The following is a 143529-nucleotide window of genomic DNA, read 5'->3' as shown; positions in this document are numbered from 1 at the left end:
TGATGGGTGTACTTAAAATCTTTTTAATTTTTAAATTAAAAAAAAAATTTAATGCTTATTTATTTTTAGAGAGAGAGACAGACAGACAGAGAGACAGAGAGACAGAGCACAAGCAGGGGAGGGGCAGAGAGAGGGAGACACAAAACCCGAAGCAGGCTCCAGACTCAGCTGTCAGCACAGAGCCCGAGGCGGGGCTCGAACCCACGAACCGTGAGATCATGACCTGAGCTGAAGTTGGATGGTTAATAAACTGAGCCACCCAGGTGCCCCAAAATAAATTTTTTTAAAAAGTGAAGATAAAGACATTTTGGATAAAAGAACTCTAAGATAGCTGGTTGTTAGTAGACCTGCATTTTAGGAAATAAGAGGTTCTTTAGACAGACGGGAGATAAGATCAGAAATTTAGGAAAGAATGAAGAACATAAACAATAACACCCAAATACAAGCTCAGTGATCAGAAAAGTGTTTATTTGGTCAAATGTCTAGATACAAAACCCTGAAAGGGGCTTAAGGGCTTATAAAAGATATCAAAAGAATTTACAGGAATTTACAGAAAAGACAGGACTCCCACAATATCAGTAAAGCCACAACCAATTTCCTACTATTAAAGATATGGTTAGTCTCCCTCTTCTTCACTGGAAGTATGTGGAAGCTTTAACCCGTGTGGCTGCAGGAGGTGTGTCAGAGCTGGTCCAAAATGGATCATGTCATGTATGTCTCAAGGAGGTCTTTGCTTCATGATGACTGGTCTGTACTGGGATGTGACTTCTTGCTTCAGGGCTATTTTTTAACTAAATATTTTCCTTTTCTACTTGTCCGCAGCGGATACACATGCACTGCTGGGTGCCTGTAAACCTCCGGATATATTTACAAGTGTGATTTACATATAGAGCTCCAATTAAGCATGTTTGTTAAATTTTATTGACTTCAAAATAAAAATTATCATGAAATAGTATTTGAAAACAATTATAAAAATAGTTTTCTTTTTTTAATGTTTTTGAGAGACAGAGCAGGGGACGGGCGGGGGGGTGGGGGGGAGACGGAGATTCCTAAGCAGGCTCTGCCCTGTTAGTGCAGACCCCAACACGGGGCTCGAACTCATGAACCATGAGATCATGACCTGAGCTGAAATCAAGGGTCCGACGCGTAACCAACTGAGCACCTCTTGAACGAAAATTTCAAAGGTTCTCTGGGAATCTTTCTCCTTCTCACTTCACAAAGGGATGGGCCAGGCAACCCAGCATGACACTCCCTTTAAAATACCTACCCCAAAGGGTGGCTGACTTGCCTCCTTCGCTAGGATTATTGATAGTCTGGAGTCTTCAGTTTTGGGGTTTTGTTTTGTTTTCTACCTGGAGCTAGGAAGTGGCCGTGCCGGCAGAACCCCTCGGATTTCCATGGGGCAACACTAGTTTCGTGGGTGGATTGGTGGCCCCACAAAAATGTATGCCCATGTCCCAACCTCCAGAAACTGTGATTATGACCTGATTGGGGGAAAAGGGTCTTTGCAGATGTAATTAAGCTAAGAATCTTGAAATGAGATCATCCTAGATTTAGGAAGGGCCCTAAATCCAGTAACAGGTGGCCTTACAAGGGAAAGGCAGAGGAAGACTTAGGACAGGACACATAAGAAGAAAGCCGTGTGAAGATAGACTCAGAGACTGGAGTACTGCAGTCCCAAGATGAGGAATCCCGAAAGCCGCCAGGAGCTGGAAGTGGCAAGGAAGATACGATGATTAATTGTACGTGTCGACTTGGCTGGACCACAGGATACCCAGATATTTGGCCAAACGTTATTCTTCTGGGTGTTTCTGTGAGGGTGTTTTAGATGACATTAACATTAAATCAGAGGGCTTTGGGTAAAGCAGATTGGCCTCCATAATGTAGGCAGGCTTCATCCCACGAGTTGAAAGCCAGAACAGAGCAAAAAAGATGACCCCACCCCCGCCCCCAGCAAAAGAGAAGTCTTCGGCAGATTGACTTCCAACTTGATCTGAGACGTTGGCTCTTCCTGGTCCTATAGCAGCCTGCTTTCAGCCTCAAACTGGAACGTTGGTTCTCCTGGGCCTCCAGCCTGCCAGTCCACCCTGCAGATTTCAGACTTGCCAGCCTTCATGTTCCTTATGATCAATCTGTCTCTGTCTCTGTCTCTCTCTTCTATTGGTTCTGTTTCTCTGGAGAAGCCTGACTAACACCCAAGGGTACTCCAGTCACCATGGCCTCTGACTTTTCCAGGATCTGGGCCAGGTGGCCTTTGGAACATTTTCAGAAACACGGACTTCCATGGGTATTTCGAAGCCCGATATAGGAGTCAGGGACATGTGCAGGATTAAGAAGTCGCAAGGTCATGGAAACACCCACACGCCCCTGGATTCAAATTCCGATTTAGCACTTACCACCTCGGGGGTACTTAAGAGCCTCACTTAACCTCTGTGAAGCTATTTCCTCATCTAAGCAATGAGGGGTCCTATGAGGAACAGAGAGAATGTAGGTAACACGCCTCTTCTCCTCCCTAACCCCCTCCTTCTCTCATATGCGAGCTCCCTAGGCAACGTTTCTTCCCACCCCATCTGGCCTGACAGCCCTTGACTCCAGTCAGGATGCCGTAATCCATTTCTCCCAGCCTGTGTAGTCGGCACCCTGTTCCTGCCTTGGGGCTTTGCACCCCTTTACCCTGCCTACCCAAAATCCTAGACCTCCTGAGAGGCACAGCTCACGGTCCCCCCGTCCCAGGAGGTCTTGCAGTGGCCAGGCCAGGACCTCCCTCCCACCTCTGCACTCCTGCAACACATGGTCTAAACAGTTCCTCTGGCTCTTAGCGAATACTACCTCACTTCTCTTCTCCTCCTGTCTGTGCAGCCAGTTCCCAGCATGCAATCAGGCGGTTTGGGAACTGGAAACCATTTCCCATAGAAACAATGTTATGGATGACTGTCAGACTAGCAAAAAGAGTACTCAATATTCTATTGGGCTTTGAGCTTCTGGAAAGCAGGCCTCACGTACATTCCAAGTATTATAATTATGATCTATTATGCATAAGGAGAAGCAGTATAGACGGTGTCCCTCTGTTCTGGCTGCATCATCTTGTGTAGCTGCCTCCTGGGCTAATAGCCATCCAGCCTCGGCTTCCCATTTGGTCCCAGCAAGGCGGCCTGCCTGTGGCCCTGGGCCACGGGGCCTCTGGCAGTCTGACTCACTGTGCTAGCAGGGGCTTCAGAGAGTCACCGGGGCCAGTCCCCCGCCGTCAGGCAGGTCCGGGACCAGACCACCCGGACAGGTGGCTGAAGATGTCCAGAGAAAGGCCGCCAGCCCAGCTGGGCACAGAGCTAAGCCCGCCTGGCAGGCAGGAAGTGCTTCCCCAGGTCTGAGGGGAGGAGTGGGCCTCCTTGCCCTGGTTGGTGGCCCGGCGGTGGCGGCAGCAGGCTGTGGAGGGACCGGAGAGAGCAGGCCCGGCCCACGCGAAGGCCAACGCGAGCCCGGGCATCTTTCCTGGCCCAGGGCCGCCTTGTCAGCCCCAGCTTGAAGCTGGACAGCCACTTGCCCTTTTACTGGGAAGGGGCTCGGACAAGGGAAATCGTCCCTCTGCAGTCCGGGGCCCGGGGAGATAAAGACCAGCTCAGCACTCTGCCTGGAGCTCACAGATGGCATTGAGGTCTGGGTCTGGGGTAGTTCATTTAACTCCTTAGTGTCTGGTACCCAACCCTCCACTAGCGTATCAGCATCACCCGGGAGTTTATTAGAAATGCAGACTCCCAGGGGCACCTGACTGGTTCAGTTGGTAGAGCAAGTGACTCTTGATCGCGGGGTCTAGACTTCAAGCCCCAAATTGGGCATAGAGCTTACTTTTAAAGATAAATAAGTTAAAACGAAAATGAAAAAGTCTTGCTAAAAAGAAATACAAAATCCCAGTCCCCGCTCCCACCCCCACACCTACTCTTCCAGAATCTGCATTTTAATAAGATCCCCAGGTGACCGGTATGTGCATTAAAGCTGGAGAGGCCCCGCCTTAATTGTTAAAGGCAGGCCAGAATAAAACCTAGATTTGCAATCTGATGACCTGGGACAGCAATGGCGGTTCCTGCCAGGGTCAAAACAAAAACCCGTCCGAGGCAAGGCTGGGGTGAATAGAAGGCAAGATCATCGCCGCCCAGCCCAGTCCAGCCTCCCGAAAACACTCAAGAGTGTCCCTAACCAGGGGACTGCTAGTATTGGTATTTGTATTTATCTTCTCAACTAGACTGTGAGGTTTGAAAGGCCAGGGATCATATTGCATGAGTGTATATTATGGGAGAAAAATAGTCTATAATTAACGAGCACAAGCTTTGGAATAGGTGGACCTGCCTTCCAGGCCTGGAATTTCCACCAGCTTCCTGCATGGCCTTAGCCATTGGCACACGGTATTCGGTAGCCTCGGAATCCTCATCTGTATCACTAATAGTTGCGAAAATCTGCCTCCCAGGATGGGGGGGAAGATGAAATGAGTAAATATCAGAAATGTACCTAGTAGGGGTACCTGGCTGGCTCAGTCACACGGCTCAGTAGAGCATGTGACTTGTTATCGGGTCGTAAATTCGAGCAGAGATTGCTTTAAAAATATACCTGGTGAATAACAGGTACTCAGTGAAGCAGTTCTCCCTTCCCCTATGATTCTCCCTGTCTCCAGTGTCTAGCTCCAGGCCGGCACGTTTTAAATGCTAAATAAAAATCCGCTAGGTGATGGATCCCTTAGATGGTCCTTAATAAACTACATTTTTCAAACGTGCTGAAAATCAGAAGAAACACAACTTGCTGCTTTCTTAACTGTCTTTCCAAATATCAAAGCAAAATCATCCTTGTTACGGGAATGTTTGGAGAACACAGTACTGCACGATAAAAATCTAGCCGCAGCTCGGAGGCAGGGGTGCATCCAAGATTCAGCCCCACCGCTTTGCCTTGGCGGAGGAAGGTGTCGCTGCTGGAGGTGTACTGGACAGTAATACTGCTTTACAAGAGGCGCTGAAGACCGCCCTCACCCACCGTGGCCAAGCACCGGGAACCGGGGAAGCCGCCAGAGCCTTCGACAATCGCCAACCCACCTTTGTATGCTTGTGTCCAACTGTGACGAGCCTGTGCATGTCAAGTTGGTGGAGGCCCTTTGTGCCCAACACCAAATCCACCTAATCGAGCTTGACGACAAGAAACTAGGGTAGGGAGGAGGTAGACGGACACAGAAGGAGAACCCCGCAAAGCGGTTGGCTGCGGCTGCCTAGTAGTTAAGGACTGTGGCAGAGTCTCAGACCAAGGATGTCATCGAGGAGTGCTGCAAATGCAAGAAAAAACAAATTAAAGAGTTGGCTCTTGTTCCTCAAAAAAAAAAAAAAATCTAAAATTTGCTATAAGACCACCATCTGGCAACATACTATGTTGATGCGAATGTTTTGGAATATTTCCTTCCATTGCTTCTCTCTCTTTCTCTCTCTCTCTCTCTCTCTATGTTATATAAACTCTCTCTCCATATACATTTATTTATATTATATAAATCTAAGAGAAGGAGAGAGATGGGGCGCCCGGCTGGCTTGGTCAGTGGAGCAGGCGACTCTCGATCTCAGGGTTGTGGGTTTGTGCCTCAGGTTGGGTAGAGAAGCCTTAAAAAAATAAAATCTCCGGGGCGCCTGGGTGGCTCAGTCGGTTAAGCCTCCAACTTCAACTCAGGTCATGATCTCAGGATTCACAGGGCTCGGATTCACAGGTTCAAGCCCCGTGTCGGGCTCTGTGCTGACAGCTCGGATGGAGCCTGGAGTCTGATTGGGATTCTGTCTCTCTCTCCAGACGATATGCGCTACCTAACCACATTTTCGAAGACTGTGCCGAATAGAAAAGTGGTGGAATAACAACACATCGGTATTGGTGACCAAACATAATCCATGTTCCAAACCAGCGACGTTTTTTAGTGAAATAACGAGGAGTTGAAATAAGGGACTAGGAGACAAATGCCTTTGAAAATTTAACTCAGGGGGCACCTGCCTGGCCCAGCCAATAGAGCGTGTGACTCTTGATCTCAGGATCGTGAGTTCAAGCCCCACGATGGGTGTAGAGCCTACTCAGAAGAAGAAGAAGAAGAAGAAGAAGAAGAAGAAGAAGAAGAAGAAGAAGAAGAAGAAGAAAATACAATTTCTAAAAAGAAAAAAAAAGAAAACTTAACTCTGGCTTTGTATACCACAAACCCGCTAAGCCCACATAGTTTCTACTTTCATCGGCAGAGAAAGAGGAGGTACTTGAAACTGAGCAGGAGGCTCTGGGACACTGGGTCTTCAGATAGCTGAGCAGTTAGGAGTCAGAATCCTTGCCAGGTCTTACCCAGCAGCCTTCAGGGACAACCTATTCCGATTCAGGCTGGGATTCTGGCAGCCCTCAGCCCCCACTCCTAAAACAATTTGGGGATGCGGGCCATTGTTCTCTCACCATTGGTCTTTCTCCACCCAGGCCTGACCTCAGCTTTCACCATCCGGATAAATGCTGTTTCTCTTCGGTTTGTTGTCCAAACCTCGGAACATCACGACCGGGACAACTTCCCAGGTTCTACTCACTAAGCCATCTTTCTTCATTCAAATCCCACTCGCTTCAAAAGGTTTGCTTTAAAAACAAGTAATCAAACTCAAGGGAGATAAAGGTGCGCCTCTCACGGTAAATCACAGCACAGTTGCCCTGGGAGAAACAAACAAACAAACAAACAAACAACCACCATTTTACAGAGGTGAGGGTGTATGTTGGTTCAACCGCTTGGAACAGCATCTGGGCAAGACTGACGGAACCATGAACGTGTTCATACTCATTAACCTTATATTTTCATTTCTAGGAGATGACTTGAAGGAAATGGTAAGACATTTGGGCGACAAGGCATTATGCTAATATATAGTCCAGGCAGTGTTAGTTACAACACAAGAGCATTGGATCCACCCAAAGGGCCAACAACAAGAAAGTTGTAAAATACATTCGTGGAGGCTGCAGCTACTAAAATAATGACTATGAAGGATCTACCTAGAAAAGTTCGCAGCGCGAAAAGCGAGGTACGAAAAGTGTGTGTGTGTGTGTGTGTGTGTGTGTGTGTGTAAATAAATATAGAACTAACTAAATGAAAGCTTTGGGAAAGGACTCAAAGAACATGACTAAACTAACGCACAGCAAAATATCTGCGTTTGGGAGTTGTAATTATAAAGGGGGAGGGGCTTTTCTTTTGCTCTGCTTTTCAAAGGTTCTCTAATGTGGTTGTATTACTGTTATAAATATATGTAAATTATATATGTTACTTTTATAAATATGTATCTGAAGCCTCGCTGGAATTAAGGAATTCCGAACAAGGAGTTCCCTTCCCAAAGAAGGACCACCACGCAGCAGCCCTCTACCCAGGCCACGTCAGTCAAACCACCAACAGACCAACCCCCCAAGGGACCCTATTTTGGGATCTGCGAATCCCAAGGCCAGCGGCCCGGAAGATGGGCCGGGTCGGGGCCCTTCCTTCGTGGGAAACACTTGCTGAATCTTGGGCCTGCAACGAAACACCTGGAGGGGCGGAAATGGGTGGCCGAGCTCTGTCCCCGGGCTGTCCCAGTCGCCCTCAGCTGCGCTCCGCCACCGCCTGGGGGAAGAGAAGTTGAAGCCGAGTCGAGGAAGCAGAAAGTGTGGCTAAGCGCTTTAAGAGATGCTGAAACGGGGCAAATACTTCGCGAGAAGCAAGTTTCAGTGGCAATTCGGAAAACTGAAAGAAGCAATTCAGGTGTGCGTGCCCCCGTAGCGACTGGGAACGGGGGCTCTTGGTAAACCGTGGACTGGATTTTGGAGACAAAGGAACCGGATCGGGGCCAGAGTGTTTTAGCGCTGAGAGGGCCTTCCAGAGGAAGCCGGGAGGGAACTCGAGTTTCCAGAGCGCTGCCTACTATGTGCCGGATACTTCAAACACCCTATCCCTTTAATTCCCAGCGTAGCTCAGTCAGGGAAGTACTATGGTCCTTGATTTTACAGGGGAGGGAACTGAGGCTCGGAGACAGACCAACCGTCCAGGGCTCCACACAGGCCAGTGGTAGAGCCAGGGGGCAGGCCTCCAGCTGTCGGGCTCCAGAGCCCTTTCCTCCAGGTCCAGGCCAACCCCTTTCTTTTGAAGATGAGAAAACTGAAGGCCTTGGAGGGTAAGTGATTATACCTTGTTGCAGAGCTAGCTCCTCAGGAAGAGGCCGGGACTTGAAGTCTGGTCCCTTCCCGTGATCCCTGGCCCAGCTCTCTTTCCACTACCCCCAGGGCCATCCGTCCGCCTTTGCGGGGAGGCCTCTGCCCCACCTGCTTCTCTCAGGCTCCCTTTTCCGGGGCGATTCATGGTTGACTGGGAAGCCCGGTTTGATCTCTCTCTGGGTTCTTTGCAATTTGGGATTCCTCGTTATTAACATCACTATTATTATTATTTCATTGGATTGTTCACTTCTGTATTTCCTCCCAGGCTGGGAGTCTTTGTGGAAAAACATTATCTGTAAAGTAAAGAACATGTAACTGAATACATAAAAGCTGTTTGCCCTGGGGCTTTATGTTTGAAACTGAAGTCGGCGCGACCATTGAGTGTATTATCTGGATGCTATCTAATACCACCACTTTAGAGTGTGAGAATGAACTCTTTTCTTAAAAGAAAAAAAATCAGAAAAGAATATTGACCTTCCTAATGTTTCCCAGCACAAAGAAATCCATCTACTGTAGATTCCAAGACAGACCAGACCAATATGTTGACATGCGGGGCTCAGATTTCATTCCTGAAAATCTGGAACCTTATGCTGTATAAATAACATGATCTTTTCGTTCGTTCGCATCGAGAGAGAAAACAATTGCTGGCAAATCTCAGAGTTTGCCCTCCCCCTAACTGTCCCACACGTCCTAACTTGCTACCCACAAGTCATGACTCGCATATTTTCATTTGAGGAGTTTTGAAATGTTATGGAAATCATAGGGGGAGAGAGAACCAAATCCTCCTGAGAAATAGAGTAAGGCGGATTTTTTTTTTTTTTTTTAAGAAAAAAGGAGCCTATGGGGCGCCTGGGTGGCTCAGTTGGTTGAGCCTCCGACTTGGGCTCAGGTATTGATCTCACAGCTCATGGGTGTGAGCCCCGCATCGGGCTCTGTGCTGATGGCTCAGAGCCCGGAGCCTGCTTCGGATTCTGTGTCTGCCTCTCTTTCTGCCCCTAACCCACTTGCATTCTGTCTCTGTCTCTCTCGAAAATAAATAAACATTAAAAAAATTAAAAAAAAAAAGGAGCGTAAATGGGAAATGTTCTACATATATGAGTGTATAGGAAAATAGTTAATGGGACTTGACAGTAAACTTTCTAGCATAGCCTTGCCAGATAGAGAAGTGCTGTTAGATCCGTCCTCAATTTCAGAAGAACAAGCTCATGTGCAGAGATGAGATGTGCCCAAGGCCATAGAAGGGACTGGCTAACTTGGATTTCTGGTCATGTGCTCACTTCTCTGGGCCAGTCAGAAGATCTAAATACCACAGTTTAGTCCCAGTGGAACAAATTTCTACCTAAACTCATATCATTTCCTGCTAAAGGTGTTTGTATTACCAAAGCTATTATTAGAAGTCGTTATATTGGGGCGCCTGGGTGGCGCAGTCGGTTAAGCGTCCGACTTCAGCCAGGTCACGATCTCGCGGTCCGGGAGTTCGAGCCCCGCGTCAGGCTCTGGGCTGATGGCTGATCAGCTGATGGCTGATTCTGTGTCTCCCTCTCTCTCTGCCCCTCCCCCGTTCATGCTCTGTCTCTCTCTGTCCCCAAAATAAATAAACGTTGAAAAAAAATTTAAAAAAAAAAAAAAGCAAAAAAAAGATAGAAGTCGTTATAATTCTAAACATGTTTGGATGTCTTAGAGTACTGTTACATTCACTGCTGTTTAAATTACAGTCAACCCCTCTGATACATATCTAGGTTATTTAAAAAGCAGGGGAGTTGAGGGCAGTGGCCATACCTTATTCTTCTTTATATTTCTGTGCCTTGCACCGTGTGTCATTTTGTATAAACCAGTTAAATCAATGGAAATTAGTCTGCTGGCTAATTCCTAGGCTGTTACCTGTGGTATGTCCTCAGAGACAATGGAATGTAGTGTAGAGACAGATAGAACTGAGTTGGAAGCTGAGTGACCTTGAGTGAATGATTCCAGTGTCTTGGGAGTAGAAGCAGGGCTTGACACACTCCACTGACTTTTTCTGTCCAGACTTAATCCCCTCTAGTCCATTCTTGCCAATATGCCTTCTAGGACTTTCCCATTGTCATCAAGGTCAAGTCCAGACTCCACATAGGGTCCTCCGTGGCCTGCCATGCCAACCCCATCGCCCAGGCATCCCCCTGCTCCTACCCACCTTCTCCCTGTGCCGGAGCCTTAGGCTTTTCAGTCTTTGCTCCCCGCCTCCCAAGGCCAGATGTTCCATGGCTCCATGCTTTCGCCTTGAAAACCCACCTCTCATCCCTTCTGGCCTAGAGAATTTATACTCATCCTTGTCTTGTGTCTGCACGCAGAGTGCAACATCCCCTTTCCTCTGCTCCCACAGCACCCTGTACGTGTCTGTAGGTAGCACCTAGCACCCTGGGTTGAGATACACTGCTTAGATGTCTGTGTCCCCTGCTCAAGCGTGATCTCCATGAGGTCAAGGACTGGGTTTTGCTCATTTCTGAGTCCCTGGTGCCCGGCACAGCACTTCGCCAGAATAGCCTTGCCCAGGTAATGATAGTTAAGCTACCACGAGGGGTTTTTATGGGTGAGACCACAGCAGGAGCCCATCCAGTAAGGGTGTTTTTTCTTAGTTGGGGGAGGAGTCAGAGGGAAAGACTAGGATATGGGGGGGCTCCTGAACTCTGTAGGAGGATTTTTTTCATTTTCTAGAAACATTAGGATAATAGTTAAAGGCCACTGTTACCTGGGCTTCTCCCCACATCCCACCCCTCCACTCTACCTCCCCTCTGCCCCCCACTCCCACACCCATGATAAGGCCTAGTTTTCTGTGAGTAAGATATGGGGGCAACAATTAGCTTTGGAATCCTATCAGGCATTACAAGATCTCTCAGGAGATCTCACCCATCCCACAAAATAGCAGCCTCTCAAATGGACTGATTGTCTTCTAGAAGGAGGACCAAAGCTGGGATCCAGAAGGAGGATGAGAGCTGGGATCCAGAAGGATGTGCCAAGGGCAGCTACTACCTTAAAAGCAGTAAGAGCATGCTTTCAGGAATTATAGTTCTATTACTTTTAATCGTGCAATAACAGTAGCAACTAACAAAGTATTGCCCAAAGAGGTTGAGTTCACCTCTTTGAATAAATACAAGAAAATAAAGTGGAACAATCCATTACCATAAGCAAAGGGTTCCAAGTAGGTGCTTTATTTTTTTTAAGATTTTATTTTTAAGTAATCTCTATACCCAACGTGGGGCTCAGACTCACAATGCTGAGATCAAGTCGCATACTCCACCAACTGAGCCAGCCAGGCGCCCCTTAAGTAGATGCTTTAAAGATGTTTGGTCTCAGGGCACCTCGGTGGCTCAGTCGGTTGAGCGTCCGACTTCGGCTCAGGTCATGATCTCATGGTCTGTGAGTTCGAGCCCCGCATCGGGCTCTGTGCTGACAGCTCAGAGCCTGGGGCCTGCTTCGGATTCTCTCTCTCTCTCTCTCTCTCTCTCTCTCTCTCTCTGCTTTTTCCCCACTCACACTCTGTCAGTCTCTTAAAAATAAATTTTTTTTTAATGTTTGGTCTCTATAGTAAGGCCAGTGCGTCATTAGCAGACATTTGATATTACCTTGACTTTCAAACCCATTTCCATGGATGTTCCAAAACAGCACTATGCAGAACTTTCTGAGATGCTGGAAATATTCTATATTTGTGCTGTCCAATATGGTAGCCAGTAACACATATGGCTGCTAAGCACTTGAAATGTGGCTAGTGCAATGAAGGAGCTGAATTTTAAATTGCTCTTAATTTAAATTAATTGACATTTAAATAGCTGAATGTGGCTAGTGGTCAGCCTATTGGACAGTACAATTCCAAAGTAAATGGTCAGCCCAGTCAAGGCTCCAATCACCTTGCCGCGTAGATCATGGCCTCTGACAAGCTTTCTTTTAGCAAAGCAAGTTTTAGAAAAATTAATACAGCTGCCTTCCTGAAAAGTTGGAAAATAAGGAAAAGGGGAGAGCTTCATTATCCCCAATCTCAAGATTGTCACAACCACTGATGCATTTTGGTGCATTTTTCCCCACTCTGCCCACCTTGCTCGTTAGGATCTGCCCCTGCCCCCATCTTTTTAGTAATCTCTACACTCAACGTGGGGCTTGAACCCACTACCCCAGGCTCAAACCCATGACCTCAAGATCAAGAGTCCAACGCTCTACCCACTGAGCCAGCCAGGTGCCCTGGGCCCTTTTGCTAGTCAGAAGGTACTCACCACAGGCTCGTGTTCTTCAGTGGGCCCAGGGGCCGGTTATCTGCGACCTAACATGAGTGCTTCGGTGGGGGTGGGGCTGCTCACCTTGGTGGCTGCAACCACCATGGCATCCCAGGTTTGCCTTACTTGGGGGAAGAGTCCTCTGTGGGTTCTAGTTTCATGTCCTGTCCTGTTTTTTTAACTTCTAAAAACTCTCCTCGGGAGGTAAATTCTGGAATACTGGAGCTGCAGAGTTCCCTAGTAGAGGGCCAGGGAATGAAGGAGATGGGATCCCTGCCTCTTGACTCCCAGTCCAGTGCTCCTTCCCCTCAATCACTGGTTCTTTCGGCAGCTTTCTAGGTCCAGTGACCAGGGCTGCCTCCTCCTCCTCCGGTCCCCACTGCCAGAGGACAGCAGCTGAGGAGAAGCAGGAGTGGGGCAGAATGCCATACACTTTTCCTCTCCTGAAGACTCTCCTCTGTTTCATCTGTTCGGCAAAGTAGGAGCAAGGGCCCGTAACTATGCCTGCTCTGAAGCCCCAGCCAGATAGTGAGGGAGGTCGCCATTGCCTCTCCTCAGTGCCCGCCATCACTAGGAAAGGCCTGGTTGCCTGTTCCCACCATTCCCTTCTTTCTAGGCCTTCTCAGAATGGTCTGGTTGAAACATGAGCCCAGTTCTTTCCCACACAGGAAAGAAAGGTTCCCACAACGGAGGCAACCTTTTTAAAGGCTCCCATGTCACACCAGAGGGAGGACCACATTCCTCCAGGAGGCCAGGCCAGTCCCGGTCCCAGCTAGCGGGTAGGGTAATTTGCCCACACCCTCCTGCCCCTTAAGGGGATCTTTCTGGCTAGGCCACAGATGCACTATACTCTTCTGTGTCTTCTTAGTTTCCCTAAGAGCCTTGGCCATCTCGCGGCCTCCAGTAACTTAGCGGTCGGGACCCTACTGCCACCTTCCAAACCCCCTAGCCCTATTGGCTCCTGGTAAATTTAAACAACTGCATGAGTGGGTCTAAACTCCGCTTTGTGCTATAATTAGGCTGGAACAAGCCTCGCCCCGGGACAGAAATACTGTATGGGGCGGGTTATAGACTGCTGCTGGTCCCCACAGTAGGGAAGTAGCGACCTTTTGAATAGGAGGATTAACACATTAGCACATAGATTCCTGCTTCCGGGGAGGGTTGAATTCTAGGATAAGAACTCCAGCTTGTCCGAGGTGGGGGAGGGGAGGGGGAGCCATGCCCACTGCAGACCGTGTGCTCCTGGGGTACCTGGGGGGGCGTCAACACAGGAAGAGGCCGACAGGCACCAGAGGAGCAGAGCAGCTCCAGACCCTCCCTGGCCCAGTGTTGTGTTTGGAAACTGCAGAAACTCAGCGGGGAGAAGCATCTCCTGTCATCTGCCTCCTCCTTCCTCCCTGTCAGGTAGTGTTGGGGCAGCTGGCTGCTGCAGCCAAGCCCAGAGAACACGAGCACTCGAGTTAGATGCACTCAAGTTAGATGCACGGGAGTATCCGGAAACCTGCCGTGTGACCTTGGGCAGATGCCTGCACCTCTCAGGCCTGGCCTGTTTCGTCCTTGTCCCATATAATAGGGGAGAGTAACATCAATCTCAGGGAGTTGTTGGGTCGATTAAAGATAACAGAAGAAAGCACCTAGAAACAAGTAACACCTAACAGGCCCTCCACAAATGGGAGTGCCTCACGCTCAAACACCCTGTCTGCCACCCACGTTGGCAAGAATTTCCTCATTAGATTCTTCCCAGATTCTCATCTTTGACTCTGTCTCCAGGTATGCTCTGAGACGCTTGTCCCACTTCTTTTTTAAGTTAAATTTTAGTTAGTTAACATCCAGCGCCATATTGGTTTCGGGGGCAGAATTCAGTGATTCATCACTTACATCCAACACGCGGGCCTCATCCCAACAAATGCCCTTGAATATCCGGGGCAGAGTAGGGGCGGTTGCGGACCCTCCCAGCTCTCTGGCAAAGGGCTCCGTTGCCTTTGGCCCAGGTTGGCCAGCTTCACCCCACTACTCTCAGACGATCTCATGGAGAGGAAGCTCTTGGTGACCTCAAGGGCCAAAGGGGAGGTTGGTGGTGGCTGGGAGGGGACCCACAGGGTCTTTGTACCCATTCATGGGAGTGCTGGTCCCGAGCCAGCAAGAGAGGATGTAAATAATCAAGGGGCCTTGGTGAGTTTTCGGTTGAGATCTTCACATTCATGGGGCACATATGTTTCAGTGGTGTGCTGGGCCTTTGCTCCTTTAATCTGGTAAGTCCAGGTTCTTGAAAATTCTCTGTAAATTGCAGATGGATACCCACCCCCCTCCCAAGAGTGAAGTATTATTACTGAAAGTACCACTCAAAAGTCTCTAATGCTCTCTTTAAAATGAGTATTCATTTAAGGGCTAAATACACTTAAAACTGAGACGTGACTCAGGACGTAGCCCTAAATCTGCCTCACAAAACACACGTCTCCAGGTTGAGTCTATCTGGCCCGAGTGACCGAATTCTGCTGTGTGAATAGCCACCCTTTCAGGGAATGATGATTTGTGTAGGGTCAAAGGTCAAGAATGCTAATTTCATGTCCTTTTCTCTCAGAGTACCTTTAGGGGACTGGCAAGCTAGTGAAAAATGGTTTGGAGTTTGTAAATGTCTTGTATTTACTTGCCAAGCTTGCTTGGTGGCAGCTCTTCCTGGGGACAGAAGAATGGACTTGCCTCCGAGAGGGGCCAAACAGGTGGGATGCTAGGGCTGTGCCTGGCCCAGCTGGCCCAGCCCCGGAGGGCCTGCCTGGTACCCGGAAAGTCCAACAGCGGAAGGAAGGCCCAACACCTGGAGTGCCCAACTCCCCCAGGGTCAAAGCAGGAACATCCTAACTCACCCCAGGAAGTGCTGGGGCTGAGCCACGCCTCCTCCCAGAGAGAGACCCAACTTCAATTTCCAGGGGAAGGAATCCCCATCTCATCGGCCAGGGCTGTTGGCAGTGGACCCAACAGCCACTGAGGTTAGGATGCCAGGGTCTCATATTTAGTCACTTTGAATCATGGGTGGTTAGGGCTTCGGTTTTGCAAATTTGAGCAAAGAAGCAGGATATGTGGTCAGGAAGACGAAATCAGAAACTTCAACACTCACCCACATGAAGAACTCATTACCTTCGCAGGCAACCCATTTAGATTTTAACAGTTCTAGCGGGTTAGAAAGCTCTTCCTTATATAGAGTGGAAATCTGCTTCCTTGTAACATCTACCCTTGGTTCCTGTCCCTCCTTCAGGAACCACAGGGATTAAATCTGTTGTCTTCCTCCGACAGGCCTCCAGAACATTGTCCTCCGGCTCCGAAGAGAAGACAGGACAGTCCCTAAGTCACTAAGTGATAGCTCAGTGCTTCCACTAGGAATCCTTCCTGACTCCTGGTGGGCTTTCCTGTACCCCAAGACAAAAAAAGGCTGCCCTGAATTTCCATTATCAACCAGAATGTTGCGCTTTGGCTAATATGGTCAATGAAGCAAATGTCACACAAAGCCCCGTAGAGCCAGTGCCTTTGCTGTGGTGGTGATAGTGGCACTCCAAAGACCTCAGATGTTTACAGTATTAAACATATCTCAAAAGGTCAGGCTTTTAAAGTATCCACACACATATCCCGCCCTCTCCTGCTTCCTGCTCCCTGTGGCTTCTGAGACTTTCAACAGGCAGTCTGCTGTCAAAGACTCAATTCCACAGAAGGTGATCTGGGCACACGTTGTAGAGGTAATTATATCCAATCTACTGCGGGAGATGACGGAGCCACCCCCTTTGCCACCTCCCCCACCCCCATCTGCTCACAGCCTGGCTTTCTCGACCGAACTGCCCTTGGCATGTTTGCACTTTGTGGTGCATTTTCCTCCGTCTGAGCCAGCCAGCCAACCAGCCAGCCAGTCACAGTCACCGGTGAATGCCACTTGACACAACTTAAGCTGAGGCTTCTAACTGGCCTGTTGACCAAGTCCCCAAGGTCAGACAGTCAGCAACTTCTATTGAGGCTATGCCCCGTGTGGAGTACCGTTCTAGTCTCTGTGAGAGGGACAGGAAACAAAAGAAATAAAAGCCAGGGGCCCTTGTCCCCAATGGGTTTACAGGCCTAATTAGTGATCTCCCAGTGACTCTCTTGAGAAAAGATTTAAGGACACTTACAAAACAACATACAAGTGGGTATAATAGGGAGAGAAGTGAGCCAAGGGGAGAGTCTAAGCTCCTTGAAGGGAGGGCCCTGCCTTTGTGTCCCTCCAGGAAGGGCCTCTCCACTTCCTTATTAACCTTTTGTTTGGAGCATTTAAAAAGAACTTTAGGCTGGCCAGCCTCTTCTTTCTCTCTGGTCTCAGGCTCAAGGATCAAGTTGACAACTATGGGGACTTCATTGACTTACGATGGGGGTATTTCAATATCTTGCTGAGATGGCTGAATGGGCCTTTGATGTAATGTATATCCATTGGGAACTCAGCATTCCGGGCCAGGATAGGAATGATAAAGCTTTCCTCTTGAGTGTCTTCCCCTGTCACTTCCTGCTTTATAATAATAATAGTAATAAGTAATAATAATAATAGCAGCTGCTAATTACTGAATACCTAGTCTATGCTGGACACTTTACATAGGTTATTTCATTTAATACAATGGAAAGGATTATTTAGAAATTTTTTTTTAATGTTTATTTTTGAGAGAGAAAGAGACAGTGTGAGCCAGGGAGGGTCACAGAGAGAGGGAGACCAGAATCTGAAGTAGGCTCCAGGCTCTGAGCTGTCAGCACAGAGCCCAATGCAGGACTCAAACCACAAACTGGGAGATCATGACCTGAGCTGAAGTCAGCCGCCCAACCGACTGAGCCACCCAGGCTACCCTGGAAAGGATTATTATTAAGTTAAATGAAGACAGTACTATCGGTCTTTTATTTGTTCAGAAACCTCAATCTGCAAAAACAAGAAGGCATTCTTCCACTCCACTTGGCAGTGATGAAAATGTACCCAGAGGCCTGGATCCAGCTTGGAGTTCTGCAGGAATAGTGAAAAACACATCTGAAGAAAACAAAAAACAAAAAAAAAAAAAACCAAAAAAACCCAAAAACACCATAGGAACAAGAAGTTCTGAATATACAGATGAGACCCTAATATAAATCATGGCTTCACAGGCACATTTCCCTATAGCAAAATACTGGCTAAAATTCTAGGCAGTGGTACATTTATTGAAAGCAGTATTTAGATCAACAGAAATTGAGATCAATCCTTCATATTTTTTGAAATGCATTTTTTCAAGTCAGTATAGCACATCAAGGTAAAGAAGGAAGGGAGCTGGGGGCACCTGGCTGTCTCAGTCGGTAGAATATGCGACTCTTGATCACCCTGGGGTTGTGAGTTCGAGCTCCACATTGAGGGTAGAGTTGACTTTAAAAAAGTAAATAAATCCCCCCCAAAATTGAAGGGAGCTAATATCTGTCATCTGTATTTTGTGTTCCAGATACTTTGAATCTGCAAAACCACCCCTTGAGGAAGACGCTATTTTTATTCCCATTTTCCGGATGAGGAAACTGAAGATCACATAGGAGCCAAGGGGCAGAGAAAAGATTCAAACACAAGTTTACCCAATTCCAAAATCTAGGATTCTTGCCGCTTCATCGTATTGCCCTCTAGCAATGAATGAGTTAAGCCACACCTTGGGCCAATAGAAGACAAAGGCCGGTTGTGTCCGTCTAACTTTGGGCAGAGTGCTGAGCTGGTCTTTATCTCCCCGGGGGCCAGAGGAAGAGCCTCCCCGGGCCCCGGACTGCAGAGGGACGATTTCCCTTGTCCGAGCCCCTTCCCAGTAAAAGGGCAAGTGGCTGTCCAGCTTCAAGCTGGGGCTGACAAGGCGGCCCTGGGCCAGGAAAGATGCCCGGGCTCGCGTTGGCCTTCGCGTGGGCCGGGCCTGCTCTCTCCGGTCCCTCCACAGCCTGCTGCCGCCACCGCCGGGCCACCAACCAGGGCAAGGAGGCCCACTCCTCCCCGTCAGACCTGGGGAAGCACTTCCTGCCTGCCAGGCGGGCTTAGCTCTGTGCCCAGCTGGGCTGGCGGCCTTTCTCTTGACATCTTCAGCCACCTGTCTGGGTGGTCTGGTCCCGGACCTGCCTGACGGCGGGGGACTGGCCCCGGTGACTCTCTGAAGCCCCTGCTAGCACAGTGAGTCAGACTGCCAGAGGCCCCGTGGCCCAGGGCCACAGGCAGGCCACCTTGCTGGGACCAAATGGGAAGCCGAGGCTGGATGGCTATTAGCCCAGGAGGCAGCTACACAAGATGATGCAGCCAGAACAGAGGGACACCGTCTATACTGCTTCTCCTTATGCATAATAGATCATAATTATAATACTTGGAATGTACGTGAGGCCTGCTTTCCAGAAGCTCAAAGCCCAATAAGAGTACTTTAGCTTCTCAGTCAGTCTCTCACACACAGAGGCACGCACACACACTTTAAAGAGCAGGCCAAAAAGTGTTATAAATAAAATTCTAGAACATGAGTGGGAGGAATAAACAGGAAAATTTCACTGTAAAAGATGAAAATGCACTAACTTCTTGCAGGATGGCTTCACTCAGACAACCCACAATTGTGCTATTAGGCAGAACCCAGGCCAGATATATTGTTGCTTTGCTCAGGCTTTCTCCATTCCCTGTCAATACATGACCCGCCCCCTAGGCTTGGCTCACTTGCCCTTCCCCCCTCTGCTTCCACTCTTCCCCAAGCTGACTGTCCCCCACTGTCCTCCCTCTGCCCATCTCCAAATGCTCCTCATCCCCTTGACCTCTGTTCAAGGCATCCTGTTTATCTCACATGCCCTCGTAGCCCTTGGAGGTCTTTATGTGGATATCTCCCCTTGCCTGGACCCAACCCCAGAAGGCCCAGGGACCTCACCCCTCCTCTGATGGTGAGGACCGCTGGCTATCTGCCGCTAACACGCGCTGCCTGCCTTGTGAGTTAATGTCCGTCTCGGTGCCTGCTGACTGTGGATGCTTCTGCATTACAGGAGCAGGTCTGTGGCTCGTCCCCTGGTGTGCTTGACGCGTGACCTCTTCCAAAACTTTACAAGCCGGGGCGCCCGGGTGGCTCTGTCGGTTGAGCGTCCGACTCTTGATTTCGGCTGGAGTCACGATCTCATGGTTCATGAGTTCGAGCCATGCTTCGAGGTCTGTGCTGACAGTGTGGAGCCTGCTTGAGATTCTCCGTCTCTGTCTCTCTCTCTCTCTCTCTCTCTCAAAAATAAATAAATAAACCTTAAAAAACCGAATCGATTCCTTTTTTGAAAAAAGAAATGCACAGACAGAGGTTGCTAGGAAGTAGACTTTTCTTTTGGCCTCCACAAATTAGAAATAAAAGAGCCCATGGGAAAAGATTGGTTCTGGAAAGCTCAGAAGAACTCTTAGAGAATCTGCTAAATAATATTTTTGTCTGCTGTTTGTAAATGTGACTCGCTTTGAAACCATCTGTCATGCAGTCCTTTGGAGAGAGCTGAGAAGTATTTAAATCTGTGAAAATGAGTATATTTTTGTATATACCAAAGCAGTATTTTAATGGGTCCCTGCTGCATGCTGTCCAGTGCATTCTTTGAAACATGATTTTGTCCAATTGTCAAGTCACATTTAAAATGGAATTCAACAAAGCGATGTGGCCATGAATGGAGAGGCCGTGGGGCTCTTTGTAGCTGTGTTTCTTCCCAGAAGGCGTGGCGGGGGCTTCAATGCAGGTGGGAGAGCTGGGGTCCTTCCCGGATCCGGGGTGGGTTGGAGTTCTGGCCGCTTTTTCTTCCGCTTAGGGAAGCAGCCCCTCCCCGGGTTGGGGGGCCCGCGGCCAGCTGCTCCTCATTTCCTAGTGAAGGACTAGCTCTGTGCAGCGAGAATCGGGCACTGCTGACTGTTCAGCGCTTCCACCTTTATAATATCGCTGTTTTCACTGCCACCCTCGGTCCCTATGGCTAGTAGCCCAGCCTCGCAGAACCCAAGACTTAGAAATTACTGGCGGCGGCAGCAGCTGTTGCAGCAAGAAATTGGAACGTTGTCGTTGAAAAGGCTTCCTCGTGTTGAACAGAGAAAATAGACTCAAAGAAATACTTTCTCCAAACACCTGTGAGACTAATTATTGGTATTTCACACCTGCCGTTGTGGGTCATCGGTTGTCTCTTGGGGGACATGTCTCGTCTGCCCACCAAAATTGTAAGTTTCAGGGCACCTGGGTGGCTCAGGCAGTAGAGCATGTGACTCTTGATCTCGGGGTCGTGAGTTCAAACCCCGCATTGGCAGGTAGAGTTTACTTAATAAAAAAAAAATTTTTTTTTTAAATGGTAAGTTTCCTGAGGACCAGGATCTTGTCTAGGGCAGAGATGAGAAAATTGGAGTCGAGAATAGTGGCAAAGTTAGGACTCAGTTGGAGGCCTCTGATTCACAACCCAATGACTTCTCACCATGCCATTCTCCCAGCTCTGCCAAAGACCGACTACTCAACCACTGCCCCATGGAGGGCAACAGGAAAGAACCTTCTCTTACAACACCCAGCCACAATCTGTGATGAAAATTAATATGCTGGGGCACCTGGGTGGCTCAGTCTGTTAAGCGTCTGACTTTGGCTCAGGTCATGATCTCACGGTTCGTGAGTTCAAAGCCCCTCATTGGGCTCTCTGCTGTCAGCACAGAGCCAGCTTCGGATCCTCTGTCCCTGCACTGGGCTCTGTGCTGATGGTGTGGTGCAGAGTTTGCTTGGGATCCTCTCTCCCTCTCTCCCTCTCTCTCTCTCAAAAATAAACTTAAAAAAAAAAAATCACATTCAATTATTTAAAATCAGAAAATTGACTTAGGAAAACAAGTTTTTCTTTCTTTCGTTCTTTCTTTCTTTCTTTCTTTCTTTTTTTTACTTTTCTAAAATGTAAGCTCTTCGCCCAAAATGGGGCTTGAACTCAAAACGACCCCAAGATCGAGAGTCTCATGCTCTACCAACTGATCCAGCCAGGCACCCCTACCAGTTTTTCTTGATACATCTTTTTTTGTAGCCACCTCCTTCTCTTGACCCTGAGAAGTCAAGGGAAGAAAGGCAGGGTTCTCTTGGAGGTGGCGGCAAGTGAGAAGGCATAAGCCCCTTCCTGGGTTCTGCCCAATTTTATGCATCCTCTCTCTTCCCCCCAAGCCTCCTGCATGCTGGAATAGGGCACTGGGTACTCTGAGAATGAAGAAAACGTCGGTTAGAATTATCCACAGTCAGTCTGGGTAAGAGAAGCTTGTCTACATGAGCAGGGAGGGACATGGGAAAGGCCATCCCCCTGTGCTGTGTGCACAGCCTGGATTCAGCTAGATGCTCGGAATGTCTGCAGGTTTATAGTTTCCTTGCTCATTTGAATTCGTTGTTGTTACAGCAACAGCTCTGTAGACATCACCCATCAGTGGTTAGAAAATGACAAATGTCAAACGATGTCTGACCCTGACTCTCTTCAACTCTTTTTATCTGTGGTATCTCTTTGGAATAAAAATGCCTACTCCCCGCTGGGTCTTCTTAAAAATGCACATTGTCTCTTCACATAAAGGCAGGGATGATGGTGCTATGGAAAAAGAAGAAGAAAAAGAAGAGAAGAGGAGGAGGAGGAGGGGAAAACAGAAAAGGAATTCAATCTGGCTTTTCAGGTTTAAAGTGCAAGTCTCACCACCTGTAGGGCTAAATTGGCACCGTATGAAGGACTTTCTTTCTTTTTTTAATTTTTTTAACTGTTTGTTTATTTTTTTAGAGAGAGAGAGAGAGTGTGTGAGCGGGGGAGGGGTGCAGAGAGAGGGAGACCCAGAATCCGAAGCAGGCTCCAGGCTCTGAGCTGTCAGCACAGAGCCCGATGCGGGGCTTGAACTCACGAACTATGAGATAGATCATGACCTGAGCCGAAGTCGGACGCTTAACCGACTAAGCCACTGAGGCGCCCCCCCGAAGGACTTTCTTATGTCGTTTAAGACATTATGTGGCTTTCTCACTGGGCCTTGGCTTTGTAGCTCGGTTTCCTGATCCTCACAGTGCCGGGAGTCCAAGGTTTCATGATGTTCAGGGCCGGAGTTGGGGAGGGCTCCCTTCAGATCCTCGGAGCCCTGGGAGAGAGGCGGAGGCTGCCACCAGAGAGCTTATCTATTTTTCCAAACATGTCACTAGGTGTCCTTTGCAATCTTGAGCCACGGTGTGCCTGAAACCCAGGAACCGTTGTTCCCTCTGAAATCCTGAATAGAAGCTGCGAGGTGGGAAAACACCATTACCACTGCCACCGTCCTAGTCAGAACCTATGCGTTGCCTCTGACAGTCTTTCACAGGCTTGAAATTTCAAACGCAAAAGGAAAGGTCAAGTTTGAGGTGGATTGACTAGACAAATGCCAAGGTCCCTTCCAGATCTCACAGTCTAGTAGCCTCCGCTTAGACAATGCTGGGCTGCCTGCCTCCGCCCTGTCTTTTTGCCTGTGCAGCGTTCTCAGAGGCTGGGCGAGTGGTGGAAGAGACGGACAACTTTGGAAAATGATCGTTTCAGAAGTACCTTCGCAATCTAATTGCCAAACACAAAGTATCAGTGTTTTTATTGAATCAAAAGGATATGAAGAGGGGCACCTGGGTGGCTCAGTTGGTTGAGCGTCTGACTTCGGCTCAGGTCACGATCTCCCCATCTGTGGGTTCGAGCCCCTCGTCGGGCCCTGTGCTGACAGCTCAGAGCCTGGAGCCTGCTTCGGATCCTGTGTCTCCCTCTCTCCCGGCCCCTCCCCCACTCTCACTTTGTCTCACCCTGTCTCTCAAAAATAAATGACTATAAACAAAAATTTTAAAAAAAGGATGTGAAGAAATAATTTTCTTTCCATGAATGCGCCATTTCTGTCCGGTGGGCAAATTAGAGAAGGAACTCTCTCCAGATTATCTTGAAATGCGTGTTTTACATTTAAAGCTGTAGGTCAAATCATAGGCCACAAGCTGGGGGAATGAATTTCTAGGGCAACTGTTTTGCCATCACACGAAAATGCATCCACTGAAAAGTGGGTTCTTTTTTTTCCAGTAATTACAAATGCTTGGAAAAAAAAAAAAAAGGAATGCCCTTATTTTATCATACTATAAATGAAAGCGTAGGTATAGAGAAGCCTAACCAGCTTTCCATATAGATATTGGTCTTTGTTCTCTGATGAGCATGAGATGTGGGATACATCTTCATACATCGTGAAGCCTTTGCCCCAGTAGTAAAGTACGAGAAAACACCAAAACCAGTGACGTGTGATTATTACATAAGAATGTCTGTTGTTACTCTTTGAGCCTCAGTTATCTTATTGGGAAAGTGGGCATATGAAACACCTTTCCTATAGTGAGAGAACCATATTGGGTAAAAATAACTCCGATGCCTCTGTGTTCTACAACTTGCATAATTCAGTGCTAATCAGAGACCAATACAGATATAATTCATGTGTTTCAATACAAAATTATTAGACCAGGGGCACCTGAGTGGCTCAGTCGGTTGGGCATTGGACTCTTGGTTTTGGCTCAGGTCATGATCTCCCAGTTCATGGGTTTGAGCCCTGCATCGGGCTCTGTGCTGACAGCATGGAGCCTGCTTGAGATTCTCTCTCTCCCTCTCTTTCTCTCTGCACTGCTCTCCCCAACCCTCTCCTTAAATAAATAAATGAATGAACATAAAAAAAACAAAATTACTAGACCAATATTCTATCATATTAAATAGCATTTCAATGCTGGCAGAGTTTGAGCAAATTATGAAGTACATGGAATGTATAATGACCATAACAAGAGTCTTAGCTAATATTTACTATATCGAGTTCCAACTTTTAGCCCCATGAGAGAAGGGGTATTGTTTTATACAGAACTATGTTCCCAAAGCCTTACAAAGTGTTGAACCCAATAAATGCTTGTTGAATGAAGGAATGAGTGAATGGATAGCAAATGAGTCCTTTGTACGAGGCAGTGTGCTGAGTGCTTTCTGATTACTTCCACGTATATGTATTTTCTACTCTATGACTTGGGCTGAGGGTACAAAAAGGAATTCTATGTGCTCTGGGCCAAGAGGACTGCTTTTCGTAGGTTTTCTCTTGTAAACCTCTAGGGGCAGGTGTGACACCCGAAAAAAACCAAAACCAAAACAAACAAACAAAACAAACAAACAAACAAAAAGAAATGCAGCTCTGGGAGGGTAAGTTACTTATCTAACGACACACAGTTAGTGGGAGAGCCAGGACTCAACTCTCAGTCTGCCTGGCCCCACAGCTTAGCCTTTCCCTTTCTTTTTTAAAATCATTAAAAAAAATGTTCATTTATTTATTTTGAGAGAGAGACAGCGTAAGCGTGTGAGCAGGGGAGGGGCAGAGAGAGAGGGAGAGAGAGATTCCCAAGCAGGTCCGGGTGCTGTCTGCACAGAGCCCAAAGAGGGGCTGGATCATGAGATCATGACCTGAGCCGAAATCCAGAGCCGGACCCTTACCCGACTGAGCCACCCAGGTGTCCCTCCCTTTCTGTCATTTATGTATTTGTTTTCTACTCTTCATACAGAATCCCTGGATGAAGAAATGCTGGGCCCTCACTACTTTGTTGAGGAGATGGCCATGGCCTCACTTGCCTCTTTCAGTCCATCCCAATGCCTCCTGGTCCCTCTCCCCACCAGATCATTCTAAGGCACCACTTGTCTTTTCACTCTCTGCTTGTACGTTGTCCCCATTATCCGGTACCTGATTTCATGACAGTCCCCCAGATGAGCCTGGACTCAGTCAAAATAGTGTCTTCACTGGCCTCCACTGGTCTCACAGCCCCCCAGCCCTCCGTGCCTGGCAATTCCTCCCTGTCCTTCACGGTCCAAAGGAAGTCCTACCTTCTCCAGTCTCTTCCCTATTAGCCTTGCACGGTGTTCGAAGTTTTCCCGGGGATGTTTTGGGCTTGGAGCATAGTGAGAAGTGACTGTAATTGAACTTGGACTCAGAGGGCCTCAATCTAAGACTCTGAACCAGCTTCCTCACCCATAAATTATGGAAAATAATACATACTTCACAGATAGTACATGTGGAAGCAATTCCTAAACTCTGCAGTACTGAACAAATATCAGTTATTATTGTGAGATTGCCTTCCCACGGAAGAATTTTCAAGCAAGGAGCGGGAAGCTTGTAAATGATGCTACCCGAAGACTGACTCCGTGACAGTCCCCGGGTGGCTGGATGGAGAGGAAGAGTTTGGAGGCCGGAAGGCCTGTTAGGAGGCTGGCTCTACGGTTTAGACAAGAGGAAATGGAACGTGGACAAGGAACAGTTGATGGCCACAGTGTCGAAGGCAAGACCCAAACAGTCCAGGTGATTACGGAAGGGAAAGGGGGGCCAGTGGGGCAACATCGGTGTGCAAACAGGAAAGTACGGCGGCCAGGCATCTGCTGCTGGTGGTTAAGGTTGGAAACACAGATGAGCTCGCCGAGGGACAAGGAGAAGTGAAGCGAACTTCAGGCGTTACCGGAAGAGTACTGAAAGGGAGTAGGAAATTGGGAGACAGGAGCAGACTACACATGCCGGCTCCTGCCGGCTGACTGACCCTCCAGTTACTGGCACTTCTGTAAATCTCCAAAGGGACCAAGAGGAGACCGGCGGCCACGAAACAAAGAGCAAATTGGGACGACTGTCCCAGGGGACAGGTGTTGCCTTATGGCATCCTCACCGGTGTCTTTCTCCATGCAGATATGGACCCCACCTCCCCCAAGCAGATCGTCAGCTCTCCAGATGCCTCTGGTCTTCCAAGTTTCTAGAGCCCCCCACAGAGCCAACCGTTGGTCAGAAGATGTTACTTGCTTGGGTGCTTGAACAGGAGAGGCACGGGGTGAGAGAGAACCGTCACTTGGTGAAAATGTCTGCTGAAGGCCGGGCCGAGTTTGGCTGGTAAGCTCTTAGGAGTTCTTAAGTAGTCACAAACGTTTACAAATCAGGAGATTTCAGATATAATTCTAGGTCTTTTGTTCCAGTGGGAAACTGCCCCAGCAGGTGAACCTGTACTCTGGCAGGCAACAGGCATTCAAATAAAAATAAAGCCTGAAAGAGCTCTCGGAGGCTGGGGGTGGAGGACCCCTCAGAGAAAACATGACTAGTGCGTGGTCATGCCAACGCAGGGGCAGGCGGAGTAGTTATTTTGTGCAGACGGTGCTTTGGAGGTCCCAGAGTGGGAGCCGTCAGTTCTGCTTGGGGAAATCCAGAAAGGTTTTCCAGACCAAGTGATATCTCAGCTGAGTCTCAATGGATGAGTGTGAAGGAGTTGTCCAAGGAGTGGAGGGGAATGAAAAGGTATTCCCAGCAGGGGCGGGGGATGGGTGCAAGAAAGTCCACGGCAGGATGGAGAATGAAGACATGCTCTTGTGGGGCCAAGCCCAGGATACAGGGTGGGAAAGGGCCAGTGAAAAAGCTGGTAATATCGACAGTGGCCCGGTAGCAACGATCCAGATCTGCCGTACTACTTGGGAACTGATCTAGAAAGGGATGGAGTCGAGTAGTGGGGAGGAGCAGGGTTAAGCAGGGGAGGGACAGTGTTCGGGTGGTGTTGTCGGAGGCTCACTCTGGTGGCTGTGGGAAGAATGGGCTGGGCAAGGGGAGAGGCTGGAGGGCTGTAGGACAACACCTGCCCCAGGAAGGGAAGTCACATTCTACTCGCCAGCCATCCCCGCCTCTGGCAACCAAGCTAGCTCCCCGGCAGGCCAGGACAAGTGCCCCCCAGGGCTGAGAGAGTGGACGTGACTCAACTAGTTCTTGGCTTGGAGGACAGCAGCAGTGAGCGCATACCTTGTTCTCTCTGCCCACCATCGAAAGCCAGTCCACCGCACATTCAATCTAAGCAAGCCTTTGCATGTGTGTCGTACCCAGCGCATTCAACTCTAAACTCCTTTTGGCTTCTGTCTTCCCTCCCTCTAGGGACGAGCAGCATCTGACGCACAGTAGGTGCTCAGTGAGCATTTAGTGATCTGAATCAGGGATGCTTCTACAGAATCTGGGCAGTGGCACATTCACAGCTGATCCTAAATGGGACCCAGAGTACTGTGTTTCCTTTTTTTTAAAAACATTTTTAAAATGTTTACTCTCTTATATTGAGAGATTGAGAGAGAGAGGGAACGGGGGAGGAGCAGAGAGAGAGGGAGACACAAAATCCGAAGCAGGCTCCAGGCTCTGAGCTGTCAGCACACGGCCCGATGCCATGAACCTCAAGATCATGACCTGAGCCGAAGTCGGATGCTTAACCGACTGAGCCACCCAGGCACCCCAAGTACTGGGTTTTCTAACCAAAAAATCACATGGGATTTGGTCAGAGGCCTTACAATTTTCAGTCTTGGTTCAGCTACTCAGGAGCTCTGTGTCTGGGAACAAGCCACATAACCTCGCTGAGACCCAGTCTGCTCACCTATTTAAAAAAAAAAAAAAACAAAAACACTGAAATTTTCCAGGAGTAGAAGAGCGCACCTGGAAGAAATTTGCAAACTGTAAAGTACTATATGACCCAACGTGGCATTTCCATAAAATGAAATGGTATTCAGCCATATTAAGAAGTCCTAATATGTGCTCCCATATGGATGAATCTTGAAGACCTGATGTGAAAGAGGCCAGACACGGGTCACATGTGGCAGGATTCCCTCCATGCCAAGAGTCCATAATAGGCAAATCTATAGATACATAGAGCAGATTAGTGGTTTCCAGGGGGCTAGGTGGGGAGAAGGGAATAGACTTTGCTTAATGGGTATGGGGTTTCCTTTTGGGATGATGAAAATATTCTGGAACTAGATGTGTGATGGTTGCACACCTTTGTGGATGTACTGAAATGCCACTGGGTCGTATACTTTAACACGGTGAAAACGGTACATTTTATGTTGGTGTATCTTACCACAATAAAAAAAAAAAAAAAAGCTCTCCCCCAAAGCGCTACAGGGTTAATCATCTTGAGAAGCTGTTGATTCTTACGTTCTACATGCAGTACCCAATCCACCTTTTGGCCTTCGGAGAACTTACAGAGTACGTGCATCTCCACTAAGGAGTGTCTTTCTAAGAGAAGAGCGGGAGTGGGGGTAGGGGAGGAAAGGAGGAGCGAAGGGGCATCTGAAAAGGGAAGCTGGATGGTATTTGTTGCGTAGATTGCCAGTTGTTCACCCTGTTTGTATTTAAATGAAAGGAGGCTTTGAAGTGGGAACCGCCTCTGAGCAGGGCTTGGGGTTCCTGCCTTGTGTGGTAAAAGTTCAGACTTGTCCAGATCCGTTTCTAGCCAGAGGTTACTATTTCTGGTGGAAAAGGCTCAAGTTTTGGTTCATAATACATGAAGTGGAAGAGCAGGAGTAAACAGGGGGGCAAGGAATGAGTTCCCCCTGGCTTGTGAAACGAAGCTTTCGGATTTGGGCTCCATGGTTTGGGAGTATCTTCTTTTCACTAACGGTCACTGGATTTTATTTTAGTATTAATATTGGTTGCATCTCACATCCTATTGTCTTTGGTAAAGAACCTTTTTAAGTAAATGCATTGATCAATGAAAGTTACAAGTGCTTGGCTAAGCCCTAGCGATAACTTGAAGACCTGATGGTATCAGTTTGAGAAAAACCTGGACTATTTGACAGGCTGTTGAAAATGGCAGGAAATTCACTTGGAGTAGAGTTTGCGTATTTAGAAAAACTTCTCTGCTAGTTGCAGGGTTAAGTGTTCTGCCAACCCACAGAAATTTTGTTAAGTTCCACCAATACACTGGTCACAATCTGTTTACCTTGATGATCTCCAAGAATAAAATGTCAGCGTCTGCAGTGGGCATTCAAGACAACAGCTAACCTAAGTTTCCACAACTCCACAGAGCCAACATGTCAACGTGGTTTACAAACAGCAGTGGACGGAGTCTCAACAAACCCTATGAGGGTGATAATTGTAATGACGGTTCATATCTTCACCCTATGTAATTTTATGGGAATTGAGAGTCTAGCCAAATAATAAGTTCCAGCCCCTTTTATCTGCCCAGTTCCCAGCACACTCCCGAGGTGTCTGAGGCACTTCTCACCCTAACCTCTTAAAGCAGATTGTAACAATAACAAGGGTAATGACAAGTTCCCAATCTGCACAGTTCCCTTCATTAAAGGAGCCCTGGGAGCTTCAAAAACAATCATTAATGGAATCTGACAAAGCTGGGAAGGTGGGAGACTCACCCATTTCCACTTTTCTGGTGGCTAAGTGGAGACTGGGTCCCAGAGAGGTGTGAGTCTGTCTCAAGAGGCTTGAGGGCAGAGGGGAATTGGGGGTCTCGGGCTACCTTTATTCCACGTGACCTGGGACCGTAGCCCAGGGTTTTGAACTCACAACCTGGCTGCATGCTATTAGCAAGTCGCTTTCCTTCTCTGGGCCTCAGTTTCCCTACTTGCACAAGGAGGGTTTGGGCCGGGTTTCCAAAGTCTCCGAGGTCATCCCTGACTGTCCCATCGTCTCACGCTGGCGGATTGAGGGGGGGTGGTTTCTCCCACTTCAGGGGGTAGCAGAACCAGGCTCATCTGGGGGAAGGCGGGGGAGGAGAATGCCTGCTGGGTTCGGCTCCCGGAGCACCGTTGAATGGGAAGCAGGTCTGAGAGGGCCAGGTGAGGGTCTAGGGCCAGCTCTGAGTCCGAAGTCCCCTGGTGCCTTCAGCGAAACAATTCGAGTGATGCCGGCGCCTTCCCCTCCAGGCCCAGGAGCGGGGCGGTTAGGGGCGTCCTCGGGGCTACGGGGTGGCTGGCGGGGGGCGGGGGCAGGTATCGAGGTGGGAGGGCTCCGCCCGACTTTGGCTCACGGTCAGCGAGTCAGGTGGCCGAGCGCAGAAGGCCTGTGAGTCGGACGGGGGCTTCGTGACGAGTGCCCAGGGGCGCGGTCCCCTAGGACTCGGGTCCTGTACCCCCCAGAAGTTAGCCCTCCCTCTTTGGGTGGGGGGCGGCCGGCATCTCCCCGCCTCCCCGGAGGAGGGGGAGGAGGGCAGGAGGGAGGAGCCCCGCGGGGCGTGTCGCGCGAGGGAGCGCCGCACGCCCGGTGCGGGCCCCTAGGAAGTGGATTTGGCCGCTCCGGATCCTAGCCCGTTTCCAGGTTTTCTCCCGTCCCGGCCCTGCGTGCTCCCGCCCGTCTCCGGCCCCCCCCCCCGCCCCGCCGCCCGCCCCCTCCCCCTGAGTGCCGCCCGCTGGGCCAAGTTTGCCGAGCGTCGCCGCGCACGCCGGCCAGTCAATCAGCGGCGGAGCTGAGGAGGGCACAGCCGCGCGGCCCAGGGCAGAGTGAGCCGAGCCGAGCCGAGCCGGGAGAGCGGACCGGCGCCGGGCAGCCCGAGCAGCGCGCAGCGAGCGCCCGCCGCCGCCCACGCCCTCCGCGGCCCCCGCGGCGCTTGCCACCTTCTCTTCCTTCCCCGCGCCCCTGTCCCGCCGCCGGCCAGCGCAACCCCGTCCGCCGCCCCGCGGAGCCCGGAGCCCACCGGCCCGCGCCTCCTCTCCCAAGCGCCGCGCCTCCTCTCCTCCACGCCCTCCGCCTCCTCCTCCTCCCCCGGCCGGGCGCCTGGCACCGGGGACCGTTGCCTGACGCGCGAGGCCCAGCTCCACTTTTCGCCCCGCGTCTCCTCCTCCCGCCGCTCTCCTCCAACTCCCTCGCCCTCTCGCTCCACTCGCGAGCCCCCGGCCCCGCGCCCGCCACTCTCCCCCGGTCCCAGAGGTGGGAGCGCGTCGGCCCCGGCCCGCGCCATGGCCCGGTTCGGCTTGCCCGCGCTTCTCTGCACCCTGGCCGTGCTCTGCGCCGCGCTGCTGGCTGCCGAGCCCAAGCCGAAAAGTTGCTCGGAAGTGCGACGGCTCTACGTGTCCAAAGGCTTCAACAAGAACGATGCCCCAACGCACGAGATCAACGGTAGGTGGGAGCCCCCGGGAGGCGAGCGCGGCGGCAGGCACCCAGGGGAAGGGGCCGCGGAGTGCCCCCCGCCCCCGCGCGGCCGCAGGTAGCCCGGGGCGAGCAACGGGCAGGCGGGAGAGGGCGTGAGAGCGAGTCGCCGCGCAGCGCGGCCCCCCCGGGACTGCGAGTGGAGGGGCGCCGCGGACCGGCCGGTGCCACCCGGCGTTTCTTCCCGCCCCGCCGCGTCTTCCCGGTCCCAGGGAGCCCCGAGGACTCTGGCCCGCAGAGTGCGTGTCACCGGCTCCCTCGCCTTTTCCGGGTTGAACTCCTTGCTGGGCTCCCCGCTTTGTTGTGTGGGTGACGAGAGGCGGGGCGTGGGGTGAGGGTCGCTAGTGGGGTGCGTGGGGGCAACCTAGAGCTTGTCAGATTCCGGGGGACGCCAAACGTGGAACTTGACTGGAGGTTTCATTGATGTTCTTTAAAAACCCTCTCCCCGCCTCTCTTCCACGGCTGACGCGGATTAGGAGTTTTAGTAGGTCCAGCGGCTTTAGAAGTCGCCTTTAAAAAGCAAACGACTTTCCAACCCACCAAACCCTGACTTTTGGAAACTCTCCTGCTTTCCGGAAGTTATTGGACGGGAAGGGTACTTCCCCCACCCCCTTTCTTTTTTCTCACCTCATTTTCAGGGTTAATTGCACATTCAATTACAAACCTTTGAAAGGACTGACTACGGGAAACCTGAATCTCAGTTTGGAGATGGTTATGCAAATGGAGAAGCCTTAGCCTGTGAAAGAGTTCACCGGATTTCGGCGCTGGGGGGTGCGTGGGGTGTTGGTGGAAGCCCTTCTCGGGGCGCCGGGGAGGCAGCTTTTCGGCGGGTGCCCTTCGCCCCTCCTCGCGAGGCTGGCGGCGGCCGGCCGCTGCCCTCCGGGTCGCAGTCTCATTCGCGGAGGGCAACTGTTGCGCGCAGCCCCGCGGGCCGCGCCGGGGCCAGCCGCGGTGCAGGTAGCCGGTTCGCCCTGAGGCTTCAGAAAGAACCACGAATCTAGCTGGCTGCTGGCCAGCGTCACCTAACGGGGAAGGGAGCGATTCGAGCCCCCCGGGGGCCAAGCCTCCATTCCGAACCTTTCATGGAAGTGAGCGGAGCGCGCCTTTGCCTCGCGGTGCTGGTCACCCGGGTGGGGCGGGCAGGGGGCCGGCAGCCAGCAAAGGAAATACTGTAATTTCAACCAGGCGATTCTAGAGGCTTAGGAAGACGTGGGGGTCATTTTTTGGAAGGGCTATTAATAACCTTGGAGATTAAGTGCAGTCATCAATTACATATAAATTACAAAGGTAATTGAGGGAAGTCGCCGGGCACTTTCCGAGTGTATTCGGCATCTGTCTAGAAATAGAACTCAAGAAATTGTTGGAGCAGCCTAGGAGCTCACTGCACCTTGGCAGTTACCAAATAATTCGCACGCCACTGATTAGAGACTGTTTGCCCTTGAGCTGCCTGTCTTTTTGGGAACTCAAGTATGTCCTCAGAGCGGCACGATTTTATTGGTTGTAGAGCCTTGAAAAGCCCTCTTTCTTTCCCCTCTCCCTCCGCGCCGCCAGAAAAAGTGAAGTGAACCAGCAGCCACTGAAGCTTGGGGGCTCCACAGGTCAGACCTGGGGTCTTTGTGCCCTGATCGGTTTGGGCCTGGGCCCAGCAGAGATGATTGGCGTGAAGGTTACAGTTGTCATTCCCACATTTTGAAGGGATAGATGCGGCGATGCACTTAATGGGAATGTGACAAGTTTTCATCTTCTGCTCCTGCAAACAATATGTGCCTTTGAGACGGACCGGAGGCATTCAGGGAGTGGGTTGTGAAATTGCCCTCCCCACTTTCTCCCACTTGGCTCGGTGTAGGCGCCTAATGGCAGGACATCTTCCCCAGCCAGCATCTCAGGAAGACGGAAGTTTGAAGGGTCCTCAAGGACTGTGCTAGGTGTTCCCTTTGATTGTCCTGGTCCCGGGCAAACACCTGAGCGATATTTTTGCATAAATGTCTATCTGGACACCCCCCCCCCCCCCAAACATAGGAGAGTTATTAGCGACCAGCAGCAGGAAATGGAAGCTAATGTGCTCACACCCAAAACATTTTATTCTTTTTGTCTTGTCCTTCATCTCCCTCCCAGGGCTGCTGCTTTTATTTCCCCTTTTGAATGACCTACTGGACTGCATTCTCCTGAGGAACAAAGGAAGTGCCTTTTTAGCTGGAATCCTTGGAAGACCACCAAGGACTTTAGCTCATGCAGTGCAATTTCGCACCACTTTCAACAATAACAAAAATGCATGACTGAATGGCTCAAAAATGTGGAGTGTTAGAGGCATTCATTTGAGCCTAGGACACTGTCACAACACAGACAGACCCAAGTAAATACCTTTAGACGGCCAGTATAGAAACAGGGGGTAATCTTTACCATCCCCCTGGCCTGTCCAGATGCATACATTAGCCTTGTCTTCCCCTGGGCTACACTCGGATAGTTTTGGGTTTTGGTCATTTTGGGGAGCATAGTCAATATAGTGACTTGTATTCAGATTCAGCCCATGTCTGAATGAATGGCCCGGCACTTTCTCTGGCCAGAGGTGTGTGTGGGGGGGGGGGGAGGGGTAGGGGTGGAGATGATCTATTTTTTTTAGGTGCAAAAAGCCCAGGATTGTTTTCCAGGCAAAGGGTCACAATGTCTGGGTGCCTAGCTCCAGGCTTAGCCCAAGTTTAAGGTTTTATTCCTGATGGCCTTGTACTTGCTTTCTAGAGGTTTGAACAAGCTTTAGAATACTGTGTTCTTAAGGAGTCTCAGTCTTTTTAGATCATAATTAAGATAATTTGATGTGCTCTCAAGGGTATCAGGGAGTACATCATGCTGACAGGGCTTCCTCCTGCATTGTCTATCCTCTTGACCCCCGTTCTTATCAAATAATGGGTAGATCAAAAGGGATCTTTAACAGAAAGGATAGGTTTTTGTTCAGCTTTCAATGGGCATATCTTTTTGGAGCACCCTACTATGTGCGGTATTCTGTGCTCGGTCATCGAGGCAGCGAGAAGGGTCAGAGGGTCCTCTGTCACCAGGACCTTTCCAGGTAGCAGGGAGATAAGCCGCGCACACACGTAATCGGAATGCAGTGTGGTGTGAGAGAAGTGCCATCTCAGTGGTGCAGATGAGCAAGGGGTGCCCCCAGAGTTCCAAGGGAGAAGGGATTTGGGACCAGATTATTAACTAGGTAATGCTAGTTTGCTAGTAAAAAATGATAATAGGAAGTTTAACAATCTGTTTTCATTGTGCCTCCCCTCCAAAAGACAGGGTTACAGAGATGCAACGATCGGCGTTTAATTTTATTTTTTTATTTCTTTAAAGGTTTTATTTTCAGGAATTTCTGCACCTGACATGGGGCTCGAACTCATGACCATGAGATCAAGAGGCACACGTCCACCCACTGAGCCAGCCAGGTGCCTCAACATTTGGCACTTTATTCCCTAATCTAATTTTTGCTGAAATTGCCTTTAAGAGTGAGGCAGTTGGTTAGAGATCTTTATTTTTACTCTTCGTTTATTTTTGAGAGAGAGAGAGCACGAGTGGGGTTGGGGCAGAGAGAGAGGATTGGAAACGGGCTCCACACTGTCAGCACAGAGCCCTATGCAGGGCTCGAACTCACAAGCCATGGTATCACGACCTGAGCTGAAGTCAGATGTTTGACTGAGCCTGAGCCACCCAGGTGCTCCTAGAGATATTCTGAAGCTTGCCATAGGTCTCTTTCATAGGGACATTGAAGGATAAAGAAGTGTGTCATAGTTGTGATTTTGGAGTTTTTGTTTCCAGTTCCCATTTATGTTTATGAGCAATGCACTTGCAGGCACATACACACGCATATGCACATGTATGCCTCAAAGGATTCTGGGAACGACATAAGCTAGGTTAGGATTACGTGGCAAAAGCTGTACGTGTGCATTGGAGAGGTAGGCACACTTTTTAAAAAAATTTTTATTTTAGAGCATGCATGAGTGGGGGAGAGGGACAGAGAGAGAGAGAGAGAGAGAGAGAGAGAGAGAGAATTCCAAGCAGCCTCCATGCTCAGCGCAAGGGCTTGACCTCACGATCCTGGGATCATGACTCGAGTCAGATGCTCAACCAGCTGAGCCACCCAGGCACCCTGGTTGGTAGGCATATTTTCTGATACTGAGGTGATTATCGTATGTAAGACAGCATATGTCCTCAAGATTTACATTTCCTCTTTCCCACTTAAGTAGGTGGGTTGGATTTTGCAGAGAACTTGTGATCTTCTATTCTGTTGGAATCCTCAGTTTGGCTCCCTGCGTTTCCCTTAAGAAAGAGGGTCTAATTGAGCCACAGGGCCTGTCAGTATAGAGATTGTCCCAGGTAGTATAGGAACTATTTCCTGGACGTGCTCAAAAAAACAAAACAATAAAAGTTCTGGCTTATGCAGCTCAATCTCTAGTTAGAACATACAAATATAAGATGTTTGATTCAGTATAATTACTATTTTCCTTTTTGATTGGACTCACTGGGTTCCATGCAATTGCAGGATTAGCTGGAGACTAGACTGAGGAATGAAAAGGAAGTTTCTTGTTGTCTCTACCAGGGAAACAACATCAGTGTTAAATCTGAATCAGTTGGAAGGGAATCTGGCTCCCCAGTAACACTGACTGTTTTAGTACTGGGGTGGTTCCCACATGTGTTCACAAAAAATGCATTTTGGCCTCATGAAAAGAGCTTGAAGCTATTGACTGCTTTCTCTGGACCTGGTCCCCAGCTAAGGGCTTTACATAGTATCTCATTTGAAATCCACAACAACCATATGAAGGCAGAAGTATTATTATCTTCATCATCCTCCCTGTTTTATAAGACAAGAAAACAGATTCAAAGCGGTCTGGAAATAGATCCACAGTCTCACAGCTAGTGAATGGTAGAGGTGGAATCTGAACCCAGGTCTTCCCTGGCCCAAAATAACAGTCTGTGCTGTGTGGGACAGATCGAAAGACAAAGTACCTTTCCGGCTCCCATGGAGGGCTGGTTTCAGAAATGGAACCTATAAGACGACCATCAACTAGCAAAAGACCATCACAGCACTGTTTTGATGCTATAGTAGGTAGAGGATCCAGTCATGTCCCTTGTGGGCCAAGGGTTCATACCCGGACACAGACAACCTAGTGTTAACAGCTGAAGGAATATAAATTGTATTCCTTGGGCCATGGGGAGCTGGTGATGGTTACTGAGTTGGGGAATGTTATTAGTCGACGGTTTTAGGAAGCTAACTAGTGCCCCTGGGAGTTAAGGGTCAGTGAGGCAAGGGAAATAACAGCAGTGAGGGCTGTCAGGAGGCTGTTTTAAGTATGCAGTTCTCTTGAAAAAAATTTTTTTTTATTTTCAGGGCACCTGGGTGGCCCGGTTAAGCATTCAACTTCGGCTCAGGTCATGATCTTGCAGTTCATGAGTTTGAGCCCCGCATCGGGCTCTCCTCTGTCGGCGCATAGCTGCTTGGGATGCTCTTTCCCTCTTGGGAGCACACTTTCAAAAATAAAAACACTAAAAAAAAAAAGACAAAAACAAAAATTCATTCCAGTATAGCTCACGTACGTGAGTGTTAGTACGTAGAGTGTTACATGAGTTTCAGGTGCATGAGACAGTGACTCCACATACATGCAGTTCTTTGAACCAGTCTGCCTTCCTCTTGTCTGTTACCTTCTCATTCCATGCTGAACATCACCAGCTTCGTTTCCTTGCTGCAGTGATTTGAATGGAGTCATTCCTCCACTTTGAGCTTCCGTGGCATCAAGTATCACAAATGATACTTTCATTAAGTCATTTATGAACTCCCCAGGGGTGCATGCCGTCTTCCTCCTAATTCTTTGCTTGAGTCAGATCGATGGTCTTTGCACATAACTGTCTCATGGAGTTTATACTGCTTTGGTGATAGATTGTCATCCCATGGTCTCTTACTCTCCTCGGAATCTTTTGGAGCTAAACATTCTGAAGTAAAATAAATTTAGAGTAACTCTCCATATGTTGGTATAACATATAATAAATGTTTTTATTATTTTTTGGGGGGGGGAGTACCTAACCACTTTATTAATAACTGAGTGGCATAGGATTTTCCAGAAAGATTCAAAATTATTTTTCTTTTCGCTCTGAGATCTTCTTTAAGGGATAATGGAGGCTTTCATGTTAGGCAATTTGGAGTAAATTTAGATGAGTAATTTAGCACATCAGATTCAGTATGTAAAGCTGTTCAGGGCACATTGGTTACCTTTTACAAAGTAAAATCTCAAGTTTATTGTCTTTACCAAGCAGAAGAACACAGGCTTCTTAAAGATATTAGGATATTTATATAAGCAGACCCGCTAAAACACGCACAGGTAAGAATTAGCATTTTCAATTTCACTTGGCCAAGCATCTGTTGCTTACTACAGAGAACATGAAAGTGCAGAAAATTCATGAAGCAATTCCATCCTGGAGGTAATTTGAAATGTTATATTTAAGTTCTGATGCATTTAATTCAGCAATCTGGTGGGAGAGAAAAATCAAAGAGATCCATCAGCCAGGTATTCAACTTTTGAAAAAGAAACTCTAACAAATGTTAGAAATTAGGAAAAAAATTGAATGGAAGAGTTACCCCCCCCCCCCAAAAAAAAGTCAATAACCTCCAGGAAGCCTGGAAACTATGTAAAAACATCTTATTGGAAGCCCAGATAAATGTGTGCCAGACATCAAAAAGACCAGCTGCTTGGGGGAAGAAAAAAAGAACCCGGCATGACTAACTGGCAGAGTAAAAGAGGCTGCTTCAGGGGAAAAGGAATCTTTCACAAAATGGAAAGAGCTTAGGCCAGGAGAAAAGGGAAGGCCGCGAGGTGCGGCAGGGCAGGTACAAACTAGAAAGGGAGTGAGCTCAGAGAATCGGAGGTGCACCTTGCAAAGCATTCCAAACACAAGGCCCGCGTGAGGATAATGGGGAGAAGGCTGGGCCAAGTGAGTCCAGCCTATCAGAGCAAAAGCAGTCTGGCTTCTTTAAGGGGAAACCATGCCTGATTAACCTCCCAGAGTTCATCACAAGTTAAAATGAAGCAAGTGGATGGAGGAAAACAGACGCACATAGTTTGGGTTTTTAAGAATTATGCAATGGGATTCCAAGGCAAAGAATATTCAGAAAATGCATTTGCTGTGGGATAGGTGGGGGGATGTTGGTTTACTGAGGAGGGAAAAGGGGACCGACCCCACTGTCCTAGATGGAGTAGTTTTTCCACGGGGAGGACGTGGTTTCTTGGAAGGAGCAGTTCCAGCTGAGCTCTGACCGATTAGTTGTCTGGTACCTTGGGTCAGCTTCTTTCTCTTTTGTCTGAAAAACGGGAGTGGGGACGTTAGAATGCCGAATGAAATCAGGAATTGTCAAGCCTGGCCACACATTAGAATCACCTGGAGAGCCTTTAAAACCGACTGATGCCTGGGCACCACCTCAGACCAATTAAATCACACTTTCGGGCAGTGGGGCTAGGTCATGATAATTTTTTAAAGGCTCCCCAGTGGTCCCAGTGAGCAGCCATGGTTGACAACCACGGCCCTGGATGATCTCCGAGTCCCTTTCATCTCTGAGACTCCATGATTCTAAGTTTTCTAATGAAATTCCTCATGAGGTATTGTCTCAGAAGAGAGCTTTAATTTCGACTCCGTGCATGCTCATTTTAATTTTGGCTAACTTGGATTTAAGAGGAAGGTGTGCTGAACGCGGAAAAAAAAAAACATTTTTGTTTCATCAAGAGGCAATTGCTGCATCGCCTGTGATGCTTTGCTGAGGGGAGAGAAGTAAGCCTAGGCCATTGAGAGTACTTTGGAGAGAATTAGAAAGGAATCCAGTCTTGTCATTTATTAAGTGTCCGCGTGCTAGGTGATATTTTTTCCCTTTCTCTTTATTGGTAAAATAAAAAAGATCTCTTTATCCCTTACTTTAATGTCCTCTTTGCCATGTGTTTATTCTCTTCAAGTATCTTATCAAGAAATAGAAGTACAGTAAATCCCTAGGCTTCTGGCCGGCACAGCCATCCAGAACACAGCTGGGAATGTGGAAGTAAGCAGAAAAGCTACATGATGGAAACAGCTGTCATAAAGCCCATGCATTCTACTTGGAGACGAGGCCTTCGGAAATTTATCATCAGCCATCACTGATTGAATGGCTCTTCTATCAAGAGCAAAATGCTAGGTGCTGGGGATTCAAAGAGGTTTCAGACAGGAGTTCAAGCTTTTGAGGTGCGGATTCAAATTGGGTAAACAGAAGGCTTGGGTCGTCTGGCTTCCTAGTCCATGGCTGAATAGAAGTCAAGTAGTGCTGGCCGGTGGGGAGTGGAGAGGTCAGAGGAGGGATGGTTTTAGAGGCGGGCAAAACTTGACATCTGGGAGAAGTGCGAGAGAAACAGGGTGGGGAGGCCAGAAGCTAAGCAGCAGATCCAGAACTTGGCTGATCTTGGCAGATCCGTTTAGTTCCTTGAGCCCCTTTATGATGGGCCAGAAGCTCAGAGGTGGCTCCCTAACCCTTGAGGGCGCTACGATGTTTCAGGGCGGTATTGAGTAATGGTGTTTGGTATAATTCAAATATATAGAGAGTATACTTTAGAAAGAATAGGACCTATTTGAAATTCAGAATTGCTCTTGAAAGAAAGGAAAGTTAGTTCATTCACACATTCCCCTCTTTATGGCACCTGGTTTCCCAGTGATGAAACGTTAGACTTCAGCTCAGGTCATGATCTCACGGTTCGTGAGTTCGACTCCCACGTTGGGCTCTGTGCTGACACCTTGGAACCTGGAGCCTGCTTCGGACTCTGGGTCTCCCTCTACTCTCTCTGCCCCTCCCTCACTCATGCGCACATGCTCGCTCGCTTGCTCTCTCAAAAAAAAACAAAAACAAAACTTAAAAAAATGAGTTAAAGGCTGTATATTATTAATTCAGTGGTTTAGTCACTTCAGAGCTTTTGGTTGGTGATTTTGTCCTTCCACACCTTCTCTAAGCCCTCTAGAACATTCAAGTTCATTTAGTTCCTTACTAATGTTACCGCCTACTATGCTCTGCTTGGGAAACTGACATTCTGACCTGAAGTAACAAGAGGCAAGAGTTGGTTTTTAGTTAGAGGGGACAGGTTTAAATATTTGAATATTGATTTCCTTTTTAAACATTTACCAAACTGAGTAAATGTATAATCATAATTAAAGAAGCACTAGAAGTTAAGGATAGGAGTACACACATTTGATGGTCCTTATCTTTGACCATGTGCCTCATTTGAACCTTACAGAAAAGAAAGCCCCTCTTTGCCCAGTCATGTCTGATCTGAGACCATGTATCTCCAGTTTCTGTCACATTGCATGGCACATGGCTGGTGTTTGAGCAATGTTTATGGTTCAAAAATAAGTTCAAGCATGATTTTTGATTTTTGTATTCATTCTAGGAATGGATATTTCTATTTATCCCTTTTAAATGAATTCATATGAAGCTATTTATAAAAATTTTTAACATTTATTAATTTCTGAGGCTCTAAGTTGTCAGCATAGAAGCCCGATGCGGGCTCAAATTCATGGACTGTGGGATCATGACCTGAGCTGAAGTCAGACGCTTAACCGACTGAGCCCCCTAGGAGCCCCTGAAGCTATTTATTTTTTAAAGTTAATTAAAACATTTTTTTCAAATATTTATTTATTTTTGAGAGAGAGAGAGGGAGAGACAGAGTGTGATCAGGGGAGGGGCAGAGATAGAGGGAGACACAGAATCTGAAGCAGGCTCCAGGCTCTGCGCTGTCAGCACAGAGCCTGGTGTGGGATTCGAACTCATGAGCTCTGAGATCATGACCTGAGCTGAAGTCAATGCTTAACCAACTGAGCCACTCAGGAGCCCCTTAAAGTTTATTTGTTTAGAGAGAGGAAGAGAGAGAGAACACACACGAGAGGGCATGTAGCCAAGAGGCAGAGAGAGAATCCCAAGCAGGTTCCACACTGTCAGCGCAGAACCTGATTCAGGGCTGGAACTCATGAACTGTGAGATCATGACCTGAGCCGAAATCAAGAGTCAGATACTTAACTGACTGAGCCACCCAGGCGCCCCCCCCATGTGAAACTATTTATTTTAAATTTCTGCATTCAGCGGCACCTGGGTGGCTTAGTCGGTTAAGCGTCCAACTTCGGCTCAGGGCATGATCTCACAGTTCATGGGTTCGAACCCCACGTTGGGCTCTGTGCTGACAGCTCAGAGCCTGGAGCCTGCTTTAGATTCTTTGTCTCCCTCTCTCTCTGCCCCTTCTCAGCTCACACTCTGTCTTTCTCTCTGTCTGTCTCTCAGAAATAAATAAACATTAAAAAATTAAAAAAAAAAGCTTTAAACATTTCTGCATTCAGTCCTAGATGCCTAAATAAGAAAGGGCAAGAGAAGCCTCTTTTTTTTTTTTTTTTTTAATTTTAGAGCGATCGCGAGTGGGGTGAAGGGGCAGCAGGAGAGGGAAAGAGTCCACCACCCAGGTGCCCCAGAATCCTCTTTTCAAACCTAGATCGTAGTGTTATTTATCAACTTGCTTGGGAGCTGAGTGTTTCACATGGTTTGTTTGAAGCTTGGTGGACAAATGGTTGCTTCTTACGTTGTCCATTCCAGACACAGGAAGTCAGCTGTACCTGCAGAGGTGCTTTTCAAGAGAGAGGCCAGGCCGCCTTTGCCCCTGTTCCTTGCTTCCCCCTTTCTACCAGGTGATCACTTCCCTTTTCTTCCCCAGGAGGCTGGGGGCAGGCCCCAGGCAGGATTGCTGCCTTTGTCTGGTCTACTTCAAGGTCACCTGGTCCTGCTTCATCCCAGCCATTCCTTTCATTCTAGTCCTTTCTTTTCACAGCTACTTTGTCAGTTGGCTTTCACAAGCCTCTTTAAGCCTGGCTCCTCTCCTATAGGCCGGGCTTCTGGTCTACAGGAGCGGACTGGAAAGTGGTTTCTTTTTAAAAAAGAAATTTTTTTTTTTTATGTTTTTATTTGAGAGAGAGCGAGGGGAGGGGAGGGGCAGACAGAAGGGGAGACAGAATCCCAAGCAGGCTCCAGGCTCCAAGCTGTCAGCACAGAGCCTATCGCGGGGCTCGAACTGACAAACCGTGAGTGAGATCATGGCCTGAGCCGAAGTCGGACGCCTAAGCGACTGAGCCACCCAGGCGCCCTGGAAAGTGGTTTCTTTTGGACCGCCAAGCTTTCCTTCGTTCTGCAAAGCCCTGACGTCGGTGTCCCAGCAAGCATTAAGCCACAGAACTTTTTCTTCCCTTCAGTTATTGTTTCTCTTCCTCCAACGGAGTTTGTCTCCATTTGCGTTTTCAGCCTGGTGTTTGGTGAGAGATGAAAACAAAGCACTGTGTCTTTGCAAACAGCATGTGGTTAACAGTTACTACTTGCAATGGTCCGGTCTGAGTGGGAGTATCCTTTTTCTTGGCAGTCACTTCACAGAAAGTCCTGTTTCTTTGGTGCCAGAATAAGCAGTCATTACATTCCTTCCAATTTATAGTCAAATTATTATCTGCTATTGTTAAAATTGCCTTAATTATGGAATATTTCCCCATGCTAAGATTCGAAATTGCAAAACAAGACAACTTTTCACTGGTGTACTTTTAGAGGCAGTCCTTGAACAATCCCTCCCCGACCACGATGTTGGAGGCTCTGCGGAGGAATCGTGTTTTGTGTTCGCGGGGAGAATTTTTTTAAGGGGGGGGGGCGTGCAGTGGGTCCACTTTAGCCTGGATTTGAAGTGAATGCCCCTGGCTGGCTGCTTGGTTAATGTTCTGCCTCGTTTTCCCCCAGTTTGGAACTCACGTGTTCTTTTTCCTGCCCCTTCGGGTCTGACGGGCCTGGACACTCTGGGAAGAAGGCTCTGTTGGCGGGAGGCTGATCGATCTTTAAGCAGTGTGGCAGTCTTACAGGAGGGCCTGGTATCTCGTGAGGGGGAGGGCACATGAGGAAATCACGGCCTTCCAAAATAAGGGACTGTCAGTTTTCTTGTGATCTGAACAAAGATTCCGGACACCGGGTGGCAGGTGGCTTCTGTGGAGATGCTCTTTCGTAAGCTCGGCCTTTGGGCTCTGCTTTCAAGGTGTATCCAGAATCTGTCGACCTCTTCCCACCTGGGCAGCTCCTGTGCTGGTCTCTTCTCCCATCCCCTCTTACTCTGGATTATTGTACTTTCCCCTAACTGGTCGCTTGGCTCTGGCTATCATCCTTCTCACCAGCCCCCGCCGCCCGGGCTGTCTCCGCACATCAGCCAATGCGATCCTTTTCTGTGAACTCTGACTCAGACTATATCATTTCTCTGCTCAGAATGCTCCAGTCCCCCCCCCTTGCCCCCCCCCCCCCCCGCCACTCAGAGTGAAAGCCAAAGCTTATGAGGCCTTATGGGGTCTGCCCATTGCCCTCTCCCATGCCAGCCCACACCTTCTCCTCTGTTATTCCTCTCCTCCCCCCACCTCCAGTCTACCCCACGCTGTCGGTCTCTCTGTTCCTCAGGGCACAGTCAAGGGCGGGCCCCTTTGCCCTTATCCTCAGCACCTAGAACACTGCTAGCTCCCTCAAATGTTTTGAGGCGTCGCTTACCTAGTCCCTTCACGGGAAACCACGCTTTGTCCCTCTCCCTCTCTGCTTTATTCTTCTGCCGCGACAGTTGTGATAACTGTTTCCAAGGAGAAGCCCTTGGTCTTGGGTGAATGATGATCAGGGCGAAGCAGAGTTTTCTTCAGCATGTAGACGTTGCACTTAGGCCCGTGAGGGCTCTTCCCATTCTCCCTGAGGAGTGCTTTTTCACACCATCACGGGGTCCCCCCTAGATACTTGAATGGTCAGGGTCCGTTTCTCTCATTGGGTCCTGAGGTGAATTCTGGAGTACTTGGTGGAACAGCGTGGGCGAGACGGGCTAAGTCAGTGAGGCTTTTACATAGAGTGCCCTTCTCTGGTAATAGACTTTAGCCATCATGTTGGGGATTGGGATCACGTGGGACCCCAGAATGCAGAGTGAACTCTTGTGTCTGCAGAGGAACCACCCCAGTGCTGGGAATACTAAAGCCGTCAGGTTTCTGGGAAAGTTTGGTGTCCACTTTTATTCCCATAGAGACCACAGAAATAACTCGTTGTTTTTGCATGATGAGTGGCTCAAAACAAAACCCTCTGGCCCAGCAGTGATTGTTACAGTAGAACTCGGCTTCCGCAAAAGATGGACCAGATGCACTTGTCACTGGGTAGCAAAATGCCTGTCCTCCCCGAGACTGTATTAATGGTGAACGGAGTATGCGGAGGTACCCCAGGAGAGAGGAAGGGGCTGGCCTGTGGCGCGAGTGTCCCTGGAGATAGGAGGCAAATTTGGGAAGGAGCTTCCCTGCCATGTGCCCCGGCTCTGAGAACAGGGATTGTTTTTCAGATTATTTACTTAAAGTTTGTCATTTAGAGATAGACAGGGGGGGCAGGGAGAGGATCCCAAGCAGGCCCCACACTGTCCGCGGAGCCTGATGTGGGGCTCGAGCTCACAAACCATGAGATGGTGACCTGAGCTGAAAGCAAGAGTCAGATGCTTAACCGACTGAGCCACCCAGGCGTCCCAGATTACTTATTTTTAAAATCGAAATATAATTGATATCTTTGAGAATTCTATATCAAAAAAATTTTTTTTCATGTTTATTTTTGAGACAGAGTGCAAGCGGGGGAGGGGCAGAGAGAGGGAGACCCAGAATCTGAAGTGGGTTCCAGGCTCAGAGCTGTCAGCACAGAGCCCGACAAGGGGCTGGAACCCACGAACCGTGAGATCATGACCTGAGCCGAAGTCGGATGCTTAACCAACCGAGCCACCCAGGTGTCCCGAGAATTGTATTTTTTAAGTCATCTCTGTGCCCAACGTGGGGCTTGAACTCATGAGTCCGAGATGCTCTCCTGAGAGAGTCTCATGCTCTCCTGACTGGCTCTCCTGAGCCAGCCTGGTGCCCCTGAAAGGTTTTACTTTTAAAAGTAATTAATTACTGGAAAGCATACAAGCTGAACAGTGAAGAGAGAAAAGAATTTTTAAAATGAGGATAGGGTTGTGAGTTCGAGCCCCATGTTGGGTGTAGAGTTAAAAAAAAAAAAGTAAAAAAATAAATTAAGTTGCCCTATTTTAAATGTGAATTTAAATATAACAATTATGCAAGTGCCCTAGTTTGAATACTGTGGCTTGCTATTATTATAAGGATAAGTTGCCTGATTAACAATAGAAATAAACAGGGGCGCCTGGGTGATTCAGTCAGTTGAGTGTCCGACTTCGGCTCAGGTCATGATCTCAGGGTTCGTGGGTTCGAGCCTCGTGTCGGGCTCTGTGCTGACAGCTTGGAGCCTGGAGTCTGCTTCCGATTCTGTGTCTGTCTGTCTGTCTGTCTCTCTCTCTGCCCCTCCCCCACTCATTCTCTCTCTCTCTCTCTCTCTCTCTCTGTCAAAAATAAACATTAAAAAAATTTAAAAAAAGAATAGAAATAAGCAGTTCCTTTCTTGTGAAAGTGATCAAATCGTCTATATGCTATGAAGTACCTGGTATGGGCTAAGAGTTTATGAGAGGGCAAACCAATCCTTAGCTGTCTAAACCGTAGCTTTAAGTTTAGGGAGGAGTGATCGTCTCTGCTTTTATTTTGAAAGCAGACACAACATGTACTGTTTTCACCAATAACGTCTTAGCATTTCTCTTGGAGCCCTGAGATTTTCTCGGTTGCTTCTAAGCTCAAGAATGAAGTAAACACACCATGAGGTTCTGGGATTCTTGTTTATCTCAGCTGGGTCTGTAATAAAAGGGTTGGCTAGAAGCAAATGAATGGCCTAAATACAGTATTAGGAGATGTTTAACACCTATAGAGGGGAAGAGCAGGTTTCCAATTGAAACCATTGTGTTATTTATAACTGTCTATTAAAGTAGTCTCTAAGTTGCTTTGGTTGCCTGTACTTCTGGGGAGGGGTCACTTTGTGCTTGAAAGTGACAAGGGTGTATTTCTTTGTAGAGAGATTGTAAAATATGGTATAATTCAGCCCATATTCCCTTTAATTAGTCACATTTATAGAAGGCATTGCTGTAATTGACCATATTAACATGAGAGACTCGTGGCGCCTCCGCTGTTAGGACAGAGTATTTGTTTTCTTTCTCAAAGCTCCAGCAGCTGTTCCATCCCCATATTTTGCAGAAAGGAAAAACAGCCCCCAGAATTGAGAAGTGTTTTTCATGTGAGAGGGATGCAGGCTGGACACCAACAATAAGGGGAAATGATTGCATTTGGCGCAGTTTTAATTTCAGAACTGTCTTTGAATCTGCACTATAAGCTTGAGTGGTATGCCAATGCTTTGTGGCTTCCTGGGGTGACATTTCAGAAATGTAGATTCAGATCCTACATTTTGCCAAAGATAAATTGCCTTGAGTATGAAGTATTTTTCCTAACAAAAATTGGCTGTAAAGGGATTTTTCACCTTTTGCAACAGTTACTTGATGTGTGATCAGAGAGTTGTGTCAGACCTTAAATTTGTATAATACTGTGTATTTAGTAGTGTTATGCTCTTGTGGAAGAAAGCCCAGCCCCCAACTGCAGACAGTTTCCAAGGGACCATTAAAATGTACTTCAGGTATTTCAATTGTGATTATAATTCTTTGAAATGAAGGCAGATTTTGATCAATTTAAATAAGGAAGCAGAGCAAGGCATTTTACTCCAGGTAAATGTAAAATGTCGGAAATTTCTTCAAGTACCACGTCACATAAGTGTGTTTTTCAGTTGTATTGAATTTTGTCCACTGAATCGTTTGACTTTGTGCTCATGTTCCTTTTTAAACAATTTATTGTAACCTCGACCGGGCCTTTCTCCTCTGCCTCTCCTCTTCCTTTTCCTCATATTTGTTTTGTTTAATCAGTCAATATTGGTCATTTTTTTTCCTCACTTAACAAAAACAACCAGGAAGAGATTGACATGATTTCATCAGCCCTTCTAATTGCTTTACTAATGGAAATCTGTTGGTCCTTAAACATCAAGGGTGCAGTTTTAAAAGGAACTAGTGACCCATCCTTCAACCATATGTCTTTAATTTTTAAAAATCTGGCAGGGCCTGAAACTTTAAGAAGTCATATCATCTTCTTCCAAGGTTTTAAAATTTGAATTGTAATATAAACCCTACCTACTTAAAATTATTTAATCCATATTCACCAAGATTCCTACAATCATGGTGGTAATTGTTGTTAATTATTATCCTAGTTAACCGTAGATAGCGTTTGCCGAGCACTCACTATGGGCCTTTTCTGAATGCATTATGTAGATGAACCTATTTTATGTAAACAGAAAATAAAAAGACACGCATGGAAAGGATGGAAGAAAGCAAGGCTATTTATTGTAGAGAGTGAGCCCTCCACACTTGACCAGTAGTAGGCTTTGCAGTTGGCTGGGGTTAAACAGGACGCCAAACTGGTTATATGCATTTTTTGCTTATCTGATCAAAAGAAACCTAACATTTCCTTAGGTGAGACGTTGTCTTCTTTTTGCTAAATCTGGAAAGTATTTGTTATATAGATTCTTAGGTGAAACAGTAAACAGTGTAATAATCAGTGTTGTCAGGGATTTCGTCTCTTGTACTGATCTGCCATAAAATCCGAAGAAACCACACTTGAGAAATCTGGTCAGACTTTTGGGTCCGTGGTGTTGTGTTCAGTCTAATGAATCAGACTTTTCTTTTCTTTTCTTTTCTTTTCTTTTCTTTTCTTTTCTTTTCTTTTCTTCTCTTTTCTTTTCTTTTCTTTTCTTTTTCTTAGAATCAAACTCTTCTTATCTTTATTGGTAACTGCTTCCTTTTTTGTGCCTGAATTCATATCTCTTGGTCTCGGAGTCTGAGCTGCCTGCTAACACCACCACGATAACAGCGAACACAGACAGCCGCCTGCGATGGCCAGAACACCAGACGGTTGCACACCAGGGGAAATGGGAACCTGTGGGCTGAAGCCACTTCAGATCTAGGAATTCACATGGTCTTGGGGCTCTGGAAAGCACCTTCTCTGCTTTTTCAGCCATTTTTCTTCTCCCTGCCCTCACTCTGCTCTCAGGACTTTGTACCTGGCACTGACTTGTCACAGTGTCACTTGGCCTCCAGAGATTATGGTTTATGGTAGGTTAAATTTTTTCCAATTGAAAAGATGGTATGACAACAATTGTGAGGAGGAACTTCTATATCCTTCGCATACCGCGGTCCCTTCCCTGCTCACGTACATACAATTGTACTTCATTTAAATTGTACATACTACTTGGTATGTCTCTAATTTTTTTTAAATCCATTACCTTTCTTTTTATTTTTTATTTATTTAAAAAATTTTTAATATTCTTGAGAGAGAGCACAAGCGAGAGAGCACAAGTGGGAGAGGGGCAGAGAGAGAGGGAGACACAGAATCTGAAATGGGCTCCAGGCTCTGAGCTGTCAGCACGGAGCCCAACACTGGGCTCAAACTCACGAACCGTGAGATCGTGACCTGAGCCGAAGTCAGACGCTCAACCGACTGAGCCACCCAGGCGCCCCCCTTTCTTTTTTTAAAATGTTTATTTGTTTTTGCGAGAGAGCACGAGCGGGGAAGAATCAAGAGTGAGAGGCCGACCGAGGATCCAAAGCAGGCTCTGTGCTGACAGCAGAGAGCCCGATGTGGGGCTCGAACTCACAAACCGTGAGATCGTGACCTGAGCCAAAAAGTCAGACGCTTCACTGACGGAGCCACTCAGGCGCCCCAGTTTGTCTTATTTTTAAGATAACGCTGAAAATGCTTCTGTAGGTACACACAGTTCTGTACAGTTACAGTTGAAATGGCTGTATAATATTCCCCAGGGTAAATGCGACCATAATGGATTTCTGGTACCCTGTATGGACATTGAGATGATTTCTGGTGGTTTGTAGGTGTGCATGTTTGTGTGTGTTTGGTTTTATATTGAGCACAACGGTGATCATCTCTCCATTCCTACGTGTTTGGCTTCTGTTGAATGACTGCCTTAAGTTCAATTTCATGAGGAGTTCTTGGGCTTTTTTTTTTTTTTTTTTTAAACTTTTAGAAGGTGTAAAAGCCTGAAACTTCCACTCGTGTCTAAGGCCTAGCGGAACCGCAGGCCACGCTTCTCTTCTCCAGGTGTGCAGGGGAGGCCTAGGCGAGGAAATCTGAGGTTAAACTCAGGTGGTTGGTCAGCTCTAAGTGTTCACTTTTTCCCTAGCGCGTCCCGGATGCACCCTCTCGCAGCACTTGCAAGGCACCTGCATCACCTTTGGTTCCTAAAAACTTAGTTCAGCAGTATTCCCAGAAACACCTAAAATGTTGTCCTGTGGGAGGGGATTAAACCCAAAGGTGAGTACAAGTTAGTTGCTTGAAGGGCAGGGCCTTTTTCTGTGGTTCTTTTGCCCTTTGATTGGAGCAGTTTCCCACATGTCTGTGTGTCTCACTTCAAAAAACAAAACAAAACAAAGGGAGAAAAAAACCCCAAACAAAACCCTTCCTAAAACATTTGTCATCTAAACAGGACTTCCTAGAAAGCGGTGTCATTGTTTCTAAAAGGAGGAGCTCGTAATAACCCTCCATTCTCCCTCCTCTCCCACTTTTTTTACAATGAAGAGATTTTATGACTATTAGTTGTGAAATGGCTTAATTCAGTTTCTTATTCTTTATGGAAAATAACTTTGCTATGCCTAATGTCTGTCTCTGGTCAAAGGGCGTTTCCTGTGTCATTGGCTTCCACGGTTTGTCTGCTTTCAGCTTTGTGATCGGGAGGGTACAGTCTCGCCTTTTAAATTGTCTGCTTCATCTTTTATCTTTCAACAGGTCCTGGAAAGAAATCGTCCAACGGCTTCTTTCCAGTGTCAGTTTTTGAAAGATCCGTGGCTTGCTTTATTTTGACAGGTGGCTGGTGAAAGAGGTGCTTTTAAAGGGCGGGGTGGGGGGGGGGATGCAGGGGGAGAGGAGAGAGGTTAGCTGCTGCTTTGGGGGCTGTCTGACAAATGGCTGGTGATTATTATGCTCTTTTTTCCTCAATGGAGCCTTGAAAGAGGAGTTTGCCCATAAGGCCTGAAGTTGGAAGACAGATGTACCCTCTTAAGGACCATTTCTGCCTTTTTTTTGCCTTTTACTGGGGCACCCTCTATGGGAACAGAATGAGGATCCAGAAAACGCAACTGGGTAGATTAATTTCTTATAATGAACAGGAGTGATAAATCATTCACAAGCTAGGTATCCTTAGCAGGAGAAGCTGTCCCTTTGAGAGTCCAGGTCAGCGTGGTGTCCCACATGGTCCCCAGGGATCCTGGTGTTCATGGCTGTCTCCCAGTAGCCCTGAAGTGCTTTAGCCATTCTTTCTTTAGTTCATACCAGCAGGTTGACTGGTGAATGGCTCCTGGGTGAGTTACTGCTTCTCTGTTGTGAGTGAAAGAACTCCACACCTCTTGTAACCTTTGGTTGTTGATAGCCTCCTGAGATCGTCACTTCTAGGGTTCATGGGACTTGACGATGTAGGAATTAGATCTGTGTAGGTATCCCTTTAAATCTTTTCTCCTGTGCCAGACTACCGCCCCCCCCCCCCAGCCTTTATGTCTTGTTTCATGTGCACAGCGCAGAATGATACAATAATATTCCAGGTGGTTTGATGGAAGGTAGCATTTTTCTGATTCCCATGTCCTCCCTCTCTGTACATGAACAATTTTTTTTTCTTGGTATTGTTGACTACAGTACATTTAACCGATTAAAGCCTGCTAATAATTCAGAACAAGATGTAAGGTTTGAACCGATGTAAAGAGCTAACCAGTAGCAACCACCGAAGCTGTGCTGGTGTGTAATAGCTAAAAGGATCTGGGATCCGGACAGTTCTTTTCCAGGCCCCCTTTTCTTGCTCTCTCCCAAGCCTGGCTTACAAGTGGCCTCTTGGGAAGAAGCTGAATGATCAGGAGGGTGAATGCGGGGACCGAAAGCAGTCCACGTTGCCTTTTTGTGCTAGAACTCTGTTGTAACAATGAGTGGAAAGGGGGCCATCTGCTGAGGCCGAGAAAGCTTTCTGTCCTTGAAGGGAGGCTTGCTGCATGGTGTTTTAGGAACTCACTGTAACTTCTAGAGCCCTGATACTGCAGATGTCTCATAAGTGAAGGCTGCTGATAGCAATAACAACGATAAAAATGTAATTAGAAAGGAATTTCTAGGAATTTCATATCTCTATCTCTATATCTTTGAATTTCTTTTACTGACCTTTTCAGAAGTTCTAAGCTACTGTTCTTTCCAGTTTGATGTTACATTTCAGTATTCAGTACACTCTAAGCAAGTTGAGTTTTGTTTTGTTTTGCTATAACGTAAGCACGTAAGTGTATCCCAAAGTGTATCCCTGCCAGGCAGGAGAAAGCCTCGGGCGGGGAGCCAGAGACCCGGGTGCTGTGCCCTGCTCTGCCACTGACCGGCTGGGTGATGGACGTTCAGGAAGTGAGCCTGTCAGGGCCTCATTCCAGGAGTTCAGAAAATGAGGGCTTTGAACTTAGCTGGTCACTAAGATCCTGGCCGGCTCTGATATTCTGTGTTTCACTGCAAATGCGCTGAGAGCTGATGAGATGATCTGGAAAGCTAAGAGGAATAGGAGGAAAGCCCTTTCCTCATTGCATATGTATTCTCGAATACAATAAAACCTTGAAATGAGCAGTTCTGGGTAACTGAGCTTTCTGAATGGTTTTTGTCTCCTTCCTTGCCGTCAGCTGTCATTCTGTACTGCTGTCAGCATGCCTGCTTTTAGCCACTTCTGTCCCTCCTTCTTGGCTGCTTCCCTTGTGGTCTTAGAAACCGTAGCATTAAGCTCATCAGAGCTCTATGCCAAGTAAGTGCACAGAAGTTGGGAAGAAGGGCCTCTCCTGTGACTCCAGTCCTTGGACTTGGGCTGATCGGAGCCTTTGGGAGGGGCTTGTATTTAGGCTCCTCCCCAGCCCCCCCTCCGCCCGCCCCCTCCCCAGGTCTAGCCACATGGCTAGACGTGCATCAGAGGAGACCTCCTTAAAGGTAAAAAAGTTTGAGGTAAAGAGCTAGGCTGAGGGGCCGTTTGAGAAAGCCGGAGGCACACTTTCGAAGCTTGGATTCTAAAGAGAGAGCTGGCTTGGGTGTGCCTGTCTGCTTAAAGTAGGGTGCTGGGCGGTACAACGTTGTACCCAAACTTCTGAAAGGCCACGGAGACCCCACTCCTTGTCTCGGGGCACGGTCCAGAGTGGGAATTTGAACCAAGCTCCTCTTCCTTCAGCAGGTTATAAACAGCGAGGCGTTAACATCCAGATATGCATCCTTATTCCAGATTTTCTTTAAAGTGCTCCTGCATGAAACAGAAGTCAAATGGTCAGTCATTATGTTCAGAATAGTCTCTCTGGCCGTCAGACCAAGAGTGGTACGAACCCACGATCTGTGGTGCTGGCCACATGTGTGTTTTGTGGTCAGAACAGTTAATCTGGGGGTAGAGGCCCTTTACGCCGCCCCATCTTTCTACCTCCCCAGTTTTATGTTCCCCTTCCCACACCCTGTACTCTGTCTACACACACGGCCCAATCGGAGTCCTCGTTCCCCAGGAATAGCTGCGACTGTCGCGTGTTCCTGCTTCTGTCAGTGAAGCATTCTGCTCATCTCGCCTAGATCTTTGTATCCATTTTCTCTGCTACTCATGGTTGGGCATCCCCCTTTCTTCCCCATAGCATTTTGCTATGAATGAACGAGCGGAGAAATGAATGGACACCGGGATGGTGAATTGTTCATTTATTCTGTAAACATTTATTAAACCTCTCCTGTGTGCCCAACCAAGCGTCAGGTACTAGGGATATAAAAATGAATAAGACACAGTCTCGGTCCTCAAGGAAATAATACTTCACATTAAAATCGACTATTGGTCTTATTGCCGCTATGGGGTCGTAAGCCCTCCCGAAGCCCGGCACTGTGTTTTGCTCAGTTTCGTAATCCCATCGTGCCTTGCGTGCCGTACAGAGGGGCTCAGTAAATGTATATTAGCTTGATTGGAAGAATACCCCACTCCTTTCCCATGAAGAAAGGGGCATACATTCCCAGAAGCCCTTTCCAAGGCAGCATCTTTGGCTGAGCGCTTCGATCTAACAGTGGCGATGTTAGGTTTTGAGGCACATTTCTTCCCTTGACCTCAAGTGCACCAAAAACACCAAGGGTTAAGACGGGTCCCTGCCGGGTACAGGCAAGGTCTTCTTTCCAGTGTGAAGCCTCGAAAATAAGGACTTCTGCCCGTATGTGCTCCTGGATGAGTACACGTTCCCGCCTGCCACCTGACTTGTTAGGTCCAGAGTTGCTACAGTGCCTTTAGCTGCAAACCTGTGTATCTTGTTGAAAGGATTTGATGCCACCTCCTCAGCTGGAGGAGGGCCCAGCAGTAGGATTGTCCCAGGAAGAAAATGGCTTGTAGACCACACACAGGTGTTGGGGGGGGGGAGCTTCTGATCATCTGGTTTTTGAGCTTTTGAGGCTAACGCGAAGACAGGATCGGGATCATTTATACTGAGTGTAAATGGATGTTCAGAGTTGCAAACTGGCGAGCTTATGGGGCGGGGAGGGGGGAAGCCGAGTTCACGCATTTGAGCCCTCACGTATCAGGAAAATGAAGGGCTGCAGCCTCAGAAGTCCGACATACCATGTGATTAATAACCAACAAACATTTTAAAGTACAAATGATAAAATTAAATCCAGCTCGCCTGTACAGGAAACCCTGCTTCTAGTACAAATTATAGACTTAATAGGTTTATCTGGCCATGCCTGTCCTTTAAGTGGTGTATAATTATTCCTAAATGCTTCGGGAAAGAATTTGAGAATAACATATTAAATTCGTGAGCCCTAATTCACTAACAAGGTGGAAATCTCATTTAGTCTTCTGTGCACTTTTATTTTATTTATTTATTTATTCATTTATCTATCTATTTGCTTGATGTTCAGATATTAACCTTTATTCACCAGAATTGCTTCCAATGCTCTGCTCTTTCCACTCTGGCAGCGATAAACAACAAGGAATTAATATCACTACAGAATGCTTCAGGGAAATTATTTGCCACATATAATTGAAACCTACTGCTGTCCTTCATGCAGCATTACTACAATAACAGGAAGTACTGGGAGACCAAAGGAGAGACTTTCGGCGCACCCCCGGGATAACTGTAGGCCTTCGTCCATGAAGCCACTTTGCTCTTGTGAACTGAGGCTGATGCGTTATGGCCAAGTAAGATTTAGCAGACCCATGTGAAACCAGGGTCATGTCAGGATCCGGCCGATCAGAAGCGCGTGCGGAGTTAAGCGGCCTGTTCACCAGAGGTGCGGGGACCCCTTTATGTACTGCAGATTCCAACTTCTGCCACCACTACCATCCCGGATTGCATGAGGATTCCCTGATTAAAGGGACTGGGGGCTTCTGGCTGCTGCCCCCCCCCCCCAGCCCACCTCAAGTATTAAGATAGAATCTGGTCTCTAATAGCCATGAGAATTAGCTTGGGGTCCCGAAGCGCTGGGTGGATTAACATGGGAGTTATTTTTTTTTTTTTTTCTAAAATCTAATTCTGCATAAAATTAGCTCTGGTCTCAAAAACAAACTAAACAGACTAGAAACGGGAGGAGGAGGAGAGTCCTTTGTACTCACAGAATAGGTACTTTTCCTTCAAGTGTGTCAGAGCGAATTAGGACTATTAATGCTTTAACAACTCTGCTAGTTATTGAGCTGGTCCTTAAAACAAGGGAGGCAAGGGGGGGGATCTGAATAGACAGATCTCTGACTTAATAGCCACTTCTCAGGTTGTTCTTTAGTCTCTGAGTATATGCACCTGCCTCCCATTTCCATTAATGGCATTAAGAGCTGCATATCGTGTGTAATACAGGATCATCAGGGTCTTTATTGCTGCTCTTTGAAAGGGAATAAAATCATGTCCCTTTCATTCTCTCTGAAACACTACGTGTTAAAATTAAGAGCCCTTGTGCTTTGCCCAATTACTTTCCAGATAAAGTTTCTCGATAATGTGCCTAGAAGTAATTTTAATTTGAACAAGCAAATATGTATTCTTTGTTTAAACATTTTTCAATTCCATTTGTGTCCCTGCTAGAATCCTCTGAAAGAACTGCTTAGATTAAAAAAAGAAAGAAAGAAAGAAAACAACAAAAAACCCCAAGTAAAATGGACTCCAGTGTCCTCACTGCTATTTAACAGCGTCCCCTCCCCCTGCAAGGCCCTCCCTCCCATAGGAGAGCTGCTGTACAAAGAACTCGTATCCGAGCCCTCAAAGAAGTCGAAATCCCAGTCCTAACCCTCTGCCAAACTGGTATTATTTTAGGAATGTTCTTTAATTTTAGCATTAGCTTAATTATACATACACATCTATAATCCATCCACAAATCAAACGTTAGTTTTGGCTGGGATGTAGACGTGTAGGGCAAGAGCGCTTGCATTTTAGCTAGTCCTCGAGTGCCTGTCTTGGTTAAGCTGGGGGCCAGGCACTTCTCAGCATTTAGGTCAGTGCATCTTCTCTCAATTTCCCGGGCCTCTCAGAAGAGGATTTGTATCTTTATTTTTCTGCTCGGAAACTGAGCCTCAGTTTCTGTAACTGTAAAATAGGATCAAAGCTTCAGAGCTGATGGTGAGGACGAAATAACATATATGTGAAGATGATTTCAGCACCATGTGAGTGCGAGGCATTGCCATTATTTAAAACAGTTACTTCTGGGGGCACTTGGCTGGCTCAGTTGGTAGAGCATGCGACTCTTTGATCTCAGGTTCCTGAGTTCAAGCCTCACATCGGGGGTAGAGCCTACTTAAAAAACAAAACAACACAAAACTAGTTACTTCTGTTCTGATTATAAATACTTTTAAGTAAAATTCAGAACCAAATAAGCCCACTGATTTGGAATGTCCCTGATGTTTAACAACTGAATTCTGTAGTGTTTCCTAAGACCATCGCAGTTACATTTTTATGCTCTTTTCCCCTGCCACCTGCCACCCCATAAAAATTGATTCGCAAACATTACTGCAGGCCCCCCAGTTTGCAAGCAGTACTGAGTCCTTGAACTAGATGCTGTACTACAAAGTCAAAAAGGACACGTTCCTGTGGGATAGAGGCTGTGTTGCCCATAAATCCATTTACTTTATTCACCCACAAGTTGGAAGGGTGCAGGAAATTGGCAGGGGAAGTAATACTAGGCTCTTGGAGGCATCGATTACCTGCATCAAGATATGTTTTAATCTTTTTATGCAAGCACATGCACATTCATTATGAGTCCTGGCATAGGGTTCCAGGTCCTGAGGTGAGGCCTCTGTCTTCTAAAGGGCTTTGGGGGGAGTCTGAAGGTCAGTGCTTCCCAGTGCGATTAGGGACTGTAGTGGGTGGTGGTTGGACAGGGGAATGCTGGCCAGTGACAGGTTTGCAGGAGGGACTGGGGATGGGGATGCTTGAGATCTGACATCTGTGCTGGTAGATTCTTAAGGCCCTTGGTTCCTCTCAAGGTCTTTGATGACCTGGGATGTTTCAGGGTCCCTGCTTGTACACGTAGTTCAACAGCCCAAGGTCTGAAGCCTTCTGAAGGCTTCCAGAAACGTTTTACATGTGCCAAAGATAATGCCCAGGGTCTGCTTTTGGCTTGGGCTCTCCCTCCTACTTAGGTAATTGTGCATCCTTACATAACCTTTCAAACCGAAGACGGAGACATTTATAGCAACCCTAAAGTTCTTCTCATCTCTCTTTCTTCTTTCAAAGTTTGGACTTTGAGATACTCAGGAAAAAAACAACTTTTCTTTGAAAAGAAGTGACTTTAATTCACTGCAGATTTAACAACAGGGTATGGCCCTTCTCCTGTCTTCAGCTGAAGGACATGACTTGGTGTGACGGGGATCCCTGAGACCGAACTAACTTTTAAAAACTCGATAGCACTGTTCTTTCCACGAAAAAGAAAAAAAAAAAAAAAGATTGCCTGGCTCCTTTTTATACGGGAGTCAAAATTGTCACAATTTGTTAGGCCTTTTACATTGTATTGTGTGCGTGGCCCTTTCTCTGGAGAGTGGGTTCATTTGGACACATTACAGTGCATTGTCACAATAATAAACGTACATGTTTTTGAAAGGGCTTTAAACTTTGATTTAAGAGCTACTCTTAATATTTTTAATGGACTTTATTTTTTAGAGCAATCTTAGGTTCACAGCAAATTTGAGCAGAAAGTACAGAGTCTCCCCCTGGACCTCCTGCCTCCCCCCACGCACAGCCTCCCCCTTACCAACATCATGCTCCAGAGTGGTACATTTGTTACAAATTGATGAACCTACGGGAAGCTGTCATCATCACCCAAAGTCCATTTTTTTTTACATTAGGGACCACTCTTGGCGATGTATGTTCTGTGGGTTTGGACAGATGTATAATGACATGTATGTATCATTATAGTGTCATCCGGAGGAGTTTCACTGCTCTAACCATCACCTGTGCTCGGCCTGTTCATTTCTCCCTCTCAACAACCTCTGGTAACCACTCATCTTTTTTACTGTCTTTGTGGTTTTGCCTTCTCCAGAGTGCCATATCATGGGAATCATCCAGTAGGTAACCTTTTCAGCTTGGCTTGTTTCATTTGGCAATATGCATGTAAGCTTCCTCCGTGTCTTTTCATGGCTTGATAGCTCACTTCTGTTTAGCACTGAATAAGATTTCATTGTCAGGATTGTCACAGTTTATTTCTCCGTTTACCTACCGAAGGCTATGTTGGCTGCTTCCGGGTTTTGGTAATTATGTTCACAGCTTCTGTAAACATCTGTGTGCAGGTTTTTGCGCGGACGTAAGTTTTCAGCTCATTTGGATAAGTACCAAGGCGCACGGGTGTCTTCAGTTTTGTGGGAAACTTCCACACCGTCTTCCAAGGTGGCTGTGGCATTTTCCACCCCCTGCCCCCCAAGGGATGAACGAGTTCCTGTTGCCCCACGTCCTCAGCAGCATTTGGTGTTGTCAGTGTTTTGGATTCTGGCCATCCTAATAGGTGTGCATTAGAATAGCTATCTAATAGGTATCTCTTTAATTTGCAATTCCCCAATGACGTATGATATGTGGAGCATTTTCTCATATGATTATTTGCCATCTGTAGATCTTTGGTAAGATATCTGCTCAGGTCGTTCCCCATTTTCTAAATCGGGTTGTTTGTGTTCTTCTCACTCTTTTTCTTTTTTTTTTTTTTAAATTTTTTTTTAACATTTATTTATTTTTGAGACAGAGAGAGACAGAGCATGAATGGGGGAGGGTCAGAGAGAGAAGGAGACACAGAATCTGAAACAGGCTCCAAGCTCTGAGCTGTCAGCACAGAGCCCGACGCGGGGCTCGAACTCACGGACCGCGAGATCATGACCTGAGCCGAAGTCAGATGCTTAACCAACTGAGCCACCCAGGTGCCCCTCTTCTCACTCTTAATATCATTCCATCCTGTGACAGATGTTAATTTGGTCCCTTCTCACTGGCAGCTGGAAAGTTTGACTTGGGTTATGTCTCCCACTTAGATATGTGGGGTCTCAGGCAGACCGTGCCTGGTACAGAGATCCCTGGGCTTGCCGAAGGAGTCACTGTAATTAACGTGCTTCCCGCGAAAGGGCAGGTAAAAAGTTAGCGATCCACTAAGTGTGTAGCTTCTGCTTAACCTGTTGACGCTACAAACTTGGCAGTCTTGTCCTGCCGTCGCTCAACATGTTCATCCCTAAAGATCAATGTGCTCTGCAAAATCGTGCAGTAAAACCACAGGCCTTATGGGAAGATTGGGGTTAGGGCACGGCACTAAAAAACTTAACTAGCGGCACATTTAAAAAGTAATAACCTAATAAAAACAATAGTATAGTTTTGCACATGCTGAATGATTAAGAAGTGCATAACTACTACGGCAAATATGGCACGAGAAAGCCACTGTGAAATTCACGTGCTCAAATGGTTGCCTCGGATATCACATTGGAACAAATTCTCATGTTCGAAATCAGTGTTCTAGCATAGCAGATTCTAGTGAATACCCTTCGTTGCATTCTTTTTTTTATTAAAAAAATTTTTTTTTCAACATTTATTTATTTTTGGGACAGAGAGAGACAGAGCATGAACGGGGGAGGGGCAGAGAGAGAGGGAGACACAGAATCGGAAGCAGGCTCCAGGCTCTGAGCCATCAGCCCAGAGCCCGGCGCGGGGCTCGAACTCACGGACCGCGAGATCGTGACCTGGCTGAAGTCGGACGCTTAACCGACTGCGCCACCCAGGTGCCCCGCATTCTTTTTTTTTAAAGTTTACCTATTAGAGAGCGAGCGAGCACGTATATGTGTGTGTGTGTGCTCAAGCGGGGAGGGGCAGAGAGAGGGGGAGAGAATCCCAAGCAGGCTCCACACTGTCAGCACAGAGCCCAAAGTGGGGCTCAAACTCACAAACAGATCACGACCTGAACCGGAATCAAGAGTCGGTCGTTTATCCACACTGAACCGACTGAGCCACCCCGGCAGCCCTCTTTGTTGTATTCTTAAGCGTAGAAAGTTCCTTTCCTTCTCTTAATAGCTGCTCACATAGGACCTCCTTTGTATGTGCTGCCCAGAAGTGCTGCCATTGAGGGCCTGCTAGTGAGGACTCATCACCAGTCTGTCCTTTCCCCAGGGGGCCTCTTGTGCTGCTTGGGAGGGCCAGGTAGCATGCAGAGAGCTGACCTCTGGTTTTATGTAGAGGGGGACGCTATGTTGTTTGACCTCCTGCTTACTCAGAATCGCTGGTGTCGATGAAGCACTGGTCAGCGCTCCATGGCGAGGAGGCTTTAACTAGGGCTGGCTGCATGTTTGAGCCCTCTGATGAACTGTCTTCATAGAGTCATTGAAAGCATATCAGAACCAGGTCTTTCCAGAGTCTGGCATGCATCGTAACAGGACCGTATTGAGCGGTGTCTGCGTCTCTTTTCTGTGCAGTTTTCCCCTTATGGATTATAGAAACCATTTCTTCCTAGGGAAGCTCTCGATCATGTTAAAGACTCATTTTCAAAGGGAAAACAACGCCTTAGAGAGAAATTTGTTTTCAAAAATAGACATTCACATCGCATATAAATATACAGACAAGTGCTCCAGCGACAACAACAACAACAAAACGCTGCCCTTCTGTTCTAGGAAAGAAATACTTTATTTTCTCTTTGCAGGGAAGGATTCTTCACAAAATACAAATGCTCTACTCTGTGTGTATCATCTCCTATAATCCCCCTCACTCGAGATGCTTTGGACTCAGAGTGTCTCTATTATTTTTGAAAAGCTTTGGGTTTCTCTGTAGATTGGCTGAGATAGATTCTTAGCTTTAAAACTTCTTGCCATCCAGGAGCTACATCAAATTTGTAAGGCTGCTCTGCTTGGTTGGGAATGGGTCCCTGGGAGTCGAGAAGTGACATTTTAAAAAGGTTTTGTAAAGAGAATTCTGGATTCTCCGATCGTCAGGTCAAAGCAGTCCGGTTTCCATGGAGCCTCTGATTTCTCTGTTATTATTTGCTATTGAGGACCACTCTGTTGTCTCCAGAAATGTTGATAGAAATGTCAGTGTTTCAGGTGGAGAATGGAAATCGGTATCTTTGCCCAGAGAGTGAGGGCAGTGGTTTTGATCCTTGGCTCACCAATTGATTCTTTTACTCGAGACCTTCGTGTATATCAGCACTAATTTCCATGTGTTCCCTCCTTTAAAAACATTGTAAAATGTATTTTGCCCTACAGGGAACTGTGACTTCTTCCGCTTGCAAAGTATCTGAATACAGGATTAAAAAAAAAAGATTTTTTTTATGTAATGTCTATATCCAACACGGGGTGTGAACTTCCAACCCCGGGATGGAGTTGCACGCTCCTCTGACTGAGCCAGCCAGGCACCCCAGGATTTCCTTTCTTAATTGTCCTTTTTTTTTTTTAAGTAAGTTTCACATCAGAAAATTCGCCATTTCAACTATTTTAAAGTGTACAATCCAATGGCATTCAGTATATTCACATTATTGTGCAACCATCAACCATCACTCATTGTAGAACATTTTCATCCTCTCAGAAGTAATATTCTGGGGGCTCCTGGGTGGCTCAGTTGGTTGAGTGTCCAACTTCGGCTCAGGTCATGATCTTGTGGTTCGTGAGTTTGAGCCCTGCCTCGGGCTCGCTGCTGTCAGTGCAGAGCCCGCTTCCGATCCTATGTCCCCTCCTCTCTCTGCCCCTCCCGGGCTTGCGTGCTCTCTCACGCACAAAAAAACAAGCATTTAAAAAAAGTAAAATCCTGCACCCAATGAAGTCACCACTCCTTACCGCGCCCCCCCCCCCCCCACTGGCAGTTATTAAACTCTTTTCTGTCTGTATGGATTTTTGCCTATTGTGGACATTTCATGTAAATGGAATCATACAATATCTGACCTTTTGTGCCTGGCTTTTATGGGTGTATAATATTCCATTGTTTTCTTGTACCTCATTTTTTTATGTACTTGGTGGACATTGGGTTTCCAATTGACTATTGTGAATAGTGCTGCTATGGACATTCACGCCCAAGTTTTTGTCTGAACCCCTGTTTTCAATTTTCTCGAATACAGTTGATCCCTTTACAACACCGGTTTGAACTGTGGGGGCCCACTTTTATGTAGATTTTTTTAAGTACATTACTGCAAATGTGTCTGCTCTTCCTTATGATTTTCTTTTCTTTTTAAAGATTTTCTTTTATTTTTTAAGTACACTCTACACCCAGTGTGGGGCTTGAACTCACGATCCCGAGATCAAGAGTCACATGCTCTTCTGGCTGAGCCAGCCAGGTGCCCCGTCTTCCTTATGATTTTCTTAATAACACTTTCTTTTCTCTAGCCGACTTTATTGTAAGAATACAGTATATAATACACACGACATGCAAAATACAGGCAAACGACTGTTTATGCCATTAGCGAGGTTTCCGGTCAGTAGTAGGCTATTTGGTAATTAAGTTTTCAGGGTAAGCAGTTTTAAGCAGATTTTTGACTGTGCTGGGGGGAGGGCCGGTGTCCCTAACCCCTAGTTGTTCAAGGGTCCACTGTATAATTGTAGGAGTGGAGTTGCCAGGTCGTATGGTAATCCTACGTTTAACTTTTTGAGGGACTGCCCAACCATTTTCCATGGTGGCTGTGCTCCATTTTACATGACTGTCAGCAGCATGTGACGTGAACACAGGTCTTTCTGACTCCAGAGGCTGTGCCTATTTTCTTGGGCCATGCTGTCTCCTAATAACTCCCCAAGGGATCCAACCCGCCCCCCCCCCCCCCCGGCCCCCGACCGAATCTCACCTCCAGCCAACAACAGAAGCACCTTGCGTGGGGTTTCATGTTGTCAGAGGAAGTTGTTGGTAACGTGGATTTGGCTTGGGGGAAGGAACAAGGGTTTGAGATTGGTCAGTGGACATCCTCCTCTTCCTCAGTGTCAGGTAATGGTTAAGAGTGTACGTCCTGGGACCACGTATCGTATGATTCCAATTCTAAGAAACGTCCACGGCGGGCAAATCCGTAGAGTATAGGATCGGTGGCTGCTGGCTGCTTAGGGCTTGGGAACTGATGTGAGGACTATGGTATGGGATTTCTTTTTGGGGGGTAATGAAAACGTTCTCGTATTGACTGTGGTGATGGTCGCATGAGCCTGAATACACTAAGAGCCATTGTGTAGCACAGTTGAAGTGGTGAATTTTATGGCATGTGAGTTATATCTCACGCAAACATTAAAAAACAGCATAGGCTCTGGAGCTCGTTAGTGACTCTGCTCCAGTGCTCATACGTGTAGAAGGAGGTAAAAATAATAGTTATGTACCTACCTCCTAGAATTGTGATGATCAAAGGAGCTACCATGGATGATATAGTGCCTGGCATGGTGCCTGACACATAACAAGTGCTCAATGTATGTTGCTAACTATTGGTATTAGCATCATAAAGCATTTTTTGAAGATCCAACTGATAGATGTTGTTCATGAGCCGGCAACAAAGACAGGAAATAGGTAGAATTCCACTCAGAATTTAAGTTCTTAGTTCAACCCTGCTGCCCAGGGAAATGAACAGTACAGGACAACGTAATGAGGCCATAATTCGGATAGTAATGAGAGATGAGGTCATGTGGCAGGGGGTGCTGGGTAGACCTAGGGGCTAGAAGAAAACATTGGTGGTGATGTGGGAGAGGAAATTGTATTAAAAAGGCTGCTCTGCCCTCACTGGCAACAGATGTTGGGAGGTCTTGGGCCCTGGGCTCCAGGGCCTCTGACCTCCTTGAAATTCTCTCCGGTTCCTTTGGAGGTCATGATCCCCCAGTTGGAGGAGTCCTGGTGTAGATTAGCTTCCTTCGGTATGTTTTCCTCTCTCTTTCCCTGATGCCTCCCTTCCCCAGGCTTTTGAGGAACTTGGAGGTAGGAGCTCCTGCTAGTAAAGAAACCAGCGGCCTCTCAAGGGAAGCAGAGGAAAAATCCGGGATGGGACGCACAGCAGGAGTCGAAGCCACACGGATCTGTGAGTGAAAGGGAAGCAGAACAAAGCTGCCGCTTGCCCAGTCGCTCTCAGGTTGAAGGCCCTCCAGAAAAAGCGTGCCCACCGTTGTCTGTGCTCACGCTTGCAGGCTCCAGGCATTGAGCCTCTGCCCGGCGCCTCCCAGGCAGGGTCCCCTGTGAGGGGCAGACAAAGGCAGAGAGATAGTCAGCCTCCCTCCCCCCAGCCCCTTGAGGAGACAGGCCCAGAGCAAACACGCGGAGGGCCTGGGGAGCACTTGCAGAGAACAGGCTGCAAGTGCAAGCCGACAGCCGCCCCCCCCCCCCCCCCCCCCCGGGTGTGGGCAGCATGGGTCGCGGCTTCCTTTCACCGAGGGCATTTCGGCTGTCTCTGGGTCTCCCTTCTGCAGCCCAGGGCGGCCTGCAGACCGATTCTGTTACCGCCGGGAGAGCCCCGAGCTCCCAGCGTGTTCGGGAATCTGTCACCAAGCGAGCGGTCAGCACGGCTGGCTGCTCCTGCGAGGGTATCTGTGTTGGATTCCATCATGGAGGCAGGAATGCTCTGTCAGCTGGGGCCGCACACGCGCACACCGTGCCCAGACACATGCCTGGGCCGTCGTGTCAGATACGGGGATTTCGTTGCCAGAAGTCGGCGAGTGTGAAATGCCATTGGCAAGGCCCGGGGCGGGGGGCAGCCCTGTTACCCTGGGGAGGTTTTTCTGGGCGGCAGGAGGGGGCCCCCGGGGTCAGATGGGTGGCTTCTCCCTGTCTGCCCGGCCCTCCCCGGCCTGCTGTCTGTCCATCAGCTGCAGGGCCGCTGGCCCTGAGCACGCGGGCTGCTCCTTGGCTTTGAGCCAGTGGCGAGCTGGGAGCCTGTGACTTTGAGACTTGGCCCTTTTCAGTTCTCTTTGTTCAGAAAAAAGTTTCATCCTGGCTCTCTTCAGTGGCTGCCGAGGATTAGGAGAACCCCGGGGAGACTTGGCTATAGGACAGCTCTCAAAGCTGTACTGGGAAATTTGAAGAGGGGCCATTTCTGTCTGTCTTATTCCAAGTTACATTCTTCTCTCCCTTCCTAAACGAGTTTTTACTGTTGCAAACCCTACGGTGTAATCCCCTGCAGCTATGGAGCGGATTAGACCAGTATCTGGACCGCTAAAATATTTTAAGGACCATCGCGGTGGACAATATGAAGCAAAGTTCACATCCAGGCACTTGTGTTTAATAGTCGCAGCGGTTAGAGCCACTACTTGCTTTTCCTGGGTTAGCATTTCTCATCCTTTTGGAGTGTGGGGGGGGAGGAAGTGTGCTTTTCAGTGACTGGAAAGGAAAAGAAAGAAGGGAGGCTTTGCTCTCCTTAACAGCGAGAATTGGATTGCTAAATGTCCAAGGGCTGTGATATTCCCAAGTACAAGTGGGCCATTTTCAAGAATGTGTAACTACTTGTAGTTTCTCCAGTTAATATTCTTAAGAAATGGAAATTGCCTCAGCTGTAAAGTGGTTTCCTATTAAGCTTTCTTTTTTTAGTGTCAGTGGCTTTTACCTTTAAAGAATGCTATTTATTCTATGATTATGAAGAAATTGTTTTTGAGAATCTGGTTACCACAATAGGTGGACAGATTTTTGCATTTTCCAGAAGCTGCCCTTTGTTGTAAATCTGCAAAAATGCCTCTATCCATCTTATTAGCATGTTTCTTTCAGTACTTGGGGAGAACTTTACTGTGAATTGCTTCCATTAGAATTATTTCCTTGAGGACACATTAACAAATCAGAAAGCTGTGGACTACTACATACACATGCCAGGGGTGGGTAGTTCAGTTTCTGTAATCCCACAATACGCAAATGTTGGCAGGATTTCAATGATCGTATTAATCCTGTGAGATACTTTGTCATGCATGATAGATGATATTTACAAATTGAGGTCTGAAACGGTCAGACGCTTTGAAGATACTTTATTATGCAGTATGTGCAAGTGTTTATATTACTTGTTTTAGACTATATTGGCCAACCAGGCAGCAAAAAATATACAGTGTCCTAATAGGCTGCCACAGCTTCCTAACAAACCTGCAGGCTCCTGGGGAGTTTTGACAGCCTAAACCAACAAGTTTTGTCAAAGGTTTTGCCAAGGTCTTTAAACCCTATGGATACTCGGAAGGTTTTGATCTCTCATGTGAAAGCTAGTCCGTTTAGATGCCGTCCATATACCTCTTGAATGACTTGCTTAGTAAATTTCTGTATTGTGAACTCAGAGTGCAATACGATAGTCCTGTTCTGAAGAGCTCCTGGTTCTTTAAGGGCTCTGCTTGATTAATGAGAGAGGATTTGAGCATAATTAGGAATCACAGTGCTTTTGAAGACTGGAAGTGGAAGCCCAAGAAGGGTCACTGATTTGTTCTCAAGGTTCTAGAAGCAGATTGACTCACTGGGCCTTGTTTCCTCTCAACATGTGTAACCAACTGTAGGTTGCTTTCGTTCCCCCTCCCCCCCCCCCCCCCCAATTTTGGAGACTTTTAAGCTTTTAAAGGTTTCTGTGATCAAAGAAGCTCGGTTCACCCTGGCCATATTCCACGTGACTTTGCACATTTTATTTCCTTTTTCTTTTCCCAGCTACCTTCCCACCGTTAGGCTTGTTTCTCCCACTGAGCGTCTCCCTTCCTGTGACGTTCTTCTCCTTTTTCTTTTAGTTGTCTTTCTCCCCCTCCCCCCCCCCCCCCCCGCCGCCCTACTCCAGAAAGTCTATTCCCTAGTGTTCCCGAGTTTTACAATAGCATGGTACTCGAGGCACAACCGAATTACTATTTTGTACAAAGAGTAAGGCTTTTCGCCCTAGATGGCTGCGGAGGGCTTTGGTTTCAGCCCTTTCCCATGGTGCTGGGCACCTCCAGGCACAAAAGTGTGCTGGGTTGGTGTCTTCCTTCCCTCCAGCTTTATTGAAGTAGAAGTCCTCTACTGTAAAACTCACTCGAAGCGTACAGTTCAGTGGTGTTAGTATGGTCCCAGAGTCACGTGGCCACCACCACCGTCTGTTCACAACATTTTTGTCACCCCCGGAAGAAACCCTGTACCTTTTTAGCGATCAGTCTCCTTTCATACCACCTGTCTCAGGCCTAGGCAGCCACTAACCTGCTTTCTGTGCACAGACTCCTGTCTTGAGGGCCCCGTCTACAGTCATGTCCCTGTGATAAGAGGCATCGTCGGGTTGCCCACCCACCCTGACGGCGGCCTTCCTGATTTTTGTCCATTCTCCCTCATTAGCTGGACCTATCACTGAGTACTTTAGAGGCAGGTCAACTTGAAGATGAGTGTATTCTGCACTGCCATTCCCATGCAAGAGCCTCCAGAATGGGGCCTTGGAGAACCTTTATGTGAACTTTGTCTCTGATGTCTGACTTCCTTCCTGACTTCGTTTTTGTCAGATGACTGCTTACTCTTTGCCCCTAAGCCCTGGTGATGGCAAACCCTAAGAGTGGAAGCTTCCTCAAGGCAGGGACTTTGTAACCCGAGTCTAATGCCTCCCTGCCACATAATAGACACTCCTTGTTCTCTGAATGAGGGAGCTTACGCACTGATATTAACGAAGAGTAAATTACCCTAGCTTTTTGACACCTACATGTCACTGTTAGCTAATTGAGCCCATTTGTGCTGTTGTGCTTTTCTTTTACTAACCCACTTGTAAAATCATTAAAGAAAAAAAAAAGCATGTAGGGCGCCTGGGTGGCTCAGTCGGTTAAGCATCTGACTTCAGCTCAGTCATGATCTCACAGTTCGTGAGTTCGAGCCCCACGTTGGGCTCCATGCTGACAGCTCAGAGCCTGGAGCCTGCTTCGGATTCTGTGTCTCTCTCTCTGCCACTCCCCCGCTCACAGGCTTTCTCTCTCTCTCTCTCAAAAAGAAATAAACATTAAAAAAATAAAATAGCATATAAAACGGATATCAGTACATTCTGGTGCTCTCCCCTTTGGGGTACTGATCAGACGCGTGCTCTTTTCTCAGCACCGCTTGTTCCTGGTGAGTCTGGTTCCTATCCAGGAGCAAACAACGTGATGCTCCATGAAGTGTTAAGGGAAAAAAAAAAAGAAAGTGTAGGGGACCAGTTATGTCTGCTCTTTCCTACTAATGCTGTAGAAATCCAGGTAGCTGCCTGGATTCTTTGTAGCTCTTCCTTATCTGAGGATGAGCATCTGGTAAGGAATGCTTTTGCTTGCAATCCACTACATGCCCGTGGAGCAGTCAGAAAAGAAGTGGGAGTGACGAGATCCTATCGCAGATTCCTCAGATTGCCGGAACCATGGACCTGGTGGCGAAGTTGAGAAAGTGTCGGTGAAACGTTAATGGGGCTGCCCCAGGGAGCACAGCACACGCAGCCCTCAGGCATCGGCAAAAATTCAAAAGTGAAACCTGTAGGGTCATTTGGGTTTAAGGTTGTCCACCAATAGGATGTTAAAAGCCACACACTGAGGAGCAGAATGTTGGAAATTAGCTTTGAACTTTCAAAGCTTGCTATCCAAAATATCCCGGCAACTCTCAAAAAGCCACAAGCAGGCAGTGCAGCGCTCCCGAAGACATGTGCTTGCTCTTAAGCAAACGCCTGAAATGTTCCTAATTTGTACCAGAGACCTTATCGAAGGGCTTTGCAAAACTTCCAGTTCAGCAATTACGAGTATTAGTTGAGCTTAACCTCTGAGTCATGGGGTGGGGAGGAGGGAATTATCATTTTATTCTACTTTTCAGCTCTCAAGGCAGGTGGACCTTTCTAAGAGTAGACAGTGGCCTAGTGGAAAGGGATTTGATGAGAAAAGCGAAGGAATTTGAGCACGTTCTCTTTTAGAACTCGGCACTGCTTTCCTTCGAGAACACTGTCCCTACCGTGCGCTGTAGACATGAAAACGCCGAACAGAAGTGTTAAAACCCCATCCGTGCAGACTACTTCATGTTAAGCTTTGGAGTTTCACCGCTCCCACCCTCCGGCCCCATTTTAGCTATGATACGACTAGGAAGCGAGCCTTTCTGAAAGTGGCTTTCACTGTTACTTCCTAGCAAAGCATTTTTGACAGTCCAGAAGACAAAGCTGCGTGTTAGGAAAACAAGTGACACATGTCTTGGGGTCGGTGACCTTTAAGTAATCATAAACTCATTGGCCTGGAATTAGGCTCTGGGTTTCTTCAGGGGAGAGCTTTATAAGTAGATTGTAAAAGAGAGGGTCAGAGAAATACATTCCCCATTACGTCCTGTGTCTTGATTTCTAATTTTCAGAAAATGTTAGAAATGGGGAGAATTCTGATCTAGCGAGTAAGGAGATGTTCTTACTGAGCCAGAAACTGCATTTTTCTGGTGTTTTCTCTGTGAACGTGTCAGAACTGTGCTTGCCAGGAGCTGCCCTGAAGCTGATTGTCTGCAGGGGGTGGGGGGGGGGATGGGGTGGGCTTGGTCACAAGTAGTTGTAGATGATTGGAGAGAGGACTGTAAGTGTTACACTTTAGACTGGAAAGGAGAGGTCTTTCTAGAAAATGAACACCAGCATTTTATGACTACCCTTAACATATATACCCTTGGGTATATATTACAACCCAAAATTTAGCTATGATTTCTGAATCAGTTTAGCTATTGATTTCTGAAATTTAAAAGCAAAATTCGGGTTCCATGTAACCTCTTTCAAGCTGTGGAGCCTGGGTCTGGGCGGGGAAGTTTGGTGTTTGGGCTCAGCGATGAAGGACTGAATGTGCTCATTTAGGGTAGGAGCAGCAGTCATTTCTATGAAATCACCTGCAGCCCCCTCGGCTCAATTTTAGAATGACTTTCAGACTGTCCAGGAAAGCAAATTGCTTGTCTTGGGGCCTGAGTTTCTGTTGGCTAAGCTAATTGCCTCCCTCTGTGAGAAACATTGCAACTGGTCTAGTGGCCAAAGGTGCCTTATGTTAACCAATTTGGAAAAAGAGAAATCAACTCAAGCATATTTTTTTTTTCTCTCCAAGAATTGATACACCCATTAAGGACAAGCTTTGTGTATAAAGATGGCTTTATTTATATTTAGAAGTCATGGCCGCAGGCTTTTATTTGATAAGTTTGAAATTATAAAATCTGAGCGTATCTCAGCATTGGGACAGGGCAGGCTGCTGACTTTTCCCCAGAGAGAACCGTGATTTGGGTAAAGTAAAAAAATTGGCAGGGATGTGGGGGTGGGTGGGCGGTGGGCATCTTGGCAATTTGCACTTATGTCAAGACCCTGAGAAGAAGAGCCAGTGAGGCTAGTCTAGGCCTAAAAATCAAGAATTAAAGTAGGCTTTTAATGAACAGATTTTAAATTTGCCATAGTTTCCAATTACGTTTGTATTTGAACAGGAAGGCAGCTTAGGACTTCTCTTCATTTCCTAACGTACTCATGAAATGCTGAATGGGAACTTGCTTTTAAAGACCGATTTCCACACACATCCAGACACGGCAACTACATTGGGATGCCGGAGCGTGATGAATTTTTCAAATATTCCAGCAAAGGTTTCAGAGAACTCATGAAACAAAAGCATTAAGGATTGCGTGTCATAGCTAATAAAGTTTGCTTGGATCTCACTTAATTTTTCTGCTCCGCTTCACAAAGTAATTGAAACTTCCTTTTTGCTTCGAGTCTCTCCTCCCCACTCCCCCCCACCCCCCAAGAGCTACGGTCTTAAAAGAACATCTCTTTTGGTTAGCAGTTCTGTGGAATTTCTCTGAATGTAGACCTAGGTCCTCAAATAGTTATTGAGCTAGTGGTCATTCAGTCCTTGGAAGGGAAATTAGTTAAATCTGCAAGTGGCTTCTGGAGGCCAAAGAACATCCAAGGAGAAAGGGGGCTTATTACAACCGGAGCATTTGAGAGCATCTCTTGGATAAGCCCGGAAACGTGGACCAGGATAGAAAGCAGAGATGATGGAACTGTCCCCCTGGAACAATGAAGGTATGAAGAAATAAGCGCCAACTGACAACAAAACTGAGGAACTTTCCAGGAGCTATCAATGGATGCAGGTTAGCTAAGATAATGAACTTCCCAGTGCCCCACATCTAGCTGTTTGCCGCTTTATTTCAAGTGGTTCTCCAGAAAATTGCATTTTCCGACAAATAAAAACAACCCCGGAAGTCTTAACCACCTCTTGCAAAACAGCTCACTCCTCCCTCCCTTCCAACCGTGTTTTGTTTTGGGTGAACAGTAAAAGACAAAACAGAATGACTTTACCAGAAAACTTGGGGGACAGATTTTGCTGCTGTGGCTGGGGAGGTGAACAAAAACCTCAGATTGCATAGCCTCTATTCTCAGGGCAGAAGCTTATTTCTGGAGCGATGTGGGTGGGTTTTGAGGAGCTCTTCTGTTTTTGTTTTAAAGCATTTGGTAAGAAGACACTTGACTTTGAAATTTGATTTTCATATGTACTGGCTTGAGAGACCTGATCTCCCACCTCCACTCAATCTACCTTGTCAGCTTTCATTTTTAACTAAGTAATCAACTAGTTGACATACCTTGCTTATTTTAAAAGCAATCATATGGGAGTAATTTGGCCTTTTTTTTTTTTTTTATCAAGTTGAGTGTTAATTATTTGGTCTCCCTCTTGAATGGTGGGTTGTTAATAGTAATATTAGTCGCAGCTGGGCTGCGAGACCTTGACTCCAGAGTCCTTGGTTGAATGTTTTATAGGTCACTAAACAATTTTCTGATGAAAATGATTTATTTAAGCCCTAATTCTCAACCTCTGTCTTTCCCCAATCCCTTAGGATAATTAAATGCCCGGCACTGTACGTCTCACTAGTTACTTGCTGTTTGAGAATCCTCATTTACATGTTCATATCCTGTGCAGAAAGAATGATTTATCCTGGGAAGAAAGCTTTGTAAATACTAGGGTGTTTAATTCAATTCAAATTCATTTTGAAGAGAATAGTACTGCGGATTGAGTGTGGTACTTTTATCATCTAAGAAAATATTGAGAAAATTGCTTCAGTATAAAGTAATAGGATATTGGGTGAGCGACACATTTTTTTTTTTAATACTTTGATGTGGCTTCTTGATTTTGTTTGTATATCCAAGTGCAGATCCTACCTTATACATCGGTGTATACGTGGAAGATGTCCTAAATTACAGCACCTTACCGTATGCCAAACCAGGGAATCGGGTGAGACTGAGTCACTGTGCCAGTGAAGCATTTGAAAAATATTTTGACAGCCTTGACTAGGGTTTCATGTCATTTTTAATCGACCACATCCTAGATATTATATTAGGTTTCGTTGCTTAGCTCACACTATCTAACGGTTACAAGTTCAATATCACTTAAGACAGACTTGAATTATCTCATGTAAATGACAGTGGTTCTGTGAGGACTACAACCTAACAGGAATATAACAAAACCAGGAACTGGGGTCAGAAGCCCCACAGGGTATATAAAAGGATCATAACCTTTCTCAGAGGAGGCAAACGTAACTGACGTAATAGTTTTTCGGGAGCTCTTGATTGCATGAAGGGAGGCAGTAACAGGATGGAAAGCAAACATAGAGCACATAATAAGGATTAAATTAATTGTACATCCTACTTCTTGGGAGAATTAAGGATGTGGTTTTCTATGAAATCATTTGATTGCAAGCAGAATAAAATTAATTCCCTGGTTTTGCATATCATAACGCACTATAACTTGGCATCGCCCATGTATACATCTGTGGTATAAGGTGGGATCTTCATGTGCATACACGGATAAAGTCAAGAAGCAACGTCAAAGTACTAAACAAATGTGTCGCTCACCCAATGTCCTATTCCTTTATACTGAAGTAATTTTCTCAGTATTTCCTTAGGTGATAAAATTACTGTGCTCTTCAAAATCTTAGAGAAACTGTAAATGAACAAAATCTTACAGATGATAAGGAGTATAAAACATGTTGAAAGATGGTAGATTTTATTAGCAGTCCTTTTATGAATTGAAAACCTCCTTTTAGAATTTGGTGTGGAGGACAGAAGGAATGAAGTCTGTAGTCCGCGTGGACATTCGGAGTACTGGAAAACGTGCCACGTTGCTGTCTCCCGAGTGTCTCATTCAGGGAGACCTGTGTCCTCGTTGAAGGGCCTCCATTGGCCATCCAGATCATTGTGATTACATTAAGACTTCATACCCCGGCAAGAAAAAACCAAGCAGGTCCAATTAGTTTCCGGCACTGTTTTTGAGATGGTTCACAGTTGGAAGAGAGATGGCGTGGAGTGGAACAGTTGTGTATTTTTTTTTTTGACCCCGTTTATTTGAAAGAAGCAAAGGATACTTTACTTGAAAGATTATAGGTGAGAGAAGGGCTTCTTGTTCTGATTTGCCCGATACAGTTCAGGTTCACACGTGTTGTCCCTGCATGATTGTTTGTTTTTTATTTACATTTTTTTAATGTTTACTTCTGAGACAGAGACAGAGCATGAGTGGGGGAGGGGCAGAGAGAGAGAGGGAGACCCAGAATCGGAAGCAGGCTCCAGGCTCTGAGCCATCAGCACGGAGCCCGACGTGGGGCTCGAACTCACAAACCGTGAGATCACGACCTGAGCCGAAGTCGCTCGCTCAACTGACTGAGCCACCCAGGCACCCCCTTGCATGATTGTTAATAGGGTCTTCTTTCCCTGTCAAATGTGTCCTGGTGGGCTGTAATTTATGGTCAGCCTCAGGACAGGAAATGGTATATTCGTGAAGAGAACTTCGTAATTAAACCTGATTTCAAAAAGTTTGGCTTCAAAAAAAGGCTAAGCGAACTTTCCAGTTCTTCGCTAGGGGTGAGTTAGCCTAAGGTTGCGGAATGAAGCTCCACCAGGTCAGTCTCCTGGCCAAGCGGGTTCTGGATTCATTGGGAGTGCTTTTCAAGGAGGCAGGAAAGCCATATATACCGATGGCATAGAAAGAATCTTACAGAATAGAATCAAGCCTAACTGATAGCACCTGTGGGCCATCATTATGAAGATCGCTTCTCATAACCTTGGCTACACGTCTGGATGCAGTAAGAGTCGGGGAGGGTTTTGGGGACCAGCTCGCAAATATCTGCCTCCCTCCGTATAGCTTGTGTGTAAAAGTTGAATGCGGGGTACACAACTGTGTTCCTCCAGGGCCTGCCAATGTCTTTGTTTTTGACCGATAAAGTGAATCTTTTATTCTCTACGAAGCTCCTCCCAGGGAGTAAGAAAGAGTAGCAGACAAGCGCTCTTTACTGTTTTATTTGTGTATTTTGTTTTTTGTTTTTTTTAAACTGGTTACAGCGCTGTAGGCCAAAGTATGAATTATGGTTTTGTGCCCAGTGATCAAATATCATCAGCCTAGGGAACACCATAATACCCAAGTTGTACAGAAATGTCCAAATAGTGTAGAATAGGTGTTTTGGAATCAGATTTATGTGTTTATTATTGTGGCGTGTGGTTTAGTGGGCTTGGAGCTAGGAGACGGATTCCTGTGCTATGTTAGATGACCTTGGATAAGTCACTTAATCCCGCCGTGCCTTCGGTCCCTTTTCTACTTTCTGAAGCTTAACAAGGATACAGAAATCCTCTTCTGGGGTTAAAGAAGTGAATTGCTTCCTTCTGAGAGATGAAGTCCCTCGCTCACCTTGTGTCTCTCTTGCTAAAATGGGGGAGGTCGTGGAGGACTTTCTGAGTATCTTCAGCTTTAGCCCTTGCCCCAAGCAGGCAGAACGCGCGTTAGGATGTGGAGGGTCCCTGGACAAGAATGTGCACCCTAAGTGTAGTGGGAGGTGGGAAGGCCCGCAGGATTATTTCTAGCTCTGGGGGCACTGGGGTGGGTCGGCTCCCTTCCCAGGGCAATAACAGGTGTCGGCAAGGGCAGCAGGGCAGTGTTTTAAATTTTTTTTTTTTAACGTTTATTTATTTTTGAGACAGAGACAGAGCATGAATGGGGGAGGGTCAGAGAGAGAGAGGGAGACACAGAATCTGAAACAGGCTCCAGGCTCTGAGCTGTCAGCACAGAGCCCGACGCGGGGCTTGAACTCACGAACTGCGAGATCATGACCTGAGCCGAAGTCGGACGCTTAACCAACTGAGCCACCCAGGCGCCCCAACAGGGCAGTGTTTTAAACTGGAGCCTTGAGGGGCGCCTGGGTGGCGCAGTCGGTTAAGCGTCCGACTTCAGCCAGGTCACGATCTCGCGGTCCGGGAGTTCGAGCCCCGCGTCAGGCTCTGGGCTGATGGCTCAGAGCCTGGAGCCAGTTTCCGATTCTGTGTCTCCCTCTCTCTCTGCCCCTCCCCCGTTCATGCTCTGTCTCTCTCTGTCCCAAAAATAAGTAAACGTTGAAAAAAAAAATTAAACTGGAGCCTTGAATGGCAGGCCCCTGTGGTGAAGCCGTAAGTCAGGCCAGGATAGGGTCCCAGTCCAGCCCTCGCCAGTTATAGGAAAACTTAGTTAATCGGGCAGCAGCGGGCTAAGACAGTTAAGGTCCTTAACCAGCGAATGTCACATGAAGACACCTGGATTACCTTGTGGCAGTTGGTAAGTGCCTCTTAAGCAACATGGTTCAGAGATCGAGAGATCATGGTTCATGATCGAGAGGAGAGTAGGGACAAGCAGCGAGGATGGAAACGCGAATCTCCAGGTTTTGAAGGCACCTTAGCTCCTCAAGTCCAGGTTCGTTACCTGAAGGTTTCGAGACCACCTCAGCATGTTGTCCATGGGGCCCTGTGCCCTTGAGGTTCACGTAGAGGACTTCAAATGTGGACCTTTATGGTAGTGTGAACAGGTTATATTATTAGTCTTGTTGACTTTTGGTTTCAGTGGCTCTTAGAACGCTTATTCCTGGGGCGCCTGGATGGCTCAGTCGGTTAAGCATCCGACTCTTGATTTTGGCTCAGGTCACGATCTCCCAGTTCGTGAGTTTGAGCCCTGCATCAGGCTCTGTGCTGATGGCACGGAGCCTGCTTGGGATTCTGTCTCTCCCCCTCTCTCTGCCCTTCTCCTGCTTGCATTCTTTCTCTCAAAATAAAAAAAATAAATATTAAAAAAATTTTAGCACACTTATTCCTTAGGATTTTATCTCGATCAATTGCAAGTGATTGCCCCTGCATTCCTTTCTATTGACGTGTAATTGACATGCAGTGCTGTGTTAGTATCAGGCGTGCGGCATAGCGAATCGACAACCGTATGTATACATTACACAGTGCTCATCGTAGTAGGTGTAGTTACCATCTGTCATCAGACAACATTATTACAATATTATTGACTATGTTCCCTCGACTTTTCATCCCAGTGACTCATTTATTTATTTTGTAACTGGAACTTTGTGCCTCTTAGTCCCCTTCACCTATTTTGCCCATCCCTGCTGCACCATGCCTCCCACAACCACCAGTTTGTCTTCTGGACTTCTGACCCCTGTCTTTGTTTGCTTTGTTCTTGAGGTTCCACATTTAAGAGACATCCTTTGGTATTTGTCTTTCTCTGTCTGACTTATTTCAGTTAGTACAGTGTCTTCTGGTCCATCCATATTATTGTGAATCGGCACGATTCCATTCCTTTTTTTTTTTTTTTTATGGGTGAATAATACCCCATTGTGTGTGTGTATACACCACAGCTTCTTAATCCATTCATCTAGTGATGGGCACTTAGGTTGCTTCCACATCTTGGCTATTGTAAATAATGCTGCAGTAAACGTTGGGGTGCGTATATCTTTTCCAATTCATTGTTTTCATTTTCTTTGGCCAAATAACCCAGTATTGGAATTACTGGATTACACGGTATTTCTATTTTTTTTTTAATTTTTAAAGGAACCTCCATACTTTTGCCACAGTAGCTGTACCGATTTAAATTCCAACAGTACACAGTGGTTCCCTACTCTTTACATCCTTGCCAACACCTGTTATTTCTTGTCTTTTTTATACTAGCCATCCTGACAGGTGTGAGGTGATAACTTCATTGTGGTCTTGATTTGCATTTCACCTATGATTAGTGATGTTTTGCATCTTTTCATGTCTGTTGGCAATCTGCATGTCTTCTTTGAAAACATGTCTGTTCAGGTCCCCTGACTATTTTAATCGATTATTATGTTTTCTTTGGGTGCTCATTTTTATGAGGTCCTTCTGTATTTTGGATTTTAACCCCCTATATCGGATATATCATTTGCAAATCTGTTCTCCTGTTCAGTGGGTTGGGTTTTCCTTTTGTTGATGGTTTCCTTGGCTGTGCAAAAAGCTTCTTCGCTTGATGTAATCCCACTACTTTATTTTTTCCTGGATTTTTAAAATTGAAAATGAAATCAAGAAAGACCAGAGTATCCTAGAGATTCGAAGTAGCCTATAGGGCATCCAGTTTGAAAGGGGAAACTGAGACCCAAAACAATAAATGCTGTGCTCGGATACAATTTATGAAATTGGTCCTATAGCCTTATGTCCATCCTGCCAGGTTTGTACTGAGGGTAGGTTAGTCTGCCAGTGGCCATGGGAAGAATGTTTTGCTTTAGTTCGTTACTGCTTTTCAGTCCTCCACCCTTTGATAGAATGGGAATCATATTCCGTTTGTCAGTGGTGTTAAGTTTAAATTGGCTTCCAAAGCAAAAGTCTGCAAAGGGGCCCGTTTATTATCTCTAGAAATGTCCCCCCATTAGCCTTGGCAAGCCTCCAGCCCTGCAGACGTAATGGACTGAAAACTCTGTCCGTTTCCAGCTTTTGGCATTCATAGATTGGAATGTATAAACTGAACCACCCCGCAGAGGTATACACAGCTTTCGCCTCATAATTTATTAAAATACAGCTACCCTATTTGGCCTGCTACTAAATGCAGAAGGTAGAAATCGCCATTGAACTTGGAGAGCCAGGGTTAGGGAAGAGAAAGTACACTCACTACGGAAGGGGTCAGAAATTATCAGAAGATCTCCCTAAGGATCTCTAAGGACCTCCGGTGACTAAGAAATGAGAGGTTTGGTCTGTATCTGTTGGCTCTGAAGCCCTTTCCAGCCCTCACATCCATCCAAAACAAGTATTTATTGAGAGAAACTCAACCAGGTACTGTGGCTCAGGATGTTCAAGTGAATAAAATAAACCCTTGGATACTGGAGAGGTACTCCGTGTAGGAGCTCACTGGGGGGCTGATGTTCATCAGCTCTGCCCCCCACAGGAGGCCCTGGGAGCCCCTGGAAACAGAATCATGGGGAACATAAGATCTTAGAGGTCCTATGAATGTTGGAGCCAGATGGGAGTACAGAAGTCATCTTACAGAATGAAGTCTTTGAGATCCAGACGAGGGCATACTTGCCCCCACGTCACCCAGCCACTCTGCGGCAGTCAGTTTGAGGACCACGGTGTCTGACTTCTTCATCATTGCCCCTTAAATGATACCATGCAGGGTCTTACTCTCTCTTTTGGGCTCCAACAGAATATGGTTTGGTGTCATCTGTGGCGATCCCATTTGCTGCACATATGAAGCGTTCATCATCCTTTTCTAAATTACTTTGATCATTTGTCTTACGTGCACCAGCTCATTGAGGTTTACCTGCCACTTTTTCTGCCCACGGTCTCATGAACTGGCTATGTTCTCTTCCCCTGATTTCTTTCCCTGCACGGGAGCGCTGAGTGCCGGCTGCACTGGATCTCAACCTTGTGTAGTCTGAGAAAACCATAGTGTGTTCTATAAGTGAGATAGTATTCAGTGTGCAGACCGTACTTGGCAGACCTATAGATATTTTGAAAATACCTCAAAGACTCACAGGATGGGAACCACTGAACAGAACCATTGAAAACATATGTGTAGCTTTTATGTAATGATAATCATCTCTCTGTGCATACCTGATTCGTGCCTTCATTGTATTTGACCTGAAATCCATGAAGCTGATAAGGACTTGAGAAGGCTGCTCTGATAGCGTGTGAACACTTGGAGAACTGATGAATGTCTTGCTACAGCGTTCTCTCCTTTCTGTATAGCTCTCAAGGGATTGCTTATGAACATTTCACTCTCCAGCCATTTGCCATTTCTGATCTTACTGTCTAAAACGTGTGCCCTCTAACCTAACATCCAGTATAGGATGTTGCTTCATCTTTTTGCAGAAAAAAGCATGCAAAACAGCTGCAACTATTTAGGAAAGATGAGTAATGCAGAAAACAGTGCATATTTGCAGGTTTTAACAGGCTTGTTTCCTTTTTCTACCAAAAAAAAAAAAACCCCTACAGACTGATTTTTTAAAGATCTTTGAAAGTAAAATCATTCTAACTTTGGTTTATTAAATAAGGTTGGAGATTCTTGAGATTCTCGTGTTCTGAAGAGATGGTATCCATCGAGTGGCAGAGGGTCTCCTGGGAACAGGGAAAGTCAAGAAAGTCAAGATAGGCTCTCAAATAGATACTTCTGGTAAGATGTTGTCCTAACTGGGGTGGAAAGAAATGGGAAGGGAATGGGCTGCTGGAATAATCTGTATTAGACTCTGAGCTCCTTTAGGGCGGAGACCAGGCTCATTTCTTACCCTCCACATTTGGCATCATGCCTGACACATACGAGATAGCCAGTAAATGTTCATTGACTAGAGAAAGAAAGGATGGTTCATAGGAATATAGGTAGAGCAAGCACGCATGAGAGTGGCGAAAGGTTAATGAAATATTGGGATGAAAAGGTGAAGTTTAAAAAATTAGCTGGAAAGCTTGGGGGGTGTGCCTCACAGGCAGGCACCAAAACCAGATTTGAAATAGAATAAAACATTAAGAGACAAGACACTGGGGAAGTTGTAAAAAAAAAAAAATTACTTATTTGGCTTCAGGGCTACAATTCTGCAGCTGTGATCAGGGAAAATGCTCTGCCCAGCAGCCTGAGTAATGAATAAGAAGAATTTTCAGAATGAAAAGAAATCAACAAGCTCTGTGAGTCTCCATAAACAATCCATTGCAGCCCACCCCCATCTTTGACAAGAATGACCTTTTACCTGCCCAAGCTGTCTTCCTAAAATGAGTTGATAACATTTGCATTAGTAGGGTCTCTTTTAAAAAAAAATTTTTTTTAATGTTTGTTTATTTTTAAATGTTTTTAATTTATTTTTAAGAGAGAGCGAGAGCACGTGCGAGCAGGGGAGGGGCAGAGAGGGAGACATAGAATCTGATGCAGGCTCCAGGCTCTGGGCTGTCAGTACAGAGCCTTATGTGGGGCTCGAACTCATGCACTGTGAGATCATGACCTGAGCCGAAGTCAGAAGCTTAACTGACTGAGCCATCCAGGAGCCCTAATGTTTATTTTTGAGAGAGAGAGAGCGAGCGACAGAGAGAGGGAGACACAGAATCCGAAGCAGCTCCAGGTTCTGAGCTGTCAGCACAGAGCCTGACGTGGGGCTCGAACCCAGGAACCGTGAGATCATGACGTGAACTGAAGTCGGACACTTAACTGACTGAGCCACCCAGGTGCCCCTAGGGTCTCTTAATCAGTGGAGAATGAGACTGTCTTAAACATCTTAGTTACTCTAGAAAGCACAGTTTTTAGCTGCATTAGGAACAGTGGATATTCTTAGATTTTCAACAGCGTTCATCTCTAGATCTCTTTGAGATCATTTGTTGTGTTCTGATCCAGACAGTGAGGTATTCCTTTCACAATTTCTGAAAGATGTAATTCATATGGGAGTTATTAAAGAAAAGTGGTGTATATGATTCTTACTGTTTCGTGCTACTTTTACAATTGTGCGTGTGTATTTGAAGTTCAGAATGCCTTGTCTAAGTTTTTGGATGAAAACAGGAAGTAGTGACTAAATTTAAGTGTGTTTTCTTATTTGAGGGATTAAAACCCATGTTTTGGAGTCTGTTTTGTTTTGGTCATCACTCCCAATTTAAATGTCATTGTTGTTTCTGGTGGCCAGAGCAGCCAGCTTGTGGAGACCAATAACTTGTGTTAAGCTTCTATCTGAGGCCAGTCCAGATGGAATACTTAACTCCAAAATGTCTATGGGTAGCAGATTCTCGAAAAGTGCAGCGTAGACTTTTTGGCCTACGTGACCCAGCATTTCCACCCCTAGGTATGTACATGCCTAAGAGAATTTTAAACCCTTTGAGCAAAACAAAAAAAACAAAAAAACAAGGGAAAAAAAAGACGAAAAAAGAAAAAAAGACAGACAAAACTGTAAGTTTGGAGATTACGAAGATTTTAGTGTTGCCAGGAGGGTTTCCTGTCAATGTCTATATCCAATATCAAAATAAAAGGCAAATAATATAATTTAAGTACGTTGGTAGTGGTATTATTCACAGTTGGCAAAAGGTGAAAACAACCTAAATGTTCATCAACTGATAAATGGAGAAAGTTCTGGAGTTAGATGGTAGTGATTGCACAACTCTGCAAATAAACTAAAACCGAATGAACTGTATGCTTTAAAAGCGTGAATTGCATGGTATGTGAATTACATCTTGATTAAAGAATAGTTGGGGGAAGATACTAAAAACCAGTTGGCGGTGGGGGGTGGGCGCAAGCATTGTGTCTAGCACCATGTTGGACTCGTGAATTTCCCATTTGCTTTTCCCTAACTGCTAATACCTGGGTTCACCTGACTGATAAGGGACACAAAAATCCCAAACTGGATGGCAGGAGCCCAAATAATTTAGTACTGTGCCGCCTTGGACAATTCCACCCACATTTGCAGGGAACTTCATCTCCTCCTCCGTAGACTGAGGGAATCAGATCGCAAGGTCATGGGTTCCTTCCAGTTCTCAGTGGTTGGAAACTCTGATAGCCTTTGCTTAACATGTGGCCTTATTTCACTGTTTTCCATCCTCCAGAGAGTGCGGGCAATGTTGGGAGGTGAGGAGTGGGTAAGTGGCATATGTTTATAATAAAAGGCTTGAGGATATTTGGGGAAGTGGGAGAGTAAAAGCTAGCTTGTCCTAGTCCATTTGTGCTGCTATAACAAAATTCCAGAGACCGTGTGGCTTAAACAACGGAAGTGTTACTTCTCACGGTCCCAGGGGCTGCGAAGTCCAAGATTAAGGTGCCCGTTGATTGTCCGCTGTGAGGGCCCCTGGGGTTCCTTTTATAAGGGCACTGATCTCATTCATGGGGGCTCCACCCTCGTGACCTAATTATACCACCTCCAAATACCGTCCCGTGTTAGGTTTCAGCATCTCAAAGTGGGAGTGACAGAAACATTCAGTCTGTAGCGGTGCTGTGCATTTAGAAAGAAACATCATTTCTCTGCTCGCCGGAGGAGGGCGCGTTCCTATGGTTGATTCCTATTACTGAACCCGTAGTGTTGACCACACTCAGCCAGGCACCTCTTGACCTCTTGGCCATGGCCTTCCCAGCTCTCCGTCAGAAAAGCAAACCATCATCACCATTTGTCTTAGCAAAAGGAACATCATCGCCTCCCCCTTCCTGCCCTTCGCCCAGGCTATCCAGACTTGACTTACCTGTTTTTTGTAGTGGGAGACAGCTGGGCGGTGGCAGGAGCTTGAGGGGGTCTGGGGACCACAGCAGCACCCACTCGGCTCTCCCGAGAGGAAAGAGGGAGTTGACAAGCTTTTGCTGAAAAGTCATCATTGTGTAGGTTTTCATGAAATAAAGATTGTGTGAGCCATCACAGAGGGCTGTTTTCAGGACAGCCCTCACAGAGGAGGTTTGTTTCTCTCAGAAATGCTGGCAATATTGTAAGCTTTTCATCCCTTCTTTAGCAAGGCAGGACTCTGGCGCTTTTAGCGTCCGTTCCTGCTAAGAAGTAGGAAATGTTAAGAGGCCATTGTTCTTAAAGAAATGATCTCCAAATATCAGTGCTGAGTGCCATCTATGACCACACACATGTTCATTTATAAAATGCCCTGCGAGAGACTGGGAGCAACGAGGGGTTTATAGCAAAGTTCAGTCTCCGGACCAGGGCTATTTAAAATTGTAGAACCATTCTTCGTTTTGTTCCTTCGAACGTAGAACATTTGTACTGTGTTCTATGTAGGGTACAGATCCGGCATGTGATATTTGGTACACTGGCATTTTCAGGATGACAAAGAGCCAGCCACCGTTTGCCCCTGCCCTTTCTCTGTCCGATTTTTTCCCCCCAGTGTCTTTGTTTCCATTATTGCATTTGATTTGTGTGGGAGTCTTTTCCTTACTCAGAATCCTGCCTTGTCCCTTTTTCTTTGCCATGAGAGATGAGTAACTTTTGCATTTGGGTACTCTGATAGAAAGGAGAAGGAACGAGAGAACTTCTGCAATTTTGTTTTCCAGAAAGCATTCTTAGGTTGGCCTTCCATGTTGTTACACAGGGTTTGTTACGTTTCATTTCCCTGGAGCACTTAATACATTCTGGGTTTTTTTTTTTTTTTAAGTTAAATGTTTATTTACTTTTGAGAGAGAGACAGAGACAGAGAAAGAGAGAGTGCCCGCATGCGAGTCGGGGACAGGCAGAGAGAGGGGGAGAAAGAATCCCAAATGTCAGCGCAGAGCCCAGTGCGGGGCTCAGACTCACTGCGAGATCATGACCTGAGCTGAAGTCGTACGCTCGACCCAGTGAGCCGCCCAGGCGCCCCACACTTAATACATTCTCTTAACAAAGACCAGAAATGGTGCTTTTCTGGTGTGCACAGTGACTTGTCCTAAGGCACGTGGTTTGAGAGTTGGCTTTACGTAAGCATCTTATTTTTGTTTGTTTGCTCCTTGGATATTTTGGATCTTTTTCCTTCACTAAGCCCAAGTTGTCTTGGGAGGAATAAAGAATGGTGTGGAGTGCAATGAGCAGAGGCTCTCTTCCCAAATGGGAACAGACATGTTTGAAGAATTAAATAAGCCCATTCGAAGAAATCAACCTTATTTTCTTTTTTTTTTTTTTAAATTTTTTTTTTTTCCAACGTTTTTTTTTTATTTATTTTTGGGACAGAGAGAGACACAGCATGAACGGGGGAGGGGCAGAGAGAGAGGGAGACTCAGAATCGGAAACAGGCTCCAGGCTCTGAGCCATCAGCCCAGAGCCCGACGCGGGGCTCGAACTCACGGAATGCGAGATCGTGACCTGGCTGAAGTCGGACGCTTAACCGACTGCGCCACCCAGGCGCCCCCAACCTTATTTTCATATTGACTTAAGTCCTCTCTTCTGAGTCTTCTGGGATTAACGTTTTTGGTAACACGAATCTGTTGCTGGATGTCTTTTGAAAGGAAAAATAGCCTTGCCGCCATGGGTCAGTTCTCTGGTCAAGTTGTGTCTCTGGCAAGGACACCACAGTCAGGTGGAAAGGAAATGAATGTTCTTTTTTGGAACACAAATTCAAAGTATCTAAATATATACAAAAACAAGCGAATTTTCCTTAATAAGTCACCCTGTTGATCTGCTCTCTGAATACACGTAGAACTTTTGTGAAGCTCTTGAGTTGGGTCCTGTACCGACTGTTGACCTTACCGCTTGTGGCTTTAAAATAATAGCTTCGCTATCTTGCTTCATCTGAAAAGGAAATATTTTGAGTAAGAGATTTTTCCAGATAATTACCCTTTCACATATCAACGTTCTTAGAAAAATGTTCTAAACATTTCGGTGAAAATATTTCTGGAATATTTATTCCCTTGCCTTATGAAACAGAAGATTAAAAACCGTAATCAATTAAGGCAGACCCAGGGTCATCATTGTGAAAATCGTTTGAGAAACGGTGGGCTAATGCGGTCCTCAGGGCCCTTTTTAACCCAGGCCAGAACTGACTGTCTAGAGATTAGACAGCAGAGTTGGTTAAATAGGCAACTGAGATATTTGTGTGCAAAATGTGTCTCAGAGGATGGCTCCAATATTTTACAGTAAATTTCACTTACTTTGAATGTTTTTTTTTCTTATTCTCCCCCCCCCCCCTTTTTTTTCTTTTTGTTAGACCAAGGCTTCCCTTGCTTACTGGGTTGTTCCAAAAGTTGAAGCAATGTGTAAGTGATCCATTGCTATACTTCTAGGATTGCTTATCGAATAAATTCAGTATATCAGGAGACTATAAAAAGAACACTTTTAAAGCCTCTCCATATGCTTGATTGAAAGAAATAGCATTCCCATCTTTCCACATTGAACCTTTATTTTCTGTTGTCTCTCCCACATCCCTTAAATAATTGCCCCAATCTTTTTATCTAACTTCTGAATTTTGCTTATCTCCTTTGTATCTTTGAAGAGTCAATGCCAGTACATCGCCGCATAGATACAGGGTAATGTTTTCTGTTGTGTTTTTAGCACACCTATACATTTGATCTTCAGGGTCCCCTTCATTGAACCGCATATTTTTCCCTGAGCTCTGGTTTATTAGATGAACATGATCTGTCTCCTTTGCCAAAATATTTGACTTTCTCTTCCCTCATAGGCTTTCTTTTTGTAAACGTGCCACGATTTCACCTTTATTGTAAAGTTTGCCAGCCCACTTGATATGGAAATGAGTCTTACAGGTTTCTACTTCACAGGGTCCCTTCTGGAGCCCCTCCTCTGAATAGGAATCACATTGACAAGCACCAGTCTCTCGGGCCCAGTCGCTGTTTGTAAAGATGGCCTACACATGTTGGCCAAAACAGTTTCACAACTGGCTAGTGGGTGCCATCTGGTCACCGTGGTTTATCTATTTCTGGTTTGTTGATTGCACGCAGACCACCATGTTTACCGCTATTTGATCTAGTACCTCTGACCTGCCCAGTTCAGCATTCGGGTTCGGGAATGCGAATCTCTTTAGAAGACAAAGAGTTCATTCAGTCCATCAACCGTCTCCTTTTTCAGTCCTGTGACTGTGATTAAGTGGGCCCTTGGATGCTCTACATGGCTTCCTCCCTGTGATAGAACGAAAGCCTCTTACTCGGTTGGCTTTGCAGTCTCTTGCAAGTTGCTCCTGCCTGGTGGTTATTTTGTGTCCAGCCTGCAGTGCCTTATGGGCTTTTCTCTATTCTGTGTCTCGACTAGCTCTTTATCTCATCAAAGATACCTTCACTTCTTTTCACTCTGCTTTTTATCCACACTAAAGCTTCTCTTCTCTCTGCAGCCCTCTCGAAATCATAAGTACTTGGGAGCACTTACTCTGAAGTAACAATAGGTAAGGTTTGTTTTTCTGTCTATTTTTAAACCAGTCTCCAGGCGTCTTGCATGTTGTTTACTTTTCAAACTCTTTCTTTCTCCCTCAAAATGCCTGGTTTTGCCATAGCTTCTTAGCCAAAAATAGGAAAAACACATTTAATGGGTTTGGAACTTTTCTTTTCCTCTCTTATCACGCTGTGGAATTTAATAGTGCTGTGATCACCGTTACATGTTTAACCAGTTACTTGGTGCCCTGAGTCCTATATACTACTCAGGACCAAGGCCAGGGAGCACCTGTTCCTCCCTCCCTCCCTGCACACTCCTCCCACACACTCTTCTAGAAAGACTTGTTCAGGAAGCCCTCATTTTTCATCTCCAAACCTTGCCTACACATCTTGGCAGGTTAAGCGTTATGTTGATGAATTTTCTTTTCCTTATTCATGTCTGTGAATCTTCTGCATAATTGTAAGGGGATAATGGAGGGAAATCTATGGTACCCGTCTAAAACGTAGTAGGGGAAGATGTATTTGACAGAAATATTTAAGAAATAGATCATGAGGAGGTGATCAGGTGCTAAAGTGACAGACGATCTGAGGTCAATATACTCTCATCAGAAACATCAAAAAAATCAGCACTTGAATGCATCACAATTGCGCAGGGAGCTGTCATCTCCATCTTTGTTCTCCCTTCCTTTGATGTGACAGGGAACAAACTCCCTTCATCTCAGGGTGGGTTCGCTGGTTTTTTTTTTTTTTTCTCCTTTTTTCTTTTCTTTTTTGGTTTTTCTTTGACATATGTTTATCCTTCGACATTCTAAATTTCTGAATCATCCACCTTTCTGTGGTAGAGCACAGTGTTGTCTCAGCAAAATGATTGGCCACGAGGGAGGAAATGATCGTTTTGTCAGGGCAGTGCAGCGACATACTGCACACTCCAGGCACATACATTTTTTTAAAAAAGTAAGATGCATATTTAAGTAAGTAAATAGGAGTGTCTTATGTCACTCTTCCGAATTGTATTCACGAGTGCAGCAATTCTAGAACGCGAACGATCTTTGTTTGTATGTAGAAATATTTGGATGTTGATAGAAAGTTGATGCCTCAAAATAATTAGGACGGGCTATATAAACGTTGCTGGTATTTGATCCTTTTGACCTAGTTGATCCTTTTGACCTAGAACAATGGCAGCTTCATACGACTCAACCTTTATTTTGCTACCTGAGATGAGGAGCAGTAGTAGTAACAGTAACCAACAAACAACACCCTTCCATCGATTAAAGGAAGCTTCCAGCTGATCCCCTTCTGAGGAATATATAGTATCTTCTTTTTATTTTTTAATGTTTTATTTATTATTGAGAGAGAGAGAGAGACAGAGAGATGAGTGGGGGAGGGGCAGGAAGAGAGGGGGACAGAGGATCTGAAGCAGGCTCTGTGCTAACAGCAGTGAGCCCCATGTGAGGCTTGAACTCATGAACACTGAGATCATGACCTGAGCCAAAGTCGGACGCTCAACCAGCGGAGCCACCCAGGTGCCCCCTGTATAGTATCTTCCGATGTCAGTATTTATCATGGTAGCTACTCTTCTGTGAAGCACCATATACATTTCATGCTTCCAGTGATTCTGTTAAGTAGGTTCTAGTTTTGCCCCGAATTTCGAGAAGGTGAAGTCGTTTCTGAAGTGAAGAGACTGACCCAAAGTTGCACAGACTTGAGTTCAAATTCAGGCCCGTTGAACTCAAAAGTCCTTACGCTTTCCTCATCACATGGAGCCTGCCTGCCTGCCTCAGAGACTCAGAGCAAGTAATGTGTGTGGTAAGCTTTTCTTTTCCCTTTGTTTATTGAGTGGCCTCCTTGTTGTGACTTTCTTCATTTGGTTTGTAGTGAAAAAGAAGCTTGGCTTCTGTCTGCTCTCCCAGGGCTACCAGATTTGTTAATGCTATCATAAAAGTTTTCATCAATAAGCAAAATGCGTAGTGATTTTTTTTTTTAAATACAGGCACATTTCATAATCTCTGGCATAATTTGTGTTTCTGTTTGCTCAGATCATGAAATCATGAAAGCTCATCTCGCGATAATGAAACCACGCCTTTTTGTGAATATGCCCCACACTTAACCCATACCTACCTGGTCATTAGGCCAAATGAACGCCCAGGCTTGTGCCGCCAAACACCTCCTCAAACATGTGTATGAAACTTGAGATTGAACTGTGGTTCTTCTCCAAGTTTATTTCATTGTGGTAGTATCATTGTTATAGGATTGAATTTGTCACAGTGGAAACACTTGAGTTAGGTTAGTTGGTGTCTTTATATTGGGCTGGGATCATATGTTAGAAATACCCATGAACAAAAGCAAGAGTATTTTTCCCTGTTAGCCTGGTCGGAGGCATTATAATTTAGGTCTCTCATTTGCAAAAAGAAGGGCTTATGGGGCGCCTGGGTGGCTCAGTCGGTTGAGCGACCGACTTTGGCTCAGGTCATGATCTCACGTTTGAGCCCCACGTCGGGCTCTGTGCTGACAGCTCGGAGCCTGGAGCCTGCTTAGGGTTCTGTCTCTCTCTCTCTCTCTCTCTGTTCCTCCCCCACTCATGCTCTGTCTCTGTCTCAGAAATAAATAAACATTAAAAAAAATTATAAAAAAAAGACGGGCTTATGATGCTGGATATTTACTCACTTAAGCTTTCGAAATGGCCCCGTTCCCCCCACATTGAAGCTCATTTCCAGAATATGATTTAAAATCGTGTGCTGTGGTCATGGATGTGCCCCTGTAACATTGGATATACTTGGGATTATGCTGTCTCGACTCAGTTTAAACCTAAGATTAGGTGGATTAAGAAAAGAAAATGTGACCTTGCACGGTTTGTGATCCTATGAGAGAGAACAAAGTGAGCTCTTCTCTTTTCTTTCACGTTTCTGGTTACTGATACCCATTTAAGTACATTACAGTATTTACTAATTCCAGCAGATAAGTACAGCACTGCCACATGTTCTGTTTAAACCAAGACCGACATTTAATGTGAGTTATCATTTGTTCTCATCCTCGAAGACCGTTTGTTTATTTATTTATTTATCTATCTATCTATTTATTTTTATTTTAATGTTTATTATTTATTTTTGAGAGAGGGAGACACAGAATCCGAAGCAGCTCCAGGCTCCGAGCTGTCAGCACAGAGCCCGACGCGGGGCTTGAACTCGCGAACTGTGAGATCATGACCTGAGCTGAAGTCGGAAGCTTACCGACTGAGCTCCCCCAGGCATCTCCTGTTTTTAGTTTTATTTGTTTTATTTTCTTAAGTAATCTCTACACCCATCGTGGGGCTCAAACCCACAACTCTGAGATTGAGAATCATATGCTTCCCTGAGCCAGCCAGGCACCACGTGGCCGTTTTCAAAATGATCTTTTCTTTAAGTTTATTTGTTAGAGAGAGCGAGCGAGCATGATGGGGGAGGGGGGCAGAGGGAAAGAGAATCCCAAGCAGGCTCCACACTCAGCACAGAGCCCCATCCAGGGCTTGATCCCATGACTGTGAGCTCATGACGTGAGCTGAAATCAAGAGTTGGACGCTCGACCGACTGAGCCACCCAGGCGCCCCTGATAATGATCTCTTGTTGGTTACTGTGGGGTGAGGAAAAACTGGGAGCTTGTGCAAATACATATGTGTCCACAAGGAGAAGTTTACTTTTGTATTTTCCTTTGAGGTACCTGTCAGTATACTCTTAAGATAGATCATGAATGGGGCACCTGGGTGGCTCAGTCGGTTAAGCGGCCGACTTCAGCTCGGGTCACGATCTCGCGGACCGTGAGCTCGAGCCCCGCGTCGAGCTCTGGGCTGATGGCTCAGAGCCTGGAGCCTGCTTCCGATTCTGGGTCTCCCTCTCACTCTGCCCCTCGCCCGTTCATGCTCTGTCTCTCTCTGTCTCAAAAATAAATAAAACGTTAAAAAAAAATTAAAAAAAAAAGATAGATCATGAACCACATACCATTATTTGTTCTCCACGTGGGAGAAGACATCTTGAAGGGGAGAAGCTGGAAACAGGTATATTACACTGACAACCTCTTTTCTGGCGTAAAGTCCTGGTATGAAACTGGTCCTTGGATTTTACAAAGGAGGCTATGTTTATCGCCCTTCTTTTTCTAAGGGCCATTTTAATAATTTTTGCGATCACATCAAAGACTTTTCATAATGACAGCCAGTAATTGCCGTGGTAATGGTGTGCCATCTACAGGCTCTGTGTAACGGAAACGAGAGAGGAAAACACGTCCCTCTGCTCGATGAGAGTTACCACGGGGCCTGAGGCCCTCGCGCCAGATCGCCTCTACTCAGCCTTGGGTTCCGGCGCTATCTTCCTGGTCTGTCTTCCTCACCCAATGCTCTTCTGGTTTTTCTGTCTCACTCCTGTGGCCGTGATGGTGGGTCACATCCTGGGACCGAAGGAGTGATTGGAACTTCCTTGGGAGCTGAGATTTGACTACAGTAATTGCTTTACAAGCGAGCAGTTGACCCATGGTCCGAAAGATGTGTGGAAGGCAAGTCGGATATTGAAATGAGGAAACAGGCACCCACTTGGTGAGTTGCTCTGGCCCAGAGCAAGCTGACACATACGTCTCAAGCTTGACTCTCGGCCAGGCTTCCAGAGCCCTGCTGCGTCCCTTACTTAGGTCCTGGGACAGCACCCTTCTACGGTGACTCCAGTGTCAGCCCTGTGACAGCAACTTGCATTTCTTAGAGGCTCAAACTAGAATGGCCTCTTTCCTTTCATCCCCACCCAAAGCAAAAATGGTAACGGGCAGCCCTTCATTCTTGGTTATCTGATAGTTCTGCAGTTATGAGGTCCAGGCCGCCTCCAGTGCGCTAGTTTTTTTTCTGGAACATTCACATCTACGTGGCCCCGGGGTAACTATGAGTGAGGCCTCTTATCTGGCAGGCCTGTATCTGAGGATGGTCAGGAATTGAAAATTGAATAGGGCCTGTGGAGACTTGAATGCAAAGCAAATGACTGGTTTCTTTCTTTTCCTCGTCACCTGCCGGCAAAGCAGCGGTCACTCTCCCATCTTCTTCCGCAAGGAAGTAAATCTTTTCGTGTCGTAAATAAATAGTCCCATTAATACTTCAGTGCAGTGCCCAGGATCTGCCTTTACTTTTCCCTCCGTGTGATCCTTAAGGAATGAGAGTAAAGTGGAACGCAGTCGGCATGGCACCTTACGTTTCGCTTCAAGCACCTTTTTATCAGAGTTTCTGAGCCCAGAACAAACAGGGATTACTCCTAGTGGGCCAGAGAGGAGCTCTGTAGTACCTCAACTCCTTGGCGGTTTGTCATTACGGTCACTCGAAGGCACAAAAACTCCTCTCCTGGGACCTCAGTTGCAAAAAATGGTATGGAGCCATGCCAGGGAGTGATTGTCTGTTGCGACATAAGTTTAGGGCAGCTCATCCTCAAGTGACCAGAGTTTAATATTCTATTTATTTAGTTTTTTCAGTGTTTGTTTATTTTTGAGGGAGATCATGAACAGGGGAGGGGCAGAGAGAGGGAGACACAGACTCTGAAGCAGGCTCCGGGCTCTGTCAGCGCAGAGACCGACGCGGGGCTCGAACTCCCGAACGGTGAGATCGCAACCTGAGCTGAAGTCGGACGCCCAACCGACTGAGCCACCCAGGTGCCCCCAGAGTTCGACACTTTAAAAAATCAAAACCCTGACATCGTCTGAGAGGTGCAGGTTTTTAAAATAAATGGGAATGTTTAGTGACCCGATGTGTCAAGCCAAATTAACTCAGAAGCATCTGTGCGAGACGTTTTTGCTCTGTGGATTTTGCTTTGTTGACCAAGACAGGCAGCAGAAGTAGGTCCCCAAGGAGTTTGCTTATCTCCTTCGTTACGAGATTCTGCTTTGAGTCCAAGCTCATATCTTCCGTAGTTTTGGATGACTAAAAAAATGAACCCAGTGTATCTGGCAGCACATAAGTGATATTTGAGGGTGTGACTCTTTCCCCCAGTTTGTCCAGAGGCACCTCCAAAAGCATATCTCTTGAAGGCCCAATGTGAGAAGCTCTCCTGTCTTTGGAACTCGAGTTGTTCCAGGAGAAGATCAGAGGACCTCGGAGATTTGAGGGGATACAGGCTGGAGGAATTCAGATTACAGAGTAAGAGGGAGAAAGAAAAAGCATGTAGAGCAACAATAAAATCCGTGTCTGGGCCTCTTGTAATTTTCGAGAGTAGAGACCAAGCCTTTTGTATTTTCTGCACTGATGGATGACATCTGGCACATAAGAGGCGCTTGGTAAATACTGCATTAGTGTTTGTGTGTTGCTGAATCAGGTCCAAGGTTAGTTTAGGTAACGTGAACGGTTCTTTGATTTAGGCTTGGGGAAAATTTGGGGCAGCGTTCTCTTCCCAGATGATCTCTTGAGGTGGACCGATCGAAGTAACTAGTTCAAGTGATAAATACACTGGATTTTCTAATCCTAATGAAGAAATCAAATGTAATTAATCAACCGGTCTGATCGTAAAGGAAAGATTCTGAAAGGTGAGATTGGGGGATCAAGTGGTGCCAAGGAGCTAATAGATTGCCATTAGGATAAATCCCAATCAGACGCGGGGTGCGTCACCTATAAAGGTAAGCCGAGAGGACCTGTAATGAAGAGTGGGAACGCTGAAAACTTCAGCAAACTCCATCTTCTGGGAAAGGCAACATCATTTCTATAAGAGTAATTCTGTGCTTGGCGAGTGACTGACCTTGTGCTCTTCAAGCAACTAAAGATCTATGTGGACAAAGGGAAACCAGTGCAAGTGATCTGCTTCCCAAAAGCTGTTTGTGAGTTTGCTCACCGAGCCCCGGAACCTTGGAGTAATTGGCTTCACCACAGAATTGTGGGACTGTTTGTTCCAGTTGACTTCGAGGAAGGAAGCAAAGGGTACAGATAGATAATCCTCTGGATAGCGACATGAACAGTGGCATTCTGTGCAAAATTAGGACCGAGACAGATTCCACTTCAAGCGCCATTACATGACCTAGAACTGGAAGTATACGTTGAAAACCTTACCGTTAACAAAAGTTTTCTAAATAGCAGAGAGCCCCCTAAAAAGGAATCCGTTCTAGGGTGTATGCCCCAAAGGTGGCAGGCCCGGGTGTTAGGGGGCTTGATAACCGGTGAGGAGAAGAGCTGGTTTTGAGGGTCGGAGAGACTCAGCCTTGCCACAGGGGGACCCTGCCCCTTCTCCATATGCCTGTGCTAAGGTGCAGGAGTTTTCCTCTCGTGTTAGAGCAATGAACCCCTGTTCAGCTGTGGCTCCTGTCCATGGAGCTTAGTCTCCGTGGAATGGACTCTAATTAAGAGGCCTTCAATGCAGATCTGTATTAGAGTAAGCTGTAACTCACTGAGACCTTGAACAAGAGTCGTGTGGAAGTGGATTTTAAGGGACGTAATGAAGTACAAGCATTGAAAATGCAAATGTTTCTTTCCTCTTTGCCGTTTCGTTGATGCCTGGCTAGAGTTTTAAAGAATGGTTCGGGTGGCTTGAAATCTGATGTGAGAGTATCATTTGCTTTATGTGAAGCAGCTGACTTTGCTATCACTTAGTGCAAATGCTTTCTAGATAGGCATTTGGAAAAAATATCTTTGGGAGGACTCATGATTAATGAGTATGTTGTTCTTGGGGTATGCTTTTCCTAGAAAGCAGGTTTACTGAAAACCTAGTCTCACACGGTATTTTGGAGAGGAATTTTAGGTGTATCCTGCGAGACAGAGTAAAAAGAAGTTACGGAGGGGTGCCTGGGTGGCTCGGTCGGTTAAGCGGCCGACTTCGGCTCAGGTCATGATCTCGCGGTCCGTGGGTTCCAGCCCCGCGTCGGGCTCTGTGCTGACGGCTCAGAGCCTGGAGCCTGTTTCAGATTCTGTGTCTCCCTCTTCCTCTGCCCCTCCACTGTTCATGCTCTCTCTCTCTCTGTCTCAAAAATAAATAAATGTTAAAAAAAAAAAAATTAAAAAAAAATGTGTAAAAAAGAAGTTAAGGAGTTTTGGGTTCCTAGGTACCGCAGCTGAAAGCAATTAGGAAAACAGCGAAGATAATTTTTAAAATGTTCACGACCCCCTCGACCCATGAAATGTATCTGAAGTGAAAGGCATTGATGTTTGTCTTAGAGCAAGTGTCTGTGACCTTCCCCACCCACCAACTGCATTTTCTTCCACGCCTGTGATAAACTCGGGACTTCACCGCTCACCCTTTCTGATCTTGCTGTGAAACCTAAGTGGCTTTGGCAGGTTATCTGAAAACGAGGTCCCTGGGGGTTTCTTCAGAGATTATTTAGAAATAATAAGGAAAGTCACGCCCTGTTTTCCTGAGGATACTTTCCTTCATTCACTTGTTGTCTAGTTTTAAGCGACTGCCCGCCGGAGGCTGCTCACAGGGGCAACCCTTAAGACTTGGTGCACGCGGGGCGCCTGGGTGGCTTAGTCGGTTAAGCGTCCGATTTCGGCTCAGGTCACCATCTCGCGGTCTGTGAGTTCAAGCCCTGCGTCAGGCTCTGTGCTGACCGCTCAGAGCCTGGAGCCTGTTTCAGATTCTGCGTCTCCCTCTCTCTCTGCCCCTCCCCCGTTCATGCTCTGTCTCTCTCTGTCTCAAAAATAAATAAACGTTAAAAAAAATTTTTTTTTTAGGGGCACCTGGGTGGCGCAGTCGGTTAAGCGTCCGACATCAGCCAGGTCACGATCTCGCGGTCCGTGAGTTCGAGCCCCGCGTCGGGCTCTGGGCTGATGGCTCAGAGCCTGGAGCCTGTTTCTGATTCTGTGTCTCCCTCTCTCTCTGCCCCTCGCCCGTTCATGCTCTGTCTCTCTCTGTCCCAAAAAATAAATAAATGTTGAAAAAAAAAATTAAAAAAAAAAATTTTTTTTTTAAAAAAGACTTGGTGCACGCTAGGTGTGTGCAGAGAAAAAGCAAGGTGCTGGCGGCCAGCGTCTCCCCACCCTGAGAATCCCTGTGGCCCTCCAAGCCTGGCCCGATGAGCTGTCTCAGAGATGACCCCACCAGGGTCTTCCTCTACCAGGGCTTGCGATGCGTGGTTTGAGTTCACAGGTGCCAGAAGTAACTGTTGGGCACCAGAGACAAAAGTGTCCCAGCCAATAGATGGTATTCCTCTCTAGGCTATTTTGTTGCTTGTAGCTGAATATATAACGTAGGCATTTGGAATCCCGTATCTCCAGGCATTCGGTTAAATTATGAGCCCAATGAAGATTAGAAATTGGGATTTGAGAGAAACTCTGAAATGATGCTGCCCGGGCACACGCCCGGGAAGCCTGCCCCTCGCCAACCCCCCAAAAGGTCTCCACCGCAGTCCTGTGAGCCTTTATCTGCACCGATTGCTTAGGTACCCTTCATTGGATCCTCCGAATTGTTGAAGGGTTTTGGGTTATACCCACCAGCAGTAGTATTCCTGCTGGGTCCTAGACCTTGGACAAAGTGGTTGTAAATGTGCAAAATAGAGGCAGGTGCCCTGGCTGCTCTAACGTGACGGTGACACGGGTCGGAGTGTGCGTTTCACGCCGCTCGCTCATTTTGGCTGATATGCCTTCCTTTAGTAAACCTTTGGTGCAGTGAAAAGCGGGTTCTGAGGTTGTCAGGCATAAACTTTGGTTCATAATTCGCTTATCATTTAAAGAGCAATAAAAACCCTGTTGATTTCTCTCTGGAGTGGATTTGAAAGCTGTTGCAAGCTCATGGGAATGAAGCCTGGAGCTTTAAAGCAGCAACCCTAACTCTTCCCGCTACACTCACAGGAAGGTATTCTTAGAAAAACCTAATACAACTGATTTTCAACATGTCTGTGTTTCTGATTGGCCTTCTCTGGCCTACCTTGCAGGATTAGTGGACCTAAAAATAATTGGCAGTCTTAAGCCCTCCAGAGCAGTGTTTCGGCACGGGTGTGCAAAATACTAACTAGCTGCATTTCTCCTACTGATGGGTAGGTGATCTCAAATCCCACATCTGCATAATGACTATAATGTGCTTTATTATTAAGGCTTAGGTCAAGTGACTTAAGGCTTTCCATGTGCACTGCATATCCTATGCCGCGGTTCCATTCCTTCTCGCAAAGGGAGGTTGGATTAATGTATATGTTCCCTCTCCCTCCTGGGATTATTAAAAACCTTTAGAGATTTTCTTTCTTTGTTCCCAAGAAGCAGAACGTGGCATATTCCTCCTGGGGTTCTCAGGTAGCGTGGAGGCCCCAGGGTTATCCAGCAACCTGCTTTTTAGCTCACTTTGTGGCTACGTGAATTTAGCTCTAGAAAGTAGATGGAAACTGTTTTGGTAACTCTTAAGACCAATGGCAAGGAATTGTTTTTACTTTGGGGACAAATCAAAATTAGAAAAAGAGTAAAGTAGCAATTGAGGGATTAGGAAAATTACTTACAGCAAATAACAGCTTAATGTAGCTCCCGTTAGTAAAGTTATACCAAGTATTTATATATTTTTTAAAAACCAGGGGCGCCTGGGTGGCGCAGTTGGTTAGGCGTCCGACTTCAGCCAGGTCACGATCTCGCGGTCCGGGAGTTCGAGCCCCGCGTCAGGCTCTGGGCTGATGGCCCAGAGCCTGGAGCCAGTTTCCGATTCTGTGTCTCCCTCTCTCTCTGCCCCTCCCCCGTTCATGCTCTGTCTCTCTCTGTCCCAAAAATAAATAAAAAACGTTGAAAAAAAAAAAAAAACCTGATGAAAGCCCCTCCATACGTATACACACCCTTTGAGAACTGAAGCTTGCTTTTAAAAGAAGCAACACACTTGTTTATCCTAGAAGAGTTTCAGATTCACACAAGTTGGGAGGATAGTGATAGCACAGGAAATTCACATCTTACATTAGGGTGGTAAATTGTCACAATTGATAAGCCAATGTTGATGTATTATCTGTAGTCCCTATCTGATTTCTGATTTCCTTAGTTTTTTTTAACTAACCCTTTTATTGAGATATAGTTCATATCCTAAATGATTCGCCCATTTAAAGTGTACAACGGCTTTTCATACCCTCACAAAATTGTGGATTCATCACCAAAATCAATTTTAGAACACTTTCATCATCCCAGAAAGAAATCCCCTGCCTTTTAGCTGTAACCTCCCCTTACTTCCCCATTCCTCTAGACAACCAAGAATCCACTTTCTGCCTCTGTAAATTGGCCTATGCTGGACATTTCACATAAATGGGATCCTACGGTATGTGGACGTTGGTGACTGGCTCTTTCATTTAGCTTTTGTTTTGTTTTATTTTATTTTATTTTATTTTATTTTATTTTATTTTAATTTTATTTTATTTCATTTCATTTCATTTCATTTCATTTCATTTTTTTATTTTCTTTAGATTCAGCCATGCAGTAACACATACCTTTCCTTCTTACGGCTGAATGATCCATCATATGGATATACCACATTTTGTTTGTCCACCTGTCAATGGATATTTGGCTACTATGAATAATACTGCTATAAGCCTGGGGCGCCTGGGTGGCTCAGTCAGTTGGGCGACCGACTTCGGCTCAGGTCATGATCTCACGGTTCGTGAGTTCGAGCCCCACATCGGGCTCTGTGCTGACAGCTCAGAGCCTGGAGCCTGCTTCGGAGTCTGTGTCTGCTCTCTCTGCCCCGCCCCCACTTGTGCTCTGTCTCTGTCTGTCTCTCAAAAATAATAATAATAAATAATTATTTAATAATAATATTATTTAATAATAATAAATAATACTAAATAAATGTTAAAAAAATAATAAAATAGGGGCGCCTGGTTGGCTCAGTGGGTTGAGCGTCCGACTTCGGCTCAGGTCCGGATCTCACAATTTGTGAGTTCGAGGCCGACGTCGGGCTCTGTGCTGACAGCTCAGAGCCTGGAGCCTGTTTCAGATTCTGTGTCTCCCTCTCTCTGCCCCTTCCTGGCTCATGCTCTTTTTCTCTCAAAAATGAATAAATGTTAAAAATTAATAAATAAAAATAAAATAAAACAAAATAAAATCACTACTGCTCTAAACCTTTACCTGCAAGTTTTTGTGTGAGTTCCTTAGTTCTCCCCCAGTATCGTTTTCTTTTCTTCCGGGATCTCATCCGAGATACATTTTATTTCATCATCAGGCCTCCTTTAGCTCCCAGGACTTTGCTTTTGATGGCCCTTAGGAGGTCTGTGCTTCATTGTCATCACTAAACCGTCACTTATGCATGCCATTCAATACCTCCTTTCTGGCCATCTTTACTCCCCTAAAATCCAGGCTGGAATAAGAACATTTCCTGATCTAGCCAGAGGAGACAGGGTGCTTGCCCTCCTGGCCCCTGTCCCTCAGCTAGTACAAGTGGTCAGAAAAGTCTCTTCATGGAGAACTTCGGTGGCTTATCAAGGCATAATTGATGTTCTTCCTTTCTGTTTCATTGTTGCGCTTAAAAAAAAAAAGTTTAGTTTTGAAAGAGAACGCAAGCAGGGGAGGGGCAGAAAGAGAGGGGGATGGAGGCTCTGAAGTGGGCTCCACGCTGACAGCAGAGAGCCCAGTGTGGGGCTCAAACTCAAGAACTGCAAGATCATGACCTGAGCAGAAGTCAGATGCTCAACCGACTGAGCCACCCAGGTCCCCCGATCATGGCACTTTTTACATTGACATAATGCTTCCTTGTTTACAAAGGGCTTTTTAAGGCTCAAGAGCCTTCCCAAGAGCCTACAGTGGATCATGTCAGCTGAGACTCAAACCCAGTTCCTGAAATCCCCACATCAGTCTTCTTATCCCTAGACTACCATTAGCCTCGCAGAATGAAAGGTGCAAATAGTGTTAAATATTTGGAACCTTTTACATTCACTTCCTACAAACCCCTTGTAAAGCGCTAAGTTTTCATCAAAACCCAAGCGAGGCACTCGGTTTCTGCAGGAAAGACCAATGTAAGATTATCTAGTCTCTTACATTTGCAGTTTGCAAAGGGCCTTCCAGTCTGTTCTTCTCAAGGCGGCCAGCCCTTCCCCTTAGAGTGCAATTTGTGTGTCTATTATTTACCGAGAGCATTTGGTTGTTTTATTGGTAAAATCCGTTGGGGTGCAGAGGATGTCTGCCCTACAAATCATGCTGGTGTAGGCAAGCCTGGGTTCTCTGCCACTGTGTCCCTTAAAGGTTTCTGGCTGCTGTTCCCTCCTTTTCGAACTCTGGGGGACTAATTACGAGAGACTTACTTTATCTCCTGCAGGTGCAGAAAGCTAACACCTTAGTGGTGACTACAGGTATTCTTTTATCACCGTTCTGCCCGGATATGTGAGCACTGGAGAGACGTTTTTTTGGCATCTAGTTGGACTTCAAAAGGCATTTTCCGAGAAAGACCTAGAAAGTGGTTGTAAGATATAGCTAAAAATAGTCAAGCTGATAGTAAATAAGCAGAGAGCTGGCCTGAGAACTAACCGCCACGTGTAACATTTTCTACGGGAAGGTGGGTAGGAGCAGCCGAAATGCACTGACGTGAGCTGCACCCCGTTTGTACATCAGAGCCAGCCTTTGGCGAGGGGAAGGTCGATGAGGGAAAACGAGAAAGCACACTTCCACAGATTGTTCGCCACAGAGTCCCGTTAAAGCACGGGCTAGATGCCTCATGTGCAGTGCCTACTTCTTTAACCATTGATTTGAAGCGCTTCCAAAAAGGAGCCAATACATGCTCGGCAGGACTGAGCAGTAATTTATTGTGATTGTCTTTGTTCAGCTTCGAAAACTAAGCCATTGATATCAAGACTAAAGAGAAATTACATAGAGCTGGTGTGATTGAAAAACGTTTGGCTCTTTTGAATGATTTTTTTTTGTTTTGTTTTGTTTTTAATGACATAGAGTTAAGCTTTAGAAAGCACGCTTCGTTGAATCTCATCCGAGCCTCCAAGGACAGGGCTAGGGGACCTGTTTTCTTTAGAAGGCCACTGACCCACAAAGAAAAAAACTAATCAAGGGCCGTGTACAAAAAGCAACTTAATTTAGGTGCTTCCTTAGAAAAGCATAAAGCATTCAACTTACCTGCTTTTTAAATGAAGAACAGGGAACTCGAAACAAGTACAACAAATATAACAAAAACCCTCTTCAGGTTCATATTCTGTGCAGTCAGAAGATACGGGGTAGAGCAACAAAGAACAGTACGGGGAGAGTAAAGGAGCGAAAGCAGCCAGGGGAGTTTTAAGGGACCAGAAGAGATACGTGGAGAAAACCCTACCTGCAGCCAAGGGTCATGGACGGAGGAAGCTGAGTTAGGGAAAGAGAGGAAACTACAATTAACTGGTTCACAGCTATTCATAGCTCATCTGTAGTTCTACTGCTTGAGCCTTTCACGTAATAATTCTTTTTTTAATGTATTCTTTTTTAAAGATGTTTATCCCTTTTTGAGAGAGAGAGAGAGAGAGAGAGAGAGAGAGAGAGAGAGAGAGAGAGCGCGCGCGAAAGAGCATGAGCTGGGGAGGGGCAGAGAGGAGGGAGACAGAGGATCCAAAGCAGGCTCTGCACTGACAGGACTCGAACTCACAAACTGCAAGATCATGACCTGAGCCGAAATCAGATGTTGAACTGACTGGGCCACTCAGGAGCCCCTCAAGTAAAAATTCTTATGGAATTGTGTGTATCAGAAATACCCAGGGCCCTTTGAAAAAAAGGCACGTGCTCAGCACTCCCCCCTCCCTGCAGTGGCTGTCTGCCTGCCCCATACTGGATCCTGTTGTCCCTGTGCTCGGCTCTCTCAGCCCAAGGAGAGCGTTGCTCCGTCTTTCTTAAATGAGAAAGGGATCACCAGGTTTAGAAAGGAGATCTCCAGAAAGAAAAGGCATTTCTCATCCAGACACAGCATTTTAGGAATGTCTCAGACAAACAACGTCTCTGAAATAATACGTGTGCTCTGGTTTTTAATAGGAACCATTTTGGGCACTTAAAGTAGAAATATGCACTTTTTTTTTTAAAGTATTTATTTAAGCAATCTCCCCGCCCAACATGGGGCCCAGACTGAGGACCCAGAGATCAAGAGTCGCATGCTCTTCCGACTAAGCTGACCAGGCACCCCCAGAAGTATGCAGGTTTTAAAAATCAAATGCATCGGTCAAGTTCTGACCAGAATGTGGAGCTCTGATTCCGTTTTCAAATGCACCCAGATTGCCCCCACCTTTTCCTCCTCGTACTTCTCATCAGCAGGAACTGGTCATGGCACTGAGCTTGGGATTTAATTCACCAGGTATGGGTTGGACCGCGTGTGTCTCAGGCAGGGCTTCGGGCGAGAACGTCACGTTACGTTACGTTTTCAAGCAATGCTGTTTAGAAATGCCGACAGAATAAGTGGCCTGTTGGAGGGGCTGCTTTGCAACAGAGGGCAAGACCACTTTGCCAGCAGGAGCATTAGCCAAGTATCCATCCTGTTGTCATCCTTGACCCAAGGCAAGCCTTTTACTGTTAGACCAAGTCTTCCTGGAAAGACCTCTCTAAAATGAAAGTGGACTCCTTATTAGGTATTGCCAGAACAAGTATGTATTGCAGTGTTCTGTTGTAGACAGGTCTCCGTAAAGTCCTGCTGAGGGCCCCTGGTGGCTGTGAAGTGGGCAGAGTACATGGGCCACTCTGGGCCTTTTAGATGTGCCAGTGTATACATGTATCTGTGGAAACGGTGCTGCGTGCATTCGGCAGGTTGTCGGTAACTTTCATTGCTGTTACCCATTTTTGAAAGGTGTCTCCTCAATGCAAAATTCCTGTGGGTCAGTTTAAACCCCTCAATGTCTAGCACCTTCCTAAATGTAGAAAATTATTCTTTCCTGCTGTCTCTTTGAGTTTTCTGGCTTCGGGGATGTGTGTGTGTGTGTGTGTGTGTGTGTGTGTGTGTGTGTGTGTGTGTTTGCTTGCCTGCCTGCTTGCATTGGGGCTGGGAAAAAGGAGTAGTTTTCCTTGGACTTAGCAGCTTATTTTGATGGCCTCCAATAAGTGGCCCCTTTGTTTATTATATATGTGAACCCTGTTAAGATTCGGTGAACATAGATTGTTTTCCAAACTCATGAATTGTTTTGCCTCGGAAATGCAGTGCATACCCCAATGGACTCTTTGCATGCATTTGAAAACCAGCGTGTGATGAATTTTAGCCTGTGACAGTCTTAAAGAGTAGCTGCTCCCTTATTATAATTCATTTATATAGCCCTGCATGTCTTAAGTTCTCATTCTGAGCATTCCAATTAATTTTCTATGTGGGGTGTAAGTGTGATGGATTATTTAATGCGACCACAGCAAGTACTGTACTAGTTGGGGGTCTTCATATTATTTCACACGTTGGGACTATATTGGGGGGAAATCCTCAACCCTGAAACCTGGAGACCACTGGGTATCTCTCTGTTAATTATGTGTCTCAGCACCAAAGGCCTGCTGTGAACTTGTTAAGCCAGCAAAGAGGGAGTTTTGTTTTTGGTTGTAACAAAGGTGTTTGCAGAAAACTGAGCCTTAGCAACCTTCTTCTTCGACTAATGAGATCTAAGCTTCTAAACTCTTATACACAACCCCCCCACCCCCGCAACACACACATTTTTTGTTAGATTTATCTGTTGACCAAGGGTTTCAAAAATGCCAAAAGGAACTTTTAGCAGTTTCTGGATGAGGAAGCTGTTTGAAGATTGTTTCCCTTCCGCCTTCTCTATTAAATAGTCTTTTAATACCGCACACCCCTTTTTGTGTGGCAGTAACATTCTCCCTGCTTGTTAATTGCCAGGAAGGAAGAATGGTCAGGAATATATATGATCATGTAATTGTTTGCATACGTGCAGTTGACAGTCCTAGTTTAGTCAAATTAAGTTCCTTAACTCCATTTTATCTGAAATCCCCCACCTCCCTGAGGCCACATTGGCATCTGTCTTAGGTGAAGACTTAACTTCTAAGCACACGCAGCCAAGAAGCAGCAATGGCCAGCGCACGGTCCGGTTCATTTCCCGTTACTTGTTTGATCTGCTCATCATTCTACGGCCCTTTATTTATTGTACACACTTACCATTGACAAGTGCATATGTCTTCAATATACTCAGTTCCTGAGTTCCTGAGTTCCTGAGATATTGATTTTTTTTCCAGACCCCTCATCTTACATGGAACATGGACAGCAATAGCAGAAGGAACAGTGGCAGTGAATCCTTGTAAACCTCTGTAAAAATTCGATCACACCGATTTGTGGAGCAACTCAAGGGGTGGTACCTGTTTGGGTTTAGTTTTCAATGACACCGCGTCTCTTGGTCATTAGGAGGAAGAGCTATGGTCTCTGCAAAGCACGTTTTTGTTCTGTGGCCGAAGGAACAAGGTGTGGGTGAACTTTGGGGTCTATTTAAAAAAAAAAAAGCCCTCCAGGGGTACCTGGGTGGCTCATTCAGTTAAGCGTCCAACTCTTGATTTTTGACTCAGGTCATGATCTCAGAGTTACAAACGGTCCCTACATCAGGCTCCACATTGATGATGCAGAGCCTGCTTGGGATTCTCTCTCTCCCCATCTCTCTCTGCTCCTCACCTGCACGTGTGCTCTCTCCCTCTCTCATAAAATAAATAAACATAAAAAAAAAAAAAGCCCTCCACACCATCCAGTCCGAACCACAAGCAGAACCTAGTTGGTATAGGGGAGGGAGATCCTCTGTGTGTCTGAGCTGCTGTGGAGTGATGGCGTCTTTGACATTTCTCTTGACTCTCAGGGCTATATCACTACATAAAGATTATATTTATCAGATGCCATTAGTCTATATTGGGATGAGTGGCTACACATCCCAGTATCATAAGGTCACACAGTGTCTAACAACTGCATAGAGGGTGCCGGACAAGAAAACCTGAAGTTTGAAGATCACCTGCCATTACCCTTTGTGACTTATCATAGCCTGAAATTGTCCACTGTGAACTTGTGTTATTTCCTCTTGGTCGACAACCCCTTGAAATCCACTTATCCCTTTGCTTCTCCTCAGTATAACTACCGCTGGTGTATTTGCTCAGTTTTCGGCTGTCATGTATTTTAGAAATCATTCTTCCTTAAGGTACCCCCTCTTGGAATGTAAACTCAGAAAAGCTAGAAAAACTTATGCCTCATAGAATCTTGAATAGTTTATATATAAAAAAAAAAGACTTTGGTTGATATTGAACGATAATGTTTATTGGCAGCACCAATTTTCCTGTAGTGTAGCAATGTTCCTGAATCAAAAGTTTTTGTCTTTTGTAGGTGGCTTTATTATTTTCGCCTTCCCATAACAGAACGGATGTTTTTAGTTTTTTTTTTTTCTTTAAGTAAACTCTACCCCCAACGTGGGGCTTGAACTCAACCCTGAGATCAAGAGTCGCATGCTCTACCCATTGAGCCAGCCAGCCACCGCCCCCCCTCTATGTTTTCAGTTTAGTAAAACTTTTCAGATACACATGATGCCTAGGCCTTTGCAGGAACCTCACGGGTGGAAATGAAGCAGAGAGTGTGCGCACTTGAGCCAAACTCTTCCCTCTTGGCCTTGATGAATGATAATGGAGCTTGATTGTCTTACGTTTTATCTTCCAGGTGATCATTTGAAGATCTGTCCTCAGGGTTATACCTGCTGCTCTCAGGAGATGGAGGAGAAATACAGCCTGCAAAGTAAAGATGATTTCAAAAGTGTGGTCAGCGAACAGTGCAATCGTTTGCAAGCCATCTTTGCTTCCCGTTACAAGAAGTTTGATGGTAGGTTTTGGAAGTCTGGCCCAAGTAAGCATCGACGTGCTTTGCTCTTGGATTGGTCTTTACCTTTTGTTCGAGTCACATTTTAGAGGTGACAGTTCAGTTTGTCCAATTGCTTTTTCAGAGCTCCCCTGCCTTCTCCGAAGACACTCTCCTTGTTGGATCCTAGGGGCGAGTTAGTCCTCCAGTGTCATTGCTAGCGCCCTTCTGGATGCTCCAGAATCTGTATGGGAGGCGTTATGGAAATATGGTCACAAGGAGACAAAAAAAGAGATTAGCGTAGTTTAATTGAAAGGCTTTCATTTATTTTCTTGGGTGAACGCAAAATAGTGTTGTTGACGCAAGTTACTTTAAAAAACAAAACAAAACAAAAAAACCTCCCTAATAAAAAGCAGGCATCTGAAAACTTACCATAACCAGAGAGATTCTGCAGATGCTGGATTTCCAATTAGATTTCAAACTGGATTCCTCAGAGACCACTAGAGTTCCTAGAAGCCCTGTGGTACACAGATAGGATTAAAACTCAGCTCTTGGGTTTCCATGCAGCGATGACCCAGAAGTAGCTACTATATTTATAATTGCTGTTAAGCTGGGCCTCGTCTCTCAGCTGGCACTTTGGTGTGGTCTGTCCACGTAAAGCCATGACCAAACCCATTTCGGTCCCCTGTGCCAAACATAAGCTCGTAGGCGCACTTTCTTTTAATAGTGAACAACTAGCCAATAGGGTCCAAATGAGAGACGCTTCAATCATATCGGAGGCAACGCTACCGGTAACAGACTTTAAAACCCAGGGAGTGTGGGATCCCAAACCCCTCAGGATTCTTTTCTCTGGTGCTCTGTACTCAGTCTGAAGATTATTATGAAGTAGGTTTAAGTTTCATAGGAATGGTTTTCTTTGTGCCTGTTTTAAAGGCCATTCTAATTACATAGTACCTTTGAAGCGTGCTTTTCTTGACATTATGTGTGGTGAAGAAGTACAAGGCAAATTTTCGAGATGTGAAATGTCTTTGAGTATTTCTGCAAAGGGCTTGTTACCATGGTGAGAAGTTGGATGAAATTAGATTTATATAGCTGATAAGGCAGTCCCCAGCTAAAGAACAGGTTGTATTTCAAATGTTGGCTTCGAGATTTGTTATTTGAAACTTATAACCGATTTAATAAGTGTTGGGTTCTCAGGCTAGACCATGAGAGCATATTTAATTTGTAATGTAGTTGAACTGAAGTTTTCCCTACATAGCATACCATTTTTCGTGCCCATTTTATCAACAGTTGCTGTGCAAAATTGGGTTCAGTCTTAATTTTATGTCCTCCTTTTTCCTGGATGGATAGAAATGTTTTTTTTTTTAAATTTTTTTTTTTACATTTGTTTATTTTTTGAGAGACAGAGAGAGCACAAGTTAGGGAGGGGCAGAGAGAGAAGGAGACACAGGATCCAAAGCAGGCTCCAGGCTCCGAGCTGTCAGCACAGAGCCCGACACGGGTCTCGAACTCACAAACCGTGAGATCATGACCGGAGCCGAAGTCGGACGCTTAACTGACTGAGCCACCCAGGTGCCCCTGGATACAAATGTTTTTATATCTCTTTCCTGTTTATTAGTCAATACCCCACTCACCGCACGTGTTGTAACTATAGAGAGTACTTAACAACATGCTAATACCACGCAGAGATGGGTGTTGATATCAAAAGACATCATTAGACCACCTCTGTCTATATTGGTGGTCTAATTATTATTATTATTATTATTATTACTATACAAATTGCTTATATTAATTATAATTATATTTATTTTTATATAAATTATTATTATAATTATTAGAAAGACTGGTATTTGCTTGACTATGGCATTTCTCATTCAACACTAACCCAAGCATTTTCTTTAACGTTGAGGACAATACCTAGAAAGATAATCAGATAGCCATCTTTGAAAACTTGAGCTGCTGATACCAAAAAAAATGACCCCTTGGGGTTTTATCATGTCATTTAGAAGGAAAAAGTCGTGCTCTTTACAAACGACTAACCTGTTGGCAGCATGATGGAGTTGGAGATAAAGCAGTTTTCAAGTTCCGCCACCCCCAAGTTGCCCCATTTCCTGTTAGACCTGTCTCTTCCTGGTATGAGGCCACAGACGTTAGTGACCTCTCTCGCCTCCAGGCCTGCTGGTTTAGCTATTCTTTCCCCTTCTCGCTCCCCATGGTTTTGTGGCATTACTCATATGATTCCAACGTGTAGTTTTTAAGAAGCCACACAGAGAAACACAACCAGTAAGTGTTAACAGAAGTTTTTTCAAAAATTATAGAGAAAACAGGGGCGCCTGGGTGGCTCAGTCGGTTAAGCATCCGACTTCGGCTCAGGTCATGATCTCACAGTCTGTGAGTTCGAGAGCCCCGTGTCGGGCTCTGTGCCGACAGCTCAGAGACTGGAGCCTGCTTCAGAGTCTGTGTCTCCCTCTCTCTCTGCCCCTCTGCTGCTCATGCTCTGTCTCTCTCTGTCTCAAAAATAAATAAAAACATTAAAAAAAATTACAGAGAAAAGTTTCTCTTGCCCTTCCCTACCAGGTTTCACATTCAATAAATGTTTTAATAATACTGTATCAGTTTCAAAACTGGTCATGAAAATGATTATGAAACTCTAGTTTGTTTCTTCTAACTTCAACTATGGCATAGACAATAAAGGTAGTGAGAACAGATTAAATTTCTTTTGAGGGAATAGTAGTTGAAATGTGTTTGGTCTGGTGATCAGAACAGGTCTGGGATATGTTGCCTATTTCCTCCAATTTGGGTTTTCTGAGATAATGAAATGCTTTTGTATGGTAGAACGTGACTGCTATCCAACAAACCATAAGCCTCACGTGGGTGTGCTGTGTTTGTTGACTGATTTTTAAGGATGGCCGTTAGGAACTGCTAACACTCCTCAGGCCTAAAGATGATGGTGAGTAAAATCGTATAGAGGTTGTCTTGATGCTCAGAAATCCAAGGGCAGGGTGCTTTGCTCAAAGAATTGTCCAAGCCGTTGTAAAGGACAAGCCCGAGGTTCTTGGGGTGAATGGAAGAGAGAAGGTTGGACCGAGCAGCAGGATGGCAGCTGGAGAACCATGATGGGGCTGCAAGGTGGTATAAAGAAGGCTGAGGGTGAGTCCTGAGGAAATAGGAAAGGGACACATGGGAACGTACAAGGTCAAGCAACTTCAAAGGAGCACCTTTTGCTATTTCCAAGCTTATGGTATAAATTTAGGGGCGCCTGGGTGGCTCAGTCGGTTAAGTGTCCGACTTCGGCTCAGGCCATGGTCTCGTGGTTCAGGAGTTCGAGCCCCGCATCGGGCCCTGTGCTGACCGCTCAGAGCCTGGAGCCTGCTTCAGATTCTGTGCCTCCCTCTCTCTCTCTCTCTCTGTCCCTGCCCCGCTCTCTCTCTCTCTCTCTCTCTCTCTGTCTCTGAAAAAATAAACAAACATAAAAAAAATTAAAGTGGTGACCCCGAGCACAGGCAACTTAAAACCTTTAGTCTTGTTTATGAGATACCCACTTCTTTCTAAGACAGGAACAATTGCTTGTTATAAACTTTTCAACAAAAACAAGATTTGTAGGCTTTTTAGGGGATTAGCCTTCGTTAACCAGAGACCATCCCATTACCCCAAGTTTCCATCATTCCGCCTTGAGAAGCTCTGGAGTTCAGGTGCCAAATGTGGTGTTTCGAAGCCAGTTCCCTCATCCCTAAAGGCTTTTTTTTTTTTTGTTCTACACATTTAGTTTTCTGTTGTTTGCCCATCTGAAGAGATTATACAGTCTGTAAATTCATTTTTTAGAGTTTAGAGAATTTAGTGTGTGTGTGTGTGTGTGTGTGTGTGTGTGAGAGAGAGAGAGAGAGAGAGAGAGAGTAAGAGAGAGAGAGAGAAAATCTGAAGCAGGCACCACGCTGTCAGTGCACAGCCCAACATGGGGCTCGATCCCAAGGACCGTGACATGACCTGAGCCAAAATCAAGAGTTGGTCGCTTAACAGACGGAGCCACCCAGGCGCTCCTGTAAATCCTGTTTTAAGTTGTCAACTGTGTGCAGGTGTGTGTTCTCAGGCTCGAGTGAAGTACGGAGGTACACGTTCAGGCAGCTCATCTCCCCCACAGAATTCTCGGGTTTCTCACATTTTAAACCTGCACATCTGAGTCTAAGGTCTCACCTCTTTATTTTTCCACACTGTAATCTTCTCTGTCCACTCTTTAACTTACGATGTTCGGTGCCAGAAATCCATCCTAGGCTAGACACCTAGAGCCGGGAAGCGATAGTGACAGAGCTGGCTGCTCCCCCTCTTGGTGAGTTCTGGGATTTTTTTTTTTTTTTTTTTTTTTTTTAAGGAGAACTGCTAATTAACATAGCTGAATCGGTTGTCTCATGAATATGCTAATCACATGCGCAGTTCAGGGGGCTTTGAAAGAATTGCCAGGCAGAGGAATAGAAATAATAGAAGTGGGGCGTAATCCGTGTTTTGGGACCACAACATAAAGGCCCACCCCAAAATGTCGTGTTTTGTGAGAGACTAGTTGTTTTTAAAAGAAGCATGGTTCAAACAACCCAAATAGATTAAGAAGATTAGAGCTGCCGTGTTCAGCATATCTCTGAATCACGTAGTAAAACTGATGTTAACAAGTATGCGAGTATATTTTTGCCTGACTTCCCGAATCAAACGGTTTGGTTTGCATGTTGAAGAAATCTTAAGGAGATAGGTTGTCTGATGCTAGCCCATCGCGAAAACTCTGTTGATTCATCATTTTAGGGAACAAATGGAGTAACTTTGGGAGACAGCACACTGAATTGTCAGCCTGGTTCTGACATTTGCTGGGTCTCAGTTTTCCCATCCATAAAATGAGGGGGTTGAGCTGGATGCTCTCTAAAGACCCTTTCAATTCTACAAATTCTGTGAATCTTCTAAACATGTGACTAGACCAGCTGCTTTAGTGAAAGGTCTTACAAGATGTTAATTAGCCGCCTGTCTGGTACCCTCTATTTTCCCGCTATGATTTCTTAACTCCACTACTCTCCGCAGGTCTTTGAAAACCCTCCCTTGAGCCTGAAGCTTGTTAACTCGAATAATAGTAGAAATTTTCTGAATTAGCTTAAAACGCACATAAAAGAAATAATTGTCTGTCCCATCTATCTGCATGGGCCAAGTGCAAATCAAAGTGGCCACCCTTTCCTTAAGCCCTCACGCCCCCTTGTTTTCTATCATTTCACAAAGGCAGGACATGTCGCACTCTGCAGATTTAGCCAAATCTGTGTTTTAATCACTGACTGGAAATTTCCCAGACTTCATACTGGCCATCCACTTCATTAGGCCAGTCGGATAACCAGCGTGGAGGTGCAGGGAGTTGATGGCATTAGAATTCACATGCCCACGAAAGCGGTGACCTCGGTGGGAGGAAGCTGGCCGCTCACCTTAAAAGGCAGATACGTCCAACCCAGCTTCATGGCCATTAGCCAAACTGAAATTTCCGGAATTGCCCTGACCTCTGACTTTATTTTTTCAGCTTCATGGTTTTATTATTTTCCTTTGCACATCCATATTGACTTTAACCAAAGACCCCCTGGGAGGTTTTTACGTTTAAAAAAAAAAAAAGTCTTGGGCACCTGGGTGGCTCAGTTGGTTGAGCCTCCGACTTCAGCTCAGGTCATGGTCTCGCTGTCCGTGGGTTCAAGCCCCGCATCGGGTTCTGTGCTGACAGCTCAGAGCCTGGAGCCTGGTTCGGATGCTGTGTCTCCCTCTCTCTTGGCCCCTCCCCCACGTTCTCTGTCTCTCTCTCCTCAAATAAATAGTACCATTTGTTTAAAGTCTTAAATATCCTCAAAATGTGTCAAAGAAATGTCTAACGTACATACAACCTAGGGTCTCTTTTTCATCCTCACCTCAGATTTCATCCGTTAAGGCCTTTTTAAGAAATGTGTTGCCTTTTCAAACTTCTGCCACAGTGCAGTGGACAACATTTCACAGCCACAAAACTACAGAGACCCGAGGCCTTCTGGCCATCCTGCAAATGTAGCGCTCTTTTCCAGATCATAATAGTAATGGTCTTTGATTTCGTTGGGAAGCCCCACTCCCCTTTCCTTTCCGATTCTATTTTCTTTTCCTTCCATGCAGAGGAGACTAAAATGCCCGGCATTTTTGCTAACTCTTTTATAATCTCTCTGTGAAACTTGATGAAAAAGAGCCACTGCCAGCTTTACTGTAATCAAATCAAGAGCTCAGACAAAACACACACATTTCTGTATTGACAAAGGTTTTCTGCCTTTTGAGTCGTTATCTGAAGTGTGACCAATCGTGGCCGTAGCATTGGCGCTCTGGGCGGGTTGCAAATACTTGTGCAGCTTCCAAGGATCCCTCCGCCCGGGGCGCTTTCGCCGCGGGCCTCTGCTGTTAGCTTTGACTTCTTTAGAAGTCACGGCAGCAGCAAGAAGCAGCTGATCTGTTTGGAGGCAAGTAAATAAATGGAAGAGCTTCAGCTGAACTGCTTTTATCTACTTTGTTGGTTCATTGCACTCTGAGCCTGGGAGTTTAGAACGCTGTTGTTCCTCTCTGCCCACCCTCTTGCGGGCGGCTGTCTGTCCAGGCAAAGAAAGGGGCGTATTTGATCTAGCACTGACTCCCGACTGATTGACTGGGAGAATTCTCAAGCCGGTCAGGCCTTTCTTGTTTATTGTCCCTTCCCGTCTCCGTTCCCCCCCCCCCCCCCCTTCGCTTGAAAGAACTAGCAAAGCCATCGAAACTCTCGGAATAAATATGACTCAGACATGTGACTCAGGTGGAGTGCCACGTGGGCACACCTTTTCTGGAGGTCAGTCTGTCAGAAGTTTCGAATGCATTCCCAGCCTTTGATTTACTAATTCCACGTGTAGGTATCTATCTCAGGGACAGAAAGGTCTGCGTGCAGATTGATGTACAAGGGCGTTCATCACAGCATTACCTATAATAATGAAAAACAGGCAATCGGTCTAAGGGTCCCATAACGATTGTGACCTGTCCGTACGGTGTCATGTATACGCAGTTGTTACAAAGCGATGTTTCTTTTTAAAAAAAATTTTTTTTAATATTTATTTTTGAGAGAAAGAGAGCACGTGCGAGCGTGAGTGGGGGAGGGGCAGAGAGAGACAGCGACAACCGAATGCAAAGCAGGCTCCAGGCTCTGAGCCGTGAGCACAGAGCCGGATGTGGGGCTTGAACTCATGAACTGCACGATCGTTACCGGAGCCAAAGGTGGACGCTTAACCGACTGAGCCACCCAGGTGCCCCACAGGTGATGTTTCTGAAGAATCTTTAATCACATAGGAAACGTTAACCATACGGTGTTACCTGAGAACAGGGTACAAATACGGTATGATCTCAAGCAGGTGATGCATATCTTCATGGGGAAAAAGGTAATTCGATAAACCATTGTTGCTCTCTTTTAGTGGTGGGATTGTGGGCAATTTATTTATATTTTTTTCATACCTCTCCGTACCTTTCAAATTGCAATAATTTGAAAGGGATACTTGATAGGAAAAAAAATCATTTTTATGAAAAATACAAGAAGTGCTTTGGTGGTGTTTGAAGAAAAAAAATTTTTTTTTTCTCCTGAAGTATCAGTGCTCACTGTAGGCCATTTGTAGACCGCAGAAAAATGCATGGAAACTTCCAGCAACTAAGTTAAATGAATAGAATAAAGGGAAATAAAGTAATGTTTGGATACATGAAGGTATAGTATTTTTCTGGCTATAAAATGTCACTGAATGATTTGGGTGCTCAAAATTGAGCATGTCTATTGAAAAAAATTACCCCAGGTCCCTAACACTCATTGTGTCTATGTCAACGTTGGCCCTACCTCATCGTGTTTTGTGCAGGTAGATGCAAATTAGCATCATAACTGATTATGCTGCGTTTTGTCCTGACTTTTCTCTTGATATTAGGTCATGAGCACCTAGACTGTATGAGGTTTGTATATGAGGCCATACAGTAGATCCACATAGAGGTTACTATATGGAAGTTACCCTCCTGGGGTAGCTTCAGCATCCCCTCTGCCTTCTCTGGGCACTTGAATGAGCGGAAACATGGGTGTTAAAGGAAACTGGCTGGTGTTGGGTAGACCCTTAGTATGGATGGGATGAGGTCCAGTACAAGGGGCCTTACAGTATTTGTCCCATGTCTCTGGCTACAGTAGCATGAGACAGGGGCCATGAGAGATCAACATAAGGAGCTTTAGCGTTCGAAATGCATTAAGAAGATCAACCTACTTTGGCAGGATCCCTAGCACCTTTTCATATGTTCGCAGCCCCTAGTAAGGCCTGCACTTGGCAATGGTCTTGTCATCAACCTAGGAGAGGTCTATCGAGATGCCACCGGTTGATGAGTGTTAGTCAAATACATGTCCTTTTATTTAAAAAAGCTTTGGTTAAAGTTTATTTTGAGATAGGACACGCAAGGGAGGAGCAGAGACAGAGGGGGGAGAGAGAGGGAGAGAGGGAGAGAGAGGGAGAGGGAATCCCAAGCGGGCCCTTGCACTGTCAGTGCAGAGCCTGATGCAGGGCTTGAACTCACAAACCATGAGATCATGACCTGAGCCCAAATCAAGAGTTGGATGTGAGCCACCCAGGTGCCCCATGTATATGTCCTTTTCGTACACCATGCCCTCCCAGGCACTTTTGGAGTGCAAGATTATGCCAGGATAGAGGAAAGTCCCGGCTGAAAACTTAAAATACAGAGAGACTACTGAAAAAGCAAGACAGGAGGAGATGGTCAAAGACCAAAGTTTCAGTTTGGTTTCAGTCCGTAAGATGCTTTTTTAATTTCTGTTTACTCTGACGTTTATAGATGCTTATGTCAACCATTCTTTATTAACGCGTGATCTTGGGTGAGGGGGTGAATAGAACTCTCGGAGTTTTCTTAACAGTGCGAAAGGTATGATTTGTAGCACTCACAGGCTTCTTTTCTCAGGAATTTCGTCGAGGTGGTAACTTACTGTTTGCACACCATACCAGGGCTGTGAAATACAGTCTTTACAGTAAAGAGGAAATTAATCCATCTGTGTAAAAAGCAGCTTCATAATAATATAAATACAAGGTGGTAATTTATAGCACCACGCCAAACGGATTGAATAGAAAGGGCTTCCAGTCTCTGTAGGTCATGGGTTAGTTCTAGAATGTTTTCTAGCTCATTAATCAATGGCCAGTCGATTGTTTATAATGGAGTAACTAATGGCATTTAACAGCAGAACCGGGGGCCTTTTGACCTGTTTCGAGAATTCTGAATGTTTATTTGATGCAAGACAAGTGGTTGTACATGATGTTCTTTTTCGTTCTTTTAAAAGACAGGATATTTATGGAGGAAACTTCGTATATGGAAAAGCTGCCTTCTCATTCTAGTTTTTCCCATGTTAAAGTGATACTCCTGACATTGAGGATAATCGCATTTTAGAGCTGGAAAATACTTAGAGTCCCCCAGCTCAATGTACCGAGCAGACTCCAGGAAAAGAAGGCGGTGTGCAAATGACATACGTGGGGAGGCTTGGGGGCTGACCTGCCGCTTATTTCTTAATTTTCCTTTCCCCAGTTCTTGGCTTACTCTAATGCCCTGATCTGTGTTTATCTACGTGCGGTGTGTGTGATACTCCCTCCTAATATAATACAAAACCTGTTCGATGGGTTGAGGTTTCTCTCTTTGCTGTGTTTCAGTGGCAGCTGCCACCGTCGTAGATGTCTGAGATGCTTCACAGCATTGGAAGCCAGAGCCGTTAAGCATTTCCCTTGACTAAATTGCTCCCAGTTGTGTAAGGCCTTGGGTCTTCCTAATCCATCTCCAGCCGCTTTGGCTTCGTTTACGTACCCGGAGCTGGATACTCTTTGACTCTGCCAGGAAAGATGAAAACCAGCTTCAAAAGAAAGATTTAAGTGATTGTAGACAGGAAGACACGCTAAAGGTGACAAAATAGCCCTGCACAGTTGACAGAAAGTGTCCATTTCTTGAGCATCTCCTACGTGCTGGCCATCATCCATGTGAGATGAGTAGTGACCGCATCATGTTATGGATGAGGCAACAGGAGATCAGAGAGGTTAGCTCCTCTGTCCATTCCAGGTCACACAGCTCATCAATGAGAGGTCCCATGCTTTCCCCCCTGTGTCATGCCGGGTTGGATGTGTATAGCATGTTGCAGTGTTTATTTCCACCCCCACGTCAGGTGCACCTTCATGAGACCTGGGAGTAGCTTGGTCCTTAGAACGTAAACACTTAAGCCTCCAAACTGGAAGCTGAAGGAGAAATAAACCCTGGTCACAGATACCATATTTTCAACGCTTATACACAGTCTTCTTCTCTGACTGTCTCTCAGCCACTGGTAGCATCAGTTGAAACACACTCCCTGCCCGGCATTTTTCATGAATACAAGCAGTTGCCACAGGGGAGACCTAATGCCAGTTAAGTAAGCTTCTGGTCGTTGTGGAATTCTGGTTTACACCGCTCTAGCTGGTTCTCTCTGAGCCATGAAGTGTCTTACACTTGGCTTCAGACACAATGATTAAGAAGGAATGACTGTGAGGTGTCTTCACGCCTACGCGGTTCTTCGTTAGCAGTTAAGCTCTGACCCTGATCCTGATTCTGAATAATGGGGGAAAAGTGGAGATGAATGTCACAACCATTTATGAGGTTGCTGTTGATGGCTAATGGACCGGGACCTGAATGTCTAATCCACGTTCTAGTCCTCATTGTAGAAGGAAGTGTCCTGGGAAGGAAAGGGGGAGAGGGGATGTGAAAGAATTCTATAACAATCTACGAAAGCTGCTAGTTTGATAGGAGTAAAAGGAGATGTAAAAGCTTTTTCTCCCGTTTTCTCTTTTTTTCTCCTTAGAGCAAATTATTATGCTTTGATATTGTACCTGATTGGTATGGATTTTAATGCTTATTTATGGGGGGGGGGGAGGGGCAGAAAGGGGGAGAGAGAGGGAGGGAGGGAGGGAGGGAGAAAATCCCAATCAGGCTCCACACTGTCAGTACAGAGCCCAACCTGGGGCTCAAACTCACGAACGGTGAGATCGTGACCTGACCTGAAATCAAGAGTCAGATGCTAACCGACTGACCCACCCAGGTGCCTAGTAATTGGTATGGATCTTGTTTTATTTATTTTTTAATGTTTTTTTGTTTGTTTTTAGGGGGAGGGGCAGAGAGAGAGAGCAGAGGATCCGAAGCAGGCTCTGAGAGCAGAGAGCCTGATGTGGGGCTTGAACTCATGAACCGTGAGATCGTGACCTGAGCCAAAGTTGGGTACTTAACTGCCTGAGCCACCCAAGTGCCCCTTAGTATGGATTTTAGAATTTAAACTATGCCTGCCATCCTTGCAAGGTGTCCGAGGCAAATGGCATAGGCCACATAGTCCAACCGAACAGGACCATAAGAAGTCCAAAGAGAAATTAGTTTGGGTTCTTGGGATCCCTTCACTTTCGTTCTGTTAACTTCCATAGGTGAAAGAGACGAATATTTTAAAACTTGGTATATGAAACGAAGGATTAAGGATTTTATAGATGCTTTAAAAATCTCTGGGGCACGTAAAACCACGTGTGGAGGGTTGGCGGTATAGTGAAGGTGAATTGGATGAAGGAAATTTGTCTTTCTGGAAATGCTGATCGGAGTCTGATTCGGCAGGAAGGTTAAAATGCATGGTAAAACAGTGTGCTTTGATTTGAGCCCCTAATAGCCACTCAGTAAATAGTTGTCAAATTGCATAGCTATTAGGAGGGATTAAATTATCAGATTTTAACTTGTTATATCAGTTTTATAGAATTTCTATATATAGCCCACTCCAACGATCTTTATATTTGCAACTTATATAGCCACACTAAAGAGTCTTTAAAGTGTGAAGGAAAGGAAATGAATTTTCTGAACAATCAAAGGAATTAGAATTTAATATGTATGTAGCGCCAAGCTAATCTCTTAAAGTTTAAATTAACATAACACACAGCGCATGTACTTCTCTCTCTCTCTCTCTCTCTCTCTCTCTCTCTCTCTCTCACACACACACACACACACACACCCCCTTTCTAGACCGGATTTGAGTCATGGGAAACAAAGTAAGGTCCATGATGGTGTTAGACAGAGGGCATGCCGGTTTGAAATCGGTTCTCCTCTTAATTAGATCATTTCTCTTATACTCCAAAGCTATGTTATACAGAGCTACACCAACCCATAGATTTTTGATCTGAATGACGAACTCTAAGACTTTTATTTTTGTCCATAAAATGTTTAGTGTGTGAGCAGTTCATTGACCTGGAGCACTTTGAAGCCTAAACAACGAACTCTGACATTTTATAGATGTTTTCAATTAAAATACCTTTGAAATGCCACTCTGTCCCTACCCTTAAAACCTGTGGATGCCATTCACTAGAAATGCGAGTATTCAGAGTCACTTATTAGGTGAGTCATCAAAGCACAAGTCAAATAATTTTCAACATCCTACTTCTACGCTAAGTGACATGTGCCAATTTTATGAGCACTATAATAAAAATCCAATATTAAGGAAGGGCCTGTGGTTACCTTCGGAATCTTCTCTTTTGGATCGTGAAATATTAATAGCACTGGATTGACAGAAGGCTTGCATTTTGATCTCAATGACCAGGCTTTGTTTTTCCAGTATGTGGGAGCTATGTGTGCAACTCATTGGACATGTACTAAGGTCTCTTCTTAGCGCAAGACTCCCCAGCTTTGAATTCTAGAAAAGTGCTGCCTGCATCCGCACACTTAGTAGAGACTTCCACACAGGAACATTTGTTTGTCCCCCCGAAAACATCATAAATCATACCCAAGAATGCAAGAAAAGAAATTTTAAAAACCCAATTCATTGGGAAGACATTTTCCTCTAGTTAAAACGCTTAACCCACATGCTTCATATTAGCACAGCCCTGAGCTGGTGTTGATCCCTATTGAGAGGTGAGTGGTTCTCACATGTTAGGGGAAGCAGGGTTGTAGATGGTTGGGCTCCATCCCCAGGGCCTCGGATCCAGTGGGTTTAGGGTGGGGCCCAAGAACTTGGCATTTCCAACAAGTATCCTGGTGATGTGGTGATGCTTGCCTGTCTTGGGGCCACACTTGAGAATCACTTAGGATTTTGGAGAGAATCAGAGGCCTCTCAGGTACCTGATTTGAATAATGCTTTCCATATAGTTCCCCTATCTCCTTGTGTTCTTTCTGGTCTAATTCCAGGGAGAGAACGTTGGTAAAAATGCCAGACTGTGCAGTTGTAATGGAGGTGAGGAGTTGACTTGGCCTCCCAACCTTTTTTTTTTTTTTCTTTTTTCTTTTTTTTTTTTTACCTCTTCGGAGAGAATCCATTTTCCTTTCTCTCCTTGAAGAAAGCCCAGGAAATACAAGATAAATGGTAGTAGAAAGAAAAGCTCAACCAAAGGAAAAGGAAAGAGCCGTTCTCTGTGCAAAACTACCCCCACAAACAAAACACACATAGTTTGTAAAGCTGGAATGCAGAAGACTGTGGACTTCAGCCTCAAGCATCAAGCAACTATGCGTGGTGACGAGTTAGGGACATAGGTATGGAATCTCTTGGAAGTAAGCAAAGGCACACATCCCCTCCAAAAGGCTTCTGTGTTTCCAGTACAGGTTTTGAGAAACTATTTGAAAGCAGCTTTCAGCCTCTGAGTTGCCTGCCATTATGCTTTCCCATTATGAGAAGATAATGGCTTTGTCACCCTATTACATTTTGATAAGATTGTTAATGTTCTTCTGGCTTTGAAAGAGGCACCATATTTTCTTTGCTGCTCCATGTTTGGTCGGAGGCACTTTTTTTGGTTAAGTTTATTTATTTATTTATTTTTGACAGACAGAGAGAGAGAGAGAGAAGGAAGGAAGGAAGGAAGGAGGGAGGCGGGGAGGAGCACGGGGCGGGGGTGGAGAGAGAGAGAGAGACAGACAGACAGACAGAATATGAATGAATGAATGAATATCCCAAGCAAGCAGAGCCCGATGTGGGGCCTGAACTCACAAACTGCGAGAGCATGACCAGAACCAAAACCAAGAGTCAGATGCTTAACCAACTGAGCCACCCAGGCACCCCTGGAGGCACTTTCTTAATTGATGTCCTTATATTTTGCTTCGGTATTTATTACATTTCCTGCTTATAAACTTGATGTCATGAAGTGTTTATTTTTATACCAACCATAGATTCTTGAAGAATTATTGATACAGGTGCACCATTAGCTCTTCTCTGACCTGCCTAAGAAAAGCTTCAGGAGAAACTAATTTGCCATGTGTACTTAAGAGATTACTATCTTTAACACTCAGGCCAAAAAAGTAAATCCAAAATAACTAGGAATTCTTATTTATTTTAGTTTTCCCTGTTGTCCTATAAATATACCAGATCTGTGGTTGAGTCTGTTAGACATTTCCCTCTCTCTCCTCCCCACTTCCCGCCAAGAATCTCATGATGTTACCATATGAATCCTTTAAGAACCCAAGGTCAGCTTGGATACCCCGATTTGTACTAATGTCCCAGGGAACACCTGTGAACTTAGTTGCGGAAAATCTCAGTGCTAGCTTTTAGGGTGTTTCATATGTTTCTTGTCCGCTAGCATTTCCTGGGTAGCGTTCTTACATGTCATGTAGATGTAAGGAGAAAAAGAAAAAAAAAAATGTGTCCAAGTAAAACAACATGTTTTGAAAATACCTGTCCACTGGTGTTAGGTTTCAGTTCGGAGGCATCATTGGCTTTGGTTTAGAGTCTTATGGTAAGAAAGTTCTGGCAGATCTCATGTTTTAGACTTCATGTACCCATTTTTATCTGGTTCTTTCTTCACCTTGTGACTGAATGAGAGAAATGTCTGGCTGTGTGTGTGTTTTATATTGACTTCCGAGAAGTTCTTGGTCTAAAATATTCTTTTTTTCCCCCTGACACTTTGTGACTTGTGACCTAGGTTTCCTTTCGTTGACAAACGACCAGCAATGCCACATCCCCCCGAAAGAAATCCACCTATGTGAGCATGTTTTCCAGTTTAATTCTTTGATTTTTTTTTTCAGTCTTCAAATGGACCCGAAGAGCCCTCCGTTATTCAGTTATTGAAAACCCTTTCTTTCTTTTTCTTCTTCTTTTTTTTTTTTTTGTTTGGTTTTTAGAATTCTTCAAAGAACTGCTGGAAAATGCAGAGAAATCCCTCAATGACATGTTCGTGAAGACATATGGCCGCTTATACATGCAGAATTCCGAGCTATTTAAAGATCTCTTCGGAGAGCTGAAGCGCTACTATGTGGCGGGAAGCGTCAACCTGGAAGAGATGCTAAGTGACTTCTGGGCTCGCCTTCTGGAGCGGATGTTCCGCCTGGTGAACTCCCAGTACCACTTTACGGACGAGTACCTGGAATGTGTGAGCAAGTACACCGAGCAGCTGAAGCCCTTTGGAGATGTCCCTCGGAAGCTGAAGCTGCAGGTCACCCGTGCGTTTGTAGCAGCCCGTACTTTTGCTCAGGGCTTGGCAGTTGCGAGGGATGTAGTGAGCAAAGTGTCCGTGGTAAGCACTGGCTGCATCCTGTGTTTTTTTGTGTGTGTTGTTTCATTTTATCTATCTATCTATCGATCTAAGGTTTATTTGTTTTGAGAGAGAGAGCGTGGGCAGAGGAGGGGCACAGATATATATATATATATATATATATATATGTATATATATATATATATATATATATATATATATACACACACATATATATATATAGAGAGAGAGAGGGAGAGAGAGAGAAAGAATCCCAAGTAGGCTGCACGCGGTCAGCTCAGCGCCCCGTGTGGGGCTCGATCTCACGAAATCGAGAGTCTGATGCTTAACCGGCTGAGCCACCTGGGCACCCCTGTGTTGTTGCATTTTAAGAGGAAGTTTGGGAGGTAGACAAATACGTGGGCTTGAACGGTTTTCTTCTGTTCTGCTCTCTTCTCTCTCTTGCCTTTTTCCCTCGCACACATTGGCCCGATACACGTACGCCGTATAGTTAGAAACCAATGCTGTGAGGAACATCGTCATTCTTTTCAGTGGTTTCCTTGGTAGCTATTCTTAGAAGCAGATTGTATGTTCACTTTGGAACCTTCATTTTCAAACTGAGTTTAATATCGCCATACTCTTTTTGCCTCCTATTCTACTTCCCCTCCAGAGGAAGAAGCAGACAGGTTCCATATTTAGTTGCTTTGAGTGACTGGGTTTGGGCCTGCCGGTTGCAGTCTGGAACAGTATTTAGCATCCATTACTGCGTGTTTCCTTGCTCTATGTTTTAAGGTGTACTCCATGCTCTTGAGAAGGCAGAGCTTTTTATGACAATCAGTGTGGGCCGCCTGCTCTTGACTTATGGCTTTGTTTATAGGAGTACCAATAGACAGAATGAATACATTACAGTTTCCTCATTTGTAAATTGAAGGAATTGGACTGAGTTCTTTGAAGCCCCTTAAGAAGGTGTCTCAGGGGCCTCCTTGAGGAGAGGAAGAGAGACACGGGGACTTCACCTCCTGGCTGCACCGGAGAAGCTTTGCTTTCCCCTTTGCCAAGTCGAGTATCGAGTCAGATTCTGAGGGGGAAATGGTTCTATGGCTCCTTTACTCCCCCTTCCCCAGAAAAAAAGACGAAATTTGAAGGCCTTTCCACCTCTACCCTTCCATGACTTAATACCAGTGAAGGAACAGAATAACCTGGGGCACATTACCTTCTGGAGGACTGATCTTGGTGCCATTACATTCTGGCCTCCAAAGGAAAAAACTAAATTGTAGTCCATTTGCTAAAAAAAATTGCAGCCATAAGGTCAGCAGCTTTTACTTAGGCCATTCGGTTGTTTGGGGGACTGAAGGAGAGGTCAAAATAAAAACTGAACAGCAACACAACTGGAATATCAATCTGATTGTCTACCAGTTCATCTAGAGTTCAAGTGACCATTCAATTTATCGTCCAAACCAGGATGCTTATCGTTGAACCGAGAGGTGCTTATTCACAGCCCTACCCAGACCACATGTGCCACTAATTTGAAATAAGCAATAGGATTGTCCCTAGCGGACCGGGATTCGTGGTTACCCTAGTTAGAGACGAAACTTGCGTTAACCCAGCAAAGAGCAGATTCTGATGAATTGTGTGCCGTAAAAGATTAGATGCTTATGGGATATTTGGTACTAGGATTGGGTGATACGAGGATTCGTTGATTGGTTGCATTCATTATTTCAGTTTTGTTTGTTCTCATCTCCAGGCCATACATTTGCAGGAAACAATTCTTTCCAGCATGTTTCTGTTCACTCCTTTTTCTCCTGATATTTTCCTTACAAATTGCAACAATTTGTTGAGGCATAGGAGGGTGGATGTGTGCACGTGGGGGGATGGTGGTTATAATTAAAGGAATAATCTGATTGCTGAACTTCTGCCAACCCCAGCATCCATTATGAATCCTGCAGGTGCTCGTGTCAGAGTCCTGAAACAAGGCACAGTGACTCCAGATCAAAGTCATTTACATTGTAGCTCACCTCACACATCTGCCCTTCTTCAGCAAGTCCTTGGCTTCATCCTAATCTGGATAGGCAGACAGGCGCTGCTATGTGACTTGAATGAGTGTGTGTGCCTGCTTGTGTACGTGTGTGCATGTGTGCAGACTCGCGCTGAAGAGAAAGACAAGGAGGAGAAATCCCTTTTTGTAAGCGTCTGAAAAGTGGTTGCTTTTAAATTAACCATCCCCCTTTCGATTCTTGGGTAAAGGGACAGGCCAGCACAAGTCTGGTTAGCCTAACTTTGCTAAGTTGGAGGCCCCCTAGAGAACTGAGATTGCAGAACCTCCCACTTGGGGTAGAAGGCTGTAGATAAAACAAGAAGTGATTTCGAGACCCTTCGTCACCGATGAGAAGGTTGAGGGCCAGAAGGTTTGCCATTGTCCACACCAGCCCACTTCCCAGGGTAGGGACAAGGAAGCAGTTGTGGTTTCCCGGTGTCACATTCTTCTTGACCTGCTTCTCAGAATTCATGGTGGGAAATCAGCAAGATCAGCTTTTGTATGTAAGATCCAAACGCCCCTTAGCCTATGCCGTAAGGAGCATGTGACTCAAAGTAAGAGTCACGATCCATTTCTGATGTTTCTTTTGGTATGAATTTTTTTTAAGCAAGAGATTTCCTGTGTACCTTAGTACTGTTACATTGTTGGAGAACGTTCCTTTCTAAATATAACCCTAAATTTGTTTCAGAGTTAATGTGTATTCTACGGTCACTGTATTCTCGTATCTGCCTAAGAGATATTTGTGTAGTTTTGTGAGAATACAGTGAACACAAGCTGTAGGGCTTGATTTACTTTGAGTAAACATCACTTGCCACTTGTTTAGTTGAAAATACTCTTTCATGTCTGCTTTAAAGTTTGTATTTGCAGTTGGAAACTTTTTTTTAAGATCTTTTTTTTAATGTTTGTTTATTTTTGAGAGAGAGAGGGAGAGAGAGCGACAGAGCACAAGTGGGGGAGGGGCAGAGAAGGAGGGAGACACAGAACCTGAAGCAGGCTCCAGGCTCCAAGCTGTCAGCACAGAGCCCGATGCGGGGCTCGAACCCACGAACCACGACATCGTGACCTGAGCCGAAGTCGGATGCTTAACCGACTAGGCCACCCGGGAGCCCCGTAAACTTTTTAAATAATGTTGTGCTTCCCTGCTGAGCTTCTTGTAGACTAAGGACTAACTTAAAAGCAAACCCTTCAGCTACGTTGGGTTATGTTATTTAAATTACACAATAATAAGACACTCGGGCATCAAATCAGTTTCTAAAGAAGTTGAAACACAATATGTGTAAAAAAAAATCTCTCATCTCTGTAATGTTGTTGCTTAGAAGCCTGCAAGGAATACTTAGGTATTTGAGAAAATATTTATTACACTAATTTCTAGAGTATGACTATGAAATAGAAAATTGTAATATACAGTGGTATAGGGAAGACAGTAAATGATCTATCAAAACCTTATTCCAAATTGAATATGCTGGAAAAAAAACCCTATATTTGGTTAATAAGATAAGCTTCTTGACCAGTTTGGGGACCCAAGCGCTGGTTTTTCATATGGGCTCCCACCACTGCTAGTTGCTAGAGCAACCCAAGAAATAGACATTCCTTCTTTTGGTGTCCGATAGAATTAATTATTACTGGGCGTGGAAAAGAAAGGCCTCTCAGAGTGGAGGATAGATTTCCTAATTCCGGCCCGCCACCTTACCCACCCGCTCTACAAAGGTGTCTTTCAAAGTCAAATATGGAAAAGTACTGTGGTCTTGGGGACTAGTTACTGTATACCTAACTCAAACATGTTCCCACTTTTTCTGTGTGTAAGCGGATGCCCTGTTTTTCCAGCTAACTTTTGCAACACAAGAGTTGTAGTTACACGTGTAGCAATGATTTGATGATCACTGAAACCTTTTAAAGGCCATTAGCACCAGCAGGCTTAACTGACTCCAAGAGAAAGTCACTTCTTAGTTGAAGGACACTTGCCTTGCAGCTCGCTCCACTGAGATTTACAGTCTCAGCTTCAGAAGAGTCCCCTTAATTAGTAACAAATGGTTCACGAGTACTCTGGCGTTACACATCTCCGTATTCCTTACTCCGTCGTACTTGTCATGGTTCGTGATGCATTTCGTATTTACCTGCCATAACAGCAGTTTTGCCTGGAAGGGGGAAGTCTGTTGTGGTCTTTCAAGAATGCACAAGCGGTTGCATGCACCATGCAAATTAATAGCTCCTATGCCAAAGACAGTTGCGTTCTCATGGTTTCAATTAACACTGACATAATGGGACTGTGTCTACACCCCCACCCCAACTACAGGGGCTATAATTAGAAATCAGTGCTTTACATTGTGATGTCTAAATGATTGTCCTGCCTTGAAAACAATTTCCGTTGCTCCCCCTTCAGTTTTGTGTGTCCACAGTGCCCCAGCACATACAGGAGTGCTGCCCAAATTATTCTGCCATTTCCCGAATCATGATAAATGTAAATTTTATAAATCTATACAAAAAGCTTTTTTTTTTAAAAAAAGTTTATCTATTTTGAAAGCGCACATGCATACACACGAGAGAGAGAGAGAGAGCGCGCGAGGGGGCGAGCACGTGGGGGGGGGGTAGGGGCAAAGACGGAGGCAGAGAATCCCAAGCAGGCTCTGTGCTATCCGCGCAGAGCCCGACGGAGGGCTCCATTCCACAAACCGTGAGATCATGACCTGAGTTGAAATCAAGAGTCGAACGCTTAACCACATAAGCCACCCTGGTGCCCCTATACAAAAAGCTTTTAAGAAGCAGGGTGTAGACATTTTTTCAACACTTAATATTTGTTTTCACTCACAACCTTTATAAACAGTAGGATTGCAAAGAGGAAGGTAGGACTTCAGCTAATAGGGAAGGGAGTGGGATGGGAGGAGTGTGAAGGACTGAGGAAACTGAGCGGCATACTCTCAGGACAAAAATAGAGCCCTCTGTAAGGAGGTCAATACAACTGATGCTTCAGTCTTACCTACAATGTGTCTATAAATATTCCTGAGTGGGTCCTGGTTAATTCCATGTATTTTGTTACATCTTTAAAATCCTGTTCTCGGGGCGCCTGGGTGGCTCAGTCGGTTAAGCGTCCGACTTCAGCTCAGGTCACGATCTCACGGTCTGCGAGTTCGAGCCCCGCATCGGGCTCTGGGCTGCTGGCTCAGAGCCTGGAGCGTGCTTCCGATTCTGTGTCTCCCTCTCTCTCTGCCCCTCCCCCGTTCATGCTCTGTCTGTCTCTGTCTCAAAAATAAATAAACGTTAAAAAAAATTAAAATCCTGTTCTCAAGGAAATGGGAGCATCTCATCGTCCTTTCTTCATGAGTGTTCAGTGAATTCAAAAACTAGGAAGTTGTTGAATAAACTCGTCACGTCTCACAGCGTGTTTGGGTTCCCTGTCTTTTTTTTTAAACCATAATTTTGGGAAAGATTTTCCCCTTATTTTTATTGGGTGCTTATGTTACCAAGCAACAGATAAAATCTAGATCTTTTTTTGTTTGTTCAGTACTATTGGCTTTGCAGACCCAAAAAAACGTTGCAGCAAATGTATGTCAGGGACTGGAATAAACTAAAAGGAAATGTATTTTTAACTTCAGTGCAGCTTGTTGACTGCCATCACTGTGTAATGTGGCTTAAGGCTCGCTCTGAATTACTGAAACGAAATCCAGGCTGCGTGAAGAGTTCCTCTCCAGCATTTTTCTTTTCTTCAGGCTGCTTGCAGTAGTTTTTAATGTGGTGCTTGGAAAATGGAGGTTATTTAGTAGAAAGTCGCAATCTATATTAGAAAAGTCTTTGCAGAGAAGGGGACTTTTCTGCAAAGCCTTTTTATAGCAGAAACGGTGTGCAGATATCAGTGTCAAATGTATATCCTGAGGATGGCAGGAATGAGTATCTTATGAAAGGGAAATGACTTTTACCATGAAACACAGACTGCCTCCTAAAATCCTAAGACACTTTAGCCTTTAGAAAGACCTTGGTCAGTCTTGAAGGATTTTCTAAGACTTGGAAATTGGCTGTTAATATATTGTCATGGGTCACTAACTCAGATTTTGATTTGAGTTCATATAGAAGTGTTGAGTCCTGATGATGTCCCCTTTCTATCATGCTGCCCCCCCCCACAAAGTAAACAAGTCAAAGCACCTCATTCTTTTTTTCAAGTTTATTTATTTTTGAGAGAGTGAGAAGGAGCAGGGGTGGGGCAGAGACAGAGGGGCACAGAGGATCCAAAGCGGGCTCTGTGCTGACAGCAGAGAGCCCGACACGGGGCTCGAACTCAAAAACTGTGAGATCATGACCCGAGCTGAAGTCAGACTCTTAACCGACTGAGCCACCCAGGCACCCACACCACCTCATTCTTACATAAATAATGTCAAACCTTTTTCATATGTAATGCCCCACTTCCTAGTAGAAATTGATCATCTCTGCCACATAGCTACAGTTCTTTCAAAATGTTAGAACTTTGGTAAAATGTGTGTATTGTTTTCTGGAGTTGTTGTTGAAGTAGCTCTTTTTTTCTCCATGTGCAGCAGTGTTTGCTTGAGCTGTTGAACTCTTGGTGAGCAGGGGCCGGTGAGTGGCATATATATTTTTTTCTTCGCCCCTGTGGCATCTTAAACCATTGTGACGTTACAGCATTGGCTGAATAAGTCCTTGTTGTTTATTAAGTAGTATGTCCTCTCATCCAAGGATCTAGTCAAGTACTGATCCATGTGGATAAACATCCCTCCCCATCCCTGTGTGTGGATACCCTGTGCTGGGTCTGGGCAGCTGTGGAGAAGGCCCAGCCCCACGTGCTGCCCTCACGTTTCCTTCACTGTTCTCTGTTACTCAAAAGAAGCCATTCCGATACTCAAGGAAGTCGAGAGTACCTATTCTAGAACCAAAATGCCTCCATGCAAATCTTGGCCGTTTACTGGACGATCATGTGTGAATCCCTTAAACTCTTTGGACCTCGGCTTTCTCATCTGTGAAATGAAATGATAATACTCCTCTCATACGATTATTTTGAGGCGTAAATGAGTTAATAGACACGTAAAGTACTCGGAACAGAGCCTGGCACCTAGTAAGTACTCTATAACTGTATCTTACGTACTAATAAAATCCAATAAAAGCTATCAGTAGACAGGTAATTCTGACATAGAGCAGAATATTTTACTCTTCAGCCTTGACATCAGGACCTTCATGATCATGAAACCATAAATGCTAAATAAGCTTTTTTCTCCTGAGCCCATTGATCCATTCTCTTAGTGGTTCAAAGGGGAAAGGGAAGAATGTATAATTTTCCCTTCTCTGTTTCTAAATACCATTTTGAGAAGAAACTCCTCTAAGAGAGGTCTGAGAAAACGTGCCTTTTATCAAAGTAATCATAACCCCTACTCCCACTCCTACCCCAGCCCCTAGGATTCTGAAATTACTGGCATCAGAGTTCAACAGACCCTTCTAAACCAAAGGAAAACCTCAAATGTTGGTCAAGAGTTGTAACCCAAAGGAACCATGGTGTTGAACATTTTTTTTTTAATTTTTAAACATTTATTCATTTTTGAGAAACAGAGACAGCGGAAGCAGGGGAGGGGCAGAGAGAGAGGGAGACACAGAATCCAAAGCAGGCTCCAGGCTCCTAGCTGTCAGCACAGAGCCCGACGTGGGGCTCAAGCCCACAAACGTGAGATCATGACCTCAGCTGAAGTCGGACACTTAACCGACTGAGCTCCCCAGACCCTTGGTGCTGAACACAAGGATCAAAGGAAGCCCTTGGAGTATAGTTTACCCCTTTTATCACTCTGCATGTGGTCCAATCTACCACTTGGACTTGGGTCTCGACGTAAATGTACTTTACTAAGTACTTACTTTAGTAAGTTATCTGGGGACTCAAGAAGTCATTGATTTTGAGGGTTACAAGGGAGTAGAATGTGAATGAACTTGAATTTCCGTTGAAAATAAATAAAGTCCCAGAATGAAGCTCTTGAGGATTCTAAAAGATAGGTATCCATTTTGTTTCTTTTTTTAAAAAAATTTACATCCAAGTTAGCATATAGCACAACAATGATGGAGTATTACTCGGCAATCAAAAAGAATGAAATCTTGCCATTTGCAAATATATGGATGGAACTAGAGGGTATTATGCTAAGCGAAATTAGAGAAAGACAAATATCATATGACTTCACTCATGAGGACTTTAAGACACAACAGATGAACACAAGCGAAGGGAAGCAAAAATAATATAAAAACAGGGAGGGGGACAAAGCATAAGAGACTCTTAAATATGGAGAGCAAACAGAGGGTTACTGGAGGGGTTATGGGAGGGGGGATGAGCTAAATGGGTGAGGGGCGTTAAGGAATCTACTCCATTTTGTTTCTCCCCTGGGTACTCCAGAGTCCAAAGGGAGAGCTGCTCCTTGGCACCCTGGGTTCACCATCCTGAGCTTGGCTGGGTCGGTGAGAGGGGGACCCAAGGCCTGGGGAGTGGTCACATTATTGCTATTACCTCTGGGGGTGGGGATGAGCATTACAGGGGACCCCTATTTCTTTCCGTTTCCTGACTGTGTTACAACCCTCCTCTATACCGGGGCCTCATTCTCACACAAGGGTTTTGTTTTCCCAGGGTCTGAATTCCCTTCATGTGAAGTTCCTCACAGTGGTCTGGCTAATGGTTGTGAGACAAAAGATTCCATTCGATTTTCCCCAACATGGCTGTTGTGCGTGTGCTTCCCCATCGCAGTTTTCTTAGAACTTTGCCACCTCTCCTCAGTCCTGGTATTTAGCATTTCCAGAGCATGTTATAGCTCAGCTCCTTGTGATCGTTTTTAGTGGTTAGACCGCCAGTCCTGTGTAGAGCATGAGCCAGTGCTTAGCCAGAGAATGAAATGGAAAAAGTCGGCCAAACCCAGCTTCATAATCTTCCTTTAATAAAACTCTACTGTGTCATTTCCTTCAGTTTCTGTTTTTCAAACTCGAGCCAACATGTCCCTGTGTTAGGGAACTGTACTACAAGATCTGCTACATCCCAGATTTGACTTAGAGTGGAACTAAGAATACAGCGGACCACGTCCTAGAGTTTAAAAAAAAAAAAAAAAAAAGAAAAAGTTCTCTCTGGAAAAAACTGTGTCTCGAGTATAACTCTTGGGCTTTTCAATTTTGCTTATTTCCTAAAGGCCCATACCATTTTGGAATGTCTGTGTGCCTTCTAGAACCAGTTCCATATTCCAACACAGATTCCTACCTGCCTCGGTACCTTATCACAAATACATTCCAGAGTAATCCCCACTGCTGAGATAAGTGCTCAGTAACTATTTGTTGGCACTTTAGCTTTCTACATGTTTTTGTACTGAGACATTGTTTCCTCTTTTTTTTTTTTTTTCTTTTTTCTGGAGAGAGCTGGCACCAGCAGGGGAGGGGCAGAGAGAGAGAATCTTAAGCAGGCTCGAGGCTCAGTGCGCAGCCCAACTCAGGGCTCGATGCCACGAACTGTGAGGTCACGATGATGGAGCCACCCAGGCGCCCCAACGTTGTTAACTCTTAAGCATAATATTCAACAAACGCCATAGGCTATTCTATGATTTCTCGTAGAGATTTACATTCTGACTCTTTACGTCTCTCAAATACAGGCATTTAGCAGTATCATTAAAGAGGAAAGCAACTGATGCCCCAGCTGAGAGTTTCGTGTCTGGTGTGTAGTAAGAAGACAGGGAAGCATGATCCGTCTGGGAAATGTTTGATCAGGTGCAGTTCTAGAATCAGATGTACAGGGTGACTATCAGCAAGTCAGTTAATCTGCTTGGCTTTGGTTTTCTTATCTCTTAAGTGTGAGAGCCTGACTATGTGATCTCTAAGGCCCCTTCCAGCTCTGACTTCTGTGACGCCAGGATTGTCCAGCCACCTCCTCTCTCCAGGCCTGTTTGCTCATCCACAAAATGAGGGGGTGGGGAGGGCAGGCGTTTAAGTCTTAACCGCCTGTGACTTTCAAAGGAATGAACTTTTAGTTATCCGGACTGGTTGGGGAGCCAAGATTACGCTGCATGTTAAAACATAATTAAAAGGACTAACATGGGCCTGGTTAACACTTTGGAAAAGTCCTAATTCTTTATCGGGAATGTTGACTTTAACGTAAACGGGTACCACCTTGTTTTGGGATGTTCCCGCCCTGCCCCTTTTAGGCTAGAGGTCTGGTGAAGATAAGAGGGTGTGTGTGTGTGTATACATCAGGTAGGAGCCCAAAGGTGTTAAGGTTTTCTCCTGCTAGTTCCAGCCCCCCGGCCCCCTGCTCCCCGACCTCTGCCCCGGTTCCTGTTCCTACGGGTACTGTTGATAAGCGGCATCCGAAGTCACGCTGCGGAGGAGGTGAAGTGCGCGGCCAGACTGCCCTGGGTCCCAGCATGTGCTCCCTGCGCTGGTGTAAAGTTCACATGTGCAGATCGAGAAGGATGCACTAATCCTCTCCTAGTGACCCCGAAAAGCCGAGGCTGGGGCAGAGAGAATGGAAGACGGGAACCTTTGGGCAGCTGCCAGCGAGTGATGCCTAGCCACGCTTTCTAAGCATCGATGAAAACGTATGGCCCGTGGAACCAACTCTTGCGGGCCTCAGACAGCATCACCGTATAGAAGTAGAAAGAGGAGGGGCTCCCGGGTGGCTCGTTCAGTTTAGCGTCTGACTTCAGCTCACGTCATGATCTCACAGTTTGTGGGTTCGAACCCCACATCCGGTTCTCTGCTGTCAGCACAAAGCCCACTTCAGATCCTCTGTCTCCCTCTCTCTGCCCCTCCCTCACTCACACACACACACACACACACACACACACACACACACTCTGTCTCTCTCTCTGTCTCTCTCAGAAATGAATAAACATTAAAAAAAAAAGAAGTTGGGGTGCCTGGGTGGTTGTCGGTTAAGCATCCGACTTTAGTGGCTCAGGTCATGATCTCACAGTTGGTGAGTTCGAGTTCTGTGTCTCCCTCTTTCTCTGCCTCTGCCCCGCGCCCCACCCCCACACACTCTCAAAAATAAATAAACATTAAAAAATTTTTAAAGAAAATAAATAAAAAAAAATAAGTATAAAGCAGACACTAAGTGGACGGCCAGTCCAGTCTGACTTGGGTACCGTTTTCATCCTTGCTATTCCCCTTCGTCATGAACTTTAGTCGCCTCCTGTGTCGTGCCATATGGAATCTCCGTGTCTGCCTGGTCTTCATGTGCCTTCAGGCCCTGGCCACACGCACCCTCCTTCCTTGGCATTCAGTCTTAGTCCCCGCACCTCCTCAGCCCCACACGCTCGGTACGCCCTCTTACAGCCCGTGTTCATTTCCCTCTCCCAGGCTTGGATGGTGTCCCTTCATTTGGCCAGTTAAATCCAACCCTTTCTTCAAAATGTAACTGAAGCCTCCTCTCTTCCATCAGGTTTTCCCTGAACACTATTGTACTGCTCCCGGGCCTCGGAAGGCCTCCGCCTCACCCCACATTTACATTTACTCAGATTCACGTCTGTAGGGTATTTGTTGTTTTTCCCTTCTGCATAGCTACTGGCACAGAATGGAGTACAGACTGGGTACCCTTCTAAACCTTGATTGGGGGATTAAGGTTCAAAGGACAGTCTTGTGGTCTGTGTGTTTGAGAAGAAGATACGCTTGGGTCCCAGTCTGGCAAGGCAGAGGCCACCCCAGGCCAGGCATGGCGGGCAGGAGGAGGTCACCTCTGCTGTGTCTCGTGGCCGATCCCGGAGATTTACTTGTAAGAGGACTTTGAAACAATGGAGCCATGGAAAATGAGAGCGAGTGAGTGTGTTTAAGAGAGAGAAGGACTGGGAGGGAGGAAGAATGGGAGTCTACAGGGTGGGAAATCCATGCACCTTGATGATTTAAGGTTAAGCCCTGTTCCTCCCTCCCTCCACCCTTGTTCCCAGCCTCCCTCCTTCCTTTTATCTAATCTTCCTCTAGAAGAAGCAGTCCAGGCCGGCTCAGCATGGTCTGTCACAACTCATTCTCAAGTTGAATTTGTGGCCCAACCTTCAGGGTCAGCTTGATGGACTTGGAATTTCTGTGTTATCTTGGCCCCACCATTGTCTTTCTCTTCTCCCAAACCAGGTGAACCCCACTGCCCAGTGTACCCACGCCTTGTTGAGGATGGTCTACTGCTCCCACTGCCAGGGGCTCGTGACCGTGAAGCCATGTTACAACTACTGCTCAAACATTATGAGAGGCTGTTTGGCCCACCAAGGGGATCTTGATTTTGAGTGGAACAATTTCATAGGTGAGTAAGCGAGGGAAGTATTTGTGTCATTGGAGGTAGCTCATCGCCAGCCATACGGAATGTTGTAATTGTCATCTGTGAAAGTTCTGTTCAGTATTTATTGTCTTCCAGGGTTCTGACTGTACTCAGAGTTCATACCGTTCTACAAGTTCATTTACTTGTAGAAGACATTAGACACGGTGAATAGCAAGTTTTAATAACGAGAATGGGATTTTTTGACATTTTCCTCCTAAAGGTCAGTTTTCGTTAAACACGATAGGTTTGTGTCCATGTAGATGCTGGAGTACAGCCATCACTGAGTGAGCTTTTTGTTTTTTCTTTTATGCTTATTTATTTATTTTGAGAGACAGAGAGAGACAGAGAATTGAGTGGGAAAGGGGGAGAGAGAGAATCCCAAGCAGGCTCCGTGCCGTCAGCATAGACCCCAACTCGAGGCTTGATCTCACGACCCATGAGCTCATGTCCTGAGCCGAAATCCACCCCCTGAGCCACCCAGGCGCCCTACTGGCTGAGCTTTTGAATCATTACACCTGTCACACTGTGACCAAATCTTCTGCATACTGGACGGATACTCCTTGGGTATTTGAAGTGCAATCCAGTTGTAAGAATTTAGGAGTTCTGTTTCTGTAGAGGATTTGATAGAAGCAGACCGCTCTGGTGGGGACGGAGGGGCTCTTGATCTAGTCATTTTAGAGGTAAACAGTCTCAACGTGCACCTGAAGCCCGGCATCCAGACCGCCGTGTAAGCGAAGGACCCAATTTCTGAGAGGGTTCATCGACATCTGTGGGAAAGGACAAGTGAAGGCTAATTTCAATGTCCAGTCATCGACTCCCTTGATGTGCTTTTCATGCATAGCTTAGTTCTAAAACATCAGTATGGACGTTCCTGTGATAGTGGCACTGAATACACATACTAACAGCTCACAAAAGCAAACTTCGTTTCTTCCCCCAGCCCCCAGTCACATTTGTGTAATTGCAGAACTTAAGTGCATACAATTTGCTGGCACTTTTGTGGGGGGGGGGGATTGGAGTGGGAGAGAATGCTTTCTAGTCTGCATGAGAGCTAATTACCATATTAAGTCTGTTTGAAAATGCATCAATAAATTGGCTCCAGCAGATTCTTGAGCACACTGACACAGGGGAAAAAAAAAGACGTGAATATTAAGCACTTCGGCACAATTGTAGCCTAAATAGCTCAAAGCTAGAAGACCTGAGGAAAAAAAATCTACATGCAGAAAAGCCGAATCCCATGAAAGGGAAGGCCTAAGACCAGCGAAGGCAACACGCGGACAAATGGTGCATCATGCCCAGAATGAAGCCGGGGGGAGATGGTTGTTTTCGACTGTTTCCCATGGCAAGGAAAGCTCGTGGCATTTCCAGATCTAAAGTTGATGCTTTTGCTCCCTCTCAATTTTTTTAATCCCACCCTCACCCCCACACCCGAATGCCACATTTGCAGTTCAGTTTTGCTAACTTCATTTTTGTAATGTTGGTTAGCCTTTTTACTTTATAACACCTCACGTACTAGTTCTCGGGGCAAAGGAGTAGAATTCGCCATACGGTACCAACGACGTACAGTGACGGTCACCTAGTTTTGCCAACTTGTGTCCGGATCCGTTAGGAGTAAGATGCAGAGGGGGGCGTGTCCCTTGCACTATTCCTTTGTTCGAACACGTCTGGCAGAAACTGTAACTCGTGGCATTAAAACACAGATTCCCCCGTTTTTAAAAAAATATTTTTCCAAGGGCCCACATCAAATCAAAACCGTCCTCTGGCTTGGCTTAATTAATGTTTTCAGCCAGGTACCGTGAGGCTGAGGTGCTGCTGTTATTCTTGTTGAGAGTCTTAAAAATTACATCTGTTCCCTTTCAAGAAACCAAATTAAACCCAAGTGGAAATCGATAGGATTTCTGAATCAATTTTCCTCAGTTATTTGGAATGATCCTTTTTTGGAGGGATGAGGTGTATAATGGTATCTAAACTTAATTTTTAATGGGTATTTTATTCTTTCTGTCTAAAAGGCCGGGAATAATAGACATTGTTCATCCCCTGTGCTTTTTGTATGAATTTTCACCAGGGTTTAATTTGCTCTGTGGTTGTGGAATTCACTCCCAATTTACATGCCTCAGCTATAAGTTCTTTTTTTTCCTTTCTTTGCAAAGAATTTTGCTTTCCCCTTTAAACGGCTGCAGTTAATGAATGGTCAAGGGCTTCCCCCCACCCCCACTTCTTTAAATCAGATCTTGGGGTTAAGTCGGGGAAACTGCCTTTTGTTCTCCCAGTCAGTCATGAGGCCGAAGGTGTGGGTTTCTGATCATTGGCGGCACAGTGTGAAAGGAATCGCTTTGCCTAGCGCGAAGGGGACACTTTGTTGATGGGGCGGGGCCGACCCAGTGCCAAATAACCTGAGCACTGAAATCCCGCAGTTGGTCTAGACCCTTGGAGACACTAAGCATAGGTTTTCCACATCTGCCCTCTGGCCTTGCATCTACAGTGCTGTCAGCCTTTATCCAGATGGATCCAAGCAGTTTGAAGCGCCCTGGACTTGGTTTTGGAAGAGGTTGGTTCAAGAGGTCAGCCAAATACTGCCCCCCACCGCCGCCCCCCTCCCCCCCCCCCCAGCAAAACAAAGTCAGTTTCTGGAAAAGCGTAAGTGATGCTTGGTTGCGCCTCGTTTTCCATCACCTACTGTAGCTGCGTTAACAGTCATCTGACTCCTAGCCAGCCTTACTCATGTCACACGTTGCTGCCAGCATGAATTTTGTATTGGGGTCTTAGGGTGGCTGGCAGGAGGCAGAAACCAGTCAGATACCCCGCAAATCAGAGGCCCGGCAGCCTAGACCAGCCGGAAGAAAAAACACCAAACCGACTATCTTTGGATCTCTCTTGGGGCTTCTACATCAGGGCTCCTACGGAAGAGCCTCATTGACGGCCGACCGTGACTCCCCCGGGGGTGGGAGGCAGCTCGCGCATTCTTCAGCCGCGCAGCGCCCAGCGCCATGGCACCGGCCCCAACAAAGGCCCGGCTTCCCTCCATTCCCAGAGTTTACAAAGACGCCAAACAGCCAGAAGAATCGGGTTTATGTTTCCTTTCAGTCTTTCACAAACACATTAGTGATCTGGCCTTTCCTCGCCACTAGGGGAATAAGTAGTTTCAAAACGCGCTGTTTTTTTTTCTTGTTTAAAGCTCTGCATTTTGGATGTTTATTATCTGTCTATTCATAATATTTTTATTTGGAGCAAGCGACTTCTTCGGCGAAGAATGTGCTTTCTGTACGTGCCAGCCCTGATGCTTTGACAATGATGAACACATTTAAGTTGTGCTCCACTTGTTTACAAAAGTCTCCTTTTGCTAGCACATCAAAAGCATTTTTCCTCCTCTAGGACAATGGTATATTCATGCCGGCAGCCTTTGCTTAGAGGTTGGAAGCGTCACTTTATTGGCGCTTACCACAATGCGACCTGAAACTTCATTTGTTATTACTTAAAAAAAAAAGTGCATTTCACGGAAATCTGTTTGTGGTTTGTGACATCGCCATTGCAGTTGAGAGCAATGATCCCCGTGCCTTAAAATGGTGTGTTGTATTTGTCCTAGGTTCAAGGTGAAAGGTTGATGACCAAATTTGGTGTCATTGATATGCTGATGCTAAAACTCCTTTGCACTGGAAAGTTTAGGTAGGAGATTCACGCGGTGGCCTGCGGCCTTCTTTGAAAAGGGCACATAATAATCTTCTGGAAACTAGCCCTCCTTTCTAGGAGCTGTCCTTGGCCTACCTGAAGGCTGTGGATAATGTGGGCCTACCTACCCTTCTGCCGTGCTTTCGGCACTAGAGTGGAAAGGGGAGAGAACAAGTTGAAAAGTTCAGTGCTTGTCAGGAGTGTCCTTTTCCCATGCGGACATCCAGTTTGCCTGACATTTCTTGGTGAAAATTAGAGGACACTGAAAACACCAAGCCTCATAATCCCAACGAACGCATACGGCAGACAAACAAGTACAGCGTATTTTAAGAGAGTGTGTGCCGACGCTTTCTAGACTCCTCCAGAATGTGAAAGTAATTTGCAGACTGATCCGTGAAGACTCACGCTGTGAGCACGTGGCTTTCTGTGTACTGTGGCCTTGTGTTGTCTTTTCACCAGAACAAAAAGGAGGTACATCTTTTTGCTTTAACTCGAGGCCCTTGTGTTTGAAATGGGAAGTTTATCTTCGCACAAAATTGCATTTTTCAAAATGTCATTATTTGAAAAGTCATTAGAATTCCTAGGAACACTGTCATTTGTACTTTGCAGGTGTGCACTCAGGGATCTGAAAGGGTTTCATTTCAGAAAGGAAAGCAAGAAAGTGATACGCCAGGATTTTAACAGATTTGCGTTTTTGAGTCGGACAGCCTTACAGTGACAGCCACTGACACATGAAGGAACGAATAATCAGTATAATAGAACATTCCTGATTGGGTTTCCTTGCTGTGGAATAGAGCATTCACCTGGCCACTTCACACTTTAGAGAGCTAGCAATGCATAGTGACTAAAAGCAGTTCGGTGTAATAGAAAAAGCTGTAAAGGGCGCCTGGGCGGCTCAGTCTGTTGAGCGACTGACTTCGGCTCAGGTCATGATCTTGCAGTTTGTGAATTCCGGCCCCACGTCGGGCTCACTGGCGTCAGCCTGTCAGCACAGAGCCGGCTTCAGATCCTCTGTCCCCCTCTCTGCCCCTCCCCTGCTCATGCTGCCTCTCAAAAAATAAATAAATAAATTTTTAAAAAGAAACAAAAACATGAATTATGATGCATGCCTCCTCCCACCCCCACCCCCCGAAACGAGAGACAATAAAATAACCACACTGATGACCCAAGGCCAGACTGACGATTTACTGTTTATGCTGTATTGTTCTTCCCCCAACGTCACGTTAGACGCGATGCTGATGGTGGCGGAGAGGCTCGAGGGCCCTTTCAACATCGAATCGGTCATGGACCCCATCGATGTGAAGATTTCCGATGCTATTATGAATATGCAAGAGAACAGTGTGCAAGTGTCCCAGAAGGTAATGAAGGCAGGACACTGGAGAGGACGGGCAGAGCCCCTCCCCTGCTCCAGCTTGGGACACGACTCCCCTAATGTGACTCGTGCTTGCCTCAATGCAGGTTTTCCAGGGATGTGGACCTCCCAAGCCCCTCCCGGCCGGCCGGATTTCCCGTTCCATCTCTGAAGGTGCCTTCAGCGCTCGCTTCAGACCATATCACCCTGAGGAGCGCCCAACCACAGCAGCCGGCACTAGTTTGGACCGACTGGTGAGCAGTTTGGCAGGAACGGCCGCGTTTAATGGCAAAGAACTGAAAACATTTGCTCCGAATGCATTTGTAGTTGGAAGGCTTTCAAGTGCGGGTCTTTCAGGTGAAACTTCTCAAGCAACTTGCATGTGGATGTCAATAAATCTGCCTCTGATTTTCTAGCTCATAAAGTCGGTACGTAGTTAGGAAACGCGATGCGTGTACCGTGCGCCCATCGCTGTGCATGTTATAGGGACGCGGTTAAGACTCATCCTCGTTCTCAGCCCCAGCAAAGAGGGAGAAGCCGACATCCCAGGCTTAAGTGACAAAGAGGATGTATAGTAAGCGCTGGGACGGTCGGAAAGTAGGAGCACGTGGCAGCAGGCTGTGCATGCAGTAGGAGGAGGGAGCGTGATGACAGGCACTCGCTTTCACAGAGGGGTTGCTCTAGATGCTTGAGCCAGAGTGTAAAAGCCTGGTGGGAAGAGAGGGTGTCTTCTCCTTGTATCTACAGGGCACGGAGGCTGGCAGGCGGCAGTTGGTAGTTGTAATAAAGAGGTCGAGTGGGCAGCGGATCCGGGCAACTCGTTCAGAGCTTGCATTTCGACTCTTAGTTCATGGGCGTGATCTTGTTCTTTTCTGTATACATTTGATCAGCATTTCTCCTTGTGACTCAAGTTGAAAATGAATTACATAGCACTCTGGAGCTACTTTAGAAATGATCAGAAGACACACGTTTAGGTGGCCGTGAGTTTTTTACAGAGCGCTTGCTTCCCCCCCCCCCCCCCCCCACCTCATTAGGTTACCGATGTCAAGGAGAAGCTGAAAGAGGCCAAAAAGTTCTGGTCCTCTCTGCCCAGCACCGTTTGCAATGATGAGAGGATGGCCGCTGGGAATGGCAACGAGGATGGCTGCTGGAACGGGAGAGGCAAGAGCAGGTCAGCCCCGGGAGCGCTCCAGAGGGGGTCTGTCTGTTGTCAGTTGAGGGAGGCATCCTGGAGCATCTCACAGTAGGTAGCAGTGACGTGGAAGGCTTCTGGGCGTTCTGAGGAATGGGCTTTACCCCGTAGGCATCGGGAAGGCACCCGGCTACTTACAAAGAGTACTGGGCCCAAAATTTGTGACGGCGGTTCCCACCCCGCGTGAGGGCTGCAGCCAGGGCTCAGGCCGTTCCAGTAGTTTCGTCTTTATGGTACTCGGTCCCTGTGGGTCTTTGCCCACCAGCTTCGCCTCCTAAAGCACCAGTTCTCCAAAGGTCTCGTGCTCTTCTCGGGTGACGTCTTGCGTCCCTCCCCCTAGACACTTAGTAACTTTGCTCCGTAGCCTCCGTATCGGCACTTGACTCTGAGCCACCAACCTCCATTGCTTTCCAAAAGGTTCCCATCAAATTGGAGAAACAAGATGCCTGCCCGGGGAAAAGGAGAAATCCAAGCTCTTTAGAAGCGGAAGAACTTCCGGGGCATCGCCCTCCGCGGAAATAACTAGACTCCAAGCAGGATTCTCTGGTGATCTTTGGCGACCTTCTGTTTTACTGATCATCTTCACAGGGTCGTTTCTCATTTCAGATACCTGTTCGCAGTGACGGGGAACGGGTTAGCCAACCAGGGCAATAACCCAGAGGTCCAGGTCGACACCAGCAAAACGGACATGTTGATCCTTCGTCAGATCATGGCCCTTCGGGTCATGACCAGCAAAATGAAGAACGCGTACAATGGGAATGACGTGGACTTCTTTGATATCAGTAAGCGTTTGTCGCGGTTTGAGATTTACACCTCGTCCTTGGGCGCCTTGTGATGAGAACAAACAGAATGAAACCTCTGTTCCGTTTTTTTAACCACTAGGCGATGAGAGCAGCGGAGAGGGAAGTGGCAGTGGTTGTGAGTATCAGCAGTGCCCTTCGGAGTTGGAGTACAACGCGACTGACCACTCGGGGAAGAGCGCCAGTGATAAAACCGGCGGCACCGGTGCCCGCGTTGGGGCGCAGCCCTACCTCCTCGCTGTCTCCTGCATCTTGTTCCTGGTTATGCAGACAGAGTGGAGATAATTCTTAATTGTCGAGAAAAAGTTTCCGTCAAAAAGTTAAGGAGGCACCGGTTATCACTTTTATACCATCCTAGTGACTTTGCTTTTTAAATGAATGGACAACGATGTACAGTTTTTACTATGTGGCCACTGGTTTCAAAAAGGCTGACTTTGTGTTTTCATTCAGTTTTGCGGGGAAAAGGGACTTGGATGTCAAGTCAGTTCCTGCTCCCCTGGAATCATGTTAAACGTGGCTAACAGTGTAGGTACAGAACTGTAGTTAGTTGTGCATTTGTGATTTTATCACTCTTGTTTATTTGTTGTTTTTTTTTTTCTTTTTGTGGGTTGTTTTTTTTTTTTTTTCCTTCAATTCTGATCTCACCTTGTTTCTTACAAGAAAACCAGGGTCCTTTCTTGGCATGTAACATGTACGTATTTCTGAAATATTAAATAGCTGTACATGTTATCTTATTAAAAGGAAAAGCCCAACAAGCAGTGAAATTTCCATTTATCCCTGTTGTTTTAGTTGCCTTATCTGGAGACGAGTGGATGTGATTTTGTTTTTTACTAAGTTAGGGCAGATCGTGAAGGCCGTACAGGGGGCTTCTGAAACACTCGTTCGGTGTGTTCGAGTATCAGTACAAGAAGAAGGCTATGCTTCGTTTATGGCCAGGGACCGGAAGAGACTGCAGACTATACCCATCTTGATTGAACTGAGTTACACAAACTAAGATCACAGATCGGTCGTTTCCTTAAACCCGTTTACACTTAAAGGGTGGCCCATTTAGAAGAAGATTTCTTTTGAATACACTCTCCCTGGAAATATAGAAGGCGTTCAGGGTGTCCCAGTTACCACATGTTCACACTTAGCTCGGGGGTGGGTTTTTGTCTTTTTGTGTTTTATCCGGGCGAGTTTAGCAAGCCGCTGTATGCTGGTCTTCACGTCCACGCTGACCTGCTTTGAATTGGTACCCCGATGGCCGAAATAAGTGACCGATAAGCTCATTTGGGCCCCCCTGTTATGGTGTGCCGGATCTCAAACCCAGCCATATAGTTAGTGGAGGGAGCTGTCTGGGGGCTAGTCAGAACCAGGGTACGGCCTGGGCTCACGGGATAGCTGTCAACATTCAAAAAGTCTGTGTCTGTGCATTTGCATTTGGTTTTGGATTCCAGTTTGTGTAAAAAAGATTTCTAAGGTGTCCTGCTTGAGTCTTCTTGCCCAGGCCTCTCTGATGAAAAAGACAGAGGACTGGCAGTGGTTCACCACGCTGTGCCACCCTAACAGCCAAGACGTCCACCGGGGGCGGGGGGGGGGGCGGGGATCTGAGTGTCGGGAATCTTTTCATGTGATGTTGTTTTTGGAGGAGGATGGGAGAGAGGAGATAGATCTGAGAAGACGGTATCTTAGCGGTGACCCTTAGGAACCCGTTGCTTGTATCCTCACAAATGACGGCTCATAAAACTATGAGAATGTAACAAATCACTTTAAGAAGGAGTTCCCGAAAGTCTTCAGAAAGAAAATTCTGCAAGTCTCTTCCTGCTCTAGACAGCCATTAAGATCCCAACCGATTCCACAGAAGCTAAAACCCACAGAGAGGTGGTTTGTGTTCTTGTTCAATCTTCAGTTGTAAGAGTAATTCTCTATTTTTATATTGAAACATAATTACTTGATAGCTCAGGGTCTACATTTCATTCAACTTTTTACACCAAATTCTGCAGAATGGTCAAATGGAATATTGGGGGCTGTTGTAAACAGAGGCTTAATTTTATTAGAAGTAGCCAGTTATTTATTAAAGCATGATGTTAATAAAATAGGCATATTCTGGCTGGTGTGTATAAGTGTTTTTTTTTTAAAACAAATCACAGAAGACAAAATTGAAAAGGTACTCCATTTATGTATGAGGAAAATGGATTGTAAATAGCTCAGCCGCCTTGTGAGAACTTGGAAAGTGTGCTGATACTTAGTAACTACCTCAGTTGTGAGGAATTTCCTTTTTCGCTTAGACTGCTATTACTTTTACTTGGTTAGAAATGAATCTGGTCTCCAAACTGTGGCTCAAAGAGTTATCCCCGTAGACCTTGTTAGATTGTTTTTAATTTAAAACCTTGAACTCTGCCCAGCTGTTTTCTTTCAGTCAAGTTCTCTACACCAATAACATTTTCCGAATTAAATATTCTTGAAGGTTCTTCTGGACTCTTACGGATTTGTTTTCTTTCTTTGCATTTTTCCCTGTTACCCTTTTATTATTTAAATTGTCTCTTGCTTTTGAACTTGAACTATGGAATAAACAAATCATAGATTTTTCCATTCAGATCTGACTGGATAACTCTTGGCTTCTAACCAGCTGGCAGGCTCACCGTTGCACCCCACTCTTCCCCCCCCACCACCAAAAAAGAATAAAGGCAAGTCGAATATTTTAAAATCTTAAGAGTTCAGAGTATGAGGTAGAATAAAAGCTTTGTTAGTAGACCTGACTTTTCCAGAGTCTCCGTTAATAGCATGTGACTTTGTGTTTTACAAAGTCATTTGGAAGTTCTTTTTCTTTCCCAGTACTTCACCACTCTTGTACCTTAAGAAAAAAACATTTTAACAACTCTTAGATGTACATTTCATTTCAGAAAAGAGTCTGTAATCAGCACCTATTATTTGATAAAAGGCAAAGGACAGAGAACTGATGTGCACGTTAAAACTTTCCTCCCTCGGTGTTAGAAACCTAACAGTTCACATGAAGTAGAATTTGCCACCTGTGATTCTAGAACCAGCATAAAAATAGATGTAGGTGATGCCACACAAAATCCGGCTTGGCCTTCTGCGTCTGCAGAATGTGTCCACTTGGCAGAGCTGAAGGGTGCAGTACGTTCATAACCGGATCTGCTACAGGAGGCCTGCGTGTGCTTTCTCACCCTCGAGCAAATGCCAAACTACCAAGTACAACTTTCCTGCCTTTTTCGAAACCAGGAAAAAAAAGCACTGGGAACATTTTCCAACTCAGCACTTCGTGGGGGGGGGGGGGGGGCGGGAAACGTAGCTCTGCATTCTGGGATACACTTTATTGTACAAGCTCAGTTTCCACTTTTAACCTCCTCCGGTTACTTTCTTCTGGAAGTCCTTACAGATGTGAAAACTCTCTGGGAGATAACATACAGTAATCTAGGAATTCCAGGCCATCCGTCAGGCAAATCCCTGTAATACTTAAGTTATCTAGTTTAGCTTTTCATTAGGTAATTAATACCTTGACAGGGTTTAAAAACCAAAACCTACATAAAGGTATACAGGGGAAGTTTCCCTTCCGTTCCTGCATCCAATCTGTCCAGTTACCCCCACACTCTAAACTTATTAGTTGGTTTATAAATATATCTCCCAAAGTTTTGTGATGTGCAAGCAAGTATGAATAGAGGTTTTTCCCTCCTTGTTGTTGTTTTTTCTTTTTTACACGGAAGGTAGCATATAGTGTCCTAATTTTTTTTTTAATTAATTACCTTTGAGAGGAGGGATCCCTAAAGATACAGATTCCTATTCTAAAGGCATGGCTTCTCAGTGGTACCCCATTTGGGATTTTGACTATTTTGGCCCAGATGGATCTACGTGATTTTTTTTTTTTTTTTTTTCAAGAAACAAGTGTCGAATTGAACGAGGAACAGTCATGATAGTGCTACAATCCTGGAGTGCATCATTAGGATGCTGTCTGTTCACGTTAAGTTCGTTCCTGGTAGTTTGTTAACATATCGTCACCAGTGAAGAAGGTACTGACTGGCCAAAGCAATTGGGAAGATCCTCTTAGAACACCGCACATGAACACCACTGTTAATGTGTGAGAATGGTTCAAAGGAAATGTACCCTGGGAATGATTCCTACTCTATTAGAATACGTTTTAAAATTCTTTTTATTTATTTTTTAAGTTTATTTTTGAGAGAGCAGGCGTGGGGCAGAGGGAGAGGGAGAGACAGAATCTCAGGCAGGCTCACGCACTGCCAGCACAGAGCCCGATGTGGGGCTCGAACCCACGAACCGTGAGATCGTGACCTGAGCTGAAACCAAGAGTCCCGACACTTCACCAGCTGAGCCACCCAGGGGCCCCTAGGATTCCGTGCTCTTAAACGTTTCCTCAAGCCCAGAGGCCTCGAAGCAGCGGCTGCCGTCATGCAAAGATGGA

At 45.9% G+C, this 143529-nt stretch overlaps 1 protein-coding gene and 1 pseudogene across 1 annotated transcript; both read left to right on the top strand.

The window, feature by feature from the left end:
• Positions 1–4374: 4374 nt before the first annotated feature.
• Positions 4375–5443, top strand: LOC122477152 (annotated as a pseudogene).
• Positions 5444–30459: 25016 nt separating this feature from the next.
• On the top strand, positions 30460–141200 carry GPC4 (glypican 4). Its single transcript, XM_043570857.1, has 9 exons — positions 30460–31299; positions 104197–104355; positions 119473–119864; positions 131926–132091; positions 136997–137127; positions 137228–137374; positions 138155–138291; positions 138919–139094; positions 139195–141200. The coding sequence occupies exons 1-9, from the start codon at positions 31140–31142 to the stop codon at positions 139395–139397; spliced, it is 1671 nt and encodes a 556-aa protein (XP_043426792.1). The 5' UTR covers positions 30460–31139; the 3' UTR covers positions 139398–141200.
• The last annotated feature ends 2329 nt before the right edge of the window (positions 141201–143529 follow it).

Source organism: Prionailurus bengalensis, chromosome X (assembly GCF_016509475.1).
Source record: "Prionailurus bengalensis isolate Pbe53 chromosome X, Fcat_Pben_1.1_paternal_pri, whole genome shotgun sequence".
Taxonomy (NCBI): domain Eukaryota; kingdom Metazoa; phylum Chordata; class Mammalia; order Carnivora; family Felidae; genus Prionailurus; species Prionailurus bengalensis.
The sequence above is the reverse complement of the archived record's forward strand: the minus strand, read 5'-3'. Positions and strand labels throughout refer to the sequence as shown.

Bases quoted from the DNA above. Each gene is read 5' to 3' on its own strand.
- GPC4 (XM_043570857.1), top strand. From the start codon at position 31,140: ATGGCCCGGTTCGGCTTGCCCGCGCTTCTCTGCACCCTGGCCGTGCTC. The intron at 132,092-136,996 runs GTGAGTAAGCGA...ACGTCACGTTAG, and splicing joins TGAGTGGAACAATTTCATAG to ACGCGATGCTGATGGTGGCG. The intron at 139,095-139,194 runs GTAAGCGTTTGT...TTTAACCACTAG, and splicing joins CGTGGACTTCTTTGATATCA to GCGATGAGAGCAGCGGAGAG.